The sequence below is a fragment of the Passer montanus genome, unplaced genomic scaffold (genome assembly GCF_014805655.1).
Source record: "Passer montanus isolate IOZ18808 unplaced genomic scaffold, ASM1480565v1 scaffold146, whole genome shotgun sequence".
NCBI classification, from domain to species: Eukaryota; Metazoa; Chordata; class Aves; order Passeriformes; family Passeridae; genus Passer; species Passer montanus.
Genome location: NW_024361607.1, coordinates 3,356 through 123,611, shown reverse-complemented (window position 1 = coordinate 123,611; position 120,256 = coordinate 3,356). Strand labels below are relative to the sequence as shown.

The following is a 120,256-nucleotide window of genomic DNA, read 5'->3' as shown; positions in this document are numbered from 1 at the left end:
TAACAGTGAAGTACTTTTTGTGTTGGAAAAATGTCCCACTTGCAGTCCTTCAGACCTTTCTCTCTTCTTACAGACTCAGTACAAGGATTGTCCACTCATTCTCACCCAGCACAGTGCACCAAAGTGCCCCAGGTCTGCCCCAGACACGTCTGCTCTCATCAGCCTTTCCCACCTCCTCAAATGGGGGTCCTAGAGAATCACACTTTATGTCATGAACCTCTTGCACCAGGTAAGGATTAGCAAAGCTGAAGGTCTCTCAGACCTGCAGGACCAAAGCTAAATTTTAAATGGCATCACTAAAAAAAACCCACAAAACAACAACAAACAACAAACAAACAAATAAACCCCACCAACCAACAAGCCTTATGGAAAACTCTAGGCATTCTAGGCACAAAGGAAACAAATTTAAATAAAGTATAGAGTGTGCTTTTGTTGAATATGGGGTGTTTATGCACGCATACAACAGGTTCTGTTTTTCTACTGAAACCTACACTGAGGCTGTCAGATAATAAATCAGTTAACCTTTATTACCTTCCTGAAATAATTTTAAGACAAATAATGAAAATAATCAGAAACAATGTAAGAAACAGGGCTTGGGGTATAAAACGAGACTGCAATTTCATGGCTTCTTTCGAAGCCTATATTTAGAAGGTATTGAATACACCTCAGATATGTGATTCCATGTGTAATTTTATGTGATTCTATTTTAATACCAAATTACTATTGCTTGAATCTTTCTAATACCCAGAGAAGAGTGTGATCCAGCATTTAAAAGTAGTTAATAAGCATCTCTGCATATTTAATGTAGCATTTGTAATTAATAATACAGTGATTCTGAATTAACAGTCTGTCATGTAAACATGTGGACTAGTATGGCTGGCTGGAGCCACAGATTGAGAATAGAACACAGCTTTTCATGTGGAGATCATCTGCTCATCACTGGCTCATTTTATAGGTATTTCCAATGTCCTTGAAACTTATCCCATATAAGTCAATAAGAGATTTATCATTAACTTCAGCAGAGCAGGATTTGCATTTTTATACTCTTCTTAGCCTATCTAGGAGAAACAGTCAGCATGAATAATGCAACTAGAACTGAGTATTTTACACAGCTGGTCACACAGGGAGCATGTAATGGCACTGAAGTCTCCCTGGCTTTGTAGCTATTTATTTGGTTTTCTTAGCAGGTTGAAACTGTCCTTTAAAAACAAAAATAAAATCAACAATAGCCTTATCACAGGATATCTTTTTACTCTCTCCCTTGTCCTACACCATCACAATGCCACAGCCCCAGCCAGAATATGACACAAATTAATTGTTGACTTATCAACTTTTTAATTGCCTGGTGTGTGTGTAGTCTCTCAATGAATTCCCATGACAGAAGAATCTGGTGATGTGGAGCAGCAGGGCGTGTGGCAGGAGGCAGCAGCTAGGATGAAACAAGCTGTCCATAAAACCTGCCAAACACCACACTTTCCCTTGTACCTTAGGGCTTTGGACATCAAACACAGTTGCCTGGCAGACTGATCAGTAACATCTGCCTCACGGCATAAGAGAGACAAAGAAAAGCTGTGTCATTGCACTGTAAATATGACAGTTACTGATACTATAGATGTTCATGAGGGTGGAGAGAAGAAAAAGTAAATAAATGAGTCAGATGTGTAAAGCATAAGATTTGATAGGCTTGCCACAAGGAAAAAAAAAGCTTCTGTAAGTTCGTCCTTGTTGCTGCCTCTGCTTAAGGCATTATGAGCCCTGAGGAATAGAAGAGATGAGATACAAATGCCAGTCCATTCATAGTGTCCTGGCTGCAGAACAGTTAAGTTCCCAACAAGCCAAATTCATCTAATTCCTTCATAAGGTCCAATCTAGCAGTTTATAAACCCAAGAGGTTAACAGTGATACAAATCAGACAGCTACTCAAAGAAACCTTCCATATCTCTCTAGAGCACTCTCTCCACTACCTCAGTAACTTTTCTCCAACCATGAGCCAGCTCTCACACTTCTAAGATTAGTCAGAGAAAGATACAGTTCAGAAACTGAGAAGACAAATAATGTGTTGGAGGCAAAAAGAAAGCTTTTTGACTCCTGTAGGTGACTGCAGCTTTAACTAGAAATACTGGCTTACAACACAACTACAGGTAATGGGAACATCCTGAAAGCAAATGCAAATAACTCTGCCTTCCTCTGAAAGAGTGTCTCTCATGGGTGGAGAAACAGAGCAAGAAATTCAAACACCAGCAATATCCTGCCTAAGGTAACCTCTCCTGACAATCCACAAAACATTTTTAAAGCACATCTTTTAGAACTGTTTATTCTCCGTTAAAAGTTCTGAGATTTAATCACTGTCTAAGGAATAAGGTGCTAAAAACCAGCATCTGACATCCCCAGTGCAATTCTTTTTAGCTGTTGCTTCTAGGCATCAGCTACTGCTATAATTTTGGCAGAAAGGTAAAATAGATCCTCAGTGTTACATATCTTCACTATGTGCAAGTGTCTATCCAAGAAGTCAGTTCTTTGGTGAACACCAGCTTGAGACCCTCATCTTTGTAATCCTAGCGTGATTAACAGCTCGTGGAGGTCTCCCCTTGAATCACTGTAGTTTATCACTTATTTTGGCTTCAGCAGCACAGGGATGATCCAGATTCAGATAGGCAGGGCCTGTATATTTGTCTGAAGAAAAAAATTCAGTTCCTCACCAACATTACTTTTGTATATATTGTATAGCTACAAAACAGCCTAATAGTTCTCTTTAGGTAATCTTATAGTCAGTGTTAGATTAGAAATACCACCTCAAATTAACTCACCAGAGAACTGTATCATTTGTTTAGTGAAAAGTGACTTTCAGTGCCTAGTTCTACAGCACTTTAAAGCACTGTATTTCTTCTGCCCTAGGATTTACTGAATAATCAACAACTAGACATTATAGGGTGTATTTGCAAATGATAATCAGCACTGACTTCCTGATCTAAAACTTTTTTGAGATGTTCTCTCTGTCTTCTGGAAAATTCAAGGACAGTCAGAGAAAAAGAAGAGCAAAAAATTCCAAGGACTTGTTCCTCTCTCAGCCTATGAAAGACTATGGTCTATAGAACATTTTCCACTCCTTTTTTAATGCTGCATGTCACAGGGTTTTCCTCATTTCAGTGGCTTCTCTATGTTTGTGCAGAGTCTGGAAGTCCTCAAAATGGGAATGATAGGCCAGCCTGGGCACCACAGAGTCCCTCTGCCTATCAGCTCATAATGTATCGTAACTAAATGATGCATTGTCTATCTCCAACACCTTTACCACATTCATTTTTAGGATCTTACTCTGGCATGCAGTCTAATTTATTTTTTACTTAGTTACAAATCATTACTTCCACTTGACCACTCATAGAGGATAAAATAAAGAAAATACATGGAATGAAAAATCTAGAAATCTCAGAAGAGCCAAAGACTTATGTGAAGTTACTGAGTACCTGCAGTCAGTCAAACTGCTACTTGTGGCACTTAGTAACAAGAGTCCTAATAAGTCTAAAAATAACACAAACATATTGTCTGCTTGTCTTCAATTTCTTTGGTACCAAAGACAACCAAGGTAGCATTTTTTCAAGCCACTAGTTTGTAAAGAAGCATGCACTGTGACACAATCGTCTTATTTTGCAGAATAACATATTTTGACAGTGTCCTTTAAAATGGAATTTTTCCCTGAATATTTGCTACAATTATTTCTTAATGTCATTTAATGACAATTGTTGAGATCAGCTTACATTTTTCACAGTTGCACATTATTTTTTATTTTCTCCAGAGCCAGGAAGTTTGACAGTACATGAGAATATGAGGTTCCATTAAAATAAAAGACATGCTGCAAATCTCCAGCATTTCATAACTGAGAAATATGAAAAAGGGAGAGACAAAAAAAATTGAAAACATTATAAATAAAAATAATACATGTACTCATGTTCTTAATTCTCACTAACTCTGAAAACAAATTTCCTTGATTTCAGTGGCATGAAATCTATCATGTCTATGTTTTTGAATAAGCAAGGCTGCCAATATTGTTTGCATAAAATATAGATTTTTTAATAATACAACATTTTATGTTGTATATACTTGATCATATTTAGCCAACAGGATAAATGCTGAAAAACATCAATGTTGTTTTCAACTTCTACCCACTATTAGTAAGTCTGATTTCAAATTATATTGATTGTCTGGGACTTTAACAGCTTCTACCCTGTCTTTAAAAAGATTTCAAAAATCAAACTGAAGAAAAATAAAATAGAAATGTTTCTGTTTCCCTTTTCTCAGTTTTATTAGAAGTTGGAATCACAAGTATGGTTACAAACAGAAAAGAAAAAAGAATACAGCACTGTAACATCTGTGTTTATTTAATGTCAGTAACTTACTGGTGTCAACTGGAGAATATTAAGATGTCTTCTTTAACTTTCAATATTAGAGAGGAGACCAGGGATATGAAATAATGTTTTCCCATATTTTAAATTATTTTTATAATATTTCTACTATCTAGACATAGAGGACAATAATGTAAATTGTTATGAATTTAGCTATATAGTATACATATATAGCAGCTGTATACCTAGATATAGTATACATGTATAGAAGCTGCATAGCAGCTATATTGACTTTTCAGAACTGATCTTTTTTTCTTTCTAATTTACTACAAAAGAACATAAAGAAGGATTTTGCAAACACTATCCTTTGGAACCAGCAACTGATAAGCACCAGGCCTGTAAACCAACATAAAAACATGTGGGTCATGTGATGCACAATCCTGATAGTACAGCATGATAATATAGCCATTCCCATGGGTTATTAAGAGTTCAGGTTCCTGCCATAATTTAGTTACTGACACAGATTAGAATGAAATTACACTGCAAAGCACTGACTGTTCTCATCAGAAGTTACCAATCCAGTAAGAGGAACACTACAGACAAGGATAAGAAAAGTGGAATTGCATCATATTACCAACAGCATGGGTGGTGGCCCCATCTTCCTATTGATCTATTATGTTGCCACTACCAGAAGATGAAGCTAAATATGTGATGTGTCATAAACATCTAGCTCAATTAAGAAAGTCTTCTTCCTGTTAACTCTTTCCCAACACATATACAGTTTGATGCGAATATTATTTATCCACCTGACTTGTATGCTACAAAAATAAATAGTAGGAAGTCTTTCCTCTTAACTGCTCTTTTCTTGCTCTAAAGGGCATTGTTTTCAGAGTGACAGGACACATTCACCTTTTCAGCATACTAGTTTGCCTCTTTTATACACTCAGCAGGATACACTTCTGTCACGAGACAAATGTAAGCTATCCTTAATGGGCAAACATCTGCTCTGTTTATCTTTACAAAGGTAAATAGTTTGAATGTGTAATAATTTATGTCCTGGACATATACTTCAGTTTAGTTAACCTCTTTCTATTAAACATTACACATGTTTATACTATGTGCTGGGCTGGAGTTATGAGATATTCAAGCTAGTGCACACTTGATCCTATAAATCCAGATGGCAGTGAAACACTGCAAATATATCAGCACATGTCCTGAGCCAGAACAACTGCATTCTTTGGGACATAGCATCTGCAGTGATGTGGCTTTCTGGCTTGGAGAAGCTTGTGCAGACACAGCTAACCATGCATTCCATTTTTAGTTCCATCCCTGACTCACGCTGGAACAGTGGATTGTCTTGCCTCCCCTCCTTCAGTTCTACACACGTAAACTTCTAAAAACTTACCTAAATGCAATGCTAACATCAAATACAAGAACAGCTTTTTTATTAACTTGACTGAATCTTGATGACAGGTACATGCTGGAAATACCAGAAAAATTCTGAAGGTGCATTTCCCACAGACCCATAAAAATCACAGACATAAACATGAGTGAAAACTAAAGTTTACCCTTTCCCAATAAAGATAAAAATGATGATTTTTCATGTCACCATTTGGAGGTCTTTAACTGACATGGCTGTTGTTTGCCTTCCTGAGCTGGCTAATAGAGACTGAACAAAAGCATTAAAGGTGCATATGATCCATCAGCTTATGTGTTTCAGTTTCTCTCATCATGGGTGGTCTATCCTGGGTAGATTAAGACTCAGAAGTTGCTGACACCATAAAAAAATAAAGAAGCAAGTATTGTTCAAGTTCCTTGCTTTTAAAGGGATCATTTCCCATTTTCTTATCTCGAGGGATTGCCTTTGTAGCTGTAGCAGGGGAGCATGTAATTGCTCTCACTTTTGTGCATCATTAATCTTGAGATGTCAGATGTTGTCAGGTGCATTTTCAAAGATACAAGAAGCAGAACATGGTGAAGCATCATTACTGAGAGAACATGATCTTACCCAGATATTGTGGACACTGAAGCACATGATTGCTGCTGGTGCAAAGGTCATGTCCTAACCTCTTGCTTTAGTTTATATTACTATGAGTTTTTTTCCCCTTCTTGCTTTTGCTTTCTTTCCTTTTTTTTTAAATTTCCTTCCCCTCCTTCCTCTCCCTTTCTTAGACCTCACTTTCCACTCTCTGATTTTTTATTTAAACACTTATTGCATCCTTTGATGATTATCTTGGTGTTTAGTCATAGGTGCATGACTTCCTTTCTGCTGCCATTAGTGTAAGTAAATTCCCATTCTCCCAGCAATTCTGTGTGGAAATAAACATGAACATTAATAATTTTACAGCTCACAGACCAGGATAATGGCACTGGCTAAAAGAATAGTGGAGGTAAGAGCTGCAGCAATTCTCCAGTATTGTTCTAGAGTAGAAAAACTTCTTGACTTGTCTTTAATTTATGAATTGTCACCTTAGTGTTTCATATGAGGAAAAATTATAACATCTTCACCTACTTTGTACTGCATCTTAATAAAAATTTCTACACCAGACATGCTAAAAATATTTTGGTCAATTTGATGCTGCTATCACTTTTTATCACAGTTGACACTGTCATTCTTGTGCCCACAGCTAACCCACTGGCACTGTGCATCTGTTAGCTCTTGTTCATTCCCCAGCTTTGGATTCACCACATACAAATTCAGGAGCCACTTGGAAATGGGAGAAACCAGTGGAGCAGCTGAGAGCTTGCTTTCGAGTCAATATTTTAGCTGTATTTATGTTGATCCTTAGAACAATGGGGTCTTCTGAAAGAATCTCTGTAAAAAAACAGAAGAAAGCAAGCAACGTAGTCAAATTAAATTTTCCATTAATTTTTCTTAAAAAAAAAAAAAAGAATCTTCCCTAATTGTACTCTCTGCTTGACCACATGAAATCAAATCTCTGAAAGGGCAAATAATTTCAGAATTATTTATGGAAATTAATTTTCTCCTGATAGAAATAATACGTTACATAATAGAGAAGAGCTATAAAAGCAGACTAAATCACTAAGCACACATTCTTTATCACTTTGACTAAGTAATTAAAAATTAATTTCTTGCAGAGAAATCCTTTGTGGGAGAGTGGATTATCTTCCTTCCTTCTTTGTGGCCTGTGGTGTGAAAGCACATTCATCAACAAGGGACACTTTCATGGTGCTGTTGTGCTCCAGTGGTTTCTGGTTGCAGAGCAATCTCTCAGAGCTCCAAGCTGAGTGTATCATTCCTAGGTCAAGTCATCTTGAAGTGACTGGGACACAGTGAATATGGAACCCATGCTCTGAAGAAGCAGCACACAGTTCTTTACAGGCTATTTGAATTTGATGGGATATATTTATTAATGCCCAAAAAGAAAGCTGGGGTTTTTTTCCTAATAAAGGTAGAGATACAGATACTTCATTAGTCCTGTCCATGAATATGCATTTTTAAGTTAGTTAAGTTGTCAGCAGTAGTGTAATGTGTTAGTCCTCTGCACTGACATTTCTAATCATAGAACATTGGAAAAGATCTCTATGGTCATTGAGCCCAGGCATCAACCTAACACTGCAGGTCTGTCAGTTTCCCATGTCCCTAAGTGCCACATCTACTTGTCTTTTGAACACTATGCTGTGGCAATTCCACCACTTCTGTTACAATACCTCACCATCCCTTCAGTGAAGAATAGCCACATCTACTTGTCTTTTGAACACTATGCTGTGGCAATTCCACCACTTCTTCTGTTAAAATACCTCACCATCCTTTCAGTGAAGCATTTTCTCATAATGCCCAATCTAAACCTCCAACAACATAACTTGAGGCTGTTTCCACTTGTCACCTGGGAGAAGAGACGAACCCTCACCTTGCTAAAACCCCTTTTCAGGTAACTGTAGAAAGCAATAAGATCTCACCTCAGCTTCCTTTTCTCCAGGCTAAACAACTCCAGCTCCTTCAGCCACTCATCATTATGTTATTAATCCTAAGAAAATATGTTCTTTGATGTTTATCTTTGAATACTTCCAAGACTAATCAAAAAGAGATTGAATCTGTGAAACAGGGAGCAGCTAACAAGCAAGCTCTAAGGGATGTCCAGGTGTTAGAAAGACAAATTAGTTGTTGGTAGAAGTGCCTTGTTAAGGTTTAGGGCTTGACATGTTTCAATGATCTCAGATCTACATGGAGGTTGACAAAGCTTGGGAATAAGGATGTACCACTGACAGTGGACACAAGGAATGCAGAACTTACAGGCCACAAGGCAGAACCCCTAAGGCAAGAAGAAACTAATAAAGACAACTCGGCAGCTGTGCTGAATTAGCCCCAGGTGGGTAAAAGGTAATTGGCAGTGGCTAAATTGTGACCACTGACCAAAAGATTGAGTATGTGGACTAATCAGCATGAAAAGAGAGAGAATCATTAATCAACAGAAGATAGAATACTGATTATTAAGTGTGAAAAATGCCATCACTTGTTTTTTGCAATCATAAAATACACATTTTTCACATTAAGGGAACTATGTAACTTGTAGACAGTGGAGCTTAATGCCTTTGCTTGCTAAAATGTATCAACAATGAAAAGTTTTCAGTTGTCATGCTGTCTTTGTGCGTTTGCCACCCAGCATCCCTTCCTGTGCAGAACTGGAAATACATCGAAGACCTTGACTCTGTGTGCGAATTGGCCTCTTGAACACTGGATGAAAAGAAAACCTATTTTGGGACAATCAGACTTGTGCTCCAGACCCCTCAGCAGCTTTGCTGCCCTCCTTTGGACAAGCTCCAGCCCCTCCATGTCGTTCTTGTCGTGAGAGGCTCATAACACAGGGTTCGAGGTGAGACCGTACAGGGGCTGGCCGCATTTTCTCCGGCACGGTGCCATCGGCCTCCTTGGCCACCTGGCCACACGCTGCCTCAACTTCCACCGCTGTCAACAGCACCCCGGCTCCTTTTCCACCCGCCTTTCCAGACACTCTGTGACAAATCCGTGGCGCTGTTGCGACCCGAGTGCGGGACCCGGATGTTCAGGCCGTGGAGCAAAGGCGAGGAGAGGAAGAGCCACGGGCTGTGGGGGAGGCACCATCGCGGCTCTGACTGAGGCGGCCGCCGCAGCGGAGGCGGAACCCTGGGGACGGCGCCGGTCGTCAGCCGGCGCCCTTTCGCCGAGGCCTTCCGCCGTCCCGCCGTTACCCCGGCAACGGCGCCGCCGGCGCAACGCGGAGCGCGGGCCCGGCCGCAGGATGGTGAGGGGCGGCGGGGCGGTCAGGGGTGGCAGGGTGGTGAGGGGCGGTGAGGGATCGCAGGATGGTGAGGGGCGGTGAGGGATGGCAGGATGGTGAGGGGCGGCGGGGCGGTCAGGGATGGCAGGATGGTGAGGGGTGGCAGGATGGTGAGGGGCGGCGGGGCGGTCAAAGATGGTAAGGGGCGGTGAGGGAGCTCATCATGGTCAGGGGCGGTGGGGCCGCAGGATGGTGAGGGGCGGCGGGGCGGTGAGGGATGGTAAGGGGCGGTGAGGGAGCTCAGCACGGTGAGGGGCAGCAGGGGAGGCACCGGCGAGGGAGGGCCCGCTCTGAGCCGGCTCCTCGTTGCTCTCTGCCCAGATGCTCTCGCGGGCCAAGCCGGCCGTGGGGGGTACCCCGCCGCCCGGAGACAGGCGGAGGAAGAAAGGGAAGGAGGTGCCGCAGTTGGAAGAACTCCTGGCGCAGAGGGACTTCACCGGCGCGATCGCCTTGCTGGAGGTGACGGGCTCCCCTCGGGAGAGCGGTGTCGTCGCTGCCAGCCCTGTGCCCTCAGGGCTGCGGGGCGAGAGCACCCCTTCCCCTGCCTTGTGACCCTCTCGTCCCCTTGGGGCCCTGCAGCAGCATCTGTTCTCCCTGTTTGGCCCGTGAGGGCTGCCTGCTGCTGCTCTTCGAAATGTGAAAGCAGCTCCACCCCAGCAGCGTCCACAGCTATCAAATAATCTGCGACGTGTGATAGCCTAGTATTGCTTTGGTTATCTGTGGGGCTTTAGAAACTGTGGCAGCTGACAAAATTCTTACATTCTTTATTCTCTGCAAAGTTTAAACAGCACGTGGGTGAGGAGGAGGAGGATGGCAACCTTTGGATCGGATACTGTGCGTTTCATTTGGGTGACTACAAGAGAGCTCTGGAGGTAAGGTGGGGAAATCCTGCTTCCCGAGGCTGGAAATTGGGATGTTGTGATAAAGCAATGACAACAGGAGGAAGATGGTCTGTAATAGGGAACAGCCCTGCTAGCCAGTTAAGGTACAAATGTCCAGTAATAAGGCAGATGCTGTGGGAAGCAGTTTGGATTGGGGGAAAATGGTATTTTGCCTATGAAAATAGAACTTGTTAAATGTTATGTACTGACATTTCATACTAGGCTCAGTAGCTTAATTTGTTCTGTTGAATGTCATTGTTCATGTCCCAAATCCATCATTCTCTTTTGGCAGCTAGGTTTCCACAGTTTCATTTTTCAGGTTTAATATTATTTCTGTCTTCATTGTGTAGCTTATCTGTGATAGGTATGAAAAAATTCTTTCTTTAGAGGTTGATGCCCCTGACTATTTAATGTATTTTATTGGTCTTTTTTGCATTTTCTCATATTAGGTAATTCAATTAAATGAGGTGGTCTTTTTTTCTAGAAGCTTTAGGTGACTAAAATATATATGTTAATTGTTCAAGTATGTACATTTTAATGTTTGCCTCTTACAGTTCTGTTGCGTCCCTTCACTGTGAAGTGTAACTGAAATATAGCTGGTTTTGCAGCCTTTGAACTTGCTTTCCCCAGAATCAGTACTAGAAACAGATGTTAATTTAAAGTATTAACAAAAGATAATAAAAAGAAAATAGATTATAGAACAATAATGATATTTTCTCTCTTAGATAAATAAATGGTCACATGCACGAGATGCATACATGAGGTGAAAACTCTAAAGCTTCTAAGTAAGAAAGGCACAAGGTACTCTGCCCTTGAAAAAATTGAAGAGAAAAACATCTGTTGGAGATACTAGAAATGCTCAGTGAATCAAATGGATGGTAAACACAGTATAGAAGTAGTACAGGACATCACAGTAATATAATATTCATGTTCAGACTTGTGGAATTTAGACATTATGAATACAACAATCGGTTGCTGTAGTTAATTTACATCTAGGTATTAAGTGTTAATAGGACGTGAACATTTAAAAAAAGAAAAATGTTCATATACAAATGAAAAATAACATGCAATTTCTTTGGAATAAGAAATAATTTGAAAATAAGTTTGAAATAAATTTTGCTTTTTGAAACACCCAGTAGATGCTTTTATAGCCAGAGCAGATTTTACATGTTTCCTTCAACAGAAAGGCGACTTTTTTTTTAATTTTTCTAATTAGTTTTTGCGTATGGTGTTTGATTCACCACTAGGTGATGCTCTTGATTCAGGCTTTTAAACACTGCAGCATTGCCTACTTTTTCCTGGTTATCTGCCCAAGAAGGGACAATAAAAGGTTTGTATGAGCGATTTGTAGTTTGATTGATTGTGTATGTTTTAAGTGAGAGATCACAGGGCTTGTCTTCCCGGATTTAATACTGGGTTTTTGCACAATGATAAATCCTGATAGCTTTGTAATTTTGTGGTGACACGTGGGAAATGAGTCTGTGCATCTCAGCCTAGTTTCTTTGGGGACAGAACACTCTAGTTTTAATTTCTAAGCTGTAGGTCTCCTTCCACCATGGAGGCTGAACTGCCTTTCAGTTATCAAATTCCATGCTGAAGTGTAAAGTGCTGTTATCTCATCTGCTGTGTTACAGAGGTGTTGTTGCTGTACTCTCAAGGACAAATTCCTTGATTATACCCTTGAGATCTTGGAGGACTCTTTGGGGAGTGCTAAAAGCACTGTAAATAAAATACTATGGGTCAAAGATTCTGCTGAATTATCCAGAATGACATTGCACATAATGCAAGTGATTCACACTGCTATGTGTTGCTGCAAGTGACAACATATAGTCTGTGTCACTGTATTAACAGTTCACATGTACATGATGAGGGTCTTCAGAAATCACAGTTCCCTGCTTTCATTGATGATGATACTTTCATAGTGAGCCAGGCCTGTTGGTTGCATAGCAGCTTTTGGAGAAGCTTGGGAATTGTGGTGAGGTGGCTATCATGCACCACCAGGAGAAACAGGAAAGAAATGAAAAACACAGATATCTATTCCAGCTCCAGAAATATCTTCAGAGAGATATTCTGTCTCATTCATGTTTCATAGTGAGCCAGGCCTGTTGGTTGCATAGCAACTTTCTTGGGAATTGTGGTGAGGTGGCCATCATGCATCACCAGGAGAAACAGGGAAGAAATGAAAAACACAGATACCTACTCCAGCTCCAGAAATATCTTCAGAGAGATTGACAAGAAAATCTCTGTCTCATTCACATGAGAGAATTCACATTCTCTTATCACAGGCACATCAACAACAGTCAGGTGTCCTCTAGGTAGAGCACTAACCTCAGTCTCACTGAGGTCATACTTTCCCCTTCTTGACAGCAGATGCCTTTCTCAAAGGTTATGCCACTGCCACTGGTCTGGTGGGATCATCCCTACTGCTGTAGCCCAGTTTACAAATGGTACAGCAATGGGCTTGACTCTTTCAGCAGTCATGGTGCAGTTCTTCCTGGGGGCCTGACTAGCTTCCTTCTTGGACAAACTTATTTTTACTGAGTAGCTCTTGTCTTCCTGGCATCATATGGCAACCAGAGGTTCCCTAGTATATGGTGACATCTCTGTAGTTTTCTGGAATCTTCCACATCTAGTGTCCATAATGGGAAAAAAACCATCTGTCTTTCTGCAGTAACTGCCACTTGTTCATGGCTCTAATCTTAAATCTTCTGAAGAATTTCCCAGTGTCACCCAAGTACCAGAACTAGAGCATCAGGCCAGTTATTATGTTTCTGAGCTACCTGGTCTTATAAATTGAATCAGCTGGGGTCTTAAGAAAGTGAAGGTTTATTGTATTTTTTAATATATATATCTACATCTATAGCTATACATATATTTTTAAAATTTACAAGACAAATTGGCATGGGCAGGTGCACTTCTTGGTTGGATTCAAGAACAAGTTTCACACTTGCAGTCTGTAACCTCTGCTTCTAGGCATGAAGAGGTGCAGCTGCTGGACTTGGTAATGCCATTTTGGCTCATCAATTGCACACATGAGAGCAAAGAGTGATCCCTGGGCCAGAGCCTTCAATGCATTGTTTCTGTCAAAATCCTACAACCAGCCAGCAACAGTCTCTCCAGTCTGCCACCTCCCTCCCTGCAGAGAATTAGGAGCAATTCCACCACTTCACTGATCAGGACCTCCTGCCAGCTTGGCTCAGGATAATTTTAGTCAAATCATAAATCATGGAAGGACCAGGGCTGTACTAGGGTAATTGTTCATCCATGGGCACTATCTGGTCATGCTTGAATAATTCTGTGAGAAGTGTGAGAATACAGGTACACTCCAGTTCCTGACAGCTGAAGATAGAAAGTAAAAAGTGGATTTTTTAGCTCTGGGAGTTCTCTAGGCCTCTCCATGACGACTGTAGCCAGGTTACAATAAGTATCTCATTTGAGCACATGTGGAACAGCCATATATGTTGGCTTGTTTATTGTCTCTTCAGCATCTGTGTTTATGGGCTTGGAGAATCCAGACATGTAATAAGAGCATTGAGCTGGCCCTTCACATGGTCAGTACACGTCCATAGTTGTAGACAATCAACCTGGCAACCTGTTTGTGAGGAAAACTGCATGTGTCTAGTGATGGAGGCATGAGGAGGAGGACAGTAAACTAGCAAGGAGTTGTTAATGCTGCTGGATGGCAAAAGCATGCCACGGGTTTATTCTTAGGACGGGTTTGACAGTATTTAGTTTGTTTGGGTTTGTTGGTTTATTTAGAAAGGAGAGGGGAAAGTTGTCTTTGAGAGATTGATGTTGAATGGCTTTCAGTGAGGAAAGGGGCAGCAGCACATAGTCCAGACACATGGCCCAGAACTACAGGATAAGGAGCACTAATAGTCCTAATTTTTATTTAATGTTTCCATAGATTCACATTGTTACTGCTAGAACACTCTTTATATATTGCTTATTTTGAATGGCCAGGCCAGAACATGACTTGTGTTTATGCACTTTGTCTTTTCGAATTAATCTGCCTGAAGCTCTAGTCAAGAGAGACCTTTGGGTGCATTTAATCTGAATGAATTTTGAAAGATTCCAGATGGTCCCAATAAACAGCAGTGGCCTATATCTCAGGGCTCCATGACAGGCCTACGTCAACATTAAACTGGCCTCAGTAGGAAAGGTTGGCCTCTATGGAAATGTTTTATTTTTTTTAATGTTAATCATTATTATTATGATATTTATGATATTTATATTTACTTATTGTAAATATTGTTGGATGGCTAGTCCCTGAAATACTACCAAGACTGAGCTGGTTTTTAAAGTGCTCCTTATGGTACCTTCTCTGAGAGTGCAGTTTACTTTTATGTGGCAACAAAAAAACGAATTCTTTATGCTTGCAATCCCTGAAATACTACCAAGACTGAGCTGGTTTTTAAAGTGCTCCTTATGAGTACCTTCTCTGTTTGAGAGTGCAGTTTACTTTTATTTGGCAACAAAAAAAACCAATTCTTTATGCTTACTGTAAACTTTATTGTTGTCAGCATGTTTGTGTTCCTGGGATTTGCTGTCCTTTGGGCATGGCTTATTTTATCTCATTCTATATATGTATATCTATATATCTATCTGCCCTTCTCCCCAGAGGTAAGAAGTCTCCCACCCACAGAGGCTCGGTTTACTAAACTCCCCCTAGGTAGAGGGGACTTCAATTCATGTTTGGGGAGCAAGCACAGAGTCAAGAGGTTGTTTTGCTGGGAGGGATGAACAACTTGCAGTGATCTGAAGTACATGGATGGCATTCCTACAGCGGGTCTGGTGAGAACCTTGCATGACCCTGCCTGCTTTACCTTATGCTTCCTGCCTCCATGTCTGGATAAAGAGCAGGAGCACCAACAGCAGGCACTTCCACTGGGATGGTCCTTCCTAGGAATCTGTCAGAACCGTGACACAGGAAAAAAATGGCATTTAGAGATCTCCATGCCTCTGTTTTTAGTACCTGTTCTTACTCTGAGAAAACATGCTTATCTTCAGGAATATAATTGTTTAGTGGCTGCAAAGTTGGTTTGTTTTTTTTAAGAAGTAGATTGAAAGATTGATCTGTTAAGTTTTTGCTGTTTCACAAATAACAAATAATGAAGCAGTTTGTGTGGCAGAATTAAAGGATATGTAATCAATGTGTATGTGTAAGAAATATCACAATATGTTATCTAGAGCCTTTCTGTAGCTGTTGGCTGTAAATCTTAAAATGGGAAATAGTAAAGTTAGGACCAGGTTATTAATATTTACTACAAATTACTAATCTGCATCTATAAGGAGATCTTGAATTTGCCCAATACCAATTTATAGGCTTGCATTTTAATGCAGTGGTCTCCAAACAATTTTGCTGTACCCCTATTAAGAAAAGATTTTTGAGCACACACCCCCAGTGTATATACACACATCCATACATTTATAAATTATATACATGTATCACTGTACTAATATGTAATTATAAAACATACACAAAAATAGGAACTATAAAAAGGATGTGATAAAATTAAGCACAATTTTAAAATACTTATTTTAGTTATTAGTAGTACAAAGAAAAATTCTTCCTGTACTTTATGTTATTATATTGCATAACCTCAGACTTAACACACACTTCCACAGGTTTATTATACATTAAGACACTACCTACAGATTTACAAAAACAGATTTAACACTTGCTCCATTAAGTATTCACAAAGAAATTCCCCTGATTTCCCAAAATCTGGGAGATTATGGCTCCCAGGCTTTGACTGGAGGAGAACTTAGGAAAGCAACAGAAGTTGGTTATATTGATGCTTTTATAGCTTGCATATATTGGGGCTTATATTTGTAAATAATATTTTATTATAATATATTTACAATATAAATATGTTTTATTTCTCTGTGACTTCAATATTGACAGAAATCTTGCTTATATGTGATGATTTATGGCACTGCTTGTCCCTATGGTCTGTTATATTGTTGTAAACAAAAAAGTAGGGACACAGCTTAAGATAACAGTTTTGTTGTAAAGACTGCGGTGAACTTCAGAATAAATTGTTTGATCTCAGTAATTTAATGATACCTTGTAAAACTGTGGAAGAAAGAATTATATTTAATACAAGTATGTGTTATTATGCATTTTTTAAAAATCAACCCTCTCTTCTGTTACAGGAATATGAGGCTCTAACCAAGCAAGCAACTTGCAATCCAGATGTGTGGGTGAACCTTGCCTGTACCTACTTCTTTCTGGGGATGTACACGCAAGCAGAGCAAGCAGCTTTGAAAGGTGAGCTGTAGGGCTCTGTTGGAAAAGACTGCTTATTGATTGGAACACTTAAAGTAATTTCTAGACAAAGTATGCAATAAAGGATACTTTAGAGCAAAGGTTTTTGGGTTTGGGGTTTTGTTTGGGGGTTAGTTAATTTTAACTTGCATTTAACGGGAGAATTATGATGCAGTTTGCTTCCTAAAAATACCTTGGGCATGTGGAGCAGCTGGAACTAAAAGCATCTGGAAAATAATTTCTCTTATTAATTTCTAAATGCAAAACCCAGCATATGCCAACCAGCAACAAAAGGTTACTTTTCTTTTGACTGATTCTGTGTCCCTGAGCCAGTGCAGATGAAGCAAATTAAGCCAGTGAAATTATGAAAAAATAAGCATCTGAGAGAACGAAGCAATCTCCCTGATGAAGACAAGAGCTCTGTTTATGTAGTTTGAGTGACTTAGTAGGTGGTCTTGTTGCCTTATAAGTCTGATGTTAGGTATCTGATTCTTCAAGGCATGGAGTTCAATAGTCACATTATTACATTTCTACTTAAATCTGAACATGCATGGGATCATTTAAAGACGAGGAATGAAAATTAGATTCCAGGGCAATTTTTACTGCCTAAAAATGTTTGTGTCGTTTAACTGTGTTGCCCATCACTTTTTATGTATCTTAGTGATTGATATTGTTTTCTATAACCATAGTATCTCAGTGCTTTTTAAGTGGAATTAATAGTAGTGATATCCCACTGAGCTTCTGACTCTTGCCTTCTTAGGACAAAACTGTTCTTGAAGGATGGGTTTTCTCCTTTCATTAGTCTTCTTGTCTTGGGCTGCAAAATAGCATAAGAAGAAAATAATAGCGTACTTTCTTCTGCAGTGAAAGAGTGCCTTCCAAAAGGACAGCTTTGTAGCATTTTTAAAAAATAATTAGGTTCTCATATCCCTTTAAAATTCTCAGAAAGATCATACTGAGCTTGAATCTAGAAATGGGTTTTTTTATTTTCAATTGTAAAAAAATCTCATGCAGAGCTTTGTGATTTGTCTTGTTCAAGAGGTATGTAAATTTCTTATATTCACAAATAATTTAATCTTTAATGTACCACAAATATGAGCTTTGGCGATTGCAACCTAGAACTTGAAGTGAATCTGAAAGTAAATGGGCAATAGAGCTTTGAGGTGTCACTGTGACCTAAAGCATGGAGGAAGCAAGTATCCTGTACCAGTTGGAGCCGTTGTCATCAGCTTCCCATCTTGTGAGTTACAGTAATCCATTCTAGAGATGACATACACACATCTAGCATGAACATTTATTAAGTGTGAGCTGGAGGGGAGGGAAGGTTAAGTGTTTGTCATGCCCCTTCAGATTAGTTAATAATAGTATGGTGAGTGGCAGAGCAAGGGGTGCAGTTAGTGGTACTTTGGTGCTGGAGGCAAGGGTGGGAATATTAAGAAAGCAAGAGCAGGAGAGAGTGTAGCTGAGGGAGGAACAGAAAATAATGGAGTGGTTACATTAGTTCAGTTCCTGATCAGTTCTTGATTTTACATAATTGTTTAAGAAGGACAGCATGCCAGTTCTTATAATGAGGTGCTCAACCTTTATTGTGAGTACTGTAATCCTGGTGATTTCTGGCTACTTAAGCTTGGTGAGGAAGCAGTCACAGCTGAGGATTTGTAATGCTTGTCTTTTTTCCACTGAAAGCTTGCAAGTGTGGTATATTCCACTTTCAGTCTTTCTTATATTGAATTTAAACCTTTTTATTTTTACTTAAGTCAGATCCTCTTTTAGGTTTTTTTTTAACAATTTAGGATTGATTAGTGGTGGCTGTTTGCAATATAGTGTTGACAGCTGAGGCCATATCTTGTGCTCTCTTCCATGGTTTTGCAAAGACCTTGAAGAAAAATAAAGACTTCCTTTGAAAAGTCTTTAGAAGAACACCATTTATCCAATAGTGCCTTGAATACCACTGGAAAAACGATAGGTAGTGTTAATATTAGGCTCTTTACCATTGCTATTTTGGGATTATTTTGCCTGAATTCTTGTATAGTGCATGCTGTTTATTGCTGCAGTTATGCTAAACCCCTGAAAGTAGCATACTGCTAAAACAAATAAAGGAGAACTAATTTAGTTTCAGCTATAGTTCTAAATTTCTACAGTGACAGAGTCTCTGTGTGAAAGGGAGTGTAAATATCAGCTAACTTTCTGGAATAGGTTTTCCACACAATCATGTAAACATCTTGAAATCAAGTTCTTTCTTGCCATATGCTGTTGTTGTTGCTTAAGGAAATTGTTGTTAACCATCATTCCATTAGTGAGGAAAAAATTGCAGGATGCTTAAAATTTAGGAAGCTATCATTAAAAGCCATGACGTAATCGTCTTTCTTATATTGAATTTAAACCTTTTTATTTTTACTTAAGTCAGATCCTCTTTTAGGTTTTTTTTTAACAATTTAGGATTGATTAGTGGTGGCTGTTTGTAATATAGTGTTGACAGCTGAGGCCATATCTTGTGCTCTCTTCCATGGTTTTGCAAAGACCTTGAAGAAAAATAAAGACTTCCTTTGAAAAGTCTTTAGAAGAACACCATTTATCCAATAGTGCCTTGAATACCACTGGAAAAACGATAGGTAGTGTTAATATTAGGCTCTTTACCATTGCTATTTTGGGATTATTTTGCCTGAATTCTTGTATAGTGCATGCTGTTTATTGCTGCAGTTATGCTAAACCCCTGAAAGTAGCATACTGCTAAAACAAATAAAGGAGAACTAATTTAGTTTCAGCTATAGTTCTAAATTTCTACAGTGACAGAGTCTCTGTGTGAAAGGGAGTGTAAATATCAGCTAACTTTCTGGAATAGGTTTTCCACACAATCATGTAAACATCTTGAAATCAAGTTCTTTCTTGCCATATGCTGTTGTTGTTGCTTAAGGAAATTGTTGTTAACCATCATTCCATTAATGAGGAAAAAATTGCAGAATACTTAAAATTTAGGAAACTATCATTAAAAGCCATGACGTAATTAATGTATTCATACAGATACATAGTCCACAGTCTCTTGTGGAGCAAGGTTTTATCTTTATTTTATAATAGACGTGAATTGGTCTCTTAGCTTGTTGTTGTTTAATTCAAACTTCATGGAATACAAGGGATGGGGAGGTCATTAAGTACTGCTAGCATGGCTTCACCAAGGGCAAGTTCTGCCTGACCAACATAGTGACTTTCTATGATGGAGTGACTCCATCAGTGGGCAAAGGAAGGGCTATTGATGTAATTTATCTGGATTTCTGTAAAGCTTTTGACACGGTTCTTCACAACATTCTTCTTGGTCAGACAGTCAGATCCAGAGGGTAGTGATCAACAGCTCAGAGTCCCAGTGGGCATCAGTGACCAGTGGTGTCCCTCAGGGGTCTGTATTGGGACCAGAGTTATTTAATGTTTTCACTGATGACACAGATGAAGGAATGAAGTGCACCTTCAGCTGGTTTGCAGGTAACACCAAGCTGATTGGTGCTCTTCACTCACCTGAAGGATGGGATGCCACCATAGGGACCTAGAGAGGCTTGAGAGGTCAATCTGTGAGAACCTAGAGATGCTTGAGAGGTCAATCTGTGAGAACCTCAAGAAGTTCAGCGTGACTGAGTGCACGGTGCTGCATCTGGACTGGGGCAACCCCCAGTGGGTCTGTATGGGGACCAGAGTTATTTAATGTCTTCATTGATGACACAGATGAAGGAATGAAGTGCACCTTCAGCTGGTTTGCAGGTAACACCAAGCTGATTGGTGCTCTTCACTCACCTGAAGGATGGGATGCCACCATAGGGACCTAGAGAGGCTTGAGAGGTCGATCTGTGAGAACCTCAAGAAATTCAGCGTGACTGAGTGCAAGGTGCTGCACCTGGACTGGGGCAACCCCCAGTATCAACAGCAGCTGGGGGATGAAGGGATCAAGGTCAGCCCTGCCAAGGACTTGGGAGTGCAGGTGGATGAGAGGCTGGACATGACCCAGCAATGGCACAGCACAGAAAGCCAGTTGTATCCTGGGCTGCATCCACAGGAGCGTGGACAGCAGGAGGAAGGAGGCGATTCTGCCCCTTTGCTCTGCTCTGGTGAGACCCCACCTGCAGTGCTGCATCCAGCTCTGGGGTCCCCAGCATAAGAAGCACATGGACCTGCTGGAGCAAGTCCAGAGGAGGCCACCAAAATGATGAGAGGGATGGAGCACCTTTCCTACAAGGAAAGACAAAGAGAACTGGATTTTTCAGTTTAGAGAACAAAAGGGTTCAGGGAGACCTCATTGAGGCTTTCCAGTACTAAGACAGGACTTAAAAGAGAGCTGAACAAGGACCATTAACACAAGCATGTAGTGATATGACAAGGATGAATGGCTTTTATGGAATGAATGAAAGAGAGTAGGTTTAGATTAGATACAAGGAAGAAATTCTTTACAGTGAAGGTGGTGAGGGGTTGCCCAGAGAAGTTCTATCCCTGGAAATGTTCAAAACCATGCTGAACAGGGCCTTGAGCAACCTGGTCAAGTGGAAGCTGTTCATGGCTACGGCAGGGGGGTTGGAATTAGATATCTTTAAGGTCTCTTCCTATCTAAGCCATTCTATGATCCTCTCAGGAAAGCATAAGACTGAATATCAAAAGTCATATAAAAAAGAATTACTGCAAATATAACCTAAGAAGTACAACAAAAAGGCAATAAAGAAAAATCCCTCCTTGAACGTTTTTCATTACAATTGTATTTTACCTCCTCTAGGCTTTCTTCCAAAATCCTTTTAAGTATTTCTGGCTTCTCCTTTTTCCCTGTTGTGCTCTCACCTTGCAGTTACTAATGTTCCTGGTTCTGAGGTGAAGGTAGAGTTACTTCCAAGTCAGCTACTGTTGTTTTGTAGTCATACATAGTGAAGCTGTCAGGTGATGCTTTGCTGACTCCTTTTGCATCTGTGTTCTCATGCATTGGCTGAACATGTGTTTTCTGTGCTATGAGTAGCCAATCTTGTCTTGAGAAAATGAGGCTTAAACTATTGATCTTGATTAAGTATATAACAATAACAACATTTTTTTAAAATTATAAAAACGAATACTCTTGTGTTGTATTCACAGTTCTTTGCTGTGCAAAGGCCCAGTAACAGAAACTCAGCCTGGCACACTTGGACTGTGATTCTGACAACTGATCCAAGTGTTTAGAAGCCAGCATAGTGCTTTCAGAACCTGTTGGCTTGCACTAAGAAAGAAACTAAGAACTAAAGCATAAGAACTTAAATTGTTCTTTTAAACCACAAAATGTGCACATAAGTGGGGCTACAGTTAAGTCTGTTATGAAAAACAGTTTTTTTAGAATAAATGGAATCTTAGAGTTAAATTTAAGATTCATGCACAGACAGGGTTGTATTGCTGAAGAATTCATTAAAGTTGGGTGGTTTTTTTTCATCCCTTCCAATTTTTGATGGGAAGAGCTATGTAATTGCTTCTTCACATCTCTGCATGTGTCAGATCTGAATGTGGTTTAAGTGAATAGAGAACTCATTTTACAGCCTATATTGAAATGAGCAATATTGTACAAAAGCAGAATAGAGATGGGTTAGTAAGAACAATGACCTTTTTCAAACCAGTTTTGCTTACTTGTGAAATAATATTTTTCAGGTGTGAAATAGTTGTCACCAGTGAAAATGTTCAGTTACAAGCAGGCACAGAACAATTACCGAGTTTTCCTTTTCTTATGATTGTATGTTCACCTACATGATTTTACCTGCTTTGTTGCTTGTACTCCCTGTCTTGAGAACAGTAGTTATTTTTGGTGCATTTTAGCTGAGGTTTTGAACCAGCCATTTCATACATGGAACTTTAAAAATGCACAAGTCATATATCACAAGACAATACCACATGTTTAAACTCTGAAAGCTACTAACCTTATTTTCTTGGGGTTTTTTTAAGTATAGTGGAAGCTACAGCTCAGGAGTAATTAATTTTATGATCTTTAATTTACTTTGTGCTTCGTATGACTGAAATTAAATGTGTGTGTATTGCAAGTAACTGAGCATAGCTGAACTGCCATTTAAGTTTTGTAAGAATGGGAACATTTCAGTGAATATCTTCTGTAAATTTCATTCAAGAAAATTCTGAACAGTTGAGCTGTTCAAATGAGTGTAAGTGTAAACCTCACTGCTGGCCCATGGGTTTTCTTGAACATTTTTCCCATTCCCTTTCATTTTCTACTCCACCAGTGAAACTTTGGTTTTGAGACGCAGAGGGCTTCATTCAGTTACTGTATTCAGACGAACAGAGTGTTGTTTCTCAGGGACAGGGAAAATAAGGTTTCCTCTCGTTGTATTTTCTACTGTCAGGATGGAGCCTTCTAAGCCCTGCTCCATTCCTGCCAGCTCCTGCTAGGTGTCTTTACCATGTGTTCTGTGCCTATTGATGTGTGAAGGGCTGCTATAGAACATGCATTAGGTGCTAGATGGGATTTGTTTATGCTGGATGCATGACCAGCAGTGCCTTGCACTCTTATGAGAGGGCACAAATTCCAGCTTGTCCGTGACACTATTTCATCATCTTTTTACTGCCTGAGACAGCAATATGGAACCCACAAAGATCTGAGCTGCCATTCCTAGTAAGTTTGACGTTTTGTTTAATAACTAGTGAAGATGTCTTCAACAATGTCTTCATTCTTACTGTAGTTGCTTATTATATTTAACAATAACTTCAGTAGGTGCGTGTCAGTGTCAGCACATAAAAATATGCAGAACACTTTTAAGATCTATGACAGCTATGACGCAAGTGCCTGGAAAAACAGCACTGATCATGCCAAAAATTCTGGCAAAATAATATCAATGCGTTTCCTAGGTGGAAAGAGATAAATCTCATCCACCTACTTCAGTGCTTGATTACAAGGCCAATACTAGACCTGAAGCAGGGTCCAGTTTGTTGTAATGCAGCATTGTCATCATGTACGTTATGATCCCAAGATTGCTTAGTACTGATTTAAAAAGGAAAAAAAAAAAGAGTAGAGTCATTGTCTTGAAAAAGCAAAACAGGAAAAGGAGCTTGTGCTTCCTTGTAGTATTAATAGATCAGTGACAATGAAATTCGGTAGCAGCAGAGAATAATAAAAAACCAAACTAGTGTCCCTTAAATGTCCCTTAAAAATCATTGTCTCTGATGAGGTAGTTTTGTATCACTTCCTGCTCCAGTGATTGACAATGTCTTTATCCAATATTGATGACCCCATTCTTTCTGAAAACTGATCTGACCTTGTTCATATGTTTCCTTGTCTTCCTTAAAGAATGCACTTGACACTAAGAGAAAATAAACTGCTGACATTAAAAGTTTCCATATTTCTGCTTACTATATTGACAGGGTGATATTTGCATGGGATTTTAAGCAACTCATTTTAAAGAATATCAGATAGCCAGTATCACGTGATATCTTATGAACCAGGACATTTTTCCACCCTCCATATATCCATGCACACCAAAAAAACTCAGATTTCATCTTTCGTCTGTTTTTAAGTGTTAAATAATGTGGGCTAACCCTCCAGCTTTTGCCAAGAAGTAAATAACAATTTCGATGTCAGATCAGATGCCAGGTTTGCAAGGGCAGCCTGTACTCACTGGTTGACCAGTGAAACAAAAATTCCTTGGTTTAGATTCTTGACAGTATTGCTTGCAAGTCACAATTTTCACAGTGAAATTAATGCTAAAACACACACTCAAAAGGGAAAAAAAAAGGAAAACCTACTCAAAAAAGGAACATTGGTGCCTTTACCCATAGTACTGTGATTATACACTATGTTATTTTCAGTACAAATTTGTCCTACTTGTATTTTTGGAGTCTTTGATGACCAAATGTTTTGAATTGTGAAGGATGGTTGTGGTTGAAGCTTCTCACAAAAGCACATGGAGGGTCCATGTGCAACCCTTCTACACTTTGATACTAAAACCTATCAATTAATGCTGGGGAACATGTCAGGTGAGGAGCATGCATTTAAATTAAGGTATTCTCACTTTCTAATTCAGTGGATGAAATATTCATACTGTCGTGTCAGTTATAGTACTACAGCTGCCTATGGAGTATTTATTGGAGATCAGAAACTTTCTGTTACTTAACAAAAAGCCTAATTCCCACATATATCCTAGACTGAAGACAATTTAGCTTCTTAACAACTTGATGCTCTGTTAGAAGTATCTTACAAGGTGTTGTGGTCTTGTGAGGGTGCTTTCATACCACCTTTGTATTTTGGACTTCTATTCTAGTAGTTCTTTAAAGATACAATTAACTGTCCTAATTTTTCTAGGGACCATGGTTAAATAACACAGCTTGCTAAGGAAATAAGGGAAGAAATAGTTGCTATACTTACTAGAAGTTAGTGGGCAGCCTTGTGCTGCCAATCTTATCAGAATGGCCTGGGTTTTGGCACTGTCCACTGTGTTACAAAGTTTATTTACTATGTGGAGAAAGAATAAGAAACCTGGAAATCTCTCCCTAAATTGCTTAAAAAAATAAATTCTATCTTCAGGGGGTGGTGGGGAAGAGGATTGGTGGTTTGAGCCCTCTTTTATGGTTCAGGATGTCAGAAGAATTACAGCCTTGTGTTACAGGCTATTGCTGTGCTAACTCTGCACTTCTGTGGCCTTATAAACACAGTAAGTAATTCTGCTTTTTGTAAAGATTCCGTGTACACCCCTTCTGTGGAACATGGTTTGCCAGCTGGTTGGTCTGAGCAGAATGAGAGTGCTCATTAGGCTAGGAAAAGTACAGGAAACAAGGGAAGGCTTTTTGGAAGACTGCTTGCAAAAGAAATGAATAGCTCTGTTTGACCAGGACATTTGTTGCTCTTGGTGAAGCAAAAGGCTCTAGTGACTTAAAATTCTGCAGTTTACAATTTGTGTCATATGGAGTGAAATCAATGGAATTCCTAATCCCGCTGGGGCAAGAAATTTCAGTAACTTTACTGGCTCTAGTGAGAAAATATCCCTCTTAAACCTCTTGCCATATCTTAGTTTGAATCTTATCTGCTCTGGCTGTAGAATTCTTTTATGTGCCTTTCATTCCTAAGGACAGAAGAAATATTAGAGGTATAATGTAATGTACATGACTGACAAAATGGTAGCAGCACTACCAGGGTTTTTCAACACACTACAAGTTGTTGAGATTCCTGGAATTATAAATCAAAACTTACTTCAAGTGTGACACATACAGAAGGAGCCTTGAGTTTATCTGTTGCTGCTTTTTATTTTGAAAAAGTGCTGTGCTTATGTAACACAAAAAAAACCAACCCAGAGTATTATTGAGAAATTGCTGTAGGGAAATTATAATGCAATTCATAGAAATTTTAGGGCTTATTGAAGGTAGAGGCCAATGAAAAATTATTTTCAACAGTGATTTAAAAAGAAATAGTCAGGGAATGAAGATAGGAATGAGAAAGACCTCTAAACCACTCTAAAGTTGGTAGAACCTCCCGCAAGGTATGACCTGCCAAGTGCTGTCAGTGAAGAACTGTACTTGGGCTAGTTAATGAAGTAATAGGGATGCATTCATGTCTATTGAGAAAGAAAGTTAAAAACATGAAGAGATACCCTGTGAGTAGTTCATTACAATAATACTGAATTTCCCTTTCAGCACCCAAGAGTGGTCTCCAGAACCGTTTACTCTTTCACCTGGCACATAAGGTATGATCTTTCCTTCACTCCTGCTTTGTTTGTTTTCTTTTCAATTTGCTAATGTGTAATTTATGCTGGAAACCTGGCAGAGTAATGAAAATGCCTGTGGTGACGAAGAACAAACATTTTTCATAACCACCCTACTGTATTAAAATGTGGAGGAGAAAGCAAGTATGAAAACATGATCTCAGAATAGATGCTCTCAGCATGTTTCTAAGGAAAGTATTATCCATACACTTCACATAAGTTGTACAATAGGAATGTAATGGTATTTTTGATCATGAGGAACATGAAACCATAATAGAATCAGCAATGTAGAAGCCACTATTTTACTTTTTTCCCTAAATGTACCAAGTTGCAGCTCTCTTATGTGTAGCAATTTGACCAAAATGGTGTATATGCTGTTGCTGATCCTCTTAAGTAGTTCAGTATCCAGGAAACCATATTGTTAATAGCATGAAATTTAATTTAATTTCAACAACAATTAAGTGCTTATTTCACTTACTATACATAACTGTCTTCCCTTAAATTAAGTTTTGTACCATCCTGTACCAGAATACGTGAGAAGCATTCTTCTGATAATGATACTGACTTAAAAGGAAGTATAAATCCTGAATGTTAGCTTTGATGTCAGATTCTATTTACTTAAATATCTGTTAGTATTAAGAGAGAAATCTTAAAGCCTTTTTACAGTGGCATTGTCACTTACAGATGTCTGTGATGAACTAGGAATTATGCAACTTCTCTTTATCTAGTTAGTTGCTGGAAATAAAGGGTTTTGCCAAAACTAGGAAGCCCATTGCCTTTAGTTCTTTTAAGCAACTTATCTTGCCTTTGTGATTGGCTCAAAGAGGGAGAAGGATTTGAAGAAAACTAGCAGATAGGTGGAAAAAGAAATATATAATACACTTTGTGTCTAAGAGAAATTCATAATTACTGTTGAATCAGCAAAAGCAGCAAAGGGAAGCAGTGGAATAAGTGATTTGAGCAGACCAATTAGGTAAATAGCCTCAACTTCACTATTGTAATACAAATATAATGGGTATGTTTAACTCTGTTCCTTGTTTTTAACCTTCTGTGTGTGTGTTTTGTGTATTCAGCAATGCTTTTAAAAATAGATCATTTACTCAAAGAAACTAGAATTTCTTGTTTTTAACCTTCTGTGTGTGTGTTTTGTGTGCTATTCAGCAATGCTTTTAAAAACAGATCATTTACTCAAAGAAACTAGAATTAGGAGGCTGGTGAAAGTGAACTTACTAGTGCTGTAAAGAAGACTTGTAAAAATTAGGGCTTGTGTATTTGCAAGTCTTGAGTTTTTCTGCTATGCATGAGACATTAGATTTGGATCTACAAACAGCAAAAGTTTTGCTGGCTTGAATAATTACAATGAAATTTTGTGTTGCAAAATTCTTTTTGTGAAATAATTAATTCAGCTCTTTCCCTCTTATCCATCAAAGCACATGACATGTAATTATATCTAAATCACACCTTAAAGGAAAATGTGTGCTTAGTTTTAGCTTAACATTTATCCAGTTTGAACTCATCTGCCTCTTTAAGTTTGTCTTTCTCCACTGGTCAAATTAACTTTAAAGTAACGGCAGTTTTCCAGATATTTAATGGTGTTTACCAGCAAGGACAAAACTAACCTGTTTAGTTAAAAAGCTTTTCTTGTTGAACTCTTCTGAGAATGTGTCTCACTCTTTTTCAGTTCAGTGATGAAAAGAAACTGATGAGCTCTCACCAGAACCTGCAAGATGTTACAGAAGATCAGCTTAGCCTGGCATCTATCCACTACATGCGGTCCCACTACCAAGAAGCTATTGATATCTACAAGCGCATTCTGCTGGACAATCGGTGCGCATCTCTAAACCCTATTGGAGCATCTATCTTACTGGTGGTATTCATGTTCCAAATAGTTGCTAGGTTTCTGTAAACAGACATTTTCCACAACTGCTATGTCCCTTTCCCATCACAGAATGTGCACCAGTTGCAGCTCCTCAATTTTGTTCATTCAAAGTATTATTGAAAACCCCACATTTAAAAATGTCTGCTCTCTCTTGTTTTCTTTTTGTGAAATTGTTGGTTAATTCATATTCTGATATATTTTTTTTGTTACTTATTTCTTCTGAAATGATGTATGATTATGTACCTGCTTTGTCTTTTTATTTTTTCCCCTCTGATGGCCAGTCTAGGGACTTTGCTTGAATTATTGACTTATCCTTCATGTCTTAGCCTTCCATAGAAGGGTTCAGTTCTTGGGTTTTATGTAGAGTTCCTTGCATTCCTTTATGTCTGAAATTCTTTCCTTCTCTGTTTATCCTCTGTGATACTTGTTGATGGGTTTTTCTGTCATGTTCTGCAAAATCTTAGTTCAGAATTTAACAAGGAACAAATTGAATTCTTAAGTGGCTGGAAGTATTTTTAATAAAATAGAAACTGCTGTCCCAGAATACTGCTATCTTTTGACCTAGCTCATCTTGAATGTTTCAGAGAAATCCATCATAATGCATGTATGATGTAATGCTGGGGAAAGAGATTTTAACCTCCAAGTCCTGCAGAAACAATCACTCAAAGCTAAATGAGTAACCTTCATAACAGTTATCCTTTTACTGAGAGTTTTCACAAATGCTTGTCTTTTTTCTGTCCAGTTCTTCTGGCTTGACTGTTTGTAATGACAACGATTTTTTAAAATAATTATACTTAGTACAAACTTTTAAGTGCACATTAAATGTCTTTCGGTGTATTGCTTAGAAAATGATGTTCTGCCAGGCTAATTACAATGCTCATGTTCTGCACGTTTCCTTGGTGTGAAGTTGCCACTATTTCCCTGACTTGCAAACCAAAAGTTTTGTTAGTAATTTTTAAAAGCTGCTGTAGCTGCTGTGGAAAAAAATACTGTGAATGTGTCCTAGCTGACAAACTGGAGAAGCCCTAAGCATTTCTCAGAAGCCCCAGTTTTGATGTGTTTGTAAAATATGTGTAGATATGAGAGCTTTCTTTTTATTTACTGATTTTAATGCGGTGTAGTGGGGAAATGTTAAACTATCTAGTGGGATTTAAAGGTTCTCTTTAATCCTCTTTCCTGCAGGGAATACCTGGCTCTGAATGTATATGTGGCCCTGTGCTATTACAAACTGGATTACTATGATGTATCACAGGAAGTCCTAGCTGTTTATCTTCAGCAAGTTCCTGACAGCACCATTGCTCTTAACCTTAAGGCTTGTAACCATTTCCGACTTTACAATGGAAAGGCTGCAGAGGTATCTATTGGACAGTCCTTCCACTCACCTTTATTTTAGTTTAAGATTCCATACATGTTTCTTTTCCTTTGTCTTAATCAGTAATGTTGATAATGGCCTTCACCTTTGTTCTGTGTTCTGTGTCAGGAATGTCACCTATTTCAGTTTCCCTGGCATTAACCCATCTGTCCACATATGAGCACAGTGGTTTTACCATTTTCCCAGTATCCTTTTGGTCTTGTGTTTATATGTATTACCCAATTGCTAAAATAATTAGATAGGAGTGGAAAGGCAAAATCTTCTAGTCATCCAACACCAATGGAGATATTTTGGTGTCAGCTTTGAAGCTCATTTGAAGCTCCACTTAGGCTTCTGTGCTTTTTTGGTATTATGTTAAAATTTTGGAATGTATGTAATTCCAGGCAGAGCTCAAAAACTTGACAGACAGTGCCTCATCATCTTTTGAGTTTGGTAAGGAGCTCATTAAGCACAATCTGGTAAGTAATGCGTTTCTGGGATTTAAGATGAACTGCGCTCATTTGTAGATGTATTCATGATGATTCATAAAATGGAATATTTTGAAAAATTGCAGACTTAATTGAGTCTCTGCTGCCATATAAGTCCCATTCCAGGAATCCTACCAGTATAATGAATGTGCTATCCAGTGCATTTACTTTTTTTCCTGGAATTTTTCCTTGACAGTTTGAGACTGTGTCAAGAAAATAATAATACTGTTGTTTTTAGTTCTGAAAGCATATTAAAATAATGTATGTTGTGTAAGAGTACCTATGCAAAATACTTTGTGGAGCCCTCTCAATAAAGACACTACAGAAACAAGTCAGGATGACCCTGAACTCTAGTACCAGAGCAATTTGACTGGAATAAAGATAGCTCTTGAAAATGGCCTTTGTCCCAAAAGTACTAAGCAGCGAGTTCTAGGAAAAAAGATGCTTGTAAAACCAAAATACTTTTGTGTTCTGCAGTAAAAGAGTCACTAAGAGTAACTAATGGTTAATTTTCCATTCAGTGGTATTATTTTGCTGAACAACTGGTAACTGTAGATTGCTCATATTTAATGACAGGCAGTTACTTGCCTTGTCATTTTTCACAAGCAGTCATCGCAAGCTAACACTTCTTTCTCCAAGAGTTAAAATTGCTTTCAAACTGGACTTTTGTAAGTTGGTGTTGTTTATTTTGTATGTTGGTATTTTTGCCAGTGCTTTATTGAATAAGTACATTAGATCTTGTTGGAGGAACAGTCATATGAAACTGGAGTATAACTGACTGCTCCTGATGATTTTGGGATCCTGTGTCATTCTAAACAAATGTGGAGTTGTTAGCCTAATTTTTTTTCATATGAAAACATCATAAGCAGTTTATAGTTTTGTAGGTGTTCCCTTCATTCAGACTATGTTACTCTTTTAAATCTTTGATATATAATGTTTCACTCTTTTGAGCTGCTAAAAGCTGAAATAAGTTAATCTTTACGTATGGATGTTTAGTTATATTCTTATATTCTTCAGAGTAAAGATTGTCACACTGTATAATTCTACAGCTATATTAAAGCAGGAATTAAACTAATGCCAGAGCCACTGACCTTTTCATACTGTTTATGCAGGAATTTAAGGATTAATTTCCTTGAATTAACTTATCATAGAAAAGATTCTGATACATGATTATCCATATGCTGCTTTTCTCTGCAGGTGGTTTTCCGAGGAGGAGAAGGGGCTTTGCAAGTCCTCCCTCCCCTGGTTGATGTTATTCCTGAGGCAAGACTGAATCTTGTGATTTACTATCTCCAGCAAGGTAAATACACCTTCCTGTGGCTCTTTCATAGCTTCAGAGATGACATTAATTCATCTCATCTCAAGTTATTCAATGCTTTTTTTTTCTTTGCAGTAAAAAGTTATTTATTTCACTTTCTCTTCCTCTGTAAAACAGCAAAGTAAAAGTTCCCATGGCTTGCAGAGAAGGGTTTTAGTACCATGCACTCAAAAAAAGCCTACTTCAGCAGAGTATTGGAGTTTTTGGGTTGCAGGAGATGGCTTTGGGGATGGTAGTGTTTTTTTGTTTCTAGTGAGGGGACCTCTCCTCTGCCTGAATATGTGAAAATGGTAAGCGTATGTCCTGTTAAGGCAAGGACAGCCATTTCTGTAAATACAGCACAAACAAAATATGAACCAAAGTGACTGTGAACAAGATATTTCATGAAAATCTACTTTATAATTCCTGAAGAATGCAGGTAGGTAGCCAGAATCAGTTGGTAAGGATTTTCTACTTGTATCTCTCCTGTGTTTTCCGGCTTCTTTGAATTATATCTGAGTTTTTCAGATCTATTCCTGTTCTCCCATTGTGTTCTTTATTCAACAGTGGGTTGACTGGCTGTGTGATTCAAGGTAGGTCCAATTAGATAAAGCCTTGTCCAGACAAGCATCCAGTTAGAACTTCCTCTGTTCTACCTTGAGTCCATTGCCTTCCTCTCACTCTGTGGAACCTGTTTCCATCTACTCTATATCCTCTTATCAGTTAATTTTGACAGTGATAAGATCTCCCCTGAGATCCTTTCTTATCTGAAGGCTAAATAAACTCAGTTCTCTCAGTTTCTCCTCAGCCCTCTTCCTGCCATGGGAGCCCTCAGGTGGGCTCGCTCCAGTGTTTCAATGTCTTGTCTTGATCGTCAGATCCCAAGCCTGGGCAGCCTTACAAGTGCCAAATAAAGAATTCCTTCTCTTGCCATGATGGCTCCATTCATGCTAATATGATCCAGTGTGCCTCCTTTGCTGCAAGGCCGTGCTGTCTGCCAGATTGCCTTTTAGCCAGTTGACTTGCTCAGGCATGTTTCAAACCAAGTAAGGTGCAAGACTTCATCAGATTTCTTTCAGCCCATTTTTTCAGCCTGCTGAGCTGCTTCTCAATATCTGGGAGCTTTCTTCACAATCTTTCATCATTTGCAGACTTGCTCAGAGTACTCTATATTATCATCTGGATCATTAATAAAAATAAGTTATTCAACTGTATCAGTCCCTGGGGCATTTGATTAGCGACGAACCACCAGCTGGATTTTGTACAACTGGTCACTATCCTTAGGTAGTCCATCCAGTTTTCTATCCCCTTATAGTCTTACTTAGCCAGTCCTATCTTTCAAGTTTGTATGAGGGACCATTTCAAATACATTGCTAAAGTCAAAGTGTACAGCAACAACCTTTATCTCCTTGTTCACACAACCTGTCATGCCTTGAATTAGTGAGTACATTTTGACTTTGGTAAATCCATGTCTGCTGTCCCTAGCCACCTTTCTGTCCAGTATTGTTGCCAGTGTCACTATAGGCAATATTAATACTATTACCAATTATCTTGCACAACAATATTGTTGATAATTACATATGTGTCAAATTAAGTTCTACTTGCATGGAAACAAAGTGCATCTCATGCATCAGTTAAAAATCAGTCTTGTTTACTCATATGCTGTTAACCTTGCAGTTATTTACATTTGTTTGATTCAATTTACTGTGATATACAAATTACTTGTGTACTGACAAAGATCAAAGGGAATTTGGACTAAAACTTCTTTTTTGGTTTGGCTAAGTTTTCATTTTTTAAGTCTTGCTAGGTAGCAACATTGGTTAGGAAAGTGAGAAATTCTTACTTCTAGTGACTACAGCTGTGTCTCCAAAACTGAAAAGGTCTCTGATAAACGTAGGGTTGTGCTGATGATATATGCTCTGAACTGGAGTGGCTGAAGCACAAACATGCATCCTGTTTTTTCAACTCTTCAGCATAGTGACTTCTAACAGGGTTTGAGGTCAACTGGTATCCTGCTGTAATCTGCTGCCATGAGATTTGCTAGTCACTTCTGTTGGAGCCTGGAGAGCATAGTTCTGTGTTGATGGTCTACACTGGCTTAATAAAAATAAGGGTTACTGTCTTTTCTTTTTTTTTTTTTTTGTGGTGGTGGTCTGAGCGAACAAAAAATATTTTAAAAAAAGGGAAAAAAGAAAAGCAAAGGTAATGCTTTCTTACTATGTGATTGTTGAAGGAAAAATAAGGGTTGCTGTTTTTTCTTTTTTTTTTTTTTTGTGGTGGTGGTCTGAGCGAACAAAAAATATTTTAAAAAAAGGGAAAAAAGAAAAGCAAAGGTAATGCTGCCTTACTATGTGATTGTTCAAGAGAGTGAAGGGAGTAGATAAGAAAGCAGAGGTTATGAGTGGGAGCCTGGCAGCTCCAGTGCATATTGCCTTCAGTGGCTGCAGGGATTTTCTGTTCTAGTGAAAAAAAAATTTGTTTGATAAGGCTTATTTGGGCAGTTGGTGTAATGCTGTATTAACAAAATTTTGCCAGTAACAGAGGGTCTTCACAAAGTTGATTTACAAAGCCAAACACAGTGCCAACATATTTTTTAATTCAGGGAAAGTTTAGGATCTATTCAGTTTATATAATTCTTGTGTGGAAATGAAGTTATTTATAGATTTCAAACTTCACATTTAAACTTCGATACTAGTAGTGCTATTTCCTTTTTAATTAGGATCTGCTGGACAAATGCTGAAATATTGCTAAGGAAAAGATTATGTTTCTCTACAGCATCATGTTACCCTGTTCTCTTTGAGGGCTAAATAAATAGTAGTGCTTTTTCCTTTTTAATTAGGATCTGCTGGACAAATGCTGAAATATTGCTAAGGAAAATATTATGTTTCCTGTTCTCTTTGAGGGCTAAATAAATTTGGGAAAACAAAATACAGGAAGATGATGGATTTATTATTTTGACCTTGTGCTGTTGAGAAGGCAAACACTGGATTATGAACAAAGGGGCCAAAACATCTCTGCTAGGAAAACTGTAGTATTAAAGAAGTTATTACTCACTCTGTGTTTGTTATTTGAGTTCTAGAAAACTATCACCATTGTGATAGAAATTCACAATGATTTATAGGTACCTTTCTCCTCCTGTCTAAATGGTTTATTTCTTAGTCTATGACTGTTGGGGAATGTTGTAGAGGATGAGTGACTTGTTCTAATACAGTGTGCACTGGGTTGTCATGCATTCTAATGTCTGGCATTTCAGATGACGTACAGGAGGCTTATAACCTGATTAAGGACCTGGAACCTACAGCTCCACAGGTAATTGGAAAATGATGTCATGACACATAAAGACAGAGGTTATAAACTGATAAGAAATCTGCCACATACAAAACTGGTATCCTGAGGACAGCTTGCCCCATTTCCACTCTTAAAACTTTTGTGTTTTCAACCCTTCATCAACAATAAATTTAATGTGCATGCATAAAGTATTATATGTGTGCCTATATGAGTACTTTAGCCTGTTTATTACTGTGCCGCCTGGGTTCAACTAAGAATGCAGCTCTGTTGTGTGCAGCCTTGATTTTGGGAAATGGACCATTACTGCATAGGTAAAGGCCCCCTTACAACTATAGCTGGTTGTGTGCCTGGTGTGGCTTTCATCCCTCAGATTTGCTAGCTCAGATGCTCATATAGTTTGTCCTGAAGCCATTTCAATTAAAATGAGCTAGATTAGATTAAACAGTTTTAATAAATGGTATTTTCTAATCCCATCACACTTTGGCTGCCATGAGTGAAAACTACAGTGTCCCTTGGCTACTACTGTAATTTTCTTCTGTGGCTCTTCCAGCATCTTTAGTCTCTGATTTATTCCTCTTTGCAGTTTATTTTCCAAAGGTCACATAGCTGGGCATAAAAGGGACCTTTCATGCATCTATGTAAGGAATTGGATGGAGAGAGGGAGGGAATGAGGGAGGGCAGGAGGGAGAAGGAAAACCTCAAAAACACAGATCCGGTGATTCTGTGCTGAGGAGTGAGGAGTGTTTTCTGATGTTGCTTTACACTTCTTGCATTTTCAGTATAGCAAAACTTGCTTGAACAGTTTTCTGCAGCTGTTGTTCCTATTGTGGAATATTGTCCCAGTATACTTGGCTAATAATTCTTGGTAACATTTTGAAGTGAGAATATTTGTGCTTTTTTTTTTTCCATTGCTCACTCACACTTTTAAAGAACTCCCTGCTAATACTTGCAAAACTACTTGTAAAACCTCCTTGAGTACTTCTCAAATTTCTTCTTTATTTTGATGCCTGTAGGATAATAATTTGGCATCTGTAAGACAGTTGGTGTGCTAAAATGATTACTTACTATCCTGGCTAGTAGTCTCAGAATATTTCTTTACATTCTGTCATTGGCCTCTTGGTCTCTTGAAAGATGTCTCTCTTGTTCAATGTTTACCTCTGTAACAGGGCTGTCCTGGTTTATCAGGAGTACCTACTAAAACAGTTGTATAGATATAACTCCTAATTATAAGATTTAGGTAAGACAGAAGAGTCTGTTACATGCTGAGAAAAAATTGTTCAGAGAAGAATTAAACTACAGTTGTTTCTTCTACTAGAGGTTACAGGGTACTCAACTTCTGTTGCTAATTTCACTGGAGTAACATGGCCACAGAGCACAAACCTCTTGACATATTTGTTCTGATGAGAAACACTATGAATTTTGCAGCAAGGATGTCAGTGGTTATGGTTAACCAATATGCATATTTGAAAGGGGATCTGTGCTTTAGTATAACAATCATGCACTGCTTGGTGATATGATGGTGAAGAGGGCATGAAAGAATGTTACCATGTTCCTCCTTTGACCATAAGTTACCAGAAAACATAGTACCCCTTTGTATCTAACATATTTAGTAGAAGGGACTACCCAGCAAGTAGAATGTGTTTTGGGGGACTAAATTAGTACAGTGCTTAAGCACTACCACACTAACCAGCTACCTACTAAACTTGTGATAGAGTTGAATTAATGAAGAAAATACTGTACATGTAGCCTTTTATGTGTCTTCTGAAATCTTCACCATGTCTCCTCTCATCTCTTTTAACTTTTTTTCCCCCCAGGAGTACATCCTCAAAGGGGTGGTAAATGCAGCACTTGGACAAGAAATGGGCTCGGTGAGTAAAGCCCATGGGGTTCTCCAGCTTCTCCAACAACACAATGTAAACAGATCTGTAGAAACTGGAATGGAGTGAAGGAGGCAGTCATTTCTTATTTAGATTGCAGGATTTCTGAGTCTCTTACCTCCTGTATAATAATCACTCCAGAATGAGTGAAATGCATATTTCTGCTGCTGGTCTTGATAGTAAATCAAGATGAATTTGATTTCTCTAGCCTGTTTAGAAAATCCCCATTTGCTTTGTATGGTGCTCTTCTTTATCTAGGCACATAGAATGGCACATTTGCCTTTTCTGGTTTTGCTTCAGCCCTGGTTTATTAGTTAGGTGTTCCCTAAGTGTTCCTCAGAGCATATTTTCACTGTGTATTGTAGCATCAACCCTGTAACTCATCTTGGATTTCATTTTTATTCTTCCAGCAGAGAGATCATCTGAAAATTGCTCAACAGTTCTTCCAGTTGGTGGGGGAATCAGCCAGTGAATGTGGTATGTTTGAAATGTTCCATTAAGTAAGTCATCTTAAAATATCCAGGTGTATACCATCATATCTGTGTCTAACTGGTGACTGTTAGCAGGAATATTGCTAGGCTGCTGCTTCTACAGGATGTGTTTCAAAAGGTTTAAAACAAATTTGAAAGTTTAAATTAGAAGTCTTAATTCCAAACCTTAATGTATGACTTCCCCTGGAGAAGAGGCTGTACTGCAAACTGCAGGTCCTTGTGAGAAACTCCGTGGCAGCTTGCCTTTGTCTAATAATCCCATTAGAGAAACAGAAGACACCAGCCTAATTAATTCAATGAAGTGAACAGCTGAAACCACAGAGGCAGAGATACACAGGTACAAATCTAGGACCACTGATGAAAACCTGTCAAGTACATAGAGTCCTAGCATGAAGTGTGCTCTGAAAATGCAGGTCATAAAAATGTAAAGAGGACTTTGGCTACAGGGATAAATGGAAGCTCTGAGACTAACTTCTTGCTTGAATAAGAGAGAAAAATAGGCAGGTTCAGGGAAAAGATAGTCAGGGAAGGATTTCTTGTGATGATATAGCCCAAAATTGAAATTTTTAGGAAGCTAAAAGTCTTAATTTTACTGTGAAATACTTTAAAACTCATATGCAAAATAAAGATAGAGAGGCTAAGACTTCAACCTTTCAATGGCATGGGGAATGGCAGTAGTACACTTAGGAAGGTGAATTACTTGAAAAAAATGAGCCAATAGGAAGGATTGGTTCCAATCAGAAGCAAAAGGAAGCATCAGTACTGTGAGCATCCTACCCTCGTGGTACTTCCATGTAAGAAGTGTTTCATCATCTTCTTAAAAGTTTGTGGGAGGAAACTGCTATAGAGAAAAGCACACAGTTCAGGGAAATTCATTTATAGGTAAATAGTGTGAGGGGTTTTGTTTATCCTCAAATGAATAACAGATGGAGGTCATCAAACTGTACATAGAAATAGAAGAGGCAAACAGTTCTGTTTAGGTAGGACATAACAAAAAAACAAGCACATGAAGTCCAAGTATGTAAGTGTTTTTATACAAATATTAGATGTTTTTAAAGAAGTTGAGTAAAGTGGAATGCCTGATTTTAGAAGAGGAAAAAAACAAGCACATGAAGTCCAAGTATGTAAGTGTTTTTATACAAATATTAGAGGTTTTTAAAGACGTTAAAGTGGAATGCCTGATTTTCGAAGAGGAAGCTAAAAACTAAAATAATTTTTTATGTGATAGGAGGAAGGTAACATGTAGTATATTAATGTATTTAATGTCTATGGGATTTAATGTGCAATAGGGATTCTACATTAAATAAACATGGGTTGTACATAAATAAACATACATATAAATAAATAAACATACATATAAATAAATACATATATACAAATAAATATACACATAATTAAATAAACATACATATAAATAAATAAACGTACATAGATAAATAGGTTATGCCAGTGGAAAAATGGTTCTAAATATATAGAAGACTTCTCTCAAAATAAATATCTTTTCTTTATCAGTGAGTAAAATAATATTGTTTTCAGTTATATGTTTAGATAGGCAACTCACCATATTGAAGCCAAATTATTCACCAGCCGCCCTGGATAAGAACAGTGAGTGGCATATTAAACAGATTAGAGATTTTATATAGAAAGATAAATAATAGTTGGAGACTTTTGTTCTGCCCATATTGACCTAATAAATGCAATTACATGGCATAATAAACAGCATGAACTTTTTGTTTCTATCTTTTTTAGAGAAAGCACAAGTGAACAGGTAACTCTGGACCAATATTGAATTACATAGCACCTGAGTTTAAATTTTATTATGAAATTACAATTGTACTACAGTCATCTGAGTATAATCAAATTCAAAATCTGCTTGTTAGCAAATACCTCAAAAAATGTCCACAGTACTAATCCTAAGAAGAGAAGCTACATAATAACCTTTCTCATTTCTAGCAGAAAATTAGAAAATTTATAGGGAAGTAGCAGTGAAAAGGATAAAATGGACCTGATTTGAACACTTGAAAGAACCTTTTGTTTCTCTAAAGAAAAGGCTTGTATCCATAATTAATGAGCTATAGAAGACAAATAATGGCATGACTAGGTTTGCCAATGGTACAAAATTACCCATAGTAGTACAAATAAAAGCTTCCACAATGATGAAAGATATGAAAGACTGTATAAGACTGGGTAATAATATGCAAATTAAATTTAGCAAAATTATCAGAAAAGTTGAAGAGGATCTTAAGAATTGATGAGGAAAGAGAAAACAAAAATAATTGCTGTCATTGTATACAGATGTGATTCTTTTCCTTGAATACTGTCTACAGTTCTGGTTCTTACATTGCTTTAAAAAAATGGTAGATCAAGAAAGGATACAATAAATACAGAAAGGATGATCAAAGAAAGGGGATGGATTCTTGAAGTAGGAGAAAAGGAGAGATTAAGTAATGCAGAATACATGGGCTGAAAAATTATGACTGAATTTGATTATGTACATCATAAATGACAACGACAAGAGGGCTAGAGAAGAATTATTTATTGTACAATACAAAAATCAAAGAGCATTGACATAAATTATCACTTAAGACAAAATAAACAGCATTAGCTACTTTTTCACATAACACAACTTATTTCATAGAGAAACTTGTGAGAACCAGAATGTATTAAAAAAGTTGTAGATGAAAAGGCCATTGGCTGTTTAACACAAATTTTTTAGTGGTGATTAAGAAGTCTTCAGTGTAGATTGTTGAAAGCTGGGATAAACTTCAGCAGAAGTGCTATTACATACCACATGATGTATTATACGTGAAATTAGAATATTTTCTTTCTATAGCTGTACATTCTTACCTAGCAAACTCTGAATTAGACAAACCTTGGATCCAATATAACAGTTTTTATGTTGTTAGGTAACTTAGCATATTAGCCATTATGTTGAATACTTGTGGCCAAATAGCTGGATTTAGAACAGAGAACAGAATTCTTGCTGTTTTTATACTTGGACTTTTCCTAAGTAGCCAGCCATGCTGTTTAAGTGTGTACATCATGCTTCAGCACTTCCCATCCAGCTAGTACTTCCAAGGACCTTTAAGGTCGTTATGAAGTTGCTTAGCTGCTTTGCAGATTTATAATACAAAAGCAGGTTGTTTTTTGCTAGAGTGAGGAGATCCTTTGCTGTGTCTTTGCTTGCAACTGGGCCTGTGTTCCAGTTTAGCCTGGGATAGACTTAAATTTTTTAGAGAATGGTTCAGTGCTTCATTTTGAATGTAGTATGAGAATAATGTTAATGACACAATGATGTTTTACTTGTTGTAAAGTCAAGGACTTTCCAGTTTCCCATGCTCTGCCAGTGAGGAGCTGCCCGAGAAGCTGGGAGGGAGCATGGCGAGGACATCTGATCTGAATGAGCCAAAGGGTTATTTCATACCATACAACACCATGCCCAGCACATGAACCAGGGGGAGTTGGCTGGGAGGGGCTTACTGTGCTCTGGGGAGGAGCTGGGTTGGTGGTGAGCAATTATATTCTGGGTCATTTGTTTCTCCTGAGTTTATTTTTCTCTCTCTCTCTCTGTCCCCTTTTCATTACTACTATTGTTATTAATAATAATATTTTATTTGAATTGTCAAAACATTCTTATCTCAACCCACAAGCTTTACTTTTTTTTAGGGGGCAGGAGGGTGGAGTGAGCAAGCATCTGAGTGGTACTTAGTTGCTAGCTGGGGTTAAATCACAACAGTCTACAAGGCTTCTTCTTTTAATGTGGGTTATCAAAAATAATAGATTAAAATGAAGATGCAGAATATTTTTTCTGACTTGTTTTTTTTTTAGCTGTAGAAATCCCATTGACTGCATTAAGAAAAGCAGCAACAGGAGTTTTGGAAGAGCGCAGTGTCATTTATTTGTAAAGTCATTTGTAGTCATCAATTAAGCCCTTTGCTTTTTTTAATTAGATCTCTGCCTTGGAGGTTCAAGGAGCATGGAGTAAACTGAGTTAATGTGCAAGTCATATCCATTAAATGTACATATTTTATCTCATGTTGGATGTTGTGCACTTTAACAGGGGACAGACAAAACAAAAACTAAAAAGCATCCAAGCAGTACTTAGAGTGTAGGAGTCAATACTCATCCTCTAGCAGCAGACATAACACCTGAACAGCAGCTTGGGGTTTTTTTAAGCTTGATAAAAATTCTTAATTCTAATGATGTGAAATGACATTATGAAAAAGGATATACGTAGATTTTTATAGCTAGTTCTCATTCTCTTCTACTAGGGTCTCAACTGGATGGGAAATTAAACAGATCAGATTTCTTTTAAGGAGGAAATGGGGAAAGAGGAACATCAGTGCAAACAAATTAACATTCCCAATAAATGCCGTGTTTCTGGTTCTTAGCATAAGTCTTACAAACTACCCCAAAGCAATGCAAGTATAATGAAAAAGAGTACCCCATTTGTTTTCAGTGGTCTTCTCTTAGGACCAACTCAGGCATATTTTATGTTGGATGAGAGGAATGAGACATTTCTTCTGAACTTCATGCAGTTTTTTCTTTAAGATTTTCTTAGGTCACTCTTAAGTAATTTTTTCAAGTGACAAATTTTTCTTCTTTCTGCATGAGCCACATGGGGTGAATTAGAAAATTCTAGTTTTTCTGTCACTAGGTAGTATTCATTGCTGAGTTCTATGAGATACAAGAATGTTTGACTTGTTTGGTTTTTTTAATGGAATCTTTCAGTAAAATATATGGGGGATAGTGTGCTGGGATAATAACATTTTCTGCCAAAATGTGGACATAAGAATACTAAATTTAGAAATACTAAAATTCAGAAACACTCAAATAATTTATAGGAATATTGTGTTTCTAATATTTTGTTACTGTGATTGATATTTACTAAAAATGCATCCTCAGTTTTAAGTCTTCTTTGCATGTTTTGCATTTTTAAAATTTTCTTCAAAATAAATTGTGATTTTATGAACTTCCGAAATCAAATTTCAGAGAAAAGGGGAATTTTTTACTTATCTCTAGTCTCGTTAATCAATGTTTCTTGGCTCTTTTTAATAAAACTGTTTCTGTTATTGTCCAGTAAAGGCATATATTTCTCATGAAAACTATACCTGCATGTAAAAAAGGACAGATAAATATACAGGCCAGTTTCTGTTCCCAAGTGAACACTTCATAAATAACCAAATAATCTTCTGAGGTTGGAGAACTGAATGATATGGTGCAGACATAGATAAGGATTGATTGTCTCTATATGGAAATGACAGGACATCCAACCTCAGTATATCCTAGCGCTAGAAGATAAAAAATGAGAATATTTACCTTTCTTTGAAATGTATTTTGACATCTTATAAAGTGCTTTCCAGGAATAATTACTACCTACCATATTTAAAGGAGAATATACAGTTTTCCAGTTGAATGCTCAAAATTGTGTGGTGGTATGGAGTCAAAATATTGGTCTTTTCTTACCTGAAATTTCTTTATACAGAGAAGTTATTTTAATGTTTTGATGTAGATGTATTGATGGTAACCAACAGTCGGGAGCAGATTACCTCAGGATACCCTGAGGATCTTGATCTCTTGTCACCTTTCCAAACTGCACAAAGCAGCATTCTCTCTAACCATCACTTGATGTAGTGGAATAGTAATGTTTGATATCACTTCCATTTAGGCCTTCCCAGTTGCTACCTGGGCTCATCCTTGTCTGCTAGCTGGGTCTTACAAAAATTACTCCTAGTAAGCTTACTTCAAAATCTTTACAAAAGCTTTGAGATAGTTTTCAGTGACACAGCTTGCAATATCAGACTATGTGACAGCATAATATGGTTGCAGCAGAGTTCATGATGGCATAGCTAGCAGCAAAGTTGAATGACTGTCATTCAGACTGAGATGTTGAACTTATTTATGGCTTTACCTCTTGTGAGCAATGTGGTAATCCAAATGCATGGCCATTAGTTTCCATGCTGTCTGACATCACTGAATATTTTACCTGTTCTTGTATTAATTCTTTTTTATGACAATGGTTTCAGTATATCAAGTTACTCTCTAACTCAAACTAAAATTAAAATATGTAGAGTTTCTTTGTCCGGGATAACTGAAAAGCATAATTTTAAAGAAAGAAGGCTAATGGTGTAAGAATAGCAAACTCAGGCTTTGTATAAATTGTCATTTCCTAAGAGTAAGAATAATTCGTAGTAAAATTATATTATGTAAATTGTGTCATGGAAAAGGCCTGTTAGGTAAAATTGTTATCTGTCTCTGTAAAGTTTGCTGTTGAACAAAGTCTTGCAAAAGTTATTGGATGCTGTAGAGAGAGTTGACAAGATGAACAAATGTTTTTTCTTAACCTCCAGTATGGTCCTTTGCCTGAAAAGGCAAGCTACACTATTTTTAGAAACTGGCTGCTTTCAGAGGTGCCAGCAATCATGGCAGCGATTTCCATTACCATGTGTTTTTAAGTTCTACAAATCTGCATTTCTCTTTTGAATTTTAGATACCATTCCAGGAAGACAGTGCATGTCCTCCTGCTTCTTTCTTCTTAGACAATTTCCTAATGTCCTAATTTACCTCAACTCAATCAAGGTTAGTATTATTATTTAGTATCGGTAGTACTGTAATGTATGGAATCACTACTTTTAGACTGTACTATGTGAGACACAATGGAAACATAAAAAGATACAGAAACAAATCAGTAAATTAAAACACAGGAGTGATAGCAGGACATAAGTGCTCAGTACAATAAATGGATTAAAATATAAAGAAGCAATTTAGAAAATAGTACCATGCAGAATGGTGGGCGTGATGGACTCGTCACACTTGTAATCTAATCATTATCAGGCTTTCTGGGGCAGAAGGTAAGAAATATAATTAAAGGAAGACAATGAAAGAAAAGGTGAATATTTATGGGAAGGGCAGTATGGAGGAAAAAACCCCAAATGTTTTCTTAAGACTTATCACGGGAGTGATGGAGATTATTGTCACTGGTTAATAATTGGGGATAACATTTTGGTGAACAAGAGTGTGTAAGGAAGATAGGACATGAAGTACTCTGAAAGGAATAACATTTACATTTTACAGAGAAAGCAGTCACCGAAGGGCTAAAATAGGGCAGGATTACCAAAGCAGTAAGTTAGGAATGTTATTTTTGTGGAAGTTATCTGAGTACCCTGCAAGCAATGTTGCATTTTTCAAAATATAGAAGCTTGAAGTCAACATGCAGCATTATCAGATCAGTGAATAGAATGGGTATAACTTAAAGATACACAGTTAAAGTCAGATGTGAGGAAAGAGGGAAGCTGGAGTGTGATTATGGATTAAATTATTGCAGTCTTGTTTCAGTGGTTTGAAACTAGAATTGGAACAACTCTGTGTTGGGTAGGAAGAGGAATGAGAGTCTTAAAAGAAATTATTAAAATAACTGGGAGATACACAAGATGAGTGTAACTACAATATTATAAGAAGTATGAGATCTAAAGAAAAACATGTGGTTGTAATGATGTCCAAAAGCAGCTGGTGAGTGAAAAATGGTGAAGGTGTAGTGTTTTTAAACTTTGTCTGGAAGGAGACTTCTGAAGAAATCCCAGTGGCTACTGGAATGGCTCCAGTGGAGTGGAATGAAGAGATACACCACCATGACTCCAAACTGGAATATGTGTATAATTGAAGAAAAGGAAATTAACAGTAAGAATTGCTTTGCCTTACTTGAGCCATCTAAAAGTTAGATTTCTAGTTAGAGCCGGTCATCTGGTCTCAGTTTATTGCCAGGGGATATAGATGGTAATTTCCAGATAATTAATTCTGTGTATTTCTTACATTTATAATGCAATTAACTACTCCGCAGATAAGTTCAGCTCTTTCCATTTCCTTGAAAAGGCTCTTAAACAACTAGTTCTAAACCGAAAAGGTCAAAGTTAAATGTGATTACAAGCCACCTCTAAGGTACATGGGACAAAAACTTACTGCCTACTACAACTTTTTTTCTTGTTCCTTTTGAAGTAATTGATCATTCTCAAAATTTTGCAGCTGAACTAGCCATGATCAGATTTACTTAAAGTAATTTCTCTTCCCTATAGATCACAGGAATGCAAAAATTATTATTTCTGTACCATTTTATAGGCAAGGTGTACATGGATTTGTGTGTCATTCAGAGGGATAAACTTCAGTTGAATCTCTGCAGCTCTTAAAATAGAGCTGTCCTCTGTGAAGATTATTTGTTTGGAATTCTCTCAAGAAACACCACTTTCATCCATGTTCAATTAAAACTGCTTTAAGCGTAAGAAAACCTCAGAGGACATAAATGTATTGCCAGCTGCCCCGAGGGTGACATTATAACAATGTCAGGCAATAACTGAGTGAAAAACAACCTGATTCAGGCTCTGCTGAGTTGTGGCCACAATGGGAATTCTTCAATTTTAAGCTGGGTGTCTGAGTGTGCCATTGAAATGGACATCATTCAGAAGACAGTTGGTTTTATGAAAACTTTGAAGATCTCTAAAAAGACCACTAAGTGTAAAGTCCAGTACATACAATATAGTTTAAAAAAAAAGAAAAAAAAAAGGAAAAAATAAATTAGCTGCTGTGAATGTGTTGTATTATCAACAGCACTTGTTAATTTCTCCTGGTTTTGGTTTTGCAGTAGGTCTGGTCTCTCACACTTATATGGCCAGGACAGAATTACACATTTTTTGAGTTTGGTTGTTGACAAAGGCTCTTCTCCATTTTAATTAAAAAATACAACGGGGTCTACTTGAACAGAAGAAAGCATTCATGCAATAAAACTAGCATCTGGCTCACCAGCTTCGCTTGACCTGGGACTTGTGCTGATTCACATGAAACTACTGTTGAGAAAGAATGCAGTAAAGTGTCGTAATCCTCATATGGTGAAACCCATAGTTAGTTCACCACAAGGGCACTGAAATATTTTCTCAAACTGAGCTTAAGTTTCACCTAATTGGTTCATGCTCATGCTATCACACAGCTTGCTGTATTTGCTGGCTTGTGCACACTACCATAGACTGTTTGGATGAAACCTGGACATCTGGCAAATAGTGGCAATCCCTCACCTTTCCTTTCAAGGCACTAGCTTGATGTGTGTGGGTAAACTAAATCAGTACCCTTTGCAGACTGCCTTTGACAGTGAAAGGAAGATGTTCCTCAGTGTCCTTACACTATGTAAGAAGATACTACTGAGAAAGGCATTTGTGCCTTGCTTCGTTTACCTTTTGTACAGTCCCAGCTATGCTTTTTACTTCCTCCTCACTCTAAAGAGGGAAAAAACCCAAAAGTTTGATCTTCCTACACAAGTTCCATTTCCTTTATAAGTTTTGTATAAGGAAAAACATTTCTCTTCCCTACACTTTGCTGTTATGCACACAGAGATGCTTTCTTGCAGTAACTATATTGGATAAACCACCTATTTTTCCACTCTCTCTCATAAGCACTGCACCGCTGCTGGGCAGGGATCCTCAGTCCCATTCATGTTTGCATCTGGTATTGTCTTCTGTCATACCTCTGCCAGCTCTACTGGTCTGGCAGTGTGGGACGGTGCTGAATGTAGAACACAGTTGACTTTTGGTCCTCTGAGTTATACTTCAGTCTGACTGTGATCAGGTCAACCCCAAATTTCAGCCTAACCTGTACCTTGAGTTACATTTCCTGCTTTGACCCATGTAGCTTTTCAGAGAAGATACAGCTAGTTGAATCTGATGTGTCCTAAACCAGATGTTTCATATCTAGTGTTATGGGAGGGGAAAACTTAGTGTTACACTTCAACTAGAGAGAAGGGTACAAAGCTTTAAGCAAGGCTTGCTTAAAGAAGTGCCATTACCTGATGTGCTGCCTGCTACAGCCCAGTACTGCGGCTTTACCTCCATCATCAGATCCTTTTTGTCAGATTAGCATCCATCACATAACCAGATGCACAGGATTTCTTGATAAACCTTGACAAGTCTTGGAAGAACAAACTGTTTTGTTTGTCTTAAACTGCCTTTAAGACTCAAGGAATTCAACTGCCTATTTACCCACCCTAGTGGTGAAATAAGTGCTTGGGAAGTGAAAGAGACCATGGCAGCGCAGCATGTCTTCACATGCCCCAAGTGAAAATTATACCCACAAAAGCTGCCACTGCAATTTTAAGCTTGGAACATTTTCCAGATCTCTCATAGTTAATATTGTGGAATGTTTCAGCAGTGTTTGTAGTCATGAATGTAGGATGGAAAAGCTAGTCCATAATTTTTCAGCCCACTGTTTATAAATACCGTATGTCCCTAATGTGGGATTTTCTTTTCCTTCCCATTGCCTTCTTTATATGGTCTGACTCAGATTGAGGCGGGGGATGTATTTCTGATGGTGTTTTATCATGGGAGGAGGTTTTTTTTGTTGTATTTATTTGGGGTTTGTCCATATTTTTCAGAGTTACTTCTACAACAATGACACTTTTAACTTCAACTATGCCCAAGCCAAAGCTGCAATGGGCAATTTTAGTGAAGCTGAAGAGGTATGTATTTATTTTCTTTGAAAAAATCAGTGGAAACATCTCCCCCATATTCCCCTCTTTCCTTCCTTTTCTTCACCCAGATCTTCATGTTGGTTGAAAATAAGCGGGTTCTGTGGAACATCTTCTTCCCCTTCTTAGGGGAACTGAAACTCTCAGTGAGCACTATTCAGAAAAGATTATCTTGCTAATCTGGTAATGTGAGGTATACAGGGAGTCATGCTGCTTGTGGTGCATCACAAGAGTGCTTGCAGCTACCTCTAATTGATCAAAGAATGGCCTCTTAATCAGATTTTCTACGCTTTGTCTGGGATCCTAGGCACTCTTTTTGTTCCGACTGAGTAGGGCATGCTAAGTAAAAGACACTGAATAGTTAAGAGCTTCTAGGTGTCCCTAGAAATTTGTGTTTTAAAAAAAAAATCTTCCTCTGGGATATGTGGGAGGAAAAGAGGAAGTGCTCACTATCTTATTCAGCAGCATTCATATGCAGCTGGAAGAGATTAACTTCTACACCCAGTACTTTTTTATGTCTGTGTGCAGCAGAAACTTAATTACAACTAAAATATGCAAAAGCAAACAGCTATTATGAAGGTGGAAGCAACATTTTCCACAAGACCAGAAAAGAAGACAAGCCACAAAAAAAATCCCACACCACATAGTCTAAAGTGAATCATATAGGTTTGGTTGATTTGGGGTTTATGTTTTGTTCTGTTTTTCCAGTCTTTCTAACTTTTTAACTATCCAGATTTGTCAATAATAGAGCCCCCCTGACTTTACAACTTGTCTCTTCCCCATATCCCTACCTTCCCATCCAGCACCCTCACCCCTTCATTTCTGTGACCCAAAATTGTATCTCTCTTTAAGAAAAATATCCAAGACTTTAAGGAAGATGGATATCTATTTCAATTCAACAAATTTTCAATTCACTTAGCCTCATGAAAATCTTTCAAAACTATGCTAGCAGGCTATGCTGATTCCTGAAACTCCATAAAAATGATAGTGCTATAAGTAAGTTTTAGCAGCAAGTAGACAGTAAAGAAACACAAAGTTTAAACTCCTATTAATCTACATTTTTCCTCTTATGTTTTTTAGAAGCTGTTCTATAGAAACTTGTGTTATATAGGTGATGCATTTAAATACCAGGATTATATAATTACATTGATTCATCTGGCCTCATGTCTGATCTTAGGTTGTGATGACAGTTTCATATAAAGCTCAGCGTTCCCCAGTGTCTCATAAACTTGTTAAACATCTACATATAGTACTTACTAAGTTATTTAAAAGCATACCTCCCTGGACATAATAAAATAAAACATATGATAAAGTGCTACTTACAGTGATAATGCTGCTTTATTTTTATTTCTTCCCTATTACTCCTTCTCCTTCCCCCCTAAATTAGGAGATCAGTAATTTTTAAGGAATGCAAATGTCAGTAATTTGTGTAACTCACTGTTGCACAAGTACATGCATCTATTCCTGTAAAGGTATTTTGATTTTTGCCAGTAGCATCCAGTATAGTTACAAATATACATGAGAGAGGCATAAATAGCTTTCATTTTTCTTTGAGCAAAGCCAGAGTACATTTTAAAATGTATAACTTCCCCCACACATCCCTTTTTATGCAGAATATAACAAACCTGTATTTGTTCAGTAAGGTACAAAAGATGAATGCTTTGCCTGAGAATCTTACTGAAACCGAAATGGTTCAAAATGGCTTATTGCACACCATGATCTGACATGTATGGAAGGAAAGTCTCATCTGTATGTGAAACTTGTAGTATTTCAAGAAGATGCTAGTACAATTGCTTGCATTGCTTTCTAAACAAACACATTCCAAATAGCTTTTCCCACAGGCCCAGTGTTCCTTTGTGCTGTTTGTGTTGCATGGCCGCCCACTGGCGCTTGTTCAGGGCTGGCCGCACCCTCTGCACAGCTTGGTGTTCTGAAGCTGCACAAGTCCCTTGACAAACAGGGCACTGTGTGAATCCTCCACCTACTCCACACAGAGGGATGCCCCCTACACTGCAATTGCCAAACTCTATACCCAAACCCTTCTCATGAGCAGTTGTTTGTGTGACTTAAACCTTATCTGTGTGTTGAAATGAGGAAGGTTTGCCTTCTGTTTGTTTAAAAGTACATGCATGTATAATCTTTCATTTTCCTTCTTCCTGCAGGTGTTCCTTTTGATCCAGAGTGAGAAGATAAAAAGTGATTTTGTTTACCTTAGCTGGCTGGCTCGCTGCTGTGAGTCACTTTACTTTCAGCATTGCAGAATACAGATCCTCCTCTATTGCGTCAGTCCTGGCAATTCACTGTCCTAATTTAATTTAATGTTGTAGGAGGATTCAGGACTATGAAAGTGAAAAGCTGATTGCACTAGTTATAGTGTGGGTGGTTATTGCACCTTTCATACCTCTGGCTTTTATAAGCAATTACTGCTTCAGTGCAGTGCTGTTATAGTACTGTCAATGCAGCTTTGTCCTGACCAGTGACCCTTTTTCTTCTCAATTGTCTACTCAATTGCTTGAGTGAAGACTTTCTGTCTTAAAAGACTGAGTTACAACTCTAAAATGTTCAGAGTGGAACACAAAATAGAAGCATTCATACTGGGTCAGGCTCAAGGGTCTGTCTGCCTTCAAGGTTAGCCACTGTCATATGTCTAGGGAAGAGAGGAGTCAGGCAAGCATACGTGGTATTTTTCTTCCTACCATGTTACTCCACGTTGTCCAAACTCCTGTGCCTGAGGGATATCCTTATAATCTCCAGCATGTGTTTTTCTTCCAAAAACTCTTAGAAGAGTTCTTTCCTTGAATTCCTTGAATCCAGGAAACTTTTGCTGTGTTTAATATCCTATAGCAAATCTTATTTACTTTTATTTACCAGTTTTTAAAACACTGCAGAGTATACCACAGTAAAGAGACAGCTGCAGTGCCACATGTACAAAATAGTATAGAAGTGGGCTTTTCTGAGAACTCAAGTCTGAGACTCCCTAGGCTAATCATTTTCCTTACAGTGACTCAATACAAAAATGTTTTCTTATCAAACCATTTTCAGCAGTTATACCTGGAATGTAAATATGTATGTTTTGGGATGTTATGCCATATTGCAAATGTAATAAACATCTCCTAACATGATCTTTCCAGACAGGCACATCACACATAGGGATACCTATCTATGACTCTGTTTTAGGATATGCCAGTTTATTTCCTTTTTAATTAAGCTGCAGTACCAGATTGTGTTTGAGTGCTTTATATATGAATGTTTTGTTTGAATTTTTTATGAGAATGATGAATATAGTTATCTTATTGTGTCAAGTATGTAAATTACTAACAGATCATGTTATAATACATTAATGTCAGAGCATAACTAGGGACTGAGTAGTAAACAATTCAATGCTGAAATATTTCCAAGGGGCAGATAGTACCAGAGATGCATCCTTTTGCATGACAAAATGTAATATTTGTTTAGTATTATAGTACTTTTTATACCAAATTCTTCTTGAAGAGAATGTCAAAGAAACATTGGATTAGCATGGAACTGCATTGCTCTAGGCAGATTGGTGCTGGAAATTGAGAACTGCCTGTTTACCACTGTGTATGGTATTTGAAGCTGATGAGAGATAAATCCAATTTGATGTCTGGCTGCCTCCTAAATGAGAAGAGTCTATACATTCTGTGATTTTGTGTTACATGTTTGTTGTTGATTACCAGCCATTCTACCTGCAATATAAGTATAGACACAGTGGACACAGATATAACAAGCTAAACAGTCCCTCTTTTGAAAAAGCACAAGAGTGATCCTTATGTGAATAGCCAGGTACTCTCAGAGCAGCTGTTAAGGCTTGAAAAAGAAACGAAAACTTACTTTAATTTTCTTTTCTCCCAGTGTTTGAATGAACCTAGAATTATGAATACCAACCATAGATTCAAGAGAATGTCTTCTTATCACCAAGAAATAGAACCTTTGTGTTTAAACACCCTAGTAGATGTCTACTCATCAAGAGAGAAGATTCAGATTCATTTATTTCTAACTGTGTGTACCAGTGATGTTTAAAGACCAATGAAAAATTCTAGTCATATACACAAATTTAAAACCAGCAGGGGATCTCAGGAATTTAGAAACAATTTTTTCTAGTAATGACAAGTTTTGTTCTGCTTGGAAGGGCTTCAACCTCTGCCCTCTCCTTTTGATTTGTTATGAATCATGGAAATTGAATGTTTAGATTGACATGGGCACCAAGTATTAAATACCTCAGTTTGGTGCCCATTAATTTTTTTTTTTATGTGTAAGAACAATTCTAAATCTTACCATATAAATGGATTGCTATAGTTCATTGTCTTGCATAAAAAACTTCTCTGGTGCTCTCCATTCTGTTCCTTAATCACATCTGAAATCATGAGAGTTGTTCTTATTACTTATCTGTGAAATATAAATTAAGATAAACACTATAATTATTCCTCTTGACACTGGTATTCTCTGCTGAATTGGCTGTTATCACTAGTAGGGCAGAAGATAAGGACAAATACCCCTTCCCAGCTTCATGCTCATGGCTGAGACATTTACATTAAACAAAGATATACAGTAATATCTGTTCCACCTGCCACTGAATATTGTGCATAGCATATTCTTTTCACAAATCCAGCTTTTTCTTGTTATTGCAGATATTATGAATAAGAAACCACAGCTAGCCTGGAAGCTCTATCTGAAGATGGAAACATCAGGGGACTCCTTTAACCTATTGCAGCTCATTGCAAATGATTGTTACAAAGTGAGTTTTCTCTTTAGAGCTTGGTGTATGACATGTTAATTCAGTGATTGTAGCAACAGTCATTTTTTGACAGTTTTTATCATTGTCATCACTAGTGAATTTTCTGTTATAACAGCATGATGTCTAATAATGTGCATGAGTCGGCAAGGATTAGTCAGTATTTTAACCTACAGACCTTTTTGGTAGAGAACCCATTGATAGAATGGATAATATTGGTAGAATATTGGTAAATTACTGCATGCTTGAGCTATCCATAATGATAACAGTTGCTTCTCCTACTAGGGATTCTTTATGGGTAGAAAGGACAAAAAACTTTAAAGGAAAAAAAACCTAGCATAGATTCAGTGATATGCCTCATGCTGCCTTCTTGCTTTTTTTTTTTCCTTTGGGTCAGGACAGTATTTTCCATAAAGTTTGTAATGGGAGATACTCCTTGTGATCTCAAAAGCAGTATTCTAAAACCGAAGTATTATCCCTTGTGTGTCTTTCAAGTACTCAGTTACCATCTTACCCCAAAAGTCTAGTTGCTCAAGCAAGTGACTATGCCTCTGGTGCTTCCCATAGATGCAATTTGTGAAAGCAGGTTGACAGTCAGGCCTCATGTAAAATCTCTCTTTAGATCATTTAAAGTCTCACTTAAATCAGTTGATTGCTTTGCCTGAATTCTTTTCAAAACCTTCTTGTCCTGAAGAGGAGAAGTAGCTCCATATTTTGGATTTATCTAGAGCTCTTAAAAGCTGCATTTATAGAATTAATTTTTTCAGCCTAATTATGTGTGTACATATGGCCATAAGTGACTGCTCCAAAATTGTTACCTTAGTAATATAACTTGTCTTTCTATGCTAACAGCCATTGTTCCTCTTGAACTAAATGGCAAGGTCCGTGTTGTTTGATTTTATGTGGCATTTTTCAGTTGCTTCTGAAACATTACATTATACTGGAGATCCACAGACAGCCGATCTAAGTTACCAGAGATGTAAGTTAAGAAGGCAGTTGCATTAGGCTTTGCTCAATGGAAAACAAAATGAGCATGAATGGAACAAGGTCAGCAGTGCCCTGAGAGGTGGTGTAGCTGGATACCTCATTGCTGTGCTGATAGAAATTGTTCAGCGAGGAAGTTGGCACGCAGGATTTCATGCTAATTTCTTGATGCTTTTTATGCAATATCCCATCTTGTCCATATGGGGAACAGCACATGACTTGGGGTGAAGATTTATGTCAGATAGAAGGAGAACATTAAACCTGTACCTGCTTAGTGGAACTGGATCAGATACTAATTTGGATAAATCAGTATTCTAATTTTTCTTTTTAGTTGACACATCTGATAGTGTTCATACTCATTATCTTTATTCCCATACATTTAAGTGTTTGCCAGTCACCAGTGGTTAATATCAACATTTATATGAAGAGAATTATTACTCATCCTGTAGTACCAGTGTTTCTCTGACTAAGGTTTCCAAATGTAGCTCCCACAGCCTGCACTTTTTTCTCTGCAGGCTTCCAGCTACCAAAGCACAGGAGGTTGTGCTCAGTCTGCCTTCTGTGATCTCTCATGGAAAGATGCTAGTCACAAACAGCATTGCCCTTCAGGCTTGCTCAAGTGGAGAGCACTCATACAGCCCACATGAGATGTGCTGTGCTGACTTCAAAAGCCACAGTTAATCTGGTCACTCCTTTTGCATTGACTGTTGCCAAGCAACTTCCTCCTGGTTCCCAATTACAAATAGAGAACCTAAGGCAGAAAAGATAGGGTACTGGATTTTCCTGTGCTAAGGAAAATTTTGGATTATAGAGTCACTGAATCTTCTTTTGTACTGTATTGTAACAGTGAAGAAAAAAGATTAAGTTAAACCCAGAAGATAAACAAATATGTGGCCATGTCTACATGAAGAAATTTGGTTTCATTTTCAAATGTCTGGACTAGTTGAAGGTTAGGATTCTGTCAAGGGTTTTGGTATGACACTAGATAAGGGCACCTCACAAAAAGATGTTGTAATACCACCTGTTTCCCATTTCTCTAACTGTAGTGTCCCTGTTCTGTGTCACTTGCTGCCTGCAGAAAAACAGGAAAATGCACATTTCTTCTACAGCTTACTGCTGATATCAGAAAACTGGGCTCAGTGTTTTTAATCCCCTTCTGAAAGGTGGTCAGGAATAATGTTTCACTTTCTGTGCAGATGCGTCAGTTTTACTATTCAGCCAAAGCCTTTGATGTTCTGGAGAGACTGGACAATAATCCTGAATACTGGGAAGGCAAGAGAGGTGCTTGTGTGGGTGTATTTCAAATGATCTTAGCTGGCCGAGAAGCAAAGTGAGTATTCTGTGTTGTATCTGAATTTATTTTGCTCTTTTCCTATTTTCAGCTAGCTGTAAGCCAGAATCATAATCTCAGCTTTAGGTCTACATATCATCTTCCAATCTTTTATTGACCTTTCAGAGAATAGACACTCCATCCAGAGGCTCCATATGCAGTCTTCAGCTGGAAGTTTTATCTTCCACACCAACAGTTATAGAATATATGATAGAGAATAATTTATGAGCAAGTGCTGTGGACTATAAAATACCAAAATACTTTAGTCATCATCACTAGGAAAAGCCAGGTTCTAAATGGAGCAAGTGCTGTGGACTATACTATAAAATACCAAAATACTTTAGTCATCATCCCTAGGAAAAGCAAGGTTCTAAATGTAGTAATATGTTCATGGACTGGGGGAAAGTAACATCATTTCATGCTGATGGTGTAAGAATGGAAGACTATCACGTGACATTTTAAAATGCATGAACAGAACAGAACTAAGGAAACATTTACTCAACACTGTAGGAAGGACATGATTTCTCTAAACAAAGAGTAGATGAGACTGTGCTTTCATTAAAATTTGCCTTCTGAAGACACTGACCGTGTCACACAAATATACTTACTTGATGAAAGCTTAAAGGAAATCATCTGTGTTACTGATAATTTTGTTTTCGGCCCATTTCACTGGATGGGGGAATGAGAGAGAGCAGTGAAGCTGTATTTAAGAACTGCTCCCTTGTGAATATTCTGCTGTGATGCCAGATGGCCATTGTCTTCTGGCCAAAGTTGCTGTTTCCTACATGACTGGTAGGTGTGTGTATCTTGGCTTCTACACCTCCCTTCTCTTCACTTCTCTACTGGAATAATCTCATTAACTACTATACCTTTCAAATGTCCTTTTAGCAATCACTGCAGCAGATGCAGTAAAATACACATAACTTGCCTGTTTTTCAAAATATGCAATTAAGTTCTTACTGTAAACTAACTGACAAACTGCATCAGGATTTATATATGTTTAATAATAGCAGGGTTATTCCATTAGGAATGTTGATTTCCATGTTATTTGTGTTTATGTGTATTGTGTTATGTGTAAAGTGCTTTGACAGCATTAAGCTAGATGTTGCCATACTGAAGACTAACAAATAACATTAAAGATTTTTTTTCTGGGGAACAGTTTTGCAAGAGTGAGGGTATGTTACAAATACACACATATGCACACACTAAAGTAATTACATTTTGGTGATTTTATTTTTTTACTTATCATTTCTTTACAATTGTATGCAAGACTTTTTCGTTGGTGGCTTTTTTTGTCCCTGGGATCGCATGTGGTGTGCATTTTAACCTATTCCAGCACTGCAGATATATGGACCTCTCTGTCTCAGAGAACCTATGTTTCGTGAAACGGTTTGATGTGAGCAGTTTATTGTATCAGTTAGGTGTAACCCTCACTTAAATCTTTGCTATTCACCTTTGTAGAGAGACCCTGCGGGAAGTTCTGCACCTTCTGAAGAGCACTGGTAATTCTCAAGTAGAGTACATTGTTCGTGTCATGAAAAAGTGGGCCAAGGAGAACAGAGTCCCTGTTTGAGTCAGTGTCACAGAGTGATCCAGGTCAGTTGCTACTGTATGTCTGGCTGCAAGACAAAGGTCTTGGTTTCTCCTGTGCATTCTGGGTATCACCTTCCTTGTGGGACTTTAGGCATTCAAGCAAGTTGACCAGGCTGAGGAAGAGTGTCCTGCAGTGAGATTCAAAACATACAGCAAATTGGTTTTTGGGGGGGTTTTTGTTTCTTTTTTAAATTAAAACTTTCTTGGTACTTTTTCTGTTGCACCACTCTATTCCTCAAAGATTTTTTTCAACTTTCAATTTAGTTTCAATTGTCTACAAAATCAAGGTGCTCCTCAAATGTTCCCCACATTCCTCCACAAAAGTTACTGAACTGCATGGTGGGTTTTTTTTCCCCAGCAAGACTTTTGGCCTCTGGAGAAGAACCATTTGTTACAGGACTCAGACAAACCTACTTCAGCAAGTGATGGAATGTGGCAAATAGAGATGGTGACAGTGATACCACTAGGCACTGCTAGGGTATCAGATAATACAAAAGGCTTATACATAGAATCATATGATCATAAAATGGCTTGGGTTGGAAGGGACATTAAAGATCACCTAGTTGCAGCCTGCCATAGGCAGGTACAGCTTTCATTCAGAGCTGCTCAGGTTCCTCAGGGCTTTATCCAATATGGCCTTGAACAGTTCAAGGGGTGGGCCATCCACAACTGCTCTGGGTAACTTGCTCCAGTGCCTCACCACCCTCACAGTAAAGAATTTCTTCCTGATATCTAAGCTAAACATAATCTCAGTTTGAAACCATTCCCTCTGTCACTACATGCCCTTGTGAAAAATCTCTCTTCTTTAGGGCTTTTATAGATTACCTCTCTGGGGTAAAATACAAACCATATTCTGAGGAGTATCCTTTTCTGCATGAATTTCAATTACCAATACCTTAATTTGGGAATTTTTTGTCTGTAAGGATTGTTTTCTCTCTTAACATCTTTTTCAGAGCATGGAGATTTATTTGACTGATGGTATTGTTCAATCTCACTTTGAAATTTAACACTCAGAACATATATTCATGTTAATGTAGTTCATGAGAACTTTAGCAATCTGATGATAAAAACATCTTTTAATTATTTTGTTCAGCATTTACCACCATCATGAGCAATATATTCATTATACTTTTGGATTTATTATACTTTCCTATTTTTTTAAGGTGAATGGTTCAGGGAATACATAATTCTAAGAGAAGGCAACAGTTGTAACATAAAAATGTGTAATACATTTGATAGTAAAAAACATTTGTATATTATTTGTAATAGAAAACTTTACATTTTATAAATCTGTAAAATACTTAAGAAGTATTTTTTTATCTTTTGAGGGGAATTCAGAATACCATCTTCTCTACTGTCTGTAGATGCAATACTGTGCATTGATTAAAGCTCTTATTTTAATCTACAGTTGAATGTCTGATTGGTCTGTGTTGGTTCATATTGCAAAAGTTGAAATAGTGTATTCATTTTGCTGTGGAAGAGGGCAGGTTTGTGGCTCATTATTAAGTACATGTTCATTAATCAGTCAAGGCAAGCCAATGGCCTTGGTCCTGATGTTATGGTAGTTTGCTGAAACTAAGGCAGCTGGATGTATGTGGAACATGCACACCTTTCTGCCATATAATGTGTCTGGTTTTACTGCTTTAAGCAAAAAATGTGGGTATTATTGTTCAGGTGTCTAGAAGTGCATTGATAGTTGTGGTTACTTGCACTTAAATCTAAAAACTGATCCATCACACTAGCAACAATAAGCCTTTCAGCAGGGGCAATGTTACAGTCCTTCAAGAGAGGTGTGAAAGGAGCACTATTTTCACTGAAGGCAGTTACAAAACACTTCACTTGTGAACTGCATTTTTCTTTTCCATCTCAGTTTAATTAACTTGGAAACAGATTGGGAATATAATTATGAATCTTGGTACAAAGCTTCAAAAAATCATGTTGGTGGCTTTGTAGCAGATGTTAAATGCATCTAATTACTCCCTTTATTGAAGCTTAACCTGCAGGAGAGCTGAAGAGCATCCAAATCCATTACAGACCATTTTACATGTTGGTTGAATCTTCTGAAATAAGTGTGATGGTTTTGCAGCATAAAGGTTTGGGGGCCAGTTTTAACTTCTCTTGTCTGTGACAAGAAGTTTTAATGCAGAAGGGAAGAAGTTGGTTTTTTTTAAACTCACCTTTATTTACTGTAGCCATAATGTCATATTTGATATGCTAAATAACATGGCGTTTAGCACAGTGCATTTTATTGACTGGCAATAAAGCTTTTATCATTTAAGATAAAACAGGGACTGTAGGCCTTTGCCTTGAGCAGTGATGTCTTAACATTTAGGTCTTGGTAATAGAACAGATATGTAGGTACTATTAAAACAGAACAAGAAAAGTACTGAAATACTGGTGTTTATTTTACCTTAGAAATACATCTAGAATGTGTGTTCCATTGTTTAATCTGAGGTCATATTCAAAGAACAGATATTAGAAGTTGCCTTGGCTGATACAGAAATGAAAGGTAGTAAAGAATAGATAAAATTTTATCCCTGTCCATTTCCATATTTCCCTAAACTCTAGAAATTTAAGGAGTCAAGGTACTCTAAATAGGATGGCTAGGACTGAAGGCAGATGACCTATTGAGCAAGCAGGCAGTGAAGAATGTATGTGCAGAGTCAGGGAAATGGGTAAATTTATTGGGCCAGGAGTAAGTGAATATAAAATTGAAACAGTGGCATTTCAGATAATGTAATGAAAAGAACACTAAAGCAGAAATTGCTGCATCATTATAATTTCAAGGAAGAATATGGAAATTAGAGTTATTTCTTATACTCTGAATAAGCATCTGATTTTGGAAAAAATAAGCTACAGAGAATGCACAGAAGCTGCTCTGCTAGCAATCATAGCATTAATAGTGACTAGTAGAGAAAGCCAAACCCCAAACAGTGTGTAACTGCTTTTAGTTGAGTGCTGACCCGTTCCTGATGGATAAGAAAGTCAACCTTGATTTAAACTTGTTAATACCTGAACAACAGCTATGACAGTAACACCTAAGTGAATTAAACTGGAGGCGACAAGTTCACTGTGAAAGAAAAGTCATGTCACATTACAGCTCTGGACTGTAGCAGCCATTTAGGCTGATGTGGTTCCCTCAGCTGCAAGCTGGCTCATTGATCTTCATAAGAATGTTGTCTGAGCGTGAATGAGGAACTTGGCTAGTAGGCAGTCATACACAAAGTAAACAATTACTTAAATGGCTGTTGCTACCTATAGCTTCACTATATGGGAGCTATACATACATTGAAGAAAACATCTAGATTTTGCCAACAACCATTTTTCCCTCTGTACTATCTTCAGAAGTTACTTCCACTCACTCTTTTTGAAGTTTCATTTCCAAATTTCCCTCCTCCCTTTCAGTCTATGACATGGTGATTGAATAAGTAGACAATTGCATGAAAGTGTTACCAGTAACATTAAAATCAAGTCATTAATCATCTGCTAGATAAGTTGGCCTGACACTATGTAGTGCAAGATGATAAATTTCACCAGTGTTGAATCCAATAACTAACTTGACTTACCATAAAATATTTGCCAGAAAAACTTGAGTGTTAATTTGAAGATAGATAATGAAAAATCCATAGTTTTATTTTGAAATTTATTCAAATGCTTAAGTCATATTTGCTTTTTTAGAAAGTGTACCTTAATTCTAAAGTCATCTTATTTAGCCTTGTTTTCTAATATTCTGTTCTTCCAATGTTCATCATTGCTGTTAACCATTAAAGCCTGGCATTCTTTTGTTTCGTTTGGGGTTTTTGTGGTTTTCTTTGGAGTTTTTATTTCATCTTTTAAAGTGCAGCAAGTCAATTCTTGCTTGTATGAGAGACTGATTCCCCTGTCAGGGTGTTTTGCTGGCTGGAACACTGGCAGTTGGTTTGCCAACAGATTTTTTTTTGAAAACATGGCTCCTTAGCACTGGGCATAATTTATCTCTGTATGTAACATTGGAATATACTTCTCCATACTCAAAGATTGCATTCACCCTTTTTGCCTTATCACGGGGGAGCCTCGCACTAAACTGGTTCTTGGCTGGGACATGGTATCTAGGATTTTTCCAGAACTGGTATTTTCCAGAATACAGTCTATCCTTTGGAAGAGACAGCCTACCTTTTGTTCTACAAAAATACATTTTGTTCAAATTTGCTTTGCTTTCCAGCTTATGCAGATCACTCTGCATGACTATTTATCCACGCTAATTACTAGTTTGTTTCTCTGGAGCTACTTATTAGCAGTTTTACAGCTATATCTGAGTCATCAAGGGGTATGTTGGATCCTCCATACTTCCAGGATCCCCTAGACGTTGTTGATGACTGATGGCTGCTTTTCATCATTTATCATTCTCAACTTGTTTAACGTGTACCTTTCAGATATGGTGTTATGCTATTCTTTAAAACTAGTTATATGGCATCAGAAATGTATGCATTGCACTTGCAGGAACTGCAGCACTGTTATATTCAGCTAAACTTGTAAAAGATCCATGTCATAGGAGATACTTCCATTCATTCTTTCTTAAATGAGCCTTTCAACATCCCAGAGAGACTGATAGAATCCAGTTACTCAAGTCCTTTTGCATAATTTGAAACAACTCTTTTTTTGGCCCTGCAATCACATTTAGCCACTAAAAGGTTACCTTTGACTTTGCAGAGTTTAAGCTTTCATTTGAAACAAATAAAGCAGGCATTTCACATCTCTGGGCAAGGGAAAAATCCTAAATTCCTTATAGGTCTTGCTTAATTGATGAATTACACTAGCATCTATTTATAGATTTAAAAATAAAAGTAATGTCTATATTTAGTAAGAGCTGTGACATTTGAGAAGACACAGTGACACAGTGTATTCTTCAAATAAAAAGAGAGCTTCTGTTTCAATTCAGGCTTACATGTTTGAATTGTGCTTAGTTGCTTCACATTGTATTATTCTTAGTAATTCTTTAGAAGAATTTAAAATAATGTAGTAAAATAAATAGTGGTCTTTAATATGTTTTTATGATAGACCTTCAAGACCATGGGTCTCCAGTTATTTATATATATATAACAGGAAATATGCTGTCTCATAGTTTGTAGTGATTCTCAGATACAGCTGAATCAAACTAAAAGGTGGGATACTATGTACGCTGTTCCATGAATCTAGGAATTGTATTGAGTTTTTTGCAGTCCTTAAACCACAGTTTAAGCCGGTCCTTAATTGCAGATGAGTAATGAGCCTTAGACTCCACTGGATCACTGTAAGCAACTTCCATGTGGTTAGTTCTGTGAAAAAAAACCACACACAACAGTGCAGAATTATAAAAGGTAACATTTTAAGAACACATAATAATGTTGACATTGTTTACATCATGTAGTAAAGAACCATGCTCCAATTCCAACAGCTGCATTGTTCCTTGTAACAGCTACAATTTTCTTGGATGATTTTCTCCTTCTTAACCATGATGGGATCATTATGCATTTCTAAAGCTACTTGTACTCTTTCTTGCCTTACATTAATGGGTGAGGCCATTATATGGTGAGCCATTATGTGACAAAACTCCGTATCTTATTTTGCAGAGCTGGTGAATTAACTCAGATCACATGATGTCATTGTGTCTCATGAATCCGTGTGTGAAAGCTGTCTCTAAGAAAATGTTACAAAAATTAAATTACAAAACCTGATAAACCAAGTCTTAAACTGCTTGGTATATTCCCATACTGATGATTATCCTTATGTTTTCATTCTGCCAGTTCAGTCTTACTTTTGTCTGACTTATTCATGATGCCACATGTGCTGGACTTAGTCATTACTGAACAAACTGAGAAGCTGTTTATATAAAATTGTGGTGGTTTCCCCCACCATTTAAAGTCAAAGAGCTACTTTCTGGTCACAGCAAAGTAATTTCTGAGGCAAGCTTTACAAGACTCCCGACTCAGTTTAGCCAGTTGTTCTCAAGCAGGTTTTATCACTGTGTCCACTTTTCATTGTGCATATTCTCATTCCCTCCTGAGAGTTTTCCCTTCCCGTCTCCCCATTAATGTGATGGGGCCTTACAGGACTAACAGACTACTGCTAAAATACTGCTGTTTTCCACTTCTCACTTCCTCACCTTGCTCTACCTCTGAGCATGACTTGCTTCACTTCCACTTCACAGGCATTCGAGGCAAGATATTTTCAGATTTGTAAAATGCTGTCCTGTGGAAGACTCAAAGTCTACATGACACTAAGAATAACTCAGTCTCTTAAAACAGTGAGGAAGTGTTCAGATAAGAGTAGACTCTACTATTACTTACCAATGTCAGGGGTAATTCTTTTAAGGTCAGAAAAATGACATCTGAAATAGAACTGTTATACAGAAAATGTAGCTTGATTTCACAAGCATTTTGGGTATGTAGTGTCCACTCTATTCTTAAAATCGTCACTTCTATTGCTGATATTCTACACTTGTTTTAACATGCTCAAAAAACTTCATGTCTTCTGAAAATCCAACTTGAGGTGGAAAAAATAGTTTTAAAGAATTTCATTTGTCTATTTAAATTATTCATGTATGAAAAATCGTTTTCATATGTAATTTTTCAGATGCTATTTTTAATGCTGTGGCAAATCAAAAGCAGCTTTGTGTTGGATCTGCAAGTTTGGTGTGTAGTTAATTCTCGATGATAAATATGTGCTTTGCTTTTTTGAAGGCAGTTTGGATTGGAAATAAAATCATGGAAGTATGAAAATGCTGAGCTGCACATGCAAAGTATGCTTCTGCCTATTCTGATCATAAGCTTGTATGAATGTTAAAAATCTGGTAGTTTGTTTATGCAATCACTCTCACCTGTCTGTGATAACGTGCACTTACCTAGGTGTGGAGCTTACATCAGTAAAAGCAGTTCCCAAAGTGCTGAGAGGCATTAAAAAACTTGGTTAGGAAATTGGAGTTTTGGTAAAACCAGCCTGAAAGTGAAAGGAGGAACAAAAAAGAAAAATATTTCTTCAAGGTCACAGCAGATATTACTTTATTAATTATTATTATGTTATAATAACTTTTAGAAGGTTGCTTTACCATCTACATATATGTATTACATGAAATTCTCCTTTTTGGAGGATGATCATTGCATGAAAGGTGTTGCCTGAACAGTAGCTATAATAATTTTAAATATATTACAGTATTTAATAAAAATAGGTTTCCTATAATTATCACAATATTTATATTTCACTAAAAACTAGGAAATATCACCGTGGCAAGTGACCAAGGCTGCCTGAGTCCATTCTCAAGGACACTGAGAGTGTTTGTCTTCTCCTAAGTCATCACCCACAAGGGAAACCGTGAGAGGGCAGATCTGTGGCATATTACCTTTTGTACTTCTGAGAATTACTTCCAGACCCTTTTAGCTCATTAAACAGCATTACTACAGCTTTTAGTGTAGAAATTGCAATTCAAACTGAGAACTCCCTACCTGGCTAGTCCTTCTTACTCGTGTTACAGGTGGGTGGCAGAGCTACAGGAAATCATGACTCATATTCTTGTGTGGCTTTCATTGCTATTGGGAGAATAAAAGCGGCAGAGAGCAATGCAGAGATAAGACAATAACCTGACTCCGAAGTTTCAGACAGCCTGGTAATCTTCGGCTGCCTCCAGGGGTGCTAGCCTGATGGAACAGGCTTTTCATCGGAGATAAGCATCCCATGCCACAAATATCTTTAAGGAAATGGTGCAAATAAGGAAAAAAGTGAGAGACAAATCCCCAGAGCACATAATCCCTCTCAATCTCTGTAAACATCTAGGTGTTTTTACACTTTCAAATGAGCAGGTGTGAATCATAAAAGAGGAAGACTTCCATTAAGGAAGTCTGTTATTTTCAAAGACAGCTCCACTTCAGCTTTAAATTCTGCTTAGGTACGGTTTAAGTGATTATCACAATCAAAAAGTAATAGGCAGATGCTCCTCAGTTTAAGTTTCTTTGCCCGTTCATTGAAGTCTGCTGCCTTTCTATATACTTGTATTTTTAAGGAAAAAAGTGTGTGTGTGGCCACACATATTACTGGGTACTCCTCTACAAAATCCCTTCTATGTTTATTTCTGATTAGTTTTCTTACTATTCTTTCTATTAAAAAAAAATTCCAGGATTTTAACTAAAAGGTTATTTTAAAGGACTGTTGAATCGTTTGACAAATACAACTTTAAGTTCATTGAATCAAACCATTTACTCAGCAGTACCCTAGCCACCACTAAGCCATGTCCCTAAATGCCACATCTACACAGCCCTTAAATACCCCCAGGGAGTGTGAGTCAACCTCTTCCCTGGGTGGCCTGTTCCATTGCTTGACAACCCTTTTGGTAGAAATTTTTCCTAATATCCAATTGAAACCCCCATACAACTTTAAGTTCATTGAATCAAACCATTTACTCAGCAGTACCCTAGCCACCACTAAGCCATGTCCCTAAATGCCACATCTACACAGCCCTTAAATACCCCCAGGGAGTGTGAGTCAACCATTTCCCTGGGTGGCCTGTTCCATTGCTTGACAACCCTTTTGGTGAAGAAATTTTTCCTAATATCCCATTGAAACCCCTTTTGGTGCAATTTGAGGTCAACTTTATCTTGTCCTATTGCTTGTTATTTTGGTAATTCAGTGGCTTTAATTTTCTTGTCATCACTTAGCAGGTAACTAATTTTTTTCCTGTGTTTTTCTTCCTTCTTAGAAAAGTAAAGAGTAAACCTGCAAAGAGGAATTTCCTAGGGATTTGCTGCTTGGCAGAGAAAACATCTCAAGGGCTGATATCCCCAAATTAATGTTATTTAAGACAGAGCCCACACACCACCTGGAATCATTATTACTATAGAAGTTTACAACAGCTTATTTGTCAAACTCTACTGAGTTCACCCTTAACACTAGGACAAAAAGTTGCATGCTTGCTCCAGCAAGAAATCTTGACACAAGAAGCAGAAACAATTATTAACAATTAAGTAAAAAATAAGATGTAACTAGAAAAGTGTTCTTGTTAGTTACAATTGATTTTGCTACTGTTACCCAAAGGAATAACTGACCCATATTCTGCTTGGTAAATGCACCTACTTAAGAGCTAATGTTTAATGTCTTAATATTTCATCTTCTCTCCAGGCTCAAAAGATGTTCCCACAACAACTTCTCCAAGCAGCTTGCTTTCCTTGGCAAGGATGCAATTCTTCTTTCCTTTTTCTCTCTCTGCTTTTTCTTCCTAACTTGCAACTCCATATAAATGGAGCTCTTGAGGCTTTGAATTTTCTCTGAAGTTCCTCTAAGTCAACATTCTTATCCTATGTATTAAAGAAAGTTACAATGTTCTGCAGAGTAGGCTATAAAAATCACCAGTCATTCAGAACTTGTGTCAGCTTTAAATTTCTCATTGAGTAAATTCTTCTGAACAGCAAGGATGATAACATCCCCACCTTTGGTTCAGGAACTCACACTACCATGACACATCCCTTCCTGTAAATCCCTTGACTTCTTTCCCATGATGACTTGCCCTGATTTCTAGCTTACATGAGATAAAAGCCAACATTTTGTTTTCATCATCTACCTCTGAGATACACAGTCATGCCATTTTTGTTGTTCTGGCACAAAACCTAGTGTTGGAAGACCACTCCTCATCTCAGCAAATGAGCAAGATACACCTAAATCCACTTAGAGGGGTAAAAAGCACTTCCAGTTACAGGAGCAGTACCTACTTTTTGCATAAAAATTGTTACTGTTTTTAAAACTTCCTACTGCCATTGAAACCTTGCACTTTTGGTCAGTTTTGTTCAAAGCATTTTTTAAAGCTCTGGAGAGGAGTTCAGTGTCTCTTGGGCTCAAATTCTCCAGTAAGTGAGGCTTGAGCAATTCACAGGGAGCAAATAAAAACATAGTGGATGAAGTTCATTATCACAGTTCCTCTGCCTTGAAATTGGGACAAATGAATTTTACTGCCCCATCAAAGGAGATTCTAATTACCTGAAGCTAATGCACACAGCCTTCCTAGAGTGAATTTGGCATTTCTCTACCTGCCTACAGTCCTTCCAAACAGTCTACTTCACTGAAAAGTGTACTTCAGACTTCTCAAGGCTATGGCGGAGCTGCTGATAACAGCTCCTAAATACATGTGCCTGAGGAAAGAAAGCTAGAGGCAAATTCTTCGGGAAACAGTATTTTTCCTTAAAAGAACAACAGTAGTAAAAATATGAGGGGGCAGGATCCTGCAGATAAATCAGTTTTCTAAATGGTATGATAGGCATTGGTGTTTCATTTTGGAAAGAAAACAGGTAGTTTATTTCTTGATTCTGGGTCTAGCAGAGAGCAACTTAGTAAAGCTGGAAGAGAAAAAAGAATTTTTTTTTAAAAAAGGCACACTCGAATTCAGAGATCCTCATTAAACAGAAAACCAGCAATGCTAGCCATATTGTTGGTGCAGTGGATTCTTGTGATGCAGCAGCAGTTCTAGTAAAAGCTACATAAACACCAACATACCTGCAGCTGGATCATCTCCTGACACACAAATGGAAGCTGCAGCTGCTGTGGCAGCAGTTCCAGTGAAAGGACCACAAGGATCAACAAGATGTGTGGTTGGACCATAAGAAACCAAGGATAGAGTGAGGAAGCAGCTGATGGTAAATGAGGATATTCTCTCTCTGTCTTGGAGGCTTTGGAGCAGTGGAGATGTGACTGGCACTCCTATGAGCTGGCTGCCACTTCAGCTGTTACCTCTAATGTAGACCTCAGTGCTCACCTTAAGGAAAGGAGAGAACAATTGCCATCCCGTGCCACCTAAGCTTTTTATGTAATATTATTATACAAGCAGAACGTTTTCTCCTGCATTCCCATCCAAGGGCAAGAGGCTCGTAGCTCATGGAGTAAAGAAGTAAAAGAAAGAAAAAAAAGAAGTAAAAAAAAGAAGTAAAGAAAACAAGCTCCATGGAGACATACAACTGATGATAAGGACAGCTCTGCTTTCTGTTGGGACCCTGGGCCTGCTGCTGTGGGGTGTCCAGCCCAGAGGATGTCAGACATGGGCTTCCATGAGGTCCAGGACAGCAGTGACCACTGCTCTGTAATGAAACAGGGTACAGCTCTGACTCTACCACAACCAACACAGCCCAAAAGCATGAGAGTGCTACAGACAGAGAAGCCAGTCCAAAGCAGAGCAGTATTCCACCTGCACCAAAGTAGAGGCCTCTGCAGTTTGCTGGTCTGTCTCTGTTGTTTTCTGTTTTCTGAAACTAAGTCAGGTCAACAAACTGCTGCTCACTGATGTGGCTATAGCATCTGTAGTTCCAAGCATCCACTTTGTCTGATCTACTCATACTGCTTTTCACAGTGAAATAAAAAGCAGTTTCAGTATCACCTCAAAATTACTCTTTGTGTAGTTGTTAAATTTTTTTTAACTCTTAATGTGCCTCTCTGTGTCCTTCAGATAACATACAAAGGGAAAGAATCTGTATTCAATGTTGGACTGTTTTAGCATGGCCATATTCTGAGAGGAAGCAAAGTAACTGGCAGCACATCTCTAATTACTTTTAAAAAAATGATACTTGTTAAATTTTGTGTTGTACTGACAAGGGCAGCACAGTGTACTATACACTACAGACAATACCTGAGATTGAGCTTAATGACAAAGAAGAAAACGGGTAGCAAAACAGAATAAAAAGTATGGATAAATTACAAATCTAACTCCTATTGAAGTGTTTGAAATGGTACAAGCCTGGAACTCTTCTGGTGTATTCAAAACCAAATTCCTTGAGAGCTTATGATCTAGTGAATTTGGTTGTTTTCTTTTCCGAATGGTTCTAGCATCTTAGACCCAATGTAACATTAACATATTCCAGTAACTACTATGGTTGGATCTCCTGCCAAGGTTCTTTTTAATTTGGTTCAGATACTCAGAGCAAACTGTCTTTAGTGACTTCACTTTAAATGCAAAGATCCAGAACTACTGTTTCTCTAGTTGCATAAACAAATACTAAGACTTATAAAAATGATATGTGCACGCCAAGATGCTTAGAAGTTAGATAACACAGAAATACGAGGGTTTACTTGTCTAATTGAATTCCTAGGAGAAATGAAAAGGGGGCATACAAATTATTATTTCATGGTAACCTTAGATGTGAAAGGCTGCTTCTAATATCAAGGGCTACAATCTCAGAACAAATGGCCACCTGAAATTATTTCCAAGAACTACTTCTGGTTTTCTCTGTAACCCTACCATGGGTTGAATGATGATTGTTCCTTTCCAGCTTATTTTTTTCCTACTTTAAAAGCATGTTAAAAATCTGACCAAGATGTGGTTCCAGGTGTATCTACACTACAAGACAATATGAAGCACTGGATTCAGGTACTCGTAAAACTGTTTTTATTCTGCCATGCCCTACACTGATTACATCTGAATATAGTCTGCTATATGTTAGTTAAGAGACTGAAAGACTGAATGGAGTCTTACATTAGATATTTAAAATACATAGTTTATCACTTTCCAGGGATATATCCAAGTATTATCTATCAAGAAACTACCTGTTGTATTCTTCTTGTACTTATTTCAAGGTCTAGACTCCCATTTGGTAATTGAAAACAAAGTTCAGCAGAGCTGCAGAAGAGCCTGTGACTTCCACATAAGATTTCTGTTTGATATGCAATAAACTGCTCTTTTTCTGAGGAAAGGCCCTTTTTTGCCATCACAGGATTTAATGGCATAGATGACACAGAAATTTTGATGAGAATCAGAATCTTCCTGGCAGGGTCCAGAGGTCTGGAGCTTAGGGGTGCTCACTCAGTTTGAATCCAGAAATACATTTCCTATTTTGTGCATCAGCTGTATGAAATTCTGAACAGAGAACAAGTGCAAGCGTGCAACTACCAAATCATGTTGTTATGATGCTGAAAGTCAAAACATATTTGAGGAATACATCCACCTTTACTATGCTTGCTAGTCACACCACACCATGCAAGGCTTTAAGATAAAACAAGTCCCTTAGACTATAAAGCTCAACAAAGTTTCAAGCCTCAAAAGGAAAGTTTACATTTCTCAGATCAGGTCAGTCATTCCAGTGACTTGCTGCCCCAAGTAGTATTCTGGACTGGCCTTCATTCCCTGTTAGTGATGTTATAACTTTCAGTAACATTGTTTAGTGTCACGGATCTCCTCTGGAGTCTAGATGAAATTAAAAAGTCAAGTCAAAAGGCTTCCTATGCAATGACAGGAAAACATCAAGCACAGTGATGGATGTAGCTTGAAAAGTGGAGTAATATGATGCACAGAATAGTCTGTTATCATTATGCAAAATAATAGACAGATGTAAATTGCTTGCTTTGCATGAGTACATTTTTAAAAAAGAGAATAGACCCACTCCTACCCAGTATTTCTGAGACTAAAAAATGCCCCCAAAATGGTAATGTCTTTTTCTCTGCTCCAGTGAAGCTAGAGGATACAATATTCATGATGTTCATAAGCTTCCTGAAACTCCACATTGCCTTGGTGGCATACCTCCATCTGGAAATACCAGGCATCAGTCTGTCAAAGTAGGTGGTGACAGACTGAAACACTTGCAGTCTTTGCAGGCAGCTCCTGCTCATGAGGGAAGTGTCGCTGCTGCTCAAACCCTGCCTGCCCCGCGCCGTCCCCTCTCCCTCTGGAGCAGCTCTTTCCCAACAAGCCTCAACTCTCCCTGCAGCCAGAGCCCTCCAGACCCGGCATGGCCGCTGAACGAGCTCCGTGCCGCCGAGGGCAGACCGGCACCCGGGCAGCGGCTGCTCTTCTGCAGGAGCAAGCTGCGATCAACCCGCCATACGGCACGGTTCTGTAAACCCCGATGTCCTCTGCTGTTCCCTCAGCGCCGGCTGATGCTACCGAGACACGGTGCACGGTCCGCGCCGCTCAGGCTGCGAACGGCCGCTCTCCCCGCACGGGTGGCTTTTCTCTGGTGACTGACCCGCAGCCGCCGACTTCTAGGGACCTCAGCGGACCTCCCCCGCAGCCTGCCCGCGCTGCCCGGGAGGACGAGCGCTGCGCAGCCCGCGCGGCTGCCGGCGGCGGGCCCGGCGTGCGCATCGCCCCGGCAACCGGGGGCGGGCCCGGCGCCCGCCGCGTGTGGGCGGCGGCGGCCGCGCTGACGTCCGGGGGAAGCTGAGCAATAACAGCAGCGACGCGGGCCCGGCTGCGCCTGCGCGGGCTGCGGGGCTGCTCTATTTATGTGGGGGGGCGCCAAGATGGCGGGGGCGGCGAGGAGAACGTAGGGGTAGCTCCGACCGGGCGGCGGAGCGGGGAGGAGGGAGAGGGAGGAGCCGGGGCCGGTGGGAGGGAGCGCGGAGAGCGGTGTCACCGAACGTGTGAGGCGCGACCCCGGCCGGCCCGAGCAGCCGCCGCAGCGGGAGCCCCCACGGCCCGAGCCACCGCCGCTGCCGCCACCGCCGCGCCAGAGCGGGCGGCAGGAGCCGCCGCCGCCGCGGGAGGCGCTCCCGCTCCGCCAGACGGTCCGCCTGGAGGTGGTGCTGAAGGACCCCACCGAGGAGGGCTGCGTGGAGTTCAGCTACCCGGAGCTGCTGCTGTGCGGGGACTCGAGGGTACGGGACCTCCCCTTCCCCTTCTTCCCTCCCTTCCCGCCGGCACGGGCTCCGCCGCGCTTCCTCCTCCTCCTCCTCTCGGCTGCCGGCGGCCCCGGCCTTGCTGATAGTGTTACCGGTCACCCCTTGCTGCTCGGGGGTGGTCCCGGTACGGCGGGAGGGGCGGTGTCCTGGAGGGAAGTCCGGCTGCCTTGCCGTCGCTGCGGGCTCCTCCTGGTGCTGAGGCTGTGCCTGTGCCCGTGGGGGGAAGGGGAGGCTTTCCACTTGTCCCTGAGCTGGCCGAAGGCTCCTGGCCTTTGCTGCGGGCTGAGGCGGAGGAGCTGCACTGTCTTGTGTCCCGCTTACCCCGGCTCACCTCCCGGCCGCTCCCCTTCCCTGCCCGGAGAGCTGTTGCCTCCTCCCTTCCTGGGAGCTCTTTACCGGCAGCTGGATGAAACTGTGACCACGCCGGTCTCTATTCCTGGCTGTCCCTAGGCTGTGTGCAGGTAAATAAGGAAAGTCCGGCTCTGCTCTAAGTCTCCAGAAGCAGGGAAGTGATCATTAGCAGACTTGGAGAGTTTTTGTAGTCTTGGAGGAGTCGGGGATAAATGAGAGTTAATGTTGAACCGGTAACCACACCTGTAAGTGTTGAGAACTTAATTCAAGGAAAAAAAAAACAACAGTGTTCTTCCTGTGCTTGTTCCTCCCAAGCAGAAAGTGTTTGATACTTGAACTGCTTTAGTTTTTTAAGGACGAAGCTCCTGCAGACAACTTTTGGAAGCAAGCAGCGTTAGCCAATCAACAGGGCCCCCTTCTAAGTAGGAAGGAGAGGCGTAGGTCCTTAAGCTGGTTACACTTGAGCTGCTCATTCTTAGTTGAATGAAGTTGTACTTGATTTAAATAGTTGTGGCTTCTCTTTAATCCAGCACACAGTTTTAGAGAAAGCTTGTCTCTTACTGGAAAAGGCAGAGGGCAAGTGAGTAACTACTACTTTGAAGGTTGTGGTAGATCTGGTGATAAAAGCAAGTATCAAATACCACTACTGTTACTGCCGTGGGATTTTTACATCCAGCACCAACTTGAATATGGTTAAAACTTTTCTTCTGAACCAAAGTGTTTCTAGGAGATGACGGTGCTGTAGCTATACTTAGCGGGCTGCTCACTTTTTCTGCTGTAGGAGGGATATACACACTGGATTGTGTTCAAATGTGGAAGGCAGAAAAATCAGTGACTGATTTTAATCCCTCAGATCTTGTCATGCAAGTTAAAAGGTTCCTTCTGTTCATCCTGTCCACAGCTGTTGTGGGCAAACAGTGCCAGTTATGACTCCTCAGAATCAGTGTAGCATAATCATGCTGCTCTCTGAAGTGCAGTCTTTCTGAGCAGTTCCGTGAAGGTGAAAATTGTGTTAGTGTTTAGAAGTGGTTCAGTACTTGAAGGCTGACTTTTCCCTTTGGCAGTTCCCAGTTCCATAACTGCCTTTTATTCTGAAGTTTGCCAGTATCTTAACGACATACTCAGGGAAAACAGGCTCACTCTGATGTAGTTCTGATGCAAATTCCATGTCTTCTGGGGATGGGAGAGCATTGATTTAAGAGATTTTGGTACAACTGGGATCAGAAACTGCATTTACGGTAGAGACAGTGATAGTAATGCTTTATAAGAAACTTTGTATATTTTTCAGCTCCATAGAGTCCAAATTAAAATGAATGGATCGTAATGGCAGTTCTGTCTCTGGGCTGGAATAATCAGCTGATTTGCTATGTAAAACAGTGTCATAAATTAGGATCCTTTTAAAGTGATTCTGGACTTCCACTCATGTTTAAAACCTGGTGTATATTCGGCCTGTCAGTTTAATTTCTTGCTTGTTATATGGTAAACCTGGAAAAGCTACTCTAATATTAGGGAAGATTTAAAATCTTGAGATTTGCTTTTTCAAAGTAGGTAGTAACTAATTGGTAGTTAATTTTGTAGTTTTAAGTGGAGTTTTAGCTTTCAAATTTTGTTGTTTTAGTAATGTTTCAATTTGAAATTAACAGTTCAGATACTTTATTTTTACTGTGTAATTTTTTTGTAGGGGTGAAGATCTGGAAGCTGTTGTTGACTCCTCCTTTATAAGAAGTTGCCAACTTTTTTATAACATTTGCCATTAAAATTTAACATTACAAAGTCAGGAGTTTGTCTTTATATCTTGTAGTATTCTTGGAACTGTAGCAACCAAGAAAAGCTGTCCAAAGGAAGGCAAGCACTGGTGCACAGGCATAACTTCAAATATGGCTTTAATAGGCCATGATAATAGTAGTTATATAATGATGAAGTGATAGAGAATCCCAAAACTGATTTGGCAGTGCAACTTCTGTCTTTTTTAAATTCCAAATTTAGGTTCCTATGCGGAATCAGAAGCTAGTGGAAATGTTTATTTTAAAAATTTGTGCTGTCCTTGTCCTTTTTTTGCCTTGATCAAGAGAACATCCTTTGATAGGGATGTTTGTAGAGTTTATCTTCGGGGAGGAATTATGTAAAGTTTGAATGTGAGTAATAAGTTTGTGTGGTTGAAGGGTTTATTTGCCTCTTAAATGCTGGTGGAAGTGAAAATGTGCTCCCATTTCTTTTGGGGTGCATAAAACCCAAGTCAAGGTGGATGAGCCAGAAGCTCAAGTTGCCTTCCGTCAAACAGGCTCCAAAGGTGCTGAAGTAGTAATGTCTTAGTTTGAGAGCCATTCATCCCTTAGAAACAGCCAAAACTAAAATTTGCTTGAATTTGAATTTTCAGTACTGCTTAACTAAACAAATTGATGGGTTTGAGTGTTTGATTGAGAGAGGCAAGTTAACACTTAAGTACTAAGTTTTATTGATCTTTAGGCTCAACTTTGTCTCCTTTCACAGTTAGAAAAAGGCCACATATGCCTAGCAGAAGATGAGGAATACATTTCCCAGCTAAAAGTAGAGAAAATGATGTTTCGTGAATTGAGCAGTATTTTATATTTAATTATGCCTGCAGGAAATAAGTAAGTGGCTTTAATTTATGTTTTAGGAGTAACTATAGCCTCTATTAATTTTTTCTCCAAATACTCAGTCTGGGAAATGTATTGTAATTATGTGGTGCTTGCAGTTTTACTTAGCTTACCTTCCTCATACATTAGTCTTGATGCTAATGAGCTGGTTTGGTCACCATTTAGTCAATATTCTGGCTTCTTAAACTATGGAGGAAAGATCTTGCTTTTCTGAACTTGTTTTTTTTTTATTCTTCATAAATATTCATTTATTTATTGGTGAGTAGTCCATGTGCAGTAAAATTAGTTGTTATCCATAAAATTCTGCAAAATGGAATTCCATTCCACCATGTTTTAGGATCCTAGTACCTTCCCCTTCTGGCAGTTACTGTATTTATGAGAACTCCAGTTTGAAGGAGGGCAGCCCTGTTTTTCTGCCATCACTTATTAAACAAAACAAAAGCACTGTGTATACCCTGTTCATTGGCTTTGTCTCAGTGAAAACCTTTTTTCTAAAAAACACCAAAAGAGTAAGGAGCTACTCCCTCCTTGTATGTATAGCTGGAATATTAAACCTCTTTTGTGGCTAACATAGTTATGATTACTGAAATTAACTCTTGCACTGTAATTTTTTTTTCTTTAGATAAAAGACTTAGCTCACATTAATTATGGATATAATTTACTTTTTAGTCTTCTGGCTGCTTCCTTCCTGGTTAACACACCATGTGCATCCTGTCTGTTGTATCTAGAAGAATCATAACAGCTGTTAAGAGAGGCCAGTGAGTGGAAGCAGAGGTGAAAAAGAGTTGTGATTAGAGAGTTTTTTTCTAACCTCAAATGGCGATAATTCTCTCTTATGCTTAGACTTTTAGTTGAGGTTGTTGTGGAATGCTTGGGAAAATAAAAATCTGAGTATTTATCTTAATTCTTCTGGTTCTGTTGTTATCAGAAAAAAGTAGCTAGATGATTATTCAATTACCAAAGTAATTTTAAGTATTTTAATAAGTTCTGACTACTTAGTCATCAGAGTATTGTTTTTTGACATTTCATAGCTTTTGAGATGTACCCTGTGTTTCATATGGAATGAATGTGTAACTTTTGCATTTTTCAGAAGAAATCGGTGCATTTAGAGGATCCATACAATGATGAACAACGTGAGCGACATGAAGTAGAAATGCTTGCCAAGAAGTTTGAGGCAAAATACGTGAGTTACTGCACTTTGTTAAAAAATAGAAATATTTAATAGTGATAACAGATAATGCTGCTGTTTTTTTCCTGAATAAGGTTGCTAATGTAGTGTCAAATGACTGCTGTACATGTCAGTGATGACTGTCTCACTGTATTTCATTTAAGTACCTTGAAGCTGCCACAAGCTTATCAGACAAGTCTGCTAAATAGATTTGTCTATAGATGTTATAGCTTGTGAAGCTATTCTTGGAAAAGAATAATCTTGGTAATCTTGGTAATAGATGCGGGTCAATATTCATGCTCTACACTGTGCTGGAGGAAACAATTTTTATATAATGCTGTTGTGCACAATTGAGCAGGTCTTCTCTTTGGGCTAAATACTGATGAATCTTGATGTCCTGACTAGTTTGGAATGTTTCCATAGGAAGTTATTTGTTAGATAGTAAATCATTGCTCGATGAATGTCTGGTAGCTGCCAACTGCCTAAAGATACGCTACTGGTTCCTGAAAGTGTAGTGTGACTTGAACAACACTAGCTAGCAACATAAAGAGCCTTTCACTAGTAAATGAAGGTAGAAATCAGAAAATGTTGACAAAAACCACACCCAAACAGGTCTTTAAGAATTCATATGGGTAGGGTTGGGTGATTAAGTCTGAGCTGGCAATCAGAGCTCATCATCATGCTGAGGCATGTTGATATTCTGGATTACGAACAGAACACCTTAATAATAAAGAAGGGAAACAAGAGCAGTCATTTGTATCTTTTGCTATTAATATACATATTAAAATCTTTTTTGTCTGGCTTACTTGGATTTTTTTTTTCTGGCAAAGGCAGATTTTTCTAAGTGCTCGGTCTGTATATTCTTTCAGTCTATATATTATTTCAATGCATGTTATCTGTGATACATAAGGAAATAAGCTTTTAAACTGAAAAGAATCGTTCTCATCTTTTGGAAAGATTGAGAGAATCCCATATGAATTGAGAAGGCTGTTCCAAAATGCTGTTTGCTTTTAATTTGAATTATAAATAATTTTTTGAATGTGAGAGAAAAATGTTTCAATTACACTTTTTTTAGAAAACTAATTTCTGCTATGAAAGTGTTAAGGATTTTATAATGTCTGAAACAAGTTGCTTAACTACAGTTGATGAAAGTCAGTGGAAGTATGTAAAGCAATAGATGTAGAAGGGAGTGGTAGTGGAAGCAATCTAATTTTACATATATGTTTATGCATCCATCAATGCTGAACTTGTACATTTTTGGACAAAACATGTTACTAGACTTAACAAAACCACAGTCCAATCTTCAGTGGTCACAGAAAGGGATGCCTTTAACCATTGGAAAAGCAGTAGGTAATAAAAATTTACAGTTTTCAACAGTTTATATTTGTGGTGCAGTTGCATCTTCCTTGCTGCTTGCATTTCTGATTCCTTCCCTTTCATTCTCTGACTTGCCTTTTGTCCATTCCAACCCCATGAAAAGGAAATGTCCTCTATATAAAGAACCACTTATTAGGTTAGAACCACTAAGCATGAAGGGTGATGAGGGATTAGGATTCCTTGTGTTAGCAACTCCTTGTCCTTTCTCTTCCAATGTAAGAACCATCAGTCTCTACTTGCTGTCTGTGCTCAGAGGAATCACGTTGCTGAACGCTGACCCGGTGCAATTGCTCATGTTCTGACAGCATCCAGCCATCTTCTGCCTCTTGTGGTGAGACATTCACTGCACAGCTTCAATTGGAGCAGGGATCCCATGTGGCAGATACTCATTCTCCTCAAGTAATGACCAGCTGCAGGATACTCTTCTTAGCTGGAGTTGTGCTGTAACACTCCTTAACAGTGCTTTATTGTAAATGTAATCAGTAGTTGTATGAGAAAAAAATAAAGGGTTTTTTTCAGGTTTGCAAGAAGTGCTATATCCTCCTTTATTTAGGTATTACTTATCTAAGATATCTGTTTAAAATGGAGTCAAACATTGGTTTTAATCATAACATGTGGCAGTACTTCTGGAAAATTTGATGCATGAAGAACAGTCTGCCTTGAAGACTTTTTACTTCTTTTCAGATCAGTCAGTACACGGTTTGATATATTTTGCAGGTACTAAGAAAAGCCTATGAAAAAGTGTATTTTTGTAAAGCAAAATGCATAATGTACCATTTGTTTACTTGATTATTCAGAACTCTCCTGTAATTGCTGCACATACTAAACATCAGCATGAAAAATCTGCTCTGAAGGGTTCCCATTTTCATTGTTTTGATTGCTGTTACTTTCTAGATAGAATCAAACACTGTTGTGAGCACACGATACTGAACCCTGGACAGTATTGTACATCTCTAAGAGCTTTTCTTGGATCAAAACAAAGATCCATCTAATGGATGGTAGCATAGTCACTGACACTAGTGGAATCTTATACTTGAAAGTATAATAGAGCAAGTGTTCATTGATATTACTTCACTGTGCCTATCTGGCAGTCTGTGTTGTAGCTTAATTTCTCTCAATGCCAAAGGTCACATGTTTAATCTTTTTAAAGCTTTCTGCCAGAAATCTACCAGATCATTACCATATTTCTGTGTTCCACAGCACTGGAGTATCATGGTGACTGTCATATAAAAACACACTGTGTTTAAACCTGAGGAGTTCCTGTAGTGCTCCATAGTTTCTCTATTGTGAGAAACAGAGAAACAATTCCAGTTCTTCTGCACATTTCATGTGATTTTGATGTTATCATCTAAATGCAGCCCTTTAGTTCTCCAGCTGTAATGTCTTAACATTTTTATTGCATGGAAGTGGTATTTTTTATCTTTAAACATCCTTGGCTTACTGTTCTCTTTTTTGTTCTAATTGCTTTTTTAAAATGAAAGGATATTAGTGGTATGATGCCCTGATATTTCAGTGTTATACTGGTGACTTCTGGTTTGGTTCTCTATTCCTTTTTTTTTTTAATAAGTCCCAACTAATTTTTTGACTATTCTTGATTAAGCAAATGTCTGAACTATGCCTTACAATTCCAGTGATTCTTGAGCAGCATAACAAATTTGCATCATGCTGTCTTTTTTTTTTTTTTTGCTTAGGTTATACTTACTTTATGTGGATTACCTTGCTCTATTGATGCTGAATTTAACTGCCTGTTTATCATACTAAATTCAGAGCAACTGTAAGGTCTTCAGTGATTCTTCAGTTGTTTTCCTTTTCCTTTACTTTCCTTAGTAAATTATCATCTTAGACCCCAACTCTTTACCTGCTCTGTTGCTTCTAAAGGTGAAAGAATGCATATTCCATAACAATTTTGCTGACCACTCCTTGCCAAAATGAGATACCTGTTCTTACCTTTTCTTTCCTAGCTGTAGATCAGACATCAGTTTTGGTGGACCTTCTTTATCTTGTGACAGTTTCTTGTTTTCAAAGATGTTTGGAACATTTTTTAAGCATTTGAAACACTTCCTTCCTGTTTTGTGTATTCTTGTGCCTGCTGGTTCTGTTGTTTATAGCTTTTATTAACTTATCAACCATAAAGACCAGGTTTACTGGTTTATAGATTCTTCTCTTCAAGATTCTTCAGGTATTGGCATTTTATTTGCCACCTACCTTCTAATCCTGTTGGGCAGAGGTTGTTTAAATGTAAGATTTAATATCTTAAAGACATCTTTGGCTTTTTTGAATACTTGCATGAGTAGTATTTGCAGCTTCAGGAACTAGGCACCTTAATTTGCTCTAGTATTGTGACTACTGATGTTCTGGGACAAAAAGGTTGGAGGAAAGCTGCAGTCATAAAACTTCCCTGAAGTGCTGCATGGTGGACACTGACACAGATAATCCCTTCATTCTTCGGCTGCACTCTTGCGTCCTTAACATCTTGATCAAATGAAATCTCAACACAGCTCCTTAAACAGATCTGGTTAGAGCCAGGCCTGAAGGAAAATCTCTTAATTACACACACAGTGGTTCAGATATTTTCATGTGTCTGAATACAGGTACTATTTTAAGGCTGCTTTTGTTCATTCAGCTATTATAAGACTTTATTTTTGTGGTCGCTACTTTTGTTCCATGTCTGGTTTTCTGACTATCAGACAGAATGTATTAGAAATTTTAAATTTTATTGCTCCTTTATTATACTGAAATCATAGAATCACAGGATAACCATTGCTGCAAAAAGATTTTAGACTTGCAAACAAGGATGTTGATGGTTACTAGGAAGATATATGTAGTACAGAGATGGATTGCATTACACATTAGTGAGTTCAGTACAGGTGAGGTATGGTTTATGAAGCATTCTTAGCCTGCTGGCACCTGAGTCAGAATCATGAATTATATAAGCTTTTGCACTGGAGTTTAATCAGAATTCTTAAGTGCTGCCTTTTTCTAACTTATTTTTTCTTCTCTCATCCATCTCATGCAAACTTTCTATTTTTTTATAAAGTACTGCATCTTTTGGAAATGTGCAGTCATTCAGATGTTTTTCCAGATGAGTGTAGGAGATTATAGGAATACTTAGCTTGGAAATGTAAATTAAAAGCTGAACTTATTTTTGAGGCTTTTCTCCTAGGACTATTGCATTTGTTTATTTAATATATGTGAGAGATTACTGTTTGCTTGCAAGAGCACATGCTTTACTTTGTCACAAACTTGCATGTTCTCAAAATGTTGTTAAAATGGAGGTGTTGAGATGCTTACACCACTCATAAAAGCGCAGGGGTGAAACTGCCTTTGGACAGTGTCTGCCTTCTCATAGTAGCTAGTGGACTGTGGTATTTGGATGTCACAGCTAGAAGGACTGACTTGCTCTAAGAATGCTCAGAGCTGTAGGGTGCAGGCAGAGAAGTTTCAGGAGCAAGTCTTGAACTCTTAGAAGTTACCATTTTAATGAAGGCAGTGCTTTTTTAAGAATTTTATCTTTTAAGGCTTTTGTTGATGGTTTTGACTTTGATTTTGAATATATGTGAACTAGAAAACTAGGCCTTATGTCCTAAGATTTTTGTGCAACCTTGAAGTTCAGATTTCCTGAATATTTCAGCTAGCTGTGAGTCTTTATTTGACTTAACAGTGAAATTTCCACATGAAAAGAATACTTGCAGATTAAAATTAATTTTACCATCTCCTGGAGATAAGTGAATGCATCCGTAGTTTGTGATGCAGCTTCTGGTTTTAATACTCAAGTAACATTTTGTGTTTTAAAACTCAGCTTATGTGCTATAGAGAATTAATCCATCTTGTGCCAGGAAACACTTTAATGAACTCTAGGCTATCATTTTCCCTTGTAATGACACTGTAACATACTGAAAAACTTAACACTTCTAAATTATCCCAACCCTTCTATCATTAGCAGTCCAATCACTAGATACAGTATACATAGGACAGGAAAACATCTCTAAATAGGAAATGTGAGGAAGATCTTGGTCTTGCAGAAAAAGGTAGCTAGTGATTGCCTTTCAGGGATGATTCTGGTGAGGCACGTTTGCCAGAATGCATCTGTGTGGAAGTTTTCATTAGTCATCTAGACCATCTTCAAGGAAGCATTCAAGAAAGGAAAACTGCTAATTCCTTGAATGACTATTCCTCCAATGCCTTATGCTTTGTAGGCTTTAGAACGTTGCATTCATGTTTCCTAAGTGATGTACCATTGCTTTGTCTTCAGGGTGGCAAGCCCCACAAACACCGGAAGGATCGCCTGCAGGATCTGATCGACATCGGTTACGGCTACGACGAGACGGACCCTTTCATTGATAATTCTGAAGCGGTAAGTGAGCTTCATCCCAGCAGCAAGGAATCATGAGGCAGTGCTTTATCTTTTCAATACAGAGCAAAGGTAAGGGAAAATACTCTGTACATGTCTATAACTGATGTGAATACAAAGGGAATGCATACTACTTTGGGAGACCAATGAATTACTGTATTTGTAGTCTTACTCAAGATATTATGCACCAGAGAATTAAGAAAGCTATTCCTAGATCAAATAATTTTCCAGCTTTAGAAATTAAAATATTTTTGTGTGCTTTATTTACTGTTGACTGAAATGACACTGGCTCTGTTTAGTTTCTTGTACTAGCTCTCTGGATGATTAGTGGGTTACTGGCATTAGATTTCCTGCTTTAGATCAGGAAGCTATTCACCTCTTGAAAACCAGTAAAAATAGGATGGTTATTTTAAACATTGAATATGTCTGAAAAATTTGAGACAGAACAGGTTAAACAGCAGGATATTACTGCTTACTTTGTCTGAATATTTTTTACAAATGAAAACACATCTCAAGGTAAAAGAAAAAGGTATTAGTTTAGTGCAGGCAATATCAGGGATATCAGAAGGTTTATAAGAGGGCATTTGAAGCCATTTTGGAGGTGATACATGAAATTATGAAAATGAGAAAAAAGCTTGGAAAAAAAGTGGGTTATCCAAAAGCTCAGAAACCTCCTATAATTCTTCCTTATTAAATGTCAGAAAGAAGTATGTGTACAGTTTAGTCAAGTAAAAAAAAAACTGAAAAGAGCTGTCACTTGCCAGCCTTCAGTTTCCTCCGTGCTGAGTGACACTGGACAAAACAGCAGTGATCTGTTGTGAGAAGGAGTGGGCTAGAACTCTGAGTGGGAGAGGAAAGATTATGAAAAGAGTTGCGAGAAAAGAGTAAGCAAAGCACGTAAGTGCATTGCTTAGCATACATTATGTCAAACCTTCGTTTCAATTCTAAAACTTTACTGTAAAGAGCTCTGAGCTGTGAAGTTTCTAGCATATAGATGTTCCAATGAGTGATCCTATGACCTGTGTGAGGTGCACAGCAAGTCTCTGCGGAGCTGATACCTTTTTCAGCAGGAGTTGAGTAGTAAACCATGGTGTATAGCAGGCTGAGTTTATCTGTGTGCATTGGTAGTTTTTGAAGAAGGTCTGAAGTGGTGTGGAGAGAGAGCTTGCTGTAAGGTGCTTATTATAACTTAGAATAGTATGTCATTTTTCATTATCTAGCAACTTGAACCTGCCAATATTAAACTGTTCTGTGATTATCCCACAACTTCTGGTTGTGCTGCTGGAACAATATTGGGATCTAAGCCTTCATACGTCTTTTCCAAAGGTCAGATTCTGGTCTCCAGCTTCATAGAAACAGATGTGCTTCATTTCTGCTGAGAAACCACTTGAGCCTATAGGTTTATCTGGTTTCTCACTGTTGCTTAAGTTCACCATCTTTGTTTTTAAAATTTTATGGTACCCAACCCAAGTTGTAGCTAGGTTTTCCTGGAATCACTGTGACCTATCACAGATCTGATAGGAGATTTGGAACACTAGCAGTACTCATAGCACAGATCTCTGTCAAAGTACAAGTCTGATGTATTATTACTTAGCATGCTGTGACTCTTTCCAGCACTGGTGGTGCTACCAGCAGCAGATCTGGTAGATTTGCAGGAGCATTTACTTCTGTCTCTTGCCAGAGTCCTTGCAAAATGTACAAAAGGCAGTTGTTGGAGGACCAGATGGTTGCATCATGTGCTAGCCGTGGAAGCTATTGGGGAAAAAATGGTCTATTCTCTAAAAATTACTCTCCTCAACTAATCATTGCACCTCGTGTCTGCGTTATAAATACAGACTAGTGAGAGACCATCTTTGTTTTGCTTTTATCCCCATTTTTTTATAGAAAAGGAGAAAAAAAATACAGTGGGCCAGCTGCAGTCCATGTTGTTGCAGAGCTTAAGAGTTCTGTAATGTAGGAGTTGAAGTTCAACAAAATCTCTAATTCCATTGTTCTGCCTTGGATACAAGAGAAGTGTTCAGAAGGAAAATCTACATGTCTGGCTTGCTCATCTACTGTATGACCAGCTGTGAAATTGCCATGTACCCTGAGATGTGTTAGAGCCGGGCCCTGGACTACTTCATAGAAGACACACTTTCTTACACATGAAAAGCTATAATATCCTGGGCACAAACACTTGAAAAGTGCATATGAGTGCCTCTTTAATTGCTCCAGGATTAGCTTGTCTCTCTCCCAGAAAAAAAATTTGAAAGCTTCCTCAGAATTTTTAGTCCTTTTTCTTGTCACAGTTGTGAAAGAAATACTGAGCTCTTTGGCACTGAAACATTTATTCCATAGCTTTAGAGATAGTTTCCTTTTAAAAACAGATTTTGAGGTAAATGCATTTGCAGGCAAGCTCTGTGTGAGCAGCTATTCCTGAGTTGAGAATTTTGACTGTAGTCAGTGGATTGTGATAATTCCAGTAGAAAAAAAAAAGAAAGTCACAACTGGCTCACTATTGTTTCAAGTCAGTGGATTGTGATAATTCTAGTAAAAAAAAAAAAAAGAAAATCACAACTGGCTTACTATTGTTTCGAACTTCTCTACAGGGGTTAGCCTGGTGGCAAGTCCTAATCTTTGCTTATCTTAATGGACCTATACAAAATGTCCATAACCTGCAAAGAAAGCTGCCCCTCCTCAGTGTTTCCACTGCTTTGATGTTGAAAATAGGTTTTGCTGTAGTGTAAGCTGCCCAGAACTACATTCTTTGTGAAGTGGAATTCCTGTAGAAGTTTTCACCCACTCTATTTTTCCTGCACACACATGCATGTCCAGCCAGATCAGGCTGATTACTTGCTCTTGTGATGACCTCTGATTATTTGGTTGGTTGAATAGTTTCCTTGCAATGTTAGCTTTATATAGGTAGAGACTGCAAGGGAACACAGTGCTTTCTGAGCTTTCTGTTATGCAGTACAGAAGAGGGAATTTAAAGTAATAGATTGTATTAATGAAAACGTGTGCTGTTTTCTCTTACTTGAAGGTAACAAGGCTTGGCTATCCAAACCAACTTCTATTCCAACTGACTTCCCCCATTTCAAGTAGATGAATGTACAAAAAGAACTGTTGACTTACAAATCTATAAGCAGTGTCTTTTAAAGCAGTGATAGTAGATGGCTGTACTGGCAGGAATGGAAGCTAAATGTGAATGCCAAGAGCAGTGGGAAGCAGGCAGTTCAGTTCTTCAGATACCCAGGCCCCTGTGTAAATATTTGACCTAGTCTGTTATATTCATAGTTCCATAGTAGCCTTCTAAACACTGATGTAAAAAGTCCTGTGGTGGTCACTAGAGAAAACCAGCATATCAATGGTTTCTCATACATGGAAGGTTTCTTCAAAACAGGTACTTCAGCTGAAAGGAAGATCTTACTTTTTCTTTAGCTACATCTTACCTCAAGAGCTCAGATCATCTTTAAAGAAAACCGTTCAAAGATTTGTTTGTTTTAGTAATTCTGGACACACCGTTAAAAGCATTGCTCTGTTTCTATCTGGGTTCCCTTGAATACTTTCCCCAATTTAAAGACTTGGTCTCTGCAAAAATTCTGTGTCATGAAACACAGTTTTCACATATTTCCAGGATAAATTTGTCCTCATGTTGTATTCTCCAAACTTAAAAAGGTATGATAGATTTAATATCCTCTTCTCTCCTACCCTGGCTTGCTTCTAAAACCTGAGGCTGTTGGGTTATCAGTTAAGGTTATCTTGAATATCTGAGCAACTTTTTCCCAGCAAGAATACTATCTCTTCAGGGAATGGCAGCTCAGTGTGTTAATGGAAATTTTTACCATTTTTGTGAGGTTCTGGGCCAGATGTAGTTTCAGGCCATCTTGGTACTGTTCTCTCATTCTTCCTACTCTAAGGAATTTGTTTTTTGCTAACTATGGAAAGGAGTGTTGTTGTTTTAAAAAGATTGCTGTCTCTTAAAAAATCCTAACAAAACAACCTGCAAATGTTAGGGGCATTTACAGAAAAACACTCAATAGGTTCCATTATTAAAAATACTTCCATGGTGTATTGAGAGAAGCTGAACATTGTGGTATTTTTCATCTGGAAAAGGTTGCCTCTGTAGACCACAGCCGCAAACGTCATCCTCACTGAATACATGAGGATGTATTAAAGCTTCTATTTTTAAGAGGTTCATTTGCCAAGTGTTTCATTGGCTGTGGATTGGTGTGTTTTTAGTAGTACTGTCTTCCTTGCTCATTGTCACTTTGCCCAGGCTGGGAAGTTGTGTGTTTGGGGAATAGTGCTCACTTAGCCGAGTGCACGGTGTCACCTTCAATAGCGCGTCGTGCACGCTTCCCGCGCGTCTTCAGGGGACGCCTGCTGGCTGGCCCCTGACATATCCTGTGCATTCAAGTGAGTACAAGGACAAACTTCCATTTGTAGATTCTTTGCTTTTTATCCTCCTCACCCCGAAATACGTCTAGGTATAAAGTGGAGTATCAAACCAATAGATACAGATGCAAGAACTGAGCTGGTACAAGAACCAAAATGGCTAGAGGTACAAAGGTAGTTGAATTTGCAGAACATGTCTGATGTTTGTTAAAGCAATAGTAATGGTTTTGTGCTCCTTCTGCAAAAAGGCATATCCTTCTTTAGGAAGAATAAACTAAAAATTCAGCACCTGCATAGGTTCTTGAAAACACCTGAGACTTGTATGTGGCCTGTGTAGTACCACTCTTAAAATTTGTAGGAGAAGGAAATAATAATGGTTGTAGCAATATCCTGTATTTTGCTAGATTTAATTTTTTGAAGAGCACAAAATCACTTTTCAAAGTAATCTGAGCTACTAGAGGGGTAGATCATGGCCTAGGATCAGCTATGCTTTCGAGTAGCTGAATTTGTTTAAGCAGTACAATGAACCTAAGTGTTTCCCAAAAATTACATAAACAATATGATTACTAATAAAATACAGAGGGGGGTTTATAACATGCCAAAATAACAGATCTTTGATAAAAGCATTTGTCTTAAGTGTCATATATGGAAAATCTGCTCTTCGTGTTAAATGAGGGGAAAAGGAAAGTATAACTTTTTTTTCTGCAGAATCTTCTAGTAGTTCTATAACATTAAACCTGGAGAGATTAAGTAACACATTACATAATTATTTAAATCTGAACTAGATTTTCATTGTGGGTCAGGTCAGAGCTCAAGTTCTGAAAGAATTGAGTTGTACAGATAAAAGTGGTCAGATGACTGGTCATGCATTTTGTAACATTGGCTGAAAAGTTTTCAAGGTGAGAAGAATGTAATCTCTGAAGTGAAGGTCACTTAAGCTAATAGCATAGCTCTGGTGGCTGATGGAAAGGTGTAAAAGGTGTTGGTTGAGATGAGAACAAAACAGGTGAATAGATGAAGATTGGTACTTCTCTCAAGGTGCTCAGGTAGGCTGATTATGGTATCTTGACTACTAGAATAGGATACTCTTATGAGACTACACTGGGCCAGGTATTATATCTTTTATAATCTCTTATGCTTTTTTCTTTTGTGCTCTGCCAGCTGTCCTTTTCCCCAGGGTTAAAAGAAAAACAAACCAACCTGCCAATTTACCTGTGCATTTTGAAAGAGAAACCTCCTTTATAACAGGAAAGCTCTTTGTGCTTGCTTTTTCTTGTCTCATTGGATTAGCAAAGCAATGCATTGTTTCCCCTTAACCTTGTTCAAGATTTCCTTGTAGGTTCTATTATATTGTAGTTTTTGGAAAGATAGTTAGGTAGTTTTTTGAAAACTTAGCCTTAAAGGATGGCAAAGCCAAAGAGTGCATTTCAGTTTTTTGCATCTTGAAGCATAGAGATCAATCTACTCTGTATGTTTGAAGTATCTGAAGTGTGTAGTGAGCTGTGTAGATGTTTAGTCCATTTCACTGAAGGAAATGTATTTGACATAATTTCAGTAGCTTGGCCTTTGTTCATTGGGCTACTGATGATCAGTATCAACTAAACAGTTCCTTGCACCCCAAGCTGGTTAGACCTACCTCAAATGTAAACTAAGCAAGGTACAAAAATTATCCCTGCTTATCTTTTAGCTAAGTATTATCTGTTACACAACAAATAATACACAACAAATAAACTATTTGGACATGTTTACACCAAATCTCATTTCCAAGACTTGGTACAGAAGTGTTTAAAAACTTTTTCACATTTGTACTTTTGAAGGTTGTCTGGAAGGGAGATGAATGAGGAGAAGGATCACAGCAGAATATCTGAGGATTATGGTCAAAATACCCGGACTCAGTAGTAGACAATATTAATATAAGATACTGCTGTGGATCTGGATTTCAGAGCTAAACTGGTGTAATCCATAAAAATTCACTGGTTTTGGTGTACTGATGAAGTTGAAACCAGTTAACTTATTTTTTAAAAAACTAAATTATCTTTCATACCAAAACATTTAATTAGATTAATAGCATTAAAAGCATAGTAATGTAGCTCAAAGACAATAGTTTAAAATAACTTACATATGAACCTGCTTTTAGATTGTCAGGCAGTCTGTCTTACTTTGTTACCTGCAGGATGATTCCATGATCGGTTGTAGGACAAACCTGTGTTCACAGGAGTCAGTCAAGTCCTGTCTCTTTGTAGGTCTGAGATTTTTTGATTCTCACCCTTGAAATGTGTAAGGAAGAGCAGAACACAGTAAATGGCTTTAAACTTATTTTTGTTCATAAGATAAATTGTGTGATTTCATACACGGAAAAAACTAGTTTAAAGCAAAGGTCTTGAAAACAATTCATAAGAAGATTTGGAATTTGCAAGAGCCATGTTCCCTTTAACTGAGAGTTCTGGAAGCACTTCAAAATGAAACCTAATCTCTGTTACTAACACCTTATACAAACATACTCATTTTCTGTTTACTTAGGGCACTAGGAAATAGTAAGTTTAGCTCAAAGGGGGGTTTACACTAGCTACACTGTGGTCTGCAGGCCCCTATGTCTAAAATACAACACTGAGTTAAAAGTTATAACTTGTTCAGTAGGTTCAGGGTAAAAACAGATTTTGGTAAAGAAAGGTAGTCTCACTCAAGGGATAAGAGGAACTGAATATCAGAAAGGCCTTTGAAGGTCTGGCTAAATTCATAGTCCTCAGCAGAAGCAGTTGAAATGTCAGCAGCTTAGTTATACATCCACCTCTTGCTGATCTTACTTGCCTGTTGACTGTTATGGAATATATTCACTCTGTATATTAAATGAATTTTGCCTTTCTTGTTGCCTTGTTCCAGTGGATCTGTGCCACACAGTGTGTGGATAGTTCAGATAATTTGGTGTGATTCATGATTCCTCATTTGTGGACTGTCTTTAATCCTTACTTGTGTGTTACCCTGGCCTTCCTGACTGCTCTGCATCTCAGTCTTTACTGTGTTGGCTTTTGCTTCCTATGATAATGGTCCCAGCTTTCACTGTCTGCTTTTTCCTTCTAACTTGGCAACTATTCTTCTTCAGTTTTGATCTTTTTTTTTTCCCCACCCTTGCCAATTCAGTTCACACCCTGTCAGCTCAAATGGGAAATGTCTGCTGTGTCTATTAAGCACTGTGGATAATTTCTTTCCTCTGCTTTTATTTTCCTTGCCCCTAATGAAGTTGGTTCTGAGAGCTGTGGAAAAATCATGAGTTTTCTCTGAAATTCCTACACAACCTCCACTCTCAAGTTTTCTTTGCATGGTCCTCCTGGTCTTTTAAGATGAATGACAAGTCACTATTAAGTCACTTCACTTTCATTTTGTTCCATTAATAGATTCTCTCACTTTCTTGTGCTAGCTTTTCAAATCATCTTAGGGTACTTTATAAATGCTGTCACCACTTTTCTCATTTTGTCTTTCTATACTGCTTGTTAAGTTCTGTGTTCCAGGGAGATAAAAGGTGATGAGTCAGGGAAGTTTCTAACTACTTATTCAGATTAAATCCCTGGGTAGGACTCCAGTTCAGGCTCTTTTTCCAGCTTCCTTGTTGAAGTACGCATTTATTGGTTTACCTTCCTGGATAACTCTTCTTCCTGTCTAAAAGTCTTTGGTAGCCTCAACTTTTCAGTTCTTAAACCATTTTATCTTCAGTATGTTTTACATGGCATGGAGGTTGTTGGTGCATGTAATAATAGAATTAATATTGTCATCCACTATACTGATTATTGACCACTTTTTCTATGTCTTTGGATTTTAGTATTTTTGAGATTCAGCTTTATAATTCTAACTTGGAAATTTCTCCATGAATACTAAGTACTTTTCAAAATAAACTGTTGATAGTTTGAAACATTTTGTGGTTTTAAAATTGTCTGAACAAAGTGAGAATGTTTGTCTTCAAATGAAAAAAGTCCTGGCATTGTGATATTTAAGAGACAATGTTGTATTAAACATCTAAAATTAAGGTAACCTATAATAATCAATAAGGTAACAAATAATAATCAATAAGGTAACATACTATGGTGAAGTTTGTTATGTCTGGGATAGCATTTTTAACAAAAGAAAATTTCAGAGAACTTTTTAAAAGAAGTAGGGTTTTGAGCAAGGCACTGTGGTGAGTTGCCTTAAGAAAGCAGTGGTTTTAATGCTGTAATGCTGCCTTTTTGTTAAAAAAAGATCATGTTGAAAGGATACTCTGTGATAATAATGTTGGCTGCCTCAGCCAGTTAATTTTCTATAGAATTTCTATCCTGTTTCTATTCTAGCAAGCTGTGCTGTGAATTGGTATATATACTTTTATGTATAGGGACTAGTGAATGAAATACATGTTTAGTTTATTAAGAAATGCTGATAAACTTATCTTCCTTTTCCTGCCCAGTATGATGAATTGGTTCCTGCATCCCTGACAACCAAATATGGAGGGTTTTATATCAACACTGGTACACTGCAGTTTCGCCAGGCATCTGAATCAGAGGATGAAGACTTTGCAGAAGACAAAAAGCATAGGCCACCTAAAGTGAGTGATTTTAATTAAGGCTTTAATACAGAAAGAGAAGCTAGGTGGACATTTGAAATATTTCATACACTTGGAATGGCTCAGATGAAGAGTCCAAAAGCAGAATGATGCATGGTACTCATTTTGTGGCTCTTGTATTAGCATTCAGTAACTAACTTAAGAGTGTCCACAGGCTGTCCAGTCTTGTAAGACTAAGCATCTGTTTAGGCAACCTGACAAGTTGTGTCCACCCATCTTGAACTGACAGATGATTCTGTAATTCTGTAAGAATTTTATTACACAAGATGAGACCTTAAATTCATCAATACTGTTCTTAATGATTTTGCACAAAGTTTGCATGATATGAAATTGTTCCTAATATTGAGGATTTTAAACCAAATTTAACCATTAAACCATATTTTAAACCAAAATTTGCACAAAGTTTGCATGATATGAAATTGTTCTTAATTTAACCATATTTAACCATCAAACCATATTTTAAATCAAAATAACCTGTTAAAATAAACTGAGTTAATAAGAATGGCTATATTAAAATTATATACACAATCTTTCCAAACAGCATGCTGTTGTATAAACTTTTGCAAGTTACAGTGAATGCAAACATAATTGCAATATCACATTTACAAGTTGCATGCTATTTCTGACAACTTAGTGCTTCCTGGTCTCCTTTTTTGCTATATAACACTTAATTTAAAGGTTCTTATACTGACTGTCACTGGTATGCAGGTAATGTTCTTTCTAGCAGCCTGTATGATGCTACGGTTTTGATTTGTGACTAAAATGGTGTTAACTACACCAGAATTTTGCCTGTTGCTGCCTAATCCTTGCACAGTCTGAAGGCTTTCTGTTTCCCTGCCCTGCACCCTCAGATAATCTAAGGATGGGTAAGGGAGGGGAGGCAGGTGGATCAGCTTTGTTGTATTGACCAGCAAAGATGTTTCATAGTGGTCAGCTTCACAGTCAGCAATGGAGCTTTGGTAGCAGAAGAAGGTGCAGGAATTCCATCTTCCAAGGTAGCCATTGGCCATACTGGCTGGGCAGCAGTCTGCATTTACCTTAGAGTATTTCTCTTACTGAAAACTCTAAATTTCATAACTGTTTAAAAATTATTCATGATTAACAGTTGCCAGTAACTGAAATTGCTGCTAGGAATCCATTGTACCATTTGCCTTTACACACATTGGGGTGTGTTTCCTGGCTCTGAATTGGAAAGTGTAAAAAAATCCTGAGTGTTTCTTGCTGTAGAAGTCCTTTAGGGTGGAAGAATCATTGTTGTTCATTTGATCTCTTTTCTAGATAGCAAAGTTGAAAGAAAGTGAAGATCGTGGAATGAAGAAACGCAAGCGAAAAGATGAAGGGACAGAAAAGGAGAAGAAGCCTCGGAAAATGAAAGTTCCTAAGCAGTTGGGGTAGGTTTTTTTTTCTTTATAAGAACCCTTCAATTACATTTGAGGTTTGACTTCTAAAGACTGTGTGCCACAGCAAGATCATTACAGCTCTTTGGAATATTGTACTTTTAAACTGTAATTAATATTGTAGATATTTTGTCTCAGAATTTGTGTGGGGTTTTTATATTACTCAGTCCTATGGACTATATTTTTGTCCTCTGAAACTTTGCACAAGGAATAATAAGGAAAGACAAATCACAGAAAATAAATTTTGAGTATTATGAATAGCATAAAGCATCATACCCAACATCTGAGCTAGCACTAGGAATTGTATATTCAAAGGAAAAATAATTTTCTTCTTATCTCTGTTTCTCATCTGTAAAGCTGTAAATACAGTTTAATTATTCTTCTCAGTAGTTCTTACTGACTTTGTGCTTTCCTGAGTTCTGAGGCTAGCATAGAAAGATTAAGGTGATGGGACTAGGTTAGGTGGCTGCTAGAAAACTATTGTTGAGTGGATGGAGGCTGTTTTACTGTGAATATTCACATCAAATACTGAAAATTTATTGACCTCATTTTTCATCAAGGTGATGAATTGGTGGAATATTCTCAGTGTAAGTAAAATATAGATTTTGAGCCTGCATTTAAAATTTTTTTAGCAATGAAAAGAATTTAATGTATATGCTGTACAGGCAACCTGCCACTGTTCAGCAGTCTTGGGAGGCAAATTTAAGTACTTTAGTATTGTAAATCTGCTATGAGTTGTAACACTTGTGCCAACTTCTCCATAATGAAATTGAGAAGTCAAAATGAAATAACCTTTGCCTTAATGTGTAGAAAACATAACAAATCAGTTGGAGAACATGTAATCACATGGCCACCTAAGGTTTATGGTAATTGATAAAATGGTCTGAAGATGGAAGCAGGAAGTACTTACTTCTTCCCCCTGATAAATTTTAATTGTACTAAACTTTGAGTTGTGTTGTTAAAGGTTACTAAGGCCTCAAAAGTCAACACTAATGAAAGATTTCTTTCCTCTACAGAGTTATGGCCTTAAATTCACACAAGTCTGAGAAGAAGAAAAAGAAATTGTATAAAGACTCGCTCTCTCTGGCTGCCATGATCCGTAAATTTCAAAAGGAGAAGGAAGCCATGAGGAAGAAGGAACCTAGTCCAAAACCTCCAGTGACTGTTGCAACCTCTACCCCTAGTAAAATTCCTTCCTCCTCTCTCAGTGCAGGAAATGATATCTCTGACTTGAATCTTAGGATCAATGATCCTGTCCTCTCCATTTTTGGTAGCACAAATGAACCTGAGCTCCTGCAAGAAACTGAAAGTGCCCTGGAGATGCTGGGAGACATTGACTTTGACAAGTTGCTCGATGGCACGTCTGATGGCAGCCCGGTCTCTGAGCTGTCAGGAGAGAATGGAAATGTCACTCAGGCAACCTACACCTCTCAGGTCATGACACCCAAGCAGGTGCCTGCCCTCCCAGAAGGTCTGCCTATGCTACTTGAAAAGCGCATTGGAGACCTTCGAACAGTAAGTATGAACTCGCTGGTAGTGGATTGCATTCAAGAATCTGAGAGAACAAGGAAGAACAATTAGGACCTTGAGTGTCATCCTTGAATTGCTGGCTGAAACTTTAGAAATGAAGACTTGATGTTAATGGCAATCTTAAAGGCTGTGTTTATACTCTGATGAAAACGGGCAGAGATGATGAAGGTCAATTGTTTTAGCAGTGTTTGTTTCATATTGGAAACAGGGTTTTCTAAATCGTCTGTGTACGATAACTTGTAATGTTCATTTATTTATAGGTTTTTCTCCATAATGGAAATACCAGTGTTATTTTAACTTGAAGTATTTGATAAAATGGAATGGGTGTTTTCTTACTTTGTAGGAGTTTACCTGAAATGTGACTGCAGCTTACAGATCCATGTATTTTGGATCCAGGTTTTTTGGCTTTAACTTGTGAGCTAAAAAAGAAAACAAAAAAAAAAAAAAAAAAAAACAAACCCCACAAAAAAAACAACCCACCAAAAAAAACCCACCAAAAAATAAAACCCAAGTGAAAAAAAGCCACCAAAACCAGAAACCACCACCCAACTACAAAAAGCAAACCAACCAACCACAAAACTGAAGTTTTTGTTCTGGAAGGTTAGAATGGACTCTGAACTTCTTAAATATGGGATGAAAGATGTTAAATTACCAAGTTATGAATATTCCAGTAAGTTATTAAAAGGGATCAGAGCTATTAAGGTATTACATACTCCTTGTTTCAGTTATGGATGTTATCCAAAGTTGAGAATAAATTTGTTGCTTGTTCAGATTATGATATTAAAGCTTTTCCTTACTTAGAATAAAGTGCAGCTTTTCCTTATTTAGTATAAAGTGCAGCTTTTCTTTACTCATAGTTAACTGCTTTTTCAAAACTTACTTCCTTTTTTGAACAAAAAGAAAATAATTTGAACAATTGCAGAGCTTGCGTTGCTCTTACCTGTATAGAAATGTCTTCTAGTTTTCTTATTTATTTTTAAACATACCGAGCTAAATACAGCCAAGGAATTCATATTTACTGAAGTGAAGGAGCTTCTGTCTGCCTTTCAATATGCAGGTTAATTTTGCTATGAATCAACAATAAGCTTCTAGCAAAAGTGCAGAAATGTATTAGGCCAAAATTCAAGAAGTGTTAGTGACTTACCCCAGGTTAATTTATGTTACTTCTCTGAATAACAATCCCAAACCAGTTGGGAGGCATCTTTAATTCAGTGGCTGTTGGAAAACGTAACTCCTCACAGAATCATAAAATGGTTTGGGTTGGAAGTCCCTTTGAGATCATCCACTCCAGTCTCCCTGCTGTGGGCAGGGACACCTTCCTCTAGACCAGCTTGGAACTCTTCCATTTTTGACAATGTCTTCTGAAAGCTTCCTGGCTAAGTAGAGGAAGTTTAAGTTTATACTTGGGGAACAACTAGACTGTATGTTGACTTAAAGATTGCAACTTCCATACCTCCTGTAAATTGCAATCAGACATCTTCTAAAAAGCACTAAAAGTGATAGTATTTTCAAATATTTACTGGACCCTGGCAGCTTTAGATCTCTTTAGCACAAAGGAAAGTTTATAAGCTGTAGGAAGAAGCCTATGCTCCATGGATGGAGTATAATATATCAAGATTAAAAAAATAAGATTAGAAAGCCACTGACTAAAGGCAATAAAAACTTCCTGACTTCCTTTGGCAGATTCATGTGTTCTAGTTCCCCGTGTGGGTTTTTCTGTACTACCATCACAGAAGGCAATATTGTATACAAGCAGGAAAGTAAATAAAAGGGTTTTTTTTCTATTTTGAAGGTCACTGTCAAGATAATCACTCTGGAAATAAAACCCAACCATAGTTAGTAATAGTGATGAAGTTTTTGAATCTGCCAGTGTTGCTCTCTTTAAAAGCCAGCAATGCTGTCCAGCATAATAGAATTGTCTTTCAAGGTCTCTCTGGGACTAAAATGCCAAAGGTTTTTCCTTCTGCTTTATATAAATCAGATGATAACTCTAATCCTTGTGTTCATTAGGTATAAAGGTACTAGATGTAAGGCTGACTTATCTTTTTGGTACCCTATCACTTTGTAAGCATCTATAACCTTTCTGATTTTTTTAGCAGGACAAATGCTTCAGTGTTCTTAAACAGCTAGTAGCATCCCCTCAGCAGCTGTATGTATGGTAGAAAGCAATGAGTGGAATGCAGTCCTTGCAGGAACTTAAACTCCAGTATCAGTGTTCATGACTGAAGTGATAAAGCATTCACACAATGGGCTACCTTACAGCTTTGAGTGTCACACTCTTTTCCTGTGTAATTCACACAGGAAGAGAGGGAGAGTTCACAATTTTTAGAAAACACTCTTCTATCAAATTTAAATGGGTCAGTTAAAAGAGCAAGAACAGTAAGTATTTAATAGTTTAATAATCATGTTAACACTTGGACATATTTGTAGTTTTTAGTTCTGTTGTTGCAAGTCACTGTGGGTTTTTTTAAGGGCACTTTTTTTCGACTTCTGAATTTCTGCAGAGCAGATGTACACTAGAGAAAGGTTCTTACTGTTTTTTGTAAAATGGTACAGGGAATTTGCTTTGTCCTATAAGCTGTCATTCCTTTTGGGAGAAAAAGGAACTAGGTGATAAGAACAAAGATAGAGGGATTCTGTTTGTTGATGGGAATTGCTGGGTGATCAGTAAAAACTTCTGATAAAAAGAACAAAAATACTGAAGATACAGTCTAAAGATGGCAAGAATGCTGGACAGCTGCAGAAAAGAGGGATGAGGTATTCCTCTAGCATATATAATCCTGTTGTAGAAATTGCAGTGAAGGTTTGAGAGAAAGCTGGAAAGATGCAACTGGATGAGGCACATAACAGGTAGAAAAACATGGAGTAGAAGTGTGTTAGTTAATGCTCTTGCCTTCTTGCCCTGTCAAACAATGCTTCTCTTTTTAAAACAGAGATAGTAGAATGTTGTTGGTGGTGATAAAGCATCTACAATTTTGTTAATGGTTATTCACATGATGAATGTGTTAACATCAGTGATCCAGGCAGATCCTAAACAGAATGATTGTCTGCCCTAGAGCAAGGTGTGTATATTTGAGTATAACAGTAATAATCCTCAGTTTTTGCTAAACAGCTGAGAATAGCTTGGTTTTCATTGTTTTCTTCTGAGTAATGTTTTCTGGGAAATAAGAACATGATGTGGCTGTGAAAGTAAAGATACAAAGATCGTTGGTTCAAAATACTCTATGAACTTGAATGCTTTTTTTTTGTATTTTTAGGCTGCCAAGATGTTTGATGAAGAAGGCAGGAAGAAGTTTTTCACACAAGACATGAATAATATTCTTCTGGAGTAAGTGCTTATCTGTAGAACCTTCCCTTTTTGGAAAGGGGGTGCAAGGAAAAGTACAGAAGAGGAAGTATTATTGAGGTTGTTCCAACAAATCCCTTAAAAGTCAATGAAGGTAGATCAGTCTATGCTAGTTATTAGCTAAAGAGACTCATATGCATACAATTCCTGTCATGCCTGTCTGTCTTTATCCAGTGCAAAATGTTTTGTAGTGCCCTGGTCATTGACTTCATGTGTAAAATTCAACAAAATTGCCTTTATTTACTCCTGTCTCCCACTTTTGTTACTCAAAGGCCCTTCAGCTTTCTTGAGGGCAAACACCAGTTTTTTTCTCTGTAATCTTCAATTAAGGGTTTAATATAGAAAGTTCTGTGTTCATAATCTATGAAACAAAAGTAATCTCTAGAATACTGTCACAAAGTGTATCAATTTTGATTCACAGTGGTGGGTGTAAACTAAATTTGAATGTGTACAACATTTCTGGGCAACTACATACATGAATGGTTTTTTGCCACTGATTAGGACTTCTTCCTTTTTATAAAAAATCTTATCTGAAAATATCCCAAGCTGCTATTTTTAGTATGCATAGCTAGAATATGCTGTGCTTCCAAAGCTTCCTTAGGTTTTTGTTCAGATGTCATCTTTACCTTGGAGTGTGTGTGACTGGGTGTCTCCTGTTGCTTTGTCAGTATTGAGCTGCAGTTGCAGGAGGTGAATCCTGCCATCCGCAATGGAGTGTACTCACACCTGGAGGCTTTCGTGCCGTGCAATAAGGACACGCTGATAAAGCGCCTGAAGAAGTTACACCTCAATGTCCAGGTAATGATGGGGACAGGAGCTCCAGCAGGAGTCAGTTATATGACAGCAAGGAGGACTGGCTGCAGCAGAGCAGTAGCCACGCAGCTTTGAATCAAGAAAAATGTTTTGGATCAATTGCTAAATAAGTTTAAAAGCTTCTTTCCATATACGTGATATTGTCACTTCGTTAGGAACAAATTTTTTAAGTATTTCAGAGTCTTTAGTTGAGAATGAATTGCTTTCATCTTGAAAGCTGGAAACAGGCTATTAAGGAGTGTTTCTGCTGTCATCACTAAGTATTACCGTAGTCATAGGGTACATATCAAAGCAGCAGAATTAGAAAGCCACAGTAATAATGGTTATGATAGGCTAAAAATACGTACTTTTGTTTTCACTTTTGTGTCAAGAAAAAAGGAAGGCTATGTGGATAATAGATGACCCAGCCTGTATTATTTGTTCAAATTTCCTTTTGTGGCTAGGTCTTACAAATACTTTGTATGCCATTTTCAGTTACTTTTCTTTTGAAGATTGTTTTCCTGTTGAATAGAAAAGTTATCTGTGATCTGAAGTACCCTGACTGGATTCTTTAGGTAAAATGCAGGACAAAATCTTGCAGAGGATCTGAAGATGAGTGCAGAGATTTTGGTGCTTGGTAATAAGGCAAACAGATTCAAATGGTATTTCTAATCAGATAAACACAAAAGAATATTCTAGTTCTTTTCAGTAAGCAATTAAAATTAATAAAGTCACAAGGTGACTTCAGAAAGTGAATTTAAAACATGTAGCAAAGAGTGTAGTATATTACCTTAATGCTGGAAATTCTTAATATTTGGAGACAATTTTAAATACATAGTCCTTACTTTTCAGGTACATATAGTGCATGTAATAACAATCTACTGCTTGGATAATATAATACAAATTTGTATTTTTTCCATTACCGCGGATGTTTTTATACCACAGCTTCTGGAGACCTGATTAATAGGCTACTTATTTGCAAATGTTGAGATATTGATTGGTCAGTTTATTTCACTTTTTCTCCCTTAAGTTTTATTCCCTTCCCTATTTTAATTTACAAGCATTATTTAAAGAGATCATGTCATAATGTTTTGGGATGTTCATGACACATTTATTTGTGACTATCTTTTGTTGTTTCTGGTCTCAAGACATACATGCATTTATATAATGCTGTTGCACCTGACAGGATTCAAGTGCCATGTAGAAATGTCTGTCACAGTCCATAAATAGTACTGGGAATGTTACCTTGGGAATGATCCAGAAATTTTCATGAGACTATCTGAAATGCTCTTTATTTTACATCTAATAGGATTATTTTGGTACTCCTCTTTTGACAGGATGACCGCTTGAGAGAGCCATTGCAGAAGCTGAAGCTGGCTGTCAGTAATGTCATGCCTGAACAGTTATGCAAGTATCAAGAGGACTGTCAGGCTCGCAATCAAGCCAAGAATGCCAAGTAGGTTATTCTGGAGGCTGTGCAAGACTATTTAGAGCCCAGCTGGAAGTTTGTATCCATGTTGTTTACTTCCTTAGCTCAGAAAATCACTCAGCTTCAGTTTAAGGGTGTCTTTTTTTTAATTGTACAATATACTTAATTTTGTGTAGGTGTTATTGTCTGACATCAGAGAGAAATTCCATTAACTGAGTGAGGTAGGTCTTGATAGAAAAAAATAATCTGAAGGATTACTGGTTGATTCCTAAAATGGTAGATTAATGGAGGAGGATGGTGTGTTGAGGTTATTGATATATTTTGTCCTTGTTCATGGTAATTGTTTCAATCATAGTTAAATAATTTTAGACTTGGAGAGGTATTAATAGTTTGATAAGTACCCTGCCAGTTCCCAGTAGAGACATATTGCTTGAAGCTTATAGGGACATCAGTGAAAGCATCTGTGTGTCCTTTTCATTTCTCTAAGAACAAGAAAGCAGTGGGGAGAGGGAGATTAAACTGTTTGTCCTACAAGGAGGTGTAGCAAAAATCTGAAAATAGGTTCTCTGTGGGTTATTTTTTCCCCCCTAACACCAAGAATGACACTCCTTTAAATATTTAGTCTGTGTAGTATAGTTCTAAAGAAACTAATTGTTCCAACTGTAGGTTGCAAGCAGAAGATGAACGAGAAAAAAATGGATCAGAGGAAGATGATGATGAGAAACCTGGAAAGAGGGTTGTTGGACCCAGAAAGAAGTTTCACTGGGATGACACAGTGAGGTAAGACCAGGAATTTTGACTGACTTTATAAAGGGATCTCCAAGAGGGATGTTATTACATGACACTGTTGAATAAATAATTTTCCCAGAATTACATCTTGGAGAAGTTTAGAAGAGTGTTGGTGTTAAATAGGCAAACTGGAATTCTGTAATGGTGAAACACCACCTTCTTTAGGAAGGAAAATCAAAACTCAAAAGGAAAATCATCCTATGTCCAACCCTTTCAAGTTTCACTGCTTGTTTTTCTGCTTTATCCAAATACATGAGAATTTTCTGACTCCAGGACTTCTTTAGGCAAAGAACAGGTGTGTAAGCAATGTTATAACTGCTTCCTACCTTTCTAGGAGCACATTACAAATCAACAATGAGCACTAGAGATTTCTGCCACAGGAGGATAGGCCATCAAGATTGGTGATATTGATTTGGCAAGCCTCCCAATCCAACAACTAGAATAATGCATTAATCTTAACCTCTTCTGTTCCCTCTGAACACAAATTCTTTTTCTCTCAAGAGTAGCACAGATTCTTATCTGAAGTGATCAGATACTAGTTTGGTTTCCTAGAACACATTTTTCTGAAAACCGAGATGACTACTATTTAAATAATCTAGACTTTTAAGCAAGCACATCTTTCTAAATCAGTAGTTTCTCATGCGAGATCTAAGGTAATTTTAGTACAAATGTGAGTGTGTGTATATATATGCATGTATATATTACTAAAAGGGATTGGTGGACTTCTCTCAATGAGTCTTTTAAGTATGTGAAGACAACAGGGAAGAAAGCTTCATGAAATACATACAAGCAGTACAGCTTGGACTGACCTGGAGGAGATACTTAAATCTGTTGCTTTTTTTCATTCAAGAGGCTCTGAAAGGATGATGTTGCTTATCTGTGTGCACTTCTCTATTTTTAAGAACAAAAGACAAAATCCCTGTCAGAAAGAATCCTCTGTTGAAGTGCTCAGTGTAGAATGGATTTCATTTCCTTTCAGACAAATCAGTGGTCACTGTGAGCAAAGTGAGAGGAGATGTTCCAACTATGAGAAAACCACATAGAAAATGTAAAACAAATTACAAAATGATAGTAGGATGAAAATAAGAGCAATAGAGTCTGGAAATGGAGAACTGACAGTGGTAGAGCATACCACCTTGTAGTAGCAATACTTTGTGCAGTATAAACTTAGAAAAACACAGTTGGAACTGAGCACTTCCTACAACTATCAGTAGACAGCAGCCTCAATTTCTTAGCCTTTTTCTGCTGAGCTTTTGAAAGGACTGTGTCTTTCAATATATTTTTGTTTCTTTTTGCAGGTCTCTGTTGTGTAATCTTGTCAAGATCAAGCTGGGATGTTATGAGCTAGAGCCAAATAGAAGTCAGTCTGCTGAAGATTACCTCAAAACCTTTATGGAAACAGAAGTGAAACCACTTTGGCCTAAAGGCTGGATGCAGGCAAGGTAAGATAACTGCTTTAGGTATGTACTCATTTTGAAGTTAATGATTTCTTCAGTTCCTATTTATTGTATTACATTTGACTCAACCATGTACTATTGATATTGGTTGGAGCTTACGAGTATGTTTGTGAAGCCGGAATAGTTTAGAAGAACAAATATTTTTCTAAAATGAGTTTTCTGTCTTGTTTGTAAGCCTGAGAGTGAAAAACCCACTGTTTTGCTTGGACAGCTATTTGCTTTTATCATCTCCTAGAGACTGAATTTGCCACCACTTCTAATGCAGGATGAAGCTTCATTTGAGGAGAAGGGTGGGAGGGTAACAGATTGGAAAGTTCTTTGTGATACAGGAAGTGATAATGATCTGGAAATCAATTTTGCTTGTATGTTGGAACACTGCATTATTGGACTGCTCACACAGGCTTTAAATTATAGGCTAGAATTTCGATGGCAGTGTTCTCAACAGCCTTAAGATTCTTGCTCTCCATTTCTTGTTTGCAGTTGGGATGCTCTGTTTTACAGCAGTTAAAAATACACCAGTTTCTGTACTTGCTTTTTACAGACATAAGAAGAAACAACTACACAAAAGCAAGGGAGAAATAAAATGGGAGCAATAATAAATTGTTTTGAAACACAGGTTTGGCAGAGATTTCTAATGGTTGGGAGTGAAAAAGGAGCAAGTATGGTTTGGCATGAGTTCTTTTTTTCTGTAGCACCCATTGCAAAAGATAATTTCATCAAACCTCAACCTGATTGTAAAAGCTAAATGATACAACTACTCAACTTGTTCATGAGTACCTTGATTTTAGTTTGGTCAAATCTGTATCAAGCTGTAAAATAACTGTACTGAGATATCTTAGAACAGTCGGTGAAAAAATAGCTGGTTAAATAGTAACAGAAGGAACAAATGAAGTTTTATACTTCCTGGCATAGAGCTGACTTTTTTTTGTTCAGTGATTTAGTTTTTTGTGTAAGTATGCTAACGAGTGAAATGTTACCTGTTAAGAAGATTTTTTTGAATTAGATTAGACAGAGAATTCCAGTTTAGTTTAAGAATGGAAGATAGAAAGGTCACTGATGATAGTGGAGAAATAGTCAAGAGATAGTGTGAGATAATTCAAGAATACATAGAAGTGAAGCATGTTAAAACTTTGAATTGGAAAACCATAAGGCATACAGTTCTCTCCTTTCCATTGGATAAGTCTGCTGAAAATTTCCATGAGTTCTTAAACTATCCACACAATTCAACAACAAAAGACAAAAACTAAACAAAAAACCAAAATGCCCTCCCAAACAAACCAAAACCACTAACAAACCAAACAAACCCCAACAACTGACAGATCATAACTTCCTTGACCAGCAAGACTTCATTTACTAACTGGTGGTTTTAGTACCACAACGATTTACAAACTGTCCTGTATCTGCTGGTGGCACTGCTGCTTTCTGTTAAGGAAGTGATTTATTATAATTTGTAGGCAAACAGGTTTGCATGGAAAGAGGAAAAGAAAGTATTTCCTGGAGTCTGGCAGTGGTAATTCCTAATACAGCGCATAATTTTGTTGGGATGTTATGTTAGGGATTATGCTGAAGGCTTAATTTTTTCATTTTTATGTGGCCTCAATTGAGAAGGAACTGTATAAACTCAAAAAAGAAATTAAGTATGTAATGCTAAAGCTGGTCTACTGACCATGTATTTTTTAAGGAATTCTTACTGATCAGAGTAGGTCTACAGTACCAGAACTTTGGGTTCAGCTTAGAAGAAAAATTTCTTGCACTTTCAAAGTTAACTGTATTTAATGTTTCTTATAGCTTTATAAGGAAGGAAGAGGTAAGGTATTGATCATAACTGGAAATTACAAAATCCAAGGATTGTTAAGAGTGGAAGGGACGTCATATACTGCTCTGTCCTTTCTTTGTACCATGTCTGATTTCTGTCCTTTTATAGTACTTAAAATTTTGTCTTTAACCTTGAAGGATGATGCTTCAAATTACTGGAGCCTGTGATTAATTTTGAATTTCATTTCCAAATTGAAAAGGTTAAGGAATGGATAAAGCACCAAGAAAGAGGTGGGAAGGGAAATATTCTGAAGCAGCTGTATAGGTGGGGAGGTGGCACATTAAACATGTAACGAGGAATGTTGGTTTTGCTCCATGGTGTTCTTCATAGGTGTTCAATAGTCTCTGATGGAACAATGCAATACAGATTTGGAGGTTACTGTGGTGAAGAAAATGTGAAAATGGAGCTGGAAATAGAATCTGAGAAGTAAGGCACTGAAGTGTAGTGAGAGGATCGGTGTTTTCTTACCAGATGACGTGAGATTTTTAGATATTCAGATTTTTTTGTAATTATTGCAGCCCTGCAGGTTGTATTATCAGTGGTGAAAAGCTCTTGTTTAGACAGCTGTTCATGATGTGGGCAGTGTCAATGTGATGGCAGTGCAGTAAGAAAATGTTGTCTCTCCTAGTTTGCCTATGTGGAAACAAGGAAGGGGACCAAGTTTTCATTGTCTGTTCATAGCTGCACCTGAATAGTAAGCTGTGGGATAGATACAGGTCAGCAATCATTTTTACTTTCCACTTGGCAACTAAGGAGCTGAAAACATTGACAAATCTCAATAGTTGCCATGCTTTTATTCATACTGGCTCCTGCCATTCCTTGGCTCTGTAGTAATATGTGTGTGTAAGTCTAGTGTAACTGAAGTCAGAGAAATGATACACAAGAGCCTCAAGTTTTCCTTTTATTAAACTTTCAAAAACTTTTACTAAAGTTTATTCAGTACTAAAAGTACTGAAGAAAGCTAGAAACAAGCTTGGCTACTGTGTCCAGCCTTTTATAGTCTGTGCTTTAAAAAAACCCCACAAGAGATTAATAACCACAAACCCAAGCCTATGGATCAGTGTTTTGGACTGTAGTGTTAAGAGTTTACAATCATCTTTTATTTTATGTTGGAACTATTTCATTAGTCTTTGAGGAGAAAATATTCAAAGTGTATTTCTTCTGTCCAGTTGAAGGAAGTAATATTCCCTTATGTTGATTTTTGCTTGGCTGTTTACTGAGGTATTTTGAGCATAAACGCATATTATTATTTTTTTAGATCTTCTGTTTATGGATGCCAAGACCTATACCACGAAAGCACTGCAAAGTAATCATTAGCTCCCTTGGGGACAGATAATCAAATGCTGGTTCTGAAAACCAAAGGATATTTGGTGCTCCTATGCTGTTTGTCACTGTAGAATCATTTCATGTTTCTTTTCTCACCACTCTTTTAGGATGCTTTTTAAGGAAAGCCGAAGTGTTCACAATCACCTCACTTCTGCTCCGTGAGTATAATAAGGACAACTTGCTTTACAAGATCTTTAGATTGTGCAGAGCATCTTTTCTCATCTTCCTACTACCTGTTTTAGACAGAGGGAAGGAAAGGGAGGTATTTTGGGATTTGTTTGAAGATACTTACAGTGATGCTTATAATCTTCTTTAATGCTTTAATTTAGGCATATAACTGTAACGTTCTTGTGGCATTATATTTTAACTCACTTGTGAAGTAGCAAGATAACTCCAGGGGTATTAATTCTTGAATTAATACCTTTTACTCAAAGCATTACACACTGCCTAAATTTTGACATCCAGCCTATTAAACTGAACTCAGACTGCAGTACTTCCTGCTTTTTTCTTTTCTCAAAAATATCTCTAATCACAGAAGTCTGTGTATCTTAGTGGGATTTTATCTTCATATTCAGACAACACTATGTGCCTCTCAGGAGCTGTCCACGTTCAGTCAGAATTCAAATAATAAAATATCTCATATCACAGAAGTCTGTGTATCTTAGTGGGATTTTATCTTCTTCATATTCAGACAACACTGTGTGCCTCTCAGGAGCTGTCCATGTTCAATCAGAATTCAAATAAATTTTTATGACTTTAAATAACACCCCAATTGCAGCTACTGTGATAAATATGATTAACATAGGATATTTTTCTACATAACAGCAAAACTGAGTCATGGTCCACCTACAGTAAAGTCTTTTTTTAACCAGGTGTATTTCTAGTTGCTTAGGAAAGAATCAAAAATTGCCTACATGTAAATCTATTGATTGCCCTTGAAGAATTTTAACCAGGTGTATTTCTAGTTGCTTAGGAAAGAATCAAAAATTGCCTACAAGATATAAATCTATTGATTGCCCTTGAAGAAATCAAGTGTGAAATGCTGAACCTCTTAAGTTGAAGCTGATAACTAATAATCCTTAATGCTGTCCTTGCTTGTGTAACTGCAGTTTGTGTATGTTGCAGAAGAAAATCTGACAGTTTGCTAAATTACTTCTTTCAACAAACAAATTAGATACAACTGTTTTAATAGTTGATAAGCAACAAACAAGCATCCTCCTCAGGGACAGAAATGTCAAAGTAAAAAGTGAAATTATATTGCTATTCTAGAAGACTTCCATATAGAGAAAGCTCTGATAAGTAGGCAGACTCATAATATTATGAGGCTGAAATTAATTGATATTTTGAAGTTCCTCTAAATCAGAAAAATAAAACCAGCTCTCTGGATATACCCTAATCTATATGTCACATTATATCATCAATTCAATTGATTTTGCAACTAATTTACACAGAGATACATGACCAGAAAAATTAGTTGATAGTGTGCTGTTTTTCTTTCCCCCTATATTTTAAACCATTTTTCATTTCAAGGTTGTTTTATTATTAAAGCTGGACTCCTGTAGCCATCATTCTAGTTTATTGGGGTATAATCAGGATAACACTTAAAATGAAAATGCTTTCATTTTTGGTCTTCTGACGCACATTTATCCCTTCTGTTTTAGGGCAAAGAAGAAGGTGATTCTGGCCCCTAAACCCAAAGCAAAGGTAAAAGCCTATTAAGATATCTGAATACCCACTTCATGGTCCAGTGTGACCATTTGATACAACCTGTTTCTGCCTCTGATCCTGAAAAATTCTTGCAGAAGGTTTGTCAGGCAGTGCTTATTGGCTTGGTGGTGCATTACTTCAGAGAATGTAGTACAAAATACCTCTGTATAGCTTTGCCACTTTAAGCTGTATAGTTTTTTGACTATGAAGAGGTACTAGTTCCAGTGATGCTTCACATTTTTGAATGTGTGTTTTGTGTGTTTTCAGTTTGTGTTAAAATTGGCAACACTGGAAAACAGTGTGGTTGGAAGGATACCGTAGTATAGAGGTCCTCATTTGACATGACCAGGTGTTGTCTTAATTCATTAGCAGTTTTACTAAGTGATCAGATTAGCTCTCCTATTCTTCACAGCACTGGTTGTTCTTCACTGTATGGGATGCTTTTAGTTATGTGGAGTAAGAATGCTAGATTTTTAAATCCAAATATTGAATTAGCACATGTTGCTCCAGCACCTAGATATTGTAAGTATCATATTAATATGAAAATTTCAGTAGTAGATCTTTGGTTTGTCTGAATTTACTGAATAAAAGTATTACACTAAAGATTACCTTAAATCAGTTTCAGAAAGACTATTAAACCTGATGTTTCCTATCCCTTCATTTTCAGGACTCCAGTCCAAAAAAAGAACAGAAAACCTGTATGTCTTCAGTCAATTCAAGTTGTGCTACTGTACTGGGTTCCAGTGCAGCTGTGTGCGCCCCAGCCAGCTCTAGCTGCACAGCAGCTCCAGAGACCATCTGCTTGGATGACTCACTGGATGAAGACCTCTCTTTCCACCCACCCTCACTGGACTCTGTTTCTGATGCTCTGGCAGTTATCAATAATGGTGCCAAGGGATCACCTCTTGGGTCCACCATAGACACACCAACATCCAGACCTCGCCCGGGGCTGAGGGAAGAGAAACTAGCAAGCATTATGAGTAAGTTGCCTCTGGCAACTTCAAAGAAAGTAGAGCCCGCTCAGACATCCCATTCATCAAGTCTCATTGCTGGTCACACAGGGCCAGTACCAAAGAAACCCCAGGACTTAGTTCACACTGGTATCTCTTCAGGCCTTATTGCTGGATCTTCAATTCAAAATCCCAAGGTTTCCTTAGAGCCTTTGCCAGCCAAACTACTTCAACAAGGACTACAGAGGTCAAGTCAGATCCAAGCTGCTTCCTCCTCTTCTCAGACTCACGTTTCTTCCTCTAAGACTCAAGCAGCTATTTCCACCTCCTCTCAAAGAACCAAGGATATCTTGGTATCATCTGCTGAGGCTCAAGGTGGTACTTCCTCAGCATCACAAGTGACAAAGGTGCACCAGCATTCAGCTGTACAACAGAAATACGTATCTCCCTTACAAGCAACTATTAGTAAATCACAGACCAATCCTGTGGTGAAATTGAGTAGTAATCCCAAACTCTCTTGCTCATCACCAGTCCTCAAGGCTCAAGATAAGTCTGTAGTGTATCGCCTGCCTTTGTCTAATCCCTCATCCGGAAGTGGCTCTCAAGTGTCTCACCCACTGGTTTCTCGGACAGCATCCAGCACCTCTACCTCTAGTAACTATTTAGCCAAGGCTATGGTGTCACAAGTTTCTTCCCAGGGTTTCAAGCCTCCCTTCTCCATGGCTGCCTCTCCCAAACCTGCTGCCTCTCCCAAGCCCACTTCATCTAAGCCCTCTGTGACACCCAAGCCCAATGCATCACCTAAATTTTCATCCAAGTCCACCTCATCCCCCAGGCCTGCAACAACACCCAGTTCTTCCAGTTCAAGTGCACTAGTTTCCCAGAGTAGTCACTCCAGCAACAACCCCCTTCATAAACAGACCAGTGGTGTAAATATCAGCAGGCAGTCTCCCACAGTGAATTTGCTGTCCTCTAATCGCACCTCAGGCCTTCAGCCTGCAAAAAACCCTCAGGCTTCTTCAAAATTGCCCAACTCTTCTCCTTCTGGAACTGTTGGTAAAAATAATCTGGGTGGAGTTGGAATGAATGTACCTGCCAGCAGAGGCAGTAACCTTAACTCAAGTGGAGCTAGTAGGACTAGTCTGTCTGGGGGAGCAGGAAGTGGAACACAGGGTGCTACTAAACAATTGTCAACTCCACACAGACCATCTTCTGCCTCAGGGTCTCCAGTTGTAGCAGCCAGCGTGCAGGTATGAATCAAACGAGTTTACATTTGAGCCTTACATGAATGTTTATCACATTTATTTTGTGAACATTCTTAGTGTATTTTGTCTTGATTGGTAAGTGTCATAAATTTAATTTTTTACCTTTCTAAGCATAATGCCGATACTGATGAAACTATTTCATACTAAAGAATATGTGTTTCCAGCTGATGTGAAATGCAAGGATCAGGGTGGAACAAATCCTCACTGTAAACTGTTTGTTGGTCTATACTGTGGAAAAGAATTAACTTTTTTCTTTAACAGCACTAGAAAAGGTAAGCTTTGTGACCATATTTTCAGGGGATGTGATATGTACTTGCATTATTTGATTTGTGTTTTATATAATATTTACATATTTGTGATGATGCTGGTCACGTAAAAGGTGTCTTCATACATTTGTTGTCAGGCTTCATGATTAACCTCAAAACTAGAGTTCAGTTGCCTGTGGTTGAGTGTAATTCAAGACTTGTAATTAACACTAGCAAGTGCTTTTCTTTTATATTTGTGACTATGTATTTTATTTTGTAGGACCTAGTTAAACTGAATGAGACACCCCATTAATATATAAATACCCTAGAAACTGAAAGCTTATACTATCACTAGAGACAAGACAAATCAAACAAAACAAATCTTTTGAAAATACCGTTGTTCTAAAACATATAAACCTGTTATTTACCCAGAAGACAAGCTGCTTTTCCAAGCTGTGTTCTTCTTACTGGGAATGCTTAATTGTTGAGATAATTTGATGTTTTCCTCTCTCTAATGCTCTCTATGCTGAAGTCCTCAATACTTAAGAAAAGTAGTATTGCTTTGAATTATGTTCTTGGTGTACAGCAAATGAAAAACTTAGTATTATTCTGAACAATGCACATTTTTCTTGCATGGGAGTTATGTATACTCTACTTCTGTCAATATTTTATAACCTTTTCGTTTACCATCAAATTCTTCTTAATGCAGTTGAATAACAGGAGGAAGATGATTTTTACATGACACTTCTGTGGTCTTTTATCCTACTGTACTGAAACAGTTAGCAATAAAAGTCTGGCAGGCTCTGACACAGCATTCACTTATTCTGGGTGCTTTGAGTGGCAAAAAGATCCACAGCTTGTATGCTGTGTACAGGCCACTGAGGAACCACATAGGGTCTGCAGAAGAGCTGAGCCAAGTACAGTGCAGTTTGAGGACTCTTGAAGGTGCCTGGAGGAGACAAAAAGGGCTACAATGAATGGACTGGGAAGAGAGTTGTTTCTTCCTGGTGCAATCAACAGAATTCAGTGGATGCAATGGCTGTGATGTAGAACAAATGTGAAATGGGGTGGTAGTGCTTAATGATGACTGAGAAGGGAAGTAAGCAGTGTTGTGCTGGATGATGAGGTGAATTCTGGTAAACCCTCCTGTAGTTGAAGACAAGCAATATTTTTGTTAGAAATGCTGATCACCCGAGTAATGAATTTTTGCCACAGTCCTACTGAAGAGCACTGAAGTGTGGGGCTATGTGGTGAACAATCAAGTAACACGAGTCCATAATGTAATACAACAAAATAAGGTGTGTTGGCATATAGAAAGGGGTAAATCAGCTAAAGGCACTGAGCGGCATAAGGTACCACTAAAATAATTATTGGGACCTTTCATGTGGGTTTTTGACACTTCAGAAATTGCTTTCATAACCTAAAAATGGTTCAGAAGAACAGTATGAGATCAAAGAAGATAAACCATGGAATAAGGCTGTTGTGCACTGTGAAGCTTAGTGAGTGGAGTACATTCAAGGAAAGATTGGAATTAAATTACCTCCCAGTTCAAGTACACTAAAGGGGAAGAGATTTGTGATCAGAGGTTTTTATTTAGCTATAAAGGTGTAATGGCTGACTGCTAAACCAACATCATTTCTAGACTAGTTTTTAGGAACAATGTACTAAGGACTTAGTTGCTCCTCTTAAAACTTTACATAAGCCTGAAAGTGAATCTCCTTTCTTTTAAGGCCTTAGGGATTTAATTCCTATTTGAGATGCTATTAGAAGATGAGAATGGTACCTGCATTGTTCATTATAATATTCTGGTCTGCTTACATTAAAGATGAAACTAGATTATTTCATGTGATAATGAAGGTGTACTTAACTAGGAAGCTTCCAAGAAATGTTTCCCTTCTTTCCACTGACACAATTTTTTCCTCCTTTCTGACTGACACAATTAAGTACCAGAATATACCTGCTGAAGCCTTACAGAAGTTACATCTTAAGGACACAAAGCCAAAGAGTACATGTGTGGTTTCCTTAAAAAGCTCTACCTGCCATTAGTACTGTTGAGCAGATTCTAGCTTAGACTTCTAAGGATCTTAATGACTCAGATCTACATGACCAGGATGAACCCTTTTAAGAATTATTGTACTTGAGTTAAATAGAAACATCTGAACTGCAGTTCCTTTAGGCTGTGCTCTGTAGTTCTTTTCTTCACTGTACTTCTCCTTTTTGAGTGAGTAAGCAAGTTCTTGGCAGAGCACTTTTAAAGAGTTTTGAGGCATTTTTCAACAAATTCACAGTTGCAAAACATTACTGTATTGCTTTTATTTTGTTGCCCTTTACTAGATTACGCAGACAATGAACAGTTGTCAAATTTTTGTAAATGAGCTTATTGTGAAATTAGTAATTTTAAAGGCAAACGAGAATAATAGTGTGTTGACACTTTTCATTCTTTTTTTTTTCTACCTGTGGGATAAAGTATGTTGTAGAAGTTGGTACCTTTAAGATGACCAATATAAACACTTGCTAGGAACATCACCTGTAGGTAAATGCCCTTTACAGGGTCACTGTTTTAAAATACTGTTTTGTCATAAGAAGAAACTGTCCTTTCTTTAGCTGCTTTCATCAGAACATCTTAAGACCAAAACTGGTAATAAAAATTTTTCCATGCTAGGAGATTTCATTACTTTGCTTTTTCTGTAAGTTGTTATTAGAGAACTCGGTGAAATGTAGTTTTCATTTTAAGCTCATGTGTTCATTAAAATGATTCTAAGTTTTAGTTTCAGTAGAGGCTTACTTGTAAAAATGCAGAGATTTGAAATCCTATTCTGTCTGAGTATTTTTAATTCAAATAACTACAATATCTGAGTTGGAGTCTGATTCAAAGTGCTTTCTATACTAACTGTTTTGTAGTAGATAATTAGAGAACTGAATATCAGCATATGAAATTACTGTATATGCAGTGAAGGCAAGATTGTTAAACAAGAATGAGCTGATCTGCTATTAGAGGAATTAATGCGATTTGGGAGCTGTTGTAGCTAAAATGTTCTGACTAATCTTGCATTTTTATTTTAAAGCTGCAGTGAATTTAACTTCCTTTTGACATTTAGAGTGGAGAGATTTTCCTTTGCCTTTTCCTGACATGTGCATACATACCTTTACATAGATATATATGTATGCATTTTGCTAACCTGACTTCTTAAGTTTGGGGATTCTTACATATGAATCTTAATGTTCAGAATTCATTGTTTCTCTGCAACCTCTTTAGAAATAATGTTCTGTTAAGACCCAGATTTGGAAAGGGGAGAGGTGTAACACAGTACTTCATAAGAACTTCAGATCTTGGATAAATTCATATTAATAACCAAATAGAAGATACTGTATTGTGACTGTAGACCCAGTGCATAATACGAAAGGAGATCAAGGAAATTACCTGTAAGGCTGAGAAAAACATGATACATGAACCACACTTTTATTTCTGAGTGTGCAATATAATTGTGCTTGCTTAGCGGATGAACACTGGGAAGACTTCCTGGGTGTGGATAAGTGGATATTCATTAATAGTGTAATATACTTCTCAACAGAACAACACTTAACAGAGAATAGTTGATTTTTATACCCTTAAAGAATACAATTCAGATCTTTAAAAATCTTGAAGTACTGCTTTTTTTTTTTTTTTTTTTGCATAGTCAACAGCAGGAGCATCGTTACTGGCTAATGCCTCACCTCTGACTCTCATGGCATCACCCCTGTCTGTGACCAGTCAGAACGTGACGTCTGCACCATTAACTCCTTTTGGGATGCTGGGTGGCCTTGTTCCTGTGACTGTGCCCTTCCAGTTTCCCTTGGAGCTGCTTGGCTTTGGGACGGACACAGCTGGAGTGACAACCACCTCGGGATCTACCTCAGCGGCTTTCCACCACAGCCTAACTCAGAGTGAGTGGAATTATGACACTGCTATAAGGAAAGATGCATCCTTAAAATGGAAATGGAGTAGGGAAGCAAAAAAGTCCTGAGACACTTGGATTTGGTTCATGAAAATCCCTACAGGAGAATAAATGGGATTCCTTCACTGGTAAAAACTTTCTTTACATAATACCTAAGTGTTATAAATCACCTTTGATAAGCTTAACTTCAATGTTATATTCATGGTATTTGTTTAGTTTTGAATGTACTTTTTTTGGGTTGACTTCTAATAGCTTATTTTTAGAAGGAGTATAGTTTAAAAGTATTCAAATGTCACAGTTCAAATAAGAAACTTAATATGGTGATTCCTCAAAGTAGCCTTAACTCAATCTCAGATATCAAACAGCTCTCTTATGAAGAACTATCAACCAAGATGGCATTTACTTTTTCTGATTGCTTATAAAGAAGCTATTTGTGTTCTTAAGCCCTATAAAATGTTGGTCTTTCTGCCAAACTAAATTATATGAAGAGTTGCATCCCAGTAGCAAGGCACGGTCCCTGCTCTGACTTTTCACTAACTATATTTGAATAGGTTTGTCTTTGTTGACTTATTCCAGCCATCAGAATGCTATCAGGTATTTATTCTTTGTTGTGGAGATAAGCCTGCTACTACAGCTACACAATAAAAACAAAAACTTATTTCACAGAGACTGCCTCTCTTCTCAAGATTTATTTTTTATCTTCGTTCTCTCTTTTTTTCCCCCAGACTTACTGAAGGGTTTACAGCCAGGTGCTCAGCATGCAGCAACGCTGTCTCACTCACCTCTGCCTGCTCACTTGCAGCAAGCTTACACAGGTAAAGACATTATATAGTTCTTATTACTTATTTTTAACTTAAAAGTTGTATTTCTGCCTTAGAGTGAAATGTAATATACACTAGTACTTAATTTAGAGAAGACACAACACAGGGACAAACTTTGGGAGCAGATGGCAGAACTTACTCTATTGTAGTAGCAGTATTTTGGAACTGGAATGATTTTTTTTCCCCTACTTCAATGTCGGGAACAAAAAAAATTCAAAAATTCCAATACTTCAACAATTCTAGAAACTGAAGTGTACAAATTCAGTGAGTGGGGAAAAAAGGAATAGTACTTAATGGACGCTAACATGATTGTTTATAGGCTGCATAAAGTTTTTTTTTCCACTAAAAATTTTGATTTCTCCTTTGAAGGAGAAACTGACCTTCCAGCTAAAAGCTTTTTTCATGTTTCTTATAAGACTATATTCACATGTGAATGGTGGGATGGTTTGTTAATGGAATGTCTGCTCTCCTTAGGAATTATATGCTTGATAGGAGATACTTTAGTTGAGAAGAGAAACTTGAAGCAGAACATTTCATTTTTCTGTTTGTAACACTTAGAGGAGGAAAATTTTCAGAAAGCTTTAGAAAGTGCAGTTTAGAGAGTGTACACCTTTCTTTGTCACCTGTATGTGTTTTCTGGAGGGCAGGAGAGGGAATAGGAAGGGTGGCAGCAGTTTGGTGGGCATTGTTCATTCTTTATTTAAGAGTTCTTAGTACCAAAAAATTGGGCAGTGTTTTGGTATGAAGCTTGATATATCAGGTTTCAACAAGGCCATTTCTAATAAATGTACCACAGAAAAGATGCAAAGTCTTCCACTCAGTAAAGACAATGTACTTTTTGGTGATGCTAAAGCTGAACCTGCCAAATTCCTGTAACTACTGTAAGTTACAAAAACAAAAGTTCACTCATGCTTTTATTCTTCTTTTTTGTTTCTGTCTCTCATCTACAGATGGAGGCCAAAGTAAAGGGGACACTAAGTTACAGCGGAAAAACCAGTGACTTCTGGACAAGCAAGGGAGCTGAAGCAGTTCTGGTTGGCTGACAGAATCTGCCCAGTTGGGAAAGTGCTTATTGTCACAGGGCTGCTGTTTCTGTCAATGTTTACATATTCTGATCCTAAGCACTGTGGTGAGAGGAAGAAGAAAAATAAAACAATACTTGATCAAAGAGAGAAGGAAAAGGAGGACTGGTCCTCCTGGTCATGCAGACTGGTCATAGTTTGATATTGCCTAAAGAAACAACTTTTTTTTTGTCTGCTCTGATTGGCTCTTAAAAGAAATTGATCGTCAAACCCACAGCAGCACCAACATTTTGTTTCTGGGTGAAGTCCAATGAAAAGTGGAAGTGGTGAAAGGTGCTAGAATAGGTTTCTCCATTCATTGCATAAGGTGGAATCATCCACTTCCTTAGTGCCCAGTATAAGATTATGTGTAGGTCCTGAGTGTACTATGTGGTTGTGGACCAAAGGTTATGTAGAATAGAGATGGTGCTGGGATACTTTGCATTATAATTAAACCTTTAGACAAAAACAGTTTCTGATAATGGGCATTCATCCAGGTTTAGAAGGCTCTTTGGCTTTAGGGAGCCTACAGATGCATGCAGTCTCAATAGAGAATTGTCTTCAAAAACAGATCTCCTGGTACATCAATATGTGAGACACAGACTGTTTGATTTATTTTCAGGGTTATTTTTTGTAGTACAAAAGTTCTTATTTAAGGGAGGAAGGGGATGGAAATTCATTTACATGAAAACAAACCCACATTTTATTGGTCAGACTAGCATTTCTTTCCCACTTTTTTTCAGTCACACTAATATTTCAGTATTTTCATTTGTTAAACTTTCTTTTACCTTGTGCTTATTTGCTACTGGAAAGAGACTCTATTCATGTCTTTCATGAACCACAACCAGTTCTTTTCTCATTCTCAGGCTTTACCTTTTATCTAACTCCTCCCAGAAGCCATGCATTATATTGATTTGCTAGTTAAAGAAAGCTGATTGTGACCTATTCCAGAGTCAGATTAATACTGCTTCAGGCATTAGCCAAAGAGGAGTCGTTCAAAAGCGACCAGAGGTGCCTTCTCTTCTGGGGGCTGAATGGGTTGTCTCCAGCATTTCCAGCCCCTGCTGGCCTGGGAAGTTTGACCTGAACTCTTTCTTACGTGGTAGCACAAGACTGCAGAGCTGCCTTTGTTGTTTTGTTTGTTGTTTTTTTTTTTCTTTAATAGCAATACATCAGCCGGTTCACAGGTAAGATTAGGAAGCATCCAGCACGTGTTGCACTTTCGACACTAGGACAGAACTTTGTTGTTGAATCCCTTGAGCTGTCAGATAAAAGGTGAAAATGGCAGAAACTTAAATAAGTCATAGGGAAAAGGAGCAAATAACTCAGTGTGATGCCCTTCTCCTTCAACCCTGAAACATTCCTTTGACTAGAGATGCTGAAATTCTTAGTAGATAGTTTTTCTGGTAGTTTGACTCAGAGATTGAACCAGACACTACTGGTTTTCTCCCACCTTTAGAGAGACTTTGAACCCTGAATAATGACTCTTCAGTGTATTTTGCTAGATTACTTAGAGCTTGCAGGTTTCTTTTACATGTGATTTATTTTTCTTAGATCAGACAACAATTTCTTTTCTATTTAGAGCTCATTTTAATTTTATATAAATATATATACATAAATTTAAAATAATATATATTGTGTATTTAGTATAAAAATGTTGGGTTGAGCTCAGCAATAAATGTTTTTGCACAACACTTCTGTGAAAGACAGATTGAATTAAGATGCATTAGTTCATTAGTTTCACTCCACAGCATCTGCCAATTAAATGCTTTTTAGCTGGCACTAATGTTTTGTATGTGGTGTGTTGATCAGATAAGCTTGCATCTCTGTCAAGGTTTAGAGTTGAAACACAAATGCTATGTAGACCCTGGCATTAATACTGCACAAATTCTGTCAAAATACCATGAACTACTTAGAGTGCAAGCTTCATCTGGTATTTTTTTCTTTTCTCCAGGAAGGGTTGAAGGAAGCCAACTGTGTTTTTTGAGGCCCAACAGTTCTGACAGGATGTTAATTCTCTGAACTGTGTCAAACCTGACAACTTCACCAATGCATGTAGCTAAGGGAGTTGTGGCAGTGAGCCATTGGGCAGCAATATATTTAAAGGACCCTGTCCTAAGAGAGTTCTACCTCTTCTGTGTTTTCCTCATCAAGGCATCCCATTCAAATTGTCATCTTTTGTCTTCATACTTACTGAAATTTTAGACTGGGAGACTTGGAGCCCTTTATAACTATGGCACAAATTTCCTTTCAACATTCCTTTCTTCCTGGAAGTCTGCTTCATCTTCAGTTGAAGAGTATCCTCTCTAAATCTTGAGGGTAGGAGTAGTCCTACCTCTGTGTCCTAGTGAGCTTCTCAGTCTTGGGAGATGAGTAAACTAATACTTATTGTGCAAGTAGATACTAGGATGATGAAAATAAAGATGACCATGCATTGTTTGTGACATCAGTTCAAACAACCCCCCCAGCAGGCAACACTTTTCAGTCATTATACTCCTGTTAGTCATTATGCTCCTGAGCATCTTTTGAATGAACAGCATTGGGGATGGGGACCTTTACTTGCTGTTTTCTATTCTCCTTGGTTAAACCTAGCAAGGCCAAATCAAAGGAAATAATAGGGTGGTTCCCAGAGACCTTTGCAGGTAGCATAGACAGAATGGGAAAGATTATTGCAACGTTTGAATGCAAAATTAGGTTCATGTTTTACTATTTTCTGCACAGCAGCTCTTCTGAGGACATTTTCCCTCCCCCCAGGTTTTTACTACTTTTTAAGGGCCTTTGTTAATAAATAAACTGTAGTTGTACATACTAAATAAACCCTCAGTATTCACAAGCAATAAGAAAGCCAAGTAGAGCTGTCTTTTCAGGCAGCAGGGCTGAACTTGGTTTGGGGATTGTATATGAGCTAACGTGTCAAGCTCTCTGAAAGCCCCAAACAAATGCAAGCAATAACTTCAAACATAGGTTTTAAATGTTGAAACTCTCTGGGTAATATTCCCTGCTACATGATCCAAAGTCCCAAAAACCATGGTAGCTATGTGAAATCATAAGAGACTCTCGCAAAGAAAGAAGGCAGGCTAGATGAAAAACAGGCTGCAGAGTTTCCTCATACCTTGGACTATTACTGCAATGTTCTCCCATTCCAAGACACAAATGGCCTAAGTCACTTTGTCCAGCCTTCTCTGTCGATTTGAGAAACATGTCTAAATACTGATCAACTGAGTCACAAGTGCAGATGCTGTGGGTTTCACATCTGTTTTCTGCTAATCAGAAGAAACTTTTAATTACTTGGGTTCTGCTTTGTGTTTGAATCTGGTCAATGTTGTCTGATGCATGGATTTAGGGGTGGACAGGCGCTTAAAAGCCTGTTCCTTCCTGCAGTCCCATCACCTGACCCTTCCTCCACACTCCTTCTCCACTTGGTGCAAGACCCTTGAGGACATGAAAACAGAGAAATCTGCAACTCTCCCAAGCTGCCGTCAGTTGTGTGAACCAGTAACCCTCTGGGAGTCACCTTGGACTCCAACTAACTTTATCACATTTGCTGCTACATTCGTAAAATGAACTTTTGGCTGTATTTATTAGCAGATTTTAATCTAGTTTACAGGGTTTTTTTGTTTTCTTTTGATTAGTTTTTACCCACGGTTGGATTAGAAGCGTTCGGGTGTTTGGGTTGATGGGTTTTTTGTTTCAATTTTTTTGTTTGTTTTTGAGTGAATTGGTGAAAGCACAGTGGTCCCTCTTCTGCTTTTGTTCTGGATTTTGTTTTTTTGAAGATGGCATTGCAGGGAAAACCTACAGCCAAGCCAAACTGTGGAAGGCTTTCTCCCACACCTAACTTTCATATTTTGCTGAACTGGGGGGAAAATCATTAAAGGGACACTTTTTTTTGTTTGGGCTTGTTAGTTGTTTTGTTTTTGTTTTTTCACGAAATGAACCAGAAGGTTAAAGCATTAGGCTAACAACTGATTCATTAACACTTTATGCAATTTTAATTTTATAGAAAAGTTTTAAAATGTTGGTAGACTTCGACTGGTCCAAGCTCTGGTGAAATGGCTGTTACCCTTCATGACTTACTTGATTCAGGCCTTTGTCCTTTGTTTAAGTGCCTTTTTTTGTTTTGGTTTGGTTTTTTTTATTTTATTTCCCTACCCTCTTTAAACTTTTCTCAGCGATCCTGAAGTGCTGGAAAGCATTTTGGAGGAAAATCTTAAGCTTGCCAAGATGGCTTTATGCTGTTAAACTGGGGTTTCTTTCCCTTTTGTAAAGAAAAAAACAAAACCAAGTGTGTAATGTGTGTAACTTCATAGCTGCTGTGCTGTGGCATTGGTTCTGTGTGCTTGTGCATTCTCTCTCACACGTGCACACACGCACACACACACACACAAGCAATATTCCTGAAACCTGTTCATCTTTCTCCATTCTCCTGGCTCTGTTAAATGCTACTTCAAGGTGGAACATTTGTGCAAAGATGACAGTACAATAAAAGAGTGTGTGCATGAGTGTGTGTAAATGTGCATGAGAGAAAGGAAGTGGCTAATGGGAATGAAACTTGTTGCATTTTTCTCTAAAGGTTTTGAATTTGTTTCTTAATTAGGTCATGAGTAAAACATTGTGGGCCCTGTTTGGTAACCTTATTAATGACTGGGCTGCTTCACACAATCACTGAGTCTGAGGCAGAGATGTGTGGCTGACAGCCCCAAGGAGCTGGGGGGGTAAATAAAGTTAAAATAGCAGCTTGCAACATATTTGAATTGAGATTAACTGCAAGAATCTTGTGTGCAGCTGGTCACATCGGCAGTTACTGCAAGGATTCTCATATTTACCAAAGTTGTCACTTTCCACCATGCAGCCTATGTAAGACAGAATTCGGTAAAACCTGCAAGAGTGCAGCTGCTAATTGAGTTTAAAGCTAGCTATGCTTCACATGCTGCCTGAGTCACTCGTCATGACATACTTTTCAAGTTGTATGTCTCAATTTGTTGAGATTTCATTAGTGGTTTCTTCTCTTACTATAATGAACAGTAAATTCATGTGTTCTTAGCTGCAGATAAACCCTCATAATAGTATCTGTGCTTGTTTCCTTCTAGCTATCTGCAATAGATGATCTAGTGATTTTAACAGCTTTGTGCTGAGGATCTATCTAACTTATGATTATTATAAACATGAATACCTGAAATTAGCACTTCACTTGTGGACCAAGTGCTAAACTTAAGGTAACATGCATATGCATCACTAGACTGTTCTAGTTCTGTGATGTGCTTCCCCTAGGGAAGATCTGATTTTGAGTTGCAATATGAAATGGAAGCATTTATTTTACAGAGTTGGAATGGAATGATGAGCCCTTCATGGGTGGAGAAGCAGTGTGGAAAACAGAAAATACAGTACCAAATACGTTCCTGTGGCAGAGAATAGCCCAACTCAGTTCTTGGCTTGGCTTCACGTTTGAGTTATCCTGTTATGCAAACTATGCCATAAGTGGATTTCTCCTACCAATCTGATGGTGCCAGTCAAAGACAGGACTATTGCTGGTAGCTCAGCCAGTTGCAGTGGTACTTGAGGGTGCTTCTTAATCTGTCTTAGGTGCATCAGTGAAGTTACTTCAGTGAAGTTTACCACATTCACCAGTTACGTTCAGTTCCTTTTGAACACACATGCTCTTCATCCTGGGCTGATCTGTGAGATGAGGAATATACAGCTGGTGATGATGGCTGACTGTTGCAGTCTTTAACAAATGCAGCTGTTGTAAAAATCTCTGTCTGTCTACTGCTTAAGAAATTACTGCCAAAATAAGTAGCCAGAAGTATGCTTACTGGGCCACTGGAAAAAGAACTGTTGTGTAGGGGAATGCTTTGTTTGTGGAAACTTCTGGTGAGGCTTCATCATCCTTTTTCTATGATGCAGTGATCCCTTGCTGCTGTAATAGCCTTTTGGGGCTCTAGAAAGCCCTGGTGCTGCTGTGAGTTATGCTGAGAGAACAACATGGCCTGGAACTGGCCCAAAACTGGGGAAGTACAAAGATTCCCTGCAGCTGTTTTTGCACACTCATAAGTAAAACTGCTGATCTTGTCAGTAGTCAAGGATATAGGCTTGTCTTTTGTAGCCATTTTTGACAGCTATAGTTCTACCCCAACCACCACCACATTTTGTATCTAGAAGTGTGTGTCAGTCTCTTCACTGCTGTCATCTCCTGCTTAAACAATAACCATTAGCTACTAAGTTTTTATTTATGGTGAAGTTATCCCAACCAAGCAGCGTACACTGTATTTGGTTCCTATCATGCACAATACTAAAAGGGTTTTTTGTTTCTTCCTAGCAATGTGTGGAGATGTGTTTTATCAATAAATAGTTATATTTGCATTTGTCTAGTACCAAGAGAAAAAGAGTGGGAGAGAATCAACCAAAACCAGTCAGAAGATGCCACTATCAGAGGCCAAACTGAACAGTTGCTGAGGTGGACAGAGCTTCATTGAGACTTAGCAGATTTCACCAGAGTGGGGGAAGAAACTTTTTTTGTGTTCTCAGCTTTTTCCAGCTAAGGCCTTAGTTTGATTAGTAGTCACTAATATCAACTATGCAGATAAGTATTTACATGTTTGTGTTACATGCATTCCTTTCCCCAGCTACCCCTCTTAACACATATTGAAATTTTACCCAAAGAAAATGGAGTATTTTTGAATGTCTGTAA

General features: G+C 38.0%; 2 protein-coding genes across 6 annotated transcripts; both read left to right on the top strand.

The window, feature by feature from the left end:
• The first annotated feature begins 9,261 nt into the window (after positions 1-9,261).
• Positions 9,262-67,931, top strand: TTC26 (tetratricopeptide repeat domain 26). 5 transcript variants are annotated; one of them, XM_039700941.1, is made up of 19 exons: positions 9,262-9,580; positions 9,938-10,075; positions 10,396-10,488; positions 16,657-16,771; positions 26,381-26,430; positions 28,130-28,275; positions 29,510-29,681; positions 30,083-30,157; positions 31,364-31,466; positions 34,717-34,772; positions 36,566-36,619; positions 37,042-37,105; positions 43,610-43,698; positions 47,528-47,611; positions 49,783-49,852; positions 52,270-52,376; positions 54,554-54,687; positions 56,149-56,283; positions 65,404-67,931. In XM_039700941.1, the coding sequence occupies exons 1-18, from the start codon at positions 9,578-9,580 to the stop codon at positions 56,258-56,260; spliced, it is 1,665 nt and encodes a 554-aa protein (XP_039556875.1). In that variant the 5' UTR covers positions 9,262-9,577; the 3' UTR covers positions 56,261-56,283; positions 65,404-67,931. The 5 variants fall into 5 exon arrangements, 4 of the variants coding, with proteins under 4 accessions (XP_039556875.1, XP_039556876.1, XP_039556874.1 ...); XM_039700942.1 differs by lacking the exon at positions 65,404-67,931 and adding an exon at positions 56,639-57,687; XM_039700940.1 differs by lacking the exon at positions 65,404-67,931 and having other exon boundaries at positions 56,149-57,687.
• Positions 67,932-70,629: 2,698 nt separating this feature from the next.
• UBN2 (ubinuclein 2) lies at positions 70,630-114,732 on the top strand. The gene is made up of 17 exons (XM_039700914.1): positions 70,630-70,851; positions 74,935-75,027; positions 80,642-80,743; positions 89,547-89,684; positions 90,981-91,093; positions 92,116-92,614; positions 95,887-95,957; positions 96,644-96,773; positions 98,105-98,223; positions 98,863-98,976; positions 100,284-100,427; positions 103,692-103,742; positions 105,246-105,288; positions 105,959-107,491; positions 111,429-111,675; positions 112,412-112,501; positions 113,458-114,732. Exons 2-17 carry the CDS (start codon positions 74,998-75,000, stop codon positions 113,505-113,507), a joined length of 3,474 nt encoding a protein of 1,157 aa, XP_039556848.1. The 5' UTR covers positions 70,630-70,851; positions 74,935-74,997; the 3' UTR covers positions 113,508-114,732.
• The last annotated feature ends 5,524 nt before the right edge of the window (positions 114,733-120,256 follow it).

Excerpts from the sequence above, each read along its gene's own strand:
- TTC26 (XM_039700941.1), top strand. Across the intron at positions 26,431-28,129 it reads TCTTTCACCTGGCACATAAG|TTCAGTGATGAAAAGAAACT; the intron begins GTATGATCTTTC and ends ACTCTTTTTCAG. Across the intron at positions 29,682-30,082 it reads ACAATGGAAAGGCTGCAGAG|GCAGAGCTCAAAAACTTGAC; the intron begins GTATCTATTGGA and ends ATGTAATTCCAG.
- UBN2 (XM_039700914.1), top strand. The coding sequence starts at position 74,998 with ATGCTTGCCAAGAAGTTTGAGGCAAAATAC. Across the intron at positions 80,744-89,546 it reads TCATTGATAATTCTGAAGCG|TATGATGAATTGGTTCCTGC; the intron begins GTAAGTGAGCTT and ends TTTCCTGCCCAG. Across the intron at positions 89,685-90,980 it reads AAAAGCATAGGCCACCTAAA|ATAGCAAAGTTGAAAGAAAG; the intron begins GTGAGTGATTTT and ends TCTCTTTTCTAG.